Source organism: Tachyglossus aculeatus, chromosome 2 (assembly GCF_015852505.1).
Source record: "Tachyglossus aculeatus isolate mTacAcu1 chromosome 2, mTacAcu1.pri, whole genome shotgun sequence".
NCBI lineage: Eukaryota > Metazoa > Chordata > Mammalia > Monotremata > Tachyglossidae > Tachyglossus > Tachyglossus aculeatus.
Genome location: NC_052067.1, coordinates 84,372 through 226,178, shown reverse-complemented (window position 1 = coordinate 226,178; position 141,807 = coordinate 84,372). Strand labels below are relative to the sequence as shown.

Genomic DNA, 141,807 nt, shown 5'->3' with positions numbered 1-141,807 from the left:
GCCAGCTCCTCCTCTCCCTCCCACCCCCTTACTGTAGGGGTTCCTCAAGGGTCAGTTCTTGGTCCCCTTCTGTTCTCTATCTACACTCACTCCCTTGGTAAACTCATTCGCTCCCACGGCTTCAACTATCATCTCTACGCTGATGACATCCAAATCTACATCTCTGCCCCTGTTCTCTCTCCCTCCCTCCAGGCTCGTGTCTCCTCCTGCCTTCACATCTCCATCTGGATGTCTGCCCACCATCTAAAACTCAATATATCCAAGACTGAACTCTTTATCTTCCCTCCCAAACCCTGCCCTCTCCCTGACTTTCCTGTCACTGTAGACAGCACTACCATCCTTCCCATCTCACAAGCCCACAACCTTGGCGTCATCCTCGACTCCGCTATCTTGTTCACCCCACACATCCAATCCGTCACCAAAATCTGCCGGTCTCACCTCCACAACATCGCCAAGATCCACCCTTTCCTCTCCATCCGAACCGCTACCTTGCTGGTTCAATCTCTCATCCTATCCCGATGATTACTGCATCAGCCTCCTGTCCTGTCCTCCTGTCTCTCCCCACTTCAGTCTATACTTCACTCTGCTGTCCGGATCATCTTTGTGCAGAAACACTCTGGGCATGTTACTCCCCTTCTCAGAAATCTCCAGTGGCTGCCTGTCAACCTACAAATCAAGCAGAAACTCCTCACTCTCGGCTTCAAGGCTGTCCATCACCTCACACCTTCCTACCTCACCTCCCTTCTCTCCTTCTACAGCCCAGCCTGCACCCTACACTCCTCTGCCGCTACTAACCTCCTCACTGTACCTCATTCTTGCCCGTCTCACCGTCGACCCCCAGCCCACGTCCTTCCCCTGGCCTGTAATGCCCTCCCTCCACGCATCCGCCAAGCTAGCTCTCTTCCTCCCTTCAAAGCCCTACTGAGAGCTCACCTCCTCCAGGAGGCCTTCCCAGATTGAGCCCCCCTTTTTCTCTTCTCCCCATCCCACCCGCCCTACCTCCTTCCCCTCCCCACAGCACTTGTATATTTGTACAGATTGATTACTCTATTTTACTTTTACATATTTACTATTCTATTTATTTTGTTAATGATGTGCATATAGCTTTAATTCTATTTGTTCTGACGACTTTGCCACCTGTCTACATGTTTTGTTTTGTTGTCTGTCTCCCCCTTCTAGACTATGAGCCCGTTGTTGGGTGGGGACCGTCTCTATATGTTGCCGACTTGTACTTCCCAAGCGTTTTTGTACAGTGCTCTGCACACAGTAAGCGCTCAATAAATACGAATGAATGAATGAATGAACTGGCGGAGCCGAGATTAGAACCCATGACCTCTGACTCCAAAGCCCGTGCTCTTTCCACTGAGTTACGCTGCTTCCCTGCACTGGGGGCCTTGGCTGACACCGGCCAAAGCCCACTGGGACCGGGACTTCTGGCTCGGCTGGAGGCGGAAAAGGAAACCGTGCGGTCCAGGTGCCGGACAAAACCCCCGGAGTCCCGACAAGCCCCCAGCGTCCAAGGCCCTGCTGAGGGTGGAGCCATCATGGCTTAGAAACTACAGCCCAGGCCTGGGAGTCAGAAGGTCATGGGTTCTAATCCCACTATGCCATTTGTCTGCTCTGTGTGACCTTGGACAAGTCAATTCGCTTCTCTGTCTCTCAGTTCCCTCAAATGGGGATTAAGACTGTGAGCCCTATGTGGGACAGGGACTTTGTCTAACCCGATTCTCTTGTATTATCATCATCATCAATCGTATTTATTGAGCGCTTACTGTGTGCAGAGCACTGTACTAAGCGCTTGGGAAGTACAAGTTGGCAACATATAGAGACAGTCCCTACCCAACAGTGGGCTCATCTATCCCGGTGCTTAGAACAGTGCCTGGCACAGAGTAAGCGCTTAACAAATACCATTCCTTCTCCAGCCCAGCCCACACCCTCTGCTCCTCTGCCGCTAACCTCCTCACTGTGCCTCGTTCTTGCCTGTCCCGCTGTCGACCCCTGGCCCACGTCCTCCCCCTGGCCTGGAATGCCCTCCCTCCCCACATGCGCCAAGCTAGCTCTCTTCCTCCCTTCAAAGTCCTACTGAGAGCTCACCTCCTCCAGGAGGCCTTCCCACACTGAGCCCCCTCCTTCCTCTCCCCCTCCCCACCCCCCGCCCTACCTTCTTCCCCTCCCCACAGCACCTGTACGTATGTTTGTACAGATTTATTACTCTATTTATTTTACTTGTACATATTTACTATTCTATTTATTTTATTTTGTTAATATATTTTGTTTTGTTGTCTGTCTCCCCCTTCTAGACTGTGAGCCCATTGTTGGGTAGGGACCGTCTCTATATGTTGCCAACTTGTACTTCCCAAGCGCTTAGTACAGTGCTCTGCACACAGTAAGCGCTCAATAAATACGATTGAATGAATAAATATTGATGATGATGGTATTTGTTAAGCACTTACTCTGTGCCAAGCATTGTATTACCATTCTCCCCTGCCCCCCTCCCCTCCTTTTTTCACACACACACACACACACACACACACACACACACACACACACACACACACACTCTCTGTCTCTCTCTCTGGGACGACAGTATAGGAAGTGGTCCACAAATAGGACTGAATGAATAAATAATAATAATGATGTCATTTATTAAGCGCTTACTATTTGCAAAGCACTATTCTAAGCGCTGGGGACATTACAAGTTAATCAGGTTGTCCCACGGGGGGCTCACAGTCTTAATCCCCATTTTACAGATGAGGTAACTGAAGCCCACCCAGGGAAGTGAAGTGACTTGCCCAAAGTCACACAGCTGACAATTGGCAGAGCCGGGATTTGAACCCATGACCTCTGACTCCAAAGCCCGGGCTCTTTCCATCGGGCCACGCTGCTTCTAAAGGGCACCCAGGGCGGAGCGCCGAAGCTGGGGGGGCAGCGCTGCCCCCGGGATCCGGGTCGAGGCCATCGAGACTCGTTTCCGGGGGGATGGGATGGGATGGGATGGGATGGGATGGGATGGGATGGGTTGGGATGGGTTGGGTTGGGATGGGATGGGTTGGGATGGGATGGGATGGGTTGGGATGGGATGGGATGGGTTGGGATGGGATGGGTTGGGATGGACCCAGGGCAGCCCCCAACCCCCGGGGGGAGAGAGCAGCAGCGCCCCAGCTCTGCGGCCGGTATAGCCGCCCCTCGCCCTCCACGGCCCTGGGAATCAATCAATCAATCGTATTTATTGAGCGCTTACTGTGTGCAGAGCACTGGACTAAGCGCTTGGGAAATACAAGTTGGCAACATATAGAGACGGTCCCTACTCAACAGTGGGCTCACAGTCTAGAAGGGGGAGACAGAGAACAAAACCAAACGTACTAACAAAATAAAATAAACTAGCTATGTACAAGTAAAATAAATAGAGTAATAAATCCGTACAAACATATATACATCATCATCATCATCAATCGTATTTATTGAGCGCTTACTGTGTGCAGAGCACTGTACTAAGCGCTTGGGAAGTAGAAATTGGCAACATATAGAGACAGTCCCTACCCAACAGTGGGCTCACAGTCTAAAAGGGGGAGACAGAGAACAAAACCAAACATACTAACAAAATAAAATAAATAGAATAGATGTGTACAAATAAAATAAATAAATAAATTATATATATATATATATATATACACATACAGGTGCTATGGGGAAGGGAAGGAGGTAATGGGGGGGGGATGGAGAGGAGGAGGAGAGGGAGGAGGGTGCTCCGTCTGGGAAGGCCTCCTGGAGGAGGTGAGCTCTCAGTATGGCCTTGAATTCTACAGCAAGAAAAAAAATCCCTGTGCCTTAAGCACCTAGAGAAGCCCTCTTTTTCCTTTACTGCAGCTCTCCCAAGTCTTCAGAGAATGTTCATTCCATTTCACGCTCATGTAATGCGTAAGCTAGTTTCCAGGGTCAGCCACCAAATCCTGTTGGAACTACCTACACTGGATCTCTACAATCTGCCTCCCCGGGAGGCATCTTCCCGCACGAAGGCCCCGGAGCCGCGGGACCAAGAGCGCCCCGGCCAGCCCGGCCCGGCCCAGCCCACCCACCCGCACCAATCAATCAATCAATCAATCAGTCGTATTTATTGAGCGCTTACTGTGTGCCGCGGGGTTCGCCGAGCCGGAGCCGCCGCTGCCGCCGCCCAAGGTTGTAGGGATGGCGGCTACAACTCCCAGCGGCCGCCGCCGCCTCCTCCTCCTCCTGCACCGCCCTAGGCGCCGGGCCAAGAACTACAACTCCCAGAAGCCTCCTCTTCCTCCTCCTGTGCCGCCCACCCGAAAACTACAACTCCCAGAAGCCTCCTCTTCCTCCTCCTGTGCCGCCCCCTCCCCCGCGCCGGACCGAAAACTACAACTCCCAGAAGCCTCCTCTTCCTCCTTCTGTGCCGCCCACCCGAAAACTACAACTCCCAGAAGCCTCCTCTTCCTCCTTCTGTGCCGCCCACCCGAAAACTACAACTCCCAGAAGCCTCCCCTTCCCCCTCCTGTGCCGCCCCCTCCCCCGCGCAGGACCGAAAACTACAACTCCCAGAAGCCTCCTCTTCCGCCACCGCCCCCCCCCAACTCCAGCGGCAATCAATCAATCAATCAATCGTATTTATTGAGCGCTTACTGGGTGCGGAGCACTGTACTAAGCGCTTGGGAAGTACAAGTCGGCAACATATAGAGACGGTCCCTACCCAGCAGTGGGCTCACAGTCAAGGAGGGGGAGGCAGACAACAAAACCAAACATATTAACAAAATAAAATAAATAGAATTGATATGTACAAGTAAAATAAATAAATAGAGTAAGAAATATGTACAAACATTTATACATCTATACAGGTGCTGTGGGGAAGGGAAGGAGGTAAGGCGGGGGGGATGGAGAGGGGAGGGAGGGGGAGAGGAAGAGGGGAGGGGAGTACACTCATTCATTCATTCAATCGCATTTATTGAGCGATTACTGCGTGCAGAGCACTGTGCTAAGCGCTTGGGAAGTACAAGTTGGCAACATATAGAGACGGTCCCTACCCAACAGCGGGCTTACAGCTGCAAAGACCCTTCCCGGCCCCCTTCCCTACCAGAAGGGAAAAAGGAGGGGACGAGGGAGGGTCGGACTTCAAAAGCATTGTGTTTTGTTTTGTTGCCTGTCTCCCCCTTCTAGACTGTGAGCCCGTTGTTGGTTAGGGACCGTCTCTATACGTTGCCGACTTGGACTTCCTAAGCACCTAGTACAGTGCTCTGCACACAGTAAGCGCTCAATAAAGACGATTGAATGAATCCGCCCAAAACTGCACTTAATAATAATTGACCAAGCCCCATTTTTCCTCATGTCCCACTCCCTTCTGCGTCGCCCTGACTTACCCTTTGCTCTCCCCCCCGTCCCACACCGCTTATGTATAGATCTGTCATTTTATTTATTTGTATTGATGTCTAATAATGTTAATAATGCTGGTGTTTGTTAAGCGCTTACTATGTGCCAAGCACTCTTCTAAGCGCTGGGATAGATACAACGTTACTAGGTTGTCCCACTTGGGGTTCACAGGCTTGATCCCCATTTTACAGATGAGCTGAGGCACAGAGAAGTTAAGTGACTTGCCCAAAGTCACTCAGCTGACAAGTGGCAGACCGTGAGCTCCTTGTGAGCAGGGATTGTCACCCTTTATATTGTATTGTACTTTCCCAAGTGCTTAGTATATATATATATATATACATATATATATATGTTTGTACATATTTATTACTCTATTTTACTTGTACATATCTATTCTATTTATTTTATTTTGTTAATATGTTTGGTTTTGTTCTCTGTCTCCCCCTTCTAGACTGTGAGCCCACTGTTGGGTAGGGACTGTCTCTAGATGTTGCCAACTTGTACCTTCCAAGTGCTTAGTACAGTGCTCTGCACACAGTAAGCGCTCAGTAAATACGATTGATTGATTATTAGTACAGAGCTCTGCACAGTAAACACTTAATAAATACGATTGAATGAATGAATTATGGTGTTTTGTTAAGTGCTTATTATGTGCCAGGCAATGGGGTAGATACAAGAGAGTCGGTTTGGACACAGTCCCTGTCGCTTACAGGGCTCTGTCGTCCTCCCCATTTGACAGATGAGGGAACTGAGGCCCAGAGACCTGAAATGATTTGCCAGCAGACGTGATGAAGGTGGAATTAGAACCCATGACCTTCTGCCTCCCAAGCCTGTGCTGTATCCATTAGGTCATGCTGCTTCCATGGTTCTTTAATTTCTTCCTTGTGGGCCACGTGCCTTTTTCTCTTTCCATGATTTTAAGAAATAATTAGTGTCTCCATTTTTTGAAGTTATTATTAAGCCAATAAATCATATGTACATTAATATTAAGAGGGAAATGGTGAAGGGGGGGAGAGAGAAGAAAGGTGAATGGTGGAGGTGAGGATGAGAAAAGAGGAGGAGAGTAGCAGCTCCAAGAGCAGGAGTTTCTGAGGAAATGGTGATTAGGGTATCACCGTTGAGCCTGGCACTGCCCAGCTGCGGCCAGGGACACCGGAGAACAGACCAGCGGGGTGCAACAGGGATGGGGTGTTGGTAGGTGGGCCACGGTGCCCAGTGTTCAGAAAGGATAGTATGCCTTGGGGCAGGGGGGTGGGCAAATCCAGCAGGCGGTGGATTTGAAGAAGTGAGAGTTGGAGAAGCCCTGCGGGCTGCACCGGGCTGGCTTTTCCCCTCCCCAGCGGGTCTCGGCAGTCCAGGGGATTGATTTATCACCTTTTCTTTCTAATGCTCCCATCCCACCCAGCTTTCTGAGCCCCTCTATGCTCCCAGATACGTCACGGTGCCCCACATCCCCGAGGACTTCCAGGCAGACCGTGCCCAGCCAGGTGGGCCCAAGTTTTAGGCCTCCCTCTTCAGCAGGGCATCATCAACATCAATTGTATTTATTGAGCGCTTACCATGTGCAGAGCACTGTACTAAGCGCTTAGCACTGTACTAAGGGCAGGCCAAACATAGGCAGCGGCTGTCCACTGGAGGTGCTTGGCCCACATCAAGAGGCGGCACGCCTCATTCCCTGCTGGGTCAATCCCTGGCCCCAGGGTGTGTGCCCAGATCAGGGATTATTCATTTTGTACACATGCTTATATTCCTTAATGTCAGTTTCCCTCAGACTGTCAGCTCCTTGAGGGCTGGTATCGTGTCTAACAAATCTATTGTACTCTCTGAAGCACTTCAGTACAGAACTCTGCACACAGGCCTGAGAGTCAGAAGGATTTGGGTTCTAATCCCAGCTCTTCCCCTTGTCTGCTGTGTGATCTTGGGCAAGTCACTTCACTTCTCCGTGCCTCAGTTTCCTCATCTGTAAAATGGGGATTAAGACTGTGAGCTCCATGTAGCTTGTATCTGCCACAGCACTTAGTGCTTGACACATAGGAAATGCTTAACAAATACCATCATCATTATTATTATCATCATTCAAAAAGTGCCATGGGTTGATATGCCAAAGGCTTAATGTTTGCTTGTTGGCATAGTACCAATTCCTGGCCTTCAAACACCCCACTGAGTTCGGATGCTAGGCATCACCAGATAACAGGTTAGAGGCGGACACTGCTGGAGTCAGTCCTATGGCTTCCTCCATAAACAGGAGGAAGAGGCACTCAGCATCCAGTAAATGCTAATTAAATACTTCCACACCCCTACAGGGCAAGCACCTTTAGAACTGGGAGACTGAAGATTCAGTGAGACTTGCCCAGACCCAGAGATGGTGGGGTTGGGGGTGGGGTGGGGTAAGGAGGAAGGTTGGAGATTGTCCACTTTATATTAATGTCTGTCCCTTGTTCTAGAGAGGAGACACGTTCTGGGGAGGAGGTATGTTCTCCTGTGGGCAGGGAGCAGGTCTGTCACATCATACTCTCCCAAGTGCTTAATACAGGGCTCTTCACACAGTAAGTGCTCAATAAATGATTGACCAATTACCATATTCCGCTTTGACTATTGCATCAACCTTCTTACTGAACTCCCGACCTCTTGTCCATTCTCTACTGTCTGGATCAATTTTCTAAAAGAAGCTCAGTCCACATCTCCCCTCTCTTGGAGAACCTCCAGTGGCTGCGCATCCATTTCCACATGAAACAGAAACTCCTTATCAACAGCTTTAAAGCACACAATCAGCATGGCCCCTCCTACCTTACCTTGCTGATTTCCTACCACAACCCAGCCCACATAATTTGCTCCTCCAAAGCCAACTTACTCTTTGTACCACAATCTCATCCAACTGCCATCAGCCCTTTTCCCATGTCCTCCCTATTGGAACTCCTTCCCCCTCCATACAAGACCACCACTCTCCCCACCTTCAAAGCCTTTTAAAATCACATCTCCTCCAAGAGGCCTTCCCCAACTAAGCCCTCGGATTTCCCCTACTCACTCTCCCTTTTGCATCGCCCCCAGACCCCTGCCCTACCCCCTTCCCTTCCCCACAGCATTTGTATATATTTGTATTTATTACTCTATTTTATTTGTACATATTTACTATATTTATTTTATTATGTGTATATAGCTATAATTCTATTTATTCTGATGGTATTGACACCTTTCTACCTGTTTTGGTTTTTTTGTCTGTCTCCCCACTTCTAGACTGTGAGCCCATTGTTGGGTAGGGACCGTCTCTATATGTTGTCGATTTGTACTTCCCAAGTGCTTAGTAGTGCTCTGCACACAGTAAGTGCTCAATAAATATGAATGAATGAATGCACTTGGATCTGAACCTTAGGCACAATATTCACCCCACCCTTAGCCCCACAACACTTACGCGCATATCCATAATTTATTTTATGGATATACGATTTATATTAAAAATATATTTATATTATATTGATTTATATTCAATAAATACGATTGAATGAATTAATTTTAATGTCTGTCTCCCCTTCTAGACTGTAAGCTCCTTGTTGGCAAGAAATGTGTCTACCAACATAGTATTGTACTCTCCCAAGTTCTTTGTATAGTGCAGTGCACACACAGTAAGTGTTCAGTGAACACCATTGACTGCCTGAAAATTCGCCAGGGTAGTTTGGGAAAACCCTGTCCTGCCAGTAATGTAATTAATTTCTGGTGGCCCCAGGACAGACCCGTGTTTGGGATTTTCAGTATAAACTCCGTGCTGGCTGAGAGACCATTCACCACACTCGGTCACAATGGACTTAGTTGAATGCTGACTTTTTGTCCTTGTCCTAATTCTTCCCAGTCAATTCGGGCCGCTGTAGCGGCTCCAGACCTGTCAGAGGCCTTTCCGCCCTGGCTCAGAGGCAGCTGGCAGGCATTGGGTGGCCAGGAAGGTTTCAGCATCTTTACATCCACCACATGTTTTGTTTTTTTTCCTGGGGGATTTTCCTGCTTCCTAGCTGAACAGAAGCCTGATGTTTCCCTCAGGAACCTTGTGCCTAAGTCCAATTTTGTTCCTATCTTGCATTCAGCACTTTTCTTGCCCTAGTGGCTGGCCCTAAGCTCCCATCCATGACTTGGCTATTGCTGGGCCTGGCGCTCATAAGTCTTGGCCTGACCACAGGAGGCTGGGATTCCAAGGGTCTGGCCACCCTCGCTGTCCTTCACCAACACTGGGAAGGAAGAGATGCTGCCAAGGAAACACTTGCCACCCAGATGCTGAGCCCAAACCACATCAACAAAAGCAAAAATACAACCTGCAGCTTTAAAAATGTAGACCAGCAGGTAATCTGAACTTTAAAAAATTCACCCCCTTCCTCTGAATGATATATTTTTTGAAATCCTTCAAGCTCACAGAGAGCCCTTCGGAGTTGGCCAATCACACCACACTGCAGGAAGCAGCGGACGTGTGGGAGCTGGAACAACACTGCAAACTGGAGTCACCTAAGGGCAGCTAAAAGGAAACAAGCTCTCAGAGAACAACAGGGTAAAAAGTGTAAGTCTTAGACCCAGAAGGACCTGGGTTCTAATCCCAGCTCTGCCACTTATCTGTTGTGTGACCTTGGGCAAACCTCTTAACTTCTCTGTGCCTCAGTTACCTCATCTGTAAAATGGGGATTAAGACTATGATCGCAATATGGGACATGACCTGTGTCCAAATCGATTAGCTTGTATCTATTTCAGTGCTTAGTACAGTGCCAGGAACATAGTAACCGCTTAACAAATACCATTAAAAAAGTGCAGGCTGAAGAACAAATTGTTCTCAACAACGCTGTTGGTTCCTTGGGCCCCCATTTTTCATCCTCCCCATATGCAGGGAACACCTCCACCTGACAGGAAGCTGCTACACACTTGAAACTCACAGCCTCACACCCAGCCGTGGCCTCCTTGCAGCCAATTCAACCCAAAGTCAGGGAACGGCGCAACTCTCCTGAGCGCGAACAGGTGATGGAGGAGTTGGTGTTCCCTGCAGCTTTACTGGCTCCCAACGGATTGATTGTCAGTCAGCTCGGATGGAGATTTGATGCTGCTCTGGATTCTAGGATCCAGTCCACTCTATGTGTACAAATCCTGCAGGCCCGGCCTTGTCAACCAATATTCCCAGCTCTTCAGAATTCCTGCTACCCTTCGAGCAGCGGGGCCAACTCGCAAAGAATCTGCCTTGGCAGTATTCACACTCCCCACACCAACTGCCAAGAAGGACTGTGTGAGCATGCGATATGGGGGATTGGGGCTTGTAGGGCCAATGCCTGAGGAGCTGTTAGTTTCACATCCCGATCATTTCCAGTCAGGTTGCTCAAATCTCGACTGCACCAGTGTGCTGATCACTGGGGGCCAATCTGGGGTGTCAATCATGGCAGGGGGAGGGTGTCGATTGCTCAGGGTTGCGTTGGGGGTCACTCCCCGCCCCCTCGGGATGCTTCAGCACCTCAGCAGCAGCCTCGTGTGTGACACTGGGCAAAGCAGCAACATGGTCATTACCTGGGCTTCAGACTGAGTACCTCTTAAAAAACACCCCACGCCACGCACACATGCGAGTGACCTACTTCCTGGGAGAATTAATTAGCATTTAATCGATATTTGGAACGAAGGTTTGAGGTCCTCCAGAGGAAAGGCAGTTTGAGGGCAAAACTCCCTCCAGGTGGTGGTCCTGTTGACCTCTATTTCCCAGAACAAATCCCCCTGGCAGCAGTTTCCCTGCTGTGTACAGCACCAGGGGCCGGACCATCCAGTCGCTCACCGCCTGTCCCCACTCCCACCGACGCCCCAAAGACGACGGCTAAGGGCAGGGAACGGCAGCAGCTAGAATTGCCACATCTCCCCACTCCTCAAGAACCTCCGGTGGTTGTCCGTCCACCACCTCCGCACTAAACAGAAATTCCTATCAGCTTGAAAGCACCCAAGCAATTCGCCCCCTCCTACCTCACCTCGCTGCTCTCCTACTACAGCCCACCTCTGCACACTTGGCTCCTCTGTGCCTCAATTTCATCTTTGCACCGCTGAACCTTCCCCCTGCACCCGTCCTCCCTCTGGCCTAGAACTCTTCTCCTCCCTTCTCCTTCCACCCCCACATCATAATCTTAGACCCCCTTTAGCCGACACCACCATTACCAGCCTGTTTCCCCTGGAGATGGATTCAAGTCTTGGGAGTCCTGTATCACTGTGGCTGCTCCACAGCCCAGTCCTTGTACCGTGGTTCACTTAGAAGGACCAAAAGGCAGTATTTATAAGGATGAGAGATATTATTTATAACAGACTAGCGATCTGTATAGGACTTATATTGATCCCCTCCTGTTCCAGAGGCAACAAAGTAGTCGGGAGCGGACATGGACTCACCCGTCTTGTGAGGGGCCCACTACAGTGGGGAAAGCGGCCATCTCCTTTAGCCAACAAGCTCTTCCAATGGCTAAAATTCTCCAATCTTCTGCTACTAAGAGATGACAGCGATCATGACGCTTAGAGCAGAAGCCCAATTTCAGGCGCCTACAGGTTTCAATCAAAGCAATTAGTGGATATGATTTCTGGGGGTGGGGGATGCTAGTGAGCAGAGCTCATGGATACAAACACCATTCACCCGAGACAGTCATCATGAAAAGAGACACTGTTTCTGAAATCCAAAATGGCAGCTATTACCAGCAAACTACCACCCTTACACGATGATTCCCAAATTTTAGCTCTCCAGCCCTGACCTTTCTCCTTCTCAGAAGGCAGGACATCTCTACCTGGATGTCCACCAACACCACAAACTTAACATGTCCAAAACAGAGCTCCTCATCTTCCTGCGCAAACCCTGACCTTCCTGTCTTTTCCATCACTGTAGACCCTCCCTATCTCACAATCCCATAACCTTGGCTTTACCCTCAGTTAATCACTCATTCAACCCACATATTCAATGTCACCAGATCCTGTTTGTTCAACCTTCACATCACAAAAATCTGCCCTATTCTCTCCATCCAAACTGTTACTACATTGATCGGAGCACTTATCATATGCCGCCTTGACTCTTACTTCAACCTTCTTACTGGCATCCCTGCCTCCTGTCTCTCTTTACTCCAGTCCATACTTCACTCTGCTGCCTGGATAACTTTTTAAAAAAATTTCTCAGTCTACTTCTCCCCATTTCTCAAGAACCATCCAGTGGTTGCCCATCTACCTCCACACCAAAGAAACACCTTACCATCGGCTTGAAAGTACTAATCAGTTTGCTCCGTCCTGCCTTGCCTCAAGAATTTCCAACTGCAGCCCAGTCCGAGCATTTCGCTCCTCTAACGCCAGCTTGCTTACTGTGCTTCGACCTCATTTATATCGCCGGTCAACCTTTTCCCTCATCCCTCGTCTGACCAGGAACTCCTTCCTCCTCCCTATCCAACAGACCATGACCCACCCCACCTTTAAATCCTTACTAAAATCACATCTTCATGAAGAGGCCTTCTTCAATTAAGCCCTCTTTTCCCGAGGTCCCTCTCCCTTCTGCTTCGCCTATGCACTTGGATCTGTACCCACTCTCAGCCACACAGCATTTATGTACATATCTGTAATTTATTTATTTATATTAATGCCTGTCTCCCCCTCTAGACTGTAAGCTCCTCGTGGTCAGAGAATGGGTCTACCAACTCTGTTGTATTGTTATATTGTACTCTCCTACGCACTTAGTACAGTGCTGTGTACATAATAAGCACTCAGTACCACTGATTAATAGAACAGTTGCTTTGCACAAAGCAACGACTGATTATTGTACTCTCTCAAGTGCTTAGTACAGTGCTCTGTTCACAGTAAGCACTCAATAAATACCAGTGATTGACTTATTGCTTCCACCTCTAGCTCAAGGATGGGTTCCTTTAGCCCAGAGGAAGTTTTGATTAAGAACATGTGTCAAGGAGCAATGATCAGTTATCAGAGATTGCCCCACTGGCCTGCAAAAAAAAATACACCAGTGTCAACATCAACAGCGACGGTCACGATTCAGCCAGATTCACTTTACAGCCTTGCCAGTTGTCCTGGCTGGGGTGGGTCCACACGACGCGGCTCTAAATACTCATTTTGTCGCCTGTAAATTATGGAATCTGTCTGCGTGGTCATCTTCCTGGCCCTCACTGGCCTCTTCGTCAAGAGATTTCCTGATGCAGACCTTCAGCTCTTCTATCCCTTCACCCATCAGGGCCGACACTGGCACGATGTGCTTGAAGTCTGGAAGTTTTGTGGGCACCATGTCCCTCTCCATTGAGTGCAGAAATTCTGAAACACAAAGTGCACTGCTCATGACCTGTCCGTGTCCCTGGGGGAGGTACAGTAGGGGCAGCAGTGATGTAACCAACAAATTAGACATTCTAGCTTCTCATGGCTTCTTGAGAAACTGCATGGCCCAAAGGAAAGAGCACGGGTCCCAGAGTAAGACGATCTGGCTTCTAACCTTGACTCTGCCACCTACCTGTTGTGTGATCTTGAGCAAGTCACTTAACTTCCCTAGGGCTCAGTTCTCCTCATCTGTAAAATGGGGATTCAATTCCTGATCATCTTCCCCTGAGACTGTGAGCCCCAAGTGGGACATGGACTATGCCCAAATTAATGATCTCTTATCTAGCCCAGCCCTCAGTACAGTGCTTAACATAGAGTAAGCACTTAGCAAACACCATTAGTATTATTATTGTTATTGTCCCCAAATAGGACTTTGTCACTAGCAACAGAGAGAACTTATCAGACCCATTTTTGCATTGAGGCTTTTGTGTTTTTTATTGGTTTCTCTGGCTGCCAAATAGGTTCAAATAGAATATTCTTGTTCTGAGCTATTCCGTAGTCCGATCGATGACGATGGAATGCAGAGGAAGGATGATTGGGAGACAGCAACAAGAAAGAGGGGCCAGGAAGCCAATTGGCCCAGCTCGCATTGCCATCCAGACTCCTGGGGCATTGCTTTTTTTCTTTGCGCGCCTCTCTGAGTCATCTCACTGGATTTATTCAAGGCTGGATCTATGAGAAGTGCAGTGCAAGCCATCTCCATGGAGACTTCACAGCTTCTTTTCTAAAATCTCCCGCCCCCTCCCCTCCACCATTAATGATGCAGAAGGCAAGGTCTGCCGTGCTTTCAGCTCAGTAGGCGCAAGTGCATTTGGGCTGAAGCTCTTAACCAATCAATCAATCGTATTTATTGAGCGCTTACTGTGTGCAGAGCACTGTACTAAGTGCTTGGGAAGTACAAGTTGGCAACATATAGAGACAGTCCCTACCCAACAGTGGGCTCACAGTCTGTGCTTAGAGCTTCGGGCCAGTCCCTTCAACAAGACACTAAAGAAAGCCCTGCTGAGAGTGGCACAGCAAAATGCAACCCATCTGCCAGCCACCCATCTGCCACCCTCAAAGCCAGATGCGTGCTCTGAGCTGCGGCTCGGCACCGGAAAGGCCACAAGCTCTGGAATCAGTTCCTTGGCATTGGTTTCCCGGTCTTGAGGTTCCCAGGCCCGAGGCGCACCAGCTGCTGTCGGGGGAACCCCCCAGCGCTCACAAGTTTGTGCATGTCTAACATCGTCCATTAGATGATCATCAACCCCAGGGAAAAACATTCCAGGACTTCTGCCCTTTCATTCCTTAGCCTCTACCGGCAGGCCAGCTGGGCCTTCTGTGAGCTATTCCTGGAGGCGGCCAAAAGGTGCTGATTCCAGGGGAATAATAATAATAACCGTGGTATTGGTTAAACATTTACTGTGTGCCAAGCACTGTGCTGATATAAGGTAGTCCCTGTCCCACACGGGGCTTACAGTCTAAGGGGAGGGAGAACAGGCATTTTCTCATTTTTACAGGTGAGATAACAGAGGCCCAGAAGAGTGAAGTGACTTGCCCAGGGTCACAGGGCAAGCAGAGGGCAGAGCCAGGATAAGAAACCTGGTCCTCTGACTCCTGGGCCAATGCTCTTTCCACTAGGACATGATGCTTCAGCATTTGGAGCTGCCACCTCCCTAGTCGTCTTCATCAAAGGGCCAGGGAGCCAGGAAGGAAGGCCAAGAAGGGAAAATCTCTCCTTGGGCTCCTGAGTATGGAATTCACCCAAATGCAGCCAGAGCAAGGATCCCTCACCATCAGCTCTTGGCAAGAGGCAGGGACATCCTTCACACACCCACGTTTAACCAGTACTGCCAGTTTCCTGAAGCTTCCCTCTGCACAATGGGACATTCAAGCACAAAATATATTTTTAATTGTTCAGTAACAACATTTCATATGGGAGGCCTAACAGGTTCCCAGAATAGATTTCTCTGCTAATGAATGAAATCTGGGAAAGAAATTTGGGGCATCTAGTTTACCTTTGGGAGCCTTCAGCTGGTTCAGAAGCTCTTCACATTTCTCTTCAGCGTCTGGCAAATCCATTTTGTTTATCACAAGAAGTGAGGGCTTTGTCTGGAGCTCCTCCTGGTACAGCTCCAGCTCCTTAAACAAACACCCAGAATGACCCGGATACACTTTTTTTCCTCTGGGGGCCAACGCCATTACGCCCTCTGCCCATAATCCTACTTATTGTCAAGGAAGCCAACCTTGAAGTGACTTCAGAAATAACGAGTTAAATAACTACACTGGACTGGAGCCAGCCACTCCTGGGACGGGATGCCCCCCTACCTTGGTGAGCAGAGCGATCGTTTCAAAGGCAGTTCTGAACGGAGAATAGGACGAGAGCTGAAATCCAGAGACGTCAACCTACAAATAGTAGCAGAATGAGACTGAAAACCATTAGCTTTCCGGCTTAGACTGTAAACTCCCGGTAAGCAGGGAAGATGTCTACCAACTCTGGTATACTGTACTCTCCTGAGCACTTAGTAATAATAATTATGGTATTTGTTACGTGCTTACTGTGTGGTAGGCACTGTACTAAGAGCTGGGGTGGATACAAGTAAATTGGGTTGGACGTAGCCCCTGTCCCGCATAGGGCTCACAATCTTGCTCCCCATTTTACAGATGAGGTAACTGAGGCCCAGAGAAGTGAAGTGACTTGCCTAAAGCCACACAGCAGACAAGTGGCAGAGCCGGGATTAGAACCCATGACCTTCTGACTCCCAGGCCCAAACTCCACCCACTAGGCCATGCTGCTTCTCATTTTATTATTATTATTATTATTATTATTCTGGAAGTGGGGGATTCCACTGGGTCCAGTTACTAGGCTTAGGGGACCCATCTGAGTGGGGAATTAACTCACAACAAAGAGCAGCTGCTTCGTCCTCTCCACGTGCTTGAGGAACCGGTGACCCATCCCTAGGTTCATGTGCGCTCCTTCAATCAAACCCGGAAGATCGGCCACTGAGATCTAACAAAACCCAAGTTCCTTCGTCAGTGCATTTGAAAAACGCCTAGCTTCACCTATGAAGAGATCTGAAAGAAGGACTATGCCAGGAGATAAAAGTGATGGCTGGCCCACCTGGCTGACATTTTCCTCCTCAAATGATTCCCACACTTACCTGCTTGTAGTCTGGGAACATGATCTTCCCCAATTCAGGTTTTATTGTGGTAACTAAAAAATACAAGAAAGAAATAGAGTAACATTTGTGCCTACTTGTATGACAGGTGTGTCTATCAGCCGCCTTACATCCTGGGACTCCTCCAAAAGGCCTTCCCTGACTAAACCCTATTTTCCTCCTCTCCCACTCCCTTCTATGTCGCCCTGACTTGCCCCCTTTGCTTCTCCCCACTTCCAGCCCCACTGCACTTATGAACATATCTGTCATTTATTTATATTAACGCCTGTCTCCCCTTCTAGTCTGCAAGCTCAATGTGAGCAGGGAATGAGTCTGTTCATTGTTACACTGTACTCTCCCAAGTGCTTAGTACAGTGCTCTGCAAAATGGATTTGCTCTGCACACTGTAAGTGCCCAATAAATACGATTGACTGACTGACTGGGATCCCGTGGAGGCACTGTGTGCGAGCAGCAGTGGCTGAGGAGTCAGGAGGACAGAGAGCAACATGGGCCCTCGTCAGAAGGCACACTTACAATTGCACGATGGAGAGAATCTTAGGTCACTCTGTACCCACCTCCCCCAATTTCCTTGGGTTTACTTTTTTAAACTAACTGCTTCTCTTTACATTCTGCACCCTCTCCTTCTTCCCAAATTTGTAGCGCACTCCTGTGACAAAAGCAGTGATCTCACACAATTCTACACTTCCAGTAGGATTCCCACCCCTTTCCATCGTCATTTTATAGTATTAATTATATTCATACTAAATGATATTAAGAATATAATACTGTCAATAAAGAGGCCAGTTGTCCAGTTTTGCACCACAGTGACAGTCCAGTTTTCAGTCGGCCTGACTCCCATCCCTGGATACGGCACTGGACGGCTTTATGTCCAAGAGTATTTTCCACACCCAGCTTCCCTCCCTCCTCATGCCCAGCTAAAGCCACAGCTCCGGACCGAGCAGGACAATGAGTCCGTGGCCTTGGAAGGACAGATGAGGTGGACGACCACTCCCTCCCCCCTAGTCCCTGGCAGGGCAAGCTCAGAGCCCATTTCACCTCCACCCCAAGTGGAGAAAGGGCCATTACCACATCGATTCAAGCCAGGTGTTTGTACTTACACGCATAATCTGCAATGTCAGGGTGGGCATGTGACACCTTACTCAGCAAAGAAGATTTCCCAGCATTTGGGAATCTGAAAGAGAAACAGTGTGGTCTAATGGAAAGAGCGTGGCTCTGCCCATTGTCTGCTGGGTGAACTTGGGCAAGCTGCTTGACTTAAAATGGGGATTCAATAGCTGATCTTTTCTTCTTCCCACTTAGACTGTGAATCCCCTGTGGAACAGAGACTGGTTAACTTGTATCTACCCTAGTGCTTAGAATAGTGCTTGACACACCGTAGGCGTATAACATAAATATAATATAAAATTTTCCAGGGCAGCCCAATTTGCTCAGTAGTTTCCAGAGTCCAGATCTATGGATGAGACAAAATGCTTTGGTAAAGTCTATGAAAACTGGGTCAAAGTGTTGGTGCTCTTTCCCGTTTATTAAGTGCCATCCAGCGCCTAGAACAGTGCTTTGCACATAGTAAGCGCTTAACAAATGCCATCATTATTATTATTATTTCCAATTCATAGTGACTCCATGGATATACTTTCTCCAGAACGTCCTGTCCTCTGGCATAATCCACAACCTTTCTAAAGGTTCTTCCATTATTGTTGTTATGGTCTCTATCCATCTAGCTGCCTGTCTGCCTCTCCCACAGTTTCCCTGGACTTTTCCTAGCATTAGCGTCTTCTCCAGAGAATAAGTCCTCCTGATTATGTGCCCAAAATATGCTAATCTAAGTCGAGTCATTTGGCCTTCCAAAGACCACTTTGGTTTAATGTGCTACAAAATCCACGTTTGGTTTTCTGGCAGTCCATGGTATTCACAAAAGCCTTCTCCCACAGCAAATGTCATGGACACCCGTACCACGTTGTGATCTGAAGCCAAACTGCGATTCCTGGAGCACATGGGTCAACAGTATTCCTCAGCAGCCAGGAGGGCTCTTTCTAGGATCATTTTGGAAATAGAGAGGAACAAGACGCCTCGATAACTGAGGCAACTGTCTGACCTCTCTTGAATATGGTGATGGCATCAGGAGTCCCTGGGTTGAGAGACAACCTGGGGAAGGATTGAGGCAGGGCATTCCCTCCAAGTGTGTAGAGTTCAGCGGGCAGGGCATTGGTGGGGCCAGGTGCTTTATGATTTCTCATGGCTCTGAATGCTATGGTGGCTTCCCCAATCATTGGGATGTGAGTCACCTCTGCATATGTTGGAAGGTTTTGTCAGTGTTGAATAGTAGTAGATGTCTTGAGAACACTGAAAGCTTGTTTCCACTTCATTCATTCAATTGTCTTTAGGATTCCTTCTTGGTCTGTGATGAGGCTGGAACCCTGCCATCTTCATCCTTCCTAGGTGTCATGATGGCATGCGCGCGGCCAAACAACACCTTTTACTATGGGTAGAAGTTTTTGGTTTCCTAATGAGCTGCTTAGCCTCAGATAATAATAATAATAATAATAATGATGGCATTTCTTAAGCGCTTACTATGTGCAAAGCACTGTTCTAAGCACTGGGCGATACAAGGTGATCAGGTTGTCCCACATGGGGCTCACAGTCTTAATCCCCGTTTTACAGATGAGGTAACTGAGGCACAGAGAAGTTAAATCCCTGCCCAAAGTCACAGAGCTGACAAGTGGTGGAACCGGGATTAGAACCCATGATCTATGGGCTCAACCCATGATCAGATCTCTTCCACCTTGGCATCCCACCACCTGTCGTGCACGCCCCCAACTTGAAATGCATGCTGTGACATGGGTTTCTGAGCACCTCACTTGTCTGAGTCTTGGGGTGCTACCAGGTCATACTGGAGTAATCACTGTAAATAGACTTCCTCTCTCCAAGTCATTTGGGCCGAACCAATCACGGTGCCCTGGTTTGACCACGTCCATTGTCTTGGCTGATGCTTGGAATTCAGCATCTTGGAGAATTGCCCAGGGCAGTATGAATGGATTTATAAAGCTGGAACTTGGTAGAGTCTAAGAAATTTCTGTGGATTTAGTAAACATATCCCCATATTCTTCCTGCACACAAAACTACAAAGGGAGACTTAGCAATGAGGCGGGATGAAATGACCATAAAATATTTCTGAGTGCCTATTTTTTTCTAGAAAGTACATCGTTTCCTCTTGTTCATGGCTGACATTCGTTAACCCCTTCAACACCCTTTGAAGATCAAATCACAACTGTTCTTGAATCTCTGAATGGGCAACTCAACTTGCTGAACTTTTCTCAGTGACATGTCTGGTTTTGCCTGACAGTGACAAAAGTGTTTGTGCAAACAGAGCAATAAGAGCACAAACTCAAAGGAGAACAGAGAACAAACAGGGAGGGGGTCCCAGTGGTTGCCTATCAAGTCACAGAAATACAAAAACTCTCCTTTCCCAAGTTTCACTTGGTCATGCTTCTTGTCTATGGGTTCAACAGACTCTGCACTAATCAATGCATCTTGCCTTTCTGATCTCAGTGGAAGCATTACTAGGGTATTGCCTGGCGACCAGGTCTCTCTGTGAGTAGGAATGCTTTTGCTACCTAATACATTATTCGTCTGGAGCAACTGGAAGAGGACATGCTCTGAGTGCGAGTTGGCACAGCATGCAAGGCTGGCCCAACTTGCAGTCTGTTGTGGTTCTCTGGGAGGACTCATGGTAGGTAAACATTCCTGGACAGGTTCTGCTGCTTCCAGCTACCGCTGTAGGACTTACAAGCTGGAGTGCTGTCAATAAGAACACTGAGTTTTGGGGTACTAGCTGGGAGGATGAGGGGACTGAGTGGGGTGGCTCACAGTCCCAAACCCTATGCCCTGTCTTGTGGAGAATGAGTAAAATATCCTAACAAGACAACCTGTCTTCCAGTTTCTACAGATCTCACTGTCTAGCTGCCAAAAGACCACAATTGGGAACAAGAACAACAGGGTCTTCATATGTAATAATAATAATTACGGTACTTGTTAAGCACTTAGTATGTACCCAGCACTGTTGTAAGTGCTGGAGTAGGCTCAGGTAGGACATTGTCCCTGTCCCACATGGGGCTCGCACTTTTAATCTCTGTTTTACAGGTGAGGTAACTGAGGCACAGAAGTTAAGTGACTTGCTCAAGGTGACACAGCACATACTTGGCGGAACCGGGGTTATATGTGACGTTTACATAAATGGGCCAATCAATCACTGATATTTATTGAGAGCTTTACTACGTGCAGAGCACTGTACTAAGCACTTGAGCAAGTACAATACAATAGAGTTGATATAAATGTTCCCTGCCCACAATGATCTTACAGTCTAGAGCCAATGGCCCTTATTTGAGCAACTCCACACAGGAAAATCTCACACTGCTCAGAAGGAACATTTCTGGACCCCAAGCATCTTCTGAATCACTGAGTCTAAGGGAAGGAGAAGACAGTTCCCAACAGGACAGAGAGGAAATCTGAGACTAACTCCCACTTCCCAAAGGGAGAGAGAAGGTGGCTCAGGAGAGTTTCTGTAAAACAGGGGCTGGTGGGAATGTGGGCTCCTGCGGCCTGGGTACTGGGCACTTAATTAAAACTCTGGAAATGCTTCTGAAGTCCCTTTCCCATTTCTCCATTCCCTTTCTGGTCCCACTCTATTGCCGCATGTACTTGGAACTGCCTAAATTTATATCTAAATGCTCCAGGTTCAGTGCAAATATTCACTTAAAGGTGTAAACTGTACTTACCCCACTAGGCCTATATCGGCTATCAGCTTTAGATCAAGGATAATAATCCTTTTCTGGCCTTTCAGGGGTAGGAAATTTGAAAACAAGCAGCCACCAAGACCTCCCTGAGCAACTAGAACTTTGTCTTTGTCTTTGTTGAGTTCTCCTAAAAGAGAGAGAGAGATTAATGTTTTCAGAATCAAGACCATACCATGATTTGGCCACTGCCTTCTAGGTTCATCTGCAAAATGGAGATTGAGTGTCTGTTCTCCCTTCCCTTGGACTGTGAGCTCCATCTGGGACAGGGATCATATCCAACCTGATGATCTTGTATGGAGATAATAATAATGATAGTAATAATGATGATGGTATTTGTTAAGTTCTTACTATGTGCCAGGCACTGTATTAAGCACTGAGGTGGATACATATAAATTGGGTCCCTGTCCCACGTGGACCTCACAGTCTCAATCCCCATTTTACTGAAGCACTGAGAAATGAAGTGACTTGCCCAGGATCATACAGCAGTCAAGTGGCAGAGCCTGGATTAGAACCCATGACCTTTTGACTCCCAGGCTTTGCACAGTACTTTGGCACACAGTAAGTGCTTTACAAATACAATTATTGTAATTATTATTCTAAATTGTCATTTTGGGAAAAGTGATCTCATGTTAGTGTATACCACCACAGAATAAAGCCCCCCAAGAATGCAATAACCCCTATCATAAAAGATAGGGGACAGCACGGGGGGGGGGCTCCGGTTACAGTACTTACAGCGCGCACAGCACTGTACTAAATCCTTGGGAAAGAACAAGAAAAGCATCAGATAAGTTGCCTGTCCATGAGGAGCTTCCACTCTCTCACAGAAGGTAGCCATGGGCCAGTGGGTGAAGTGGGACCCATGGCCCTGCACTCCGAGGTCATAGCATGACCGAAGTTAGGAGAGCAGGTGAGCCTGGGACCGTTCCAAGTTTGCACATGGCCCTCAGATAGACCACTCACACAGAGTAATAATAATAATGGCATTTATTAAGCACTTACTATGTGCAAAGCACTGTTCTAAGCGCTGGGGAGGTTACAAGGTGATCAGGTTGTCCCTCAGAGTCCTAATCCACATTTTACAGATGAGGTAACTGAGGCACAGTGAAGTTAAGTGACTTGCCCAAAGTCACACAGCTGACAAGTGGTGGAGTCAGGATTTGAACCCATGACCTGTGATTCCAAAGCCCGTGCTCTTTCCCCTGAGCCACGCCGCTTCCCCAGCCCAGCCCCATCCATGATGGTGGGGCATCCCATTGGGAGTGACAGATTAGCCTCAGGCTGAGACCTGGTGACCGACAGGACAGCCTATGGGGACGGGGAGGTTCCAATGCTGGTGGTTTGCGCAGCGCCACCAGTGTTTTCTTGTCCCTGCCTGTCCTGTTCCTGCTGGGACCCCTAAAATGCACTCAGATCCTTGGGAAACACTGCAAGACTCTCACCAATAACTCTGCCGTTTTCATCGGTTACTGAAATGCCCACAGGGGCAGGGATGGCTCGGTCCTTTCCTTTCTGACCTTTCAATGCCCGAACCCTACAAGAAAAGAGAAAAGCATCAAAAAAACTGAGTTAAAGACCCTCTTTCAACAAAAGCAGAAAATCCCAGGAAAACATCTCCCAAAGTAGAGTGCTGGACTGCCTCTGGCTGATCGGGGTGACCAGCCCCCCCAAGACCCCTCTGCATCTGCCTCCTGGCAACACGGTCTCCCTGAGGCAAGAGGAGAGTCCTGCAGGCTGGGCTTCCCTGATGAGCTAAACTTTACCTGTGGTGGAAACTGCATTAAGAGCACAAGGAAATTTTGATGAAAACACACTCTAAAATTCTGAAGCAAATGCAGTAGCCAGTGGACTTGGGGAATATATTCAGCTCCTTCTCTCAATCACAAAGCCCAACGACCCTGACCAACACAGAGAAGTCAGAATGCAGCCAGCTGTGTTCAGCTCACTCAGGGGGCTGGCATGACATAACTTTCGGACAATACTAGTGGGAAAGCCTCCCAGGAAGCAGAATGGCATAGTAGATAGAGCCCGGGCCAGGGAATCAGGTGGTTATGGGTTCTAATCGTGATGCTGCCACTTATCTGCTGTGTGGCCTTGGGCAAGTCAATTAACTCTTCTGTGCCTCAGTTACTTTAGCTGTAAAATGGGGATTAAGATTGTGAGCCCCATGCAGGACAGGGACTGTGTCCAACGTGATTTACTTAAATCTGCCCTAGCATTTAGCACAGTGCCTGGCACATAGTAAGTGGTTAACAAATATCATAATCATCATCGTCATCATCGTTATTATTTTACCTCCCTCCAAGTGAAGCAGATGAAGAGCTCTACATTCCCTCACTCTGATTTCCTCCCACTCCCCACTTCTGCTAGCCCAAATATCCCTGGCCTTCTCCCTCCCCTGGCCCAGCAATCCCACTTCCCCGCCCCTGGCCCCATGTGTGGGCAGGTATGTCTGCTTCCATGGAGATGGGTCTAGGATGTAGCACAGCCTGAGCTTTGTGTAAGCACATGGGTCCATGCCCCCAGTCTGTGGTCTCAGTAGGTCATAAGCATGTTTGTATATTTCCAGCTACTTGTGGGTGGGAGGCAGGGAGAAACCATTTGAAGCCCCCCACCTAGGGAGGGGCAAGCCAGCAGGGCCTAGCTGCCTCCTACCTTCCTCGTGCCTCGTTCTTGCCTGTCCCGCTATCGACCCCTGGCCTACGTCATCCCCTAGGCCTGGAATGCCCTCACTCTGCCCATCCGCCAAGCTAGCTCTCTTCCTCCCTTCAAGGCCCTACTGAGAGCCAGCTCCTCCAGGAGGCCTTCCCAGACTGAGCCCCTTCCTTCCTCTCCCCCTCTTCCCCCTCTCCATCCCCCCATCTTACCTCCTTCCCTGCCCCACAGCACCTGTATATATGTATATATGTTTGTACATATTTATTACTCTATTTATTTTACTTGTACATATCTATTCTATTTATTTTATTTAGTTAGTATGTTTGGTTTTGTTCTCTGTCTCCCCCTTTTAGACTGTGAGCCCACTGTTGGGTAGGGACTGTCTCTATATGTTGCCAACTTGTACTTCCCAAGCGCTTAGTACAGTGCTCTGCACACAGTAAGCGCTCAATAAATACGATTGATTGATTGATTGATTCCAGCAGGGGGCAGCATTTGACCACCGGCAAGAGGAAGATAGCAAAGTCCTCATCATTTTCCCGGCCTGGGCTCTGGCACTGGTGTGGCCTGGGGCACCAATGCCATCTGGGGAGTGCCCCGGAGGAAAGAGGCATCAAACGTTCATTCATTCATTCAATCATATTTATTAAGCACTTACTATGTGCAGAGCACTGTACTAAGCACTTGGGAAAGTGCAATATAACAATAAACAGTGACAATCCCTGCACACAATGAGCTCACAGACTGGGGCGGCAGGGGGCACAGACATCAGTACAAATACATAAAATTAGAGATATACACATAAGTGCTGTGGGGCTGGAGGCGGGAGCAAAGAGCAAAGCAAATACCATTAACAAAAAAATTTTAAAAGCTGAATACTGGAGATTTCCCTCAAGAAAACCTTGAGCCTGGCAGTAGTCCAAGACCAAAGTACTTACTGACTGTTCGCTCCTCTTTCTGCCACGAACCGTTTTTGGGGATACAGGTCTTTTATTTTCTTCAAGGTCATTCCCTTCTGGGCCACAACCCATACATCACCCCCTTTCCCACCTTCTCCGCCTAATCGCGGGTAACCCATCCCCCCAGTTCCTCCTTGGGTGAAGAGTCTCAGGTTATCGATGAAGTTTCCATGCTGTGGGGCAAAAAAAAAAGGGAATTCATTTTACTGAATTAAAATTAAGAACACAAGTAGGCTCACAAAGGCCCCACTCGGTTCTTAGTTTTGAAAGCAAGAATAACCTGTTCTCAAGAGGGATAACGGTCTCAATGTGGATTTTTGGAATATCCTAACCCTTTAGAAGAGCCCCGAGTGCTTTTAGAATTACTTGCCCGATTTCTCAATGCTTCAAGCAGCAAAAAGCACCAATGGAGAATTTGGGCTCTTAGAATTATTAATAACAATATAACACTAATTGTAACAGGTAGAAAGCCCTTACTATCTGTTAAGCGACAGATATAAGGTTTTGAAACCAGATACAAGGTAATGTCACAGTCCCTTTCCCACAGGGGGCTCACAATCTAACTTATTCCCAGTTTGTACAATACAACAATAAACAGACACATTCCCTGCCCACAACGAGCTTACGGGGTGGGGGTGGGGGGCACCAGGCATTAATATAAATAAATTACAGATCTGTACCTAAGTGCTGTGCGGCTGGGAGCGGGGGAAGAACAAAGGGAACGGGAGAAGAGGAAAGGGGGAGTTTAGTCAGGAAAGGCCTCTTGGAGGAGATTCATTCATTCAATCATATTTATTGAGCGCTTGCTGTGTGCAGAGCACTGTACTAGGCGCCTGGGAAGTACAAATCAGCAACATATAGAGACGGTACCTACCCAACAACAGGGGAGACAGACAACAAAACAAAACAAGTAGACAGGTGTCAATACCATCAGAATAAATAGAACTATAGCTATATACACATCATTAATAAACTAGGGTAATAAATATATACAAATAAAATCGAGTAATAAATATATACAAGTGCTTTGGGGAGGGGAAGGGGGTAGGGCAGAGGAAGGGAAGGGACGGTGTGGGGGGGAGGAGGAGGAGAGGGAAAAGGGGGGGGGGGCTCAGTCTGGAAAGGCCTCCTGGAGGAGGTGAGCTCTCAGTTGGGCTTTGAAGGGAGGAAGAGAACCCTTGAAAAGGCTCTGAGGGTGGGGAGAGTCAACTGTCTGTGGGATTTGAGGAGGGAGGGAGCTCTTACTATGTGCCAAGCACGGCTCTAAACCGCTGGAGTAGACACAAGGTAATCGATTTGTCCCACGTGGGGCTCACAGTCTTAATTTCCATTTTACGGATGAGGTAACTGAGGCACAGAGAAGTTAAGTGGCTTCCCCAAGGCCACACGGCAGACAAGTGGCAGAGTCGGGATTAGAGCTTACATCCTCCGACTCCCACGCCCGGGGTTGGTGCCACTAAGCCACGAACGAAGTTTGCGGGCTGGGTTGTGGGAGGAGAGGAGCGAGGTGAAGTAGGAGGGGGCAAGGACTGCTTTAAAGCCAAGGGAGAGGAATTTTTGTTCCATACGGAGGTGGATGGGAAAACCCTGGAGTTTTCTGAGGAGTGGCGGTGACGTGACCTGAACGCTTGTGTAGAAAAATGATCGGGGTGGCAGAGTGAAGTGTGGACTGGAGTGGGAATAATAATAATAATAATAATGTTGGTATTTGTTAAGCGCTTACTATGTGCAAAGCAGTGTTCTAAGCGCTGGGGGGAACACAAAGAGATGAGGTTGTCCCATGTGGGGCTCACAGTCTTAATCCCCATTTTACAGATGAGGGAACTGAGGCACACAGAAGTGAAGTGACTTGCCCAAGGTCACATAGCAGACATGTGGGGGAGGCGGCATTCGAACCCATGACCTCTGACTCCCAAGCCCGCACTCTTTCCACTGAGCCACGATGCTTCTCTGAAGAGGCAGGAGGTTGAGAGGGCCCAGACTGATTCCCCCTTTTCCTCTCCTCCTCCTCCCTCTCCACAGCACTTGTGTATATTTGTACATATTTATTACATTAATAGCGTGTATACAGCAATAATTTTATTTATTCTGATGGCACTGACACCTGTCTACTTGTTTCGTTGTCTGTCTCCCCCTTCTAGACTGTAAGCACGTTGTTGGGTGGGGACCGTCTCTATAGGTTGCCAACTTGTACTTCCCAAACGCTTAGTACAGTGCTCTGCACACAGTAAGTGCTCAGTAAATGCGACTGAATAATAATAATAATGGCATTTGTTAAGCGCTTACTATGTGCAAAGCACTGTTCTAAGCGCTGGGGGGGATACAAGGCGATCAGGTTGTCCCATGTGGGGCTCACAATCTTAATCCCCATTTTCCAGATGAGGTAACTGAGGCACAGAGACGTTAAATGACCTGCCCAAGGTCACACAGCTGACAATTGGAGGAGCCTGGATTTGAACCCATGACCTCTGACTCCAAAGCCCGTGCTCTTTCCACTGAGCCAAGCTGCTTCTCTATGAATAATAATAATAATAATGTTGGTATTTGTTAAGCGCTTACTATGTGCCAAGCACTGTTCTAAGTGCTGGGGGAGATACAAGGTGATCAGGTTGTCCCACGTGGGGCTCCCAGTCTTCATCCCTATTTTACAGATAAGGTAACTGAGGCTTAGAGAAGTGAAGTGACTTGCCCAAAGTCACACAGCTGACAAATGGCAGAGCCAGGATTTGAACCCACGACCACTGACTGCAAAGCCCGGGCTCTTTCCACTGAGCCAAGCTGCTTCTCTATGAATGAATGAAAGGTCAGCAAGGAGTCTGATTCATTCATTCAATCATCTTTATTAAGCACTTACTGTGTGCAGAGCACTGTACTAAGCGCTAGGGAAGTAGTCACCTAGGCAGGACCCAGTGAGGGGCTGGATTAGCACTGTGGCTCAGTGGAAAGGGTACGGGCTTTGGAGTCAGAGGTCAAGGGTTCAAATCCCGCCTCTACCAATTGTCAGCTGTGTGCCTTTGGGCAAGTCATTTCACTTCTCTGGGCCTCAGTTCCCTCATCTGGAAAATGGGGATTAAGACTGTGAGCCCCCAGTGGGCCAACCTCATCACCTTGTAACCTCCCCGGCGCTTGGAACAGTGCTTTGCCCATAGTAAGCGCTTAATAAATAAATGCTATCATCATCATCATCAGAGAAGCGGCGTGGCTCAGTGGAAAGAGCCCGGGCTTTGGAGTCAGAGGTCATGGGTTCAAAGCCCGGCTCTGCCAACTGTCAGCTGTGTGACTTTGGGCAAGTCACTTCCCTTCTCTGGGCCTCAGTTCCCTCATCTGTAAAATGGGGATGAAGACTGTGAGCCCCCCGGGGGACAACCTGATCACCTTGTCACCTCCCTGGCGCTTAGAACAGTGCTTTGGAGTCAGAGGTCATGGGTTCAAATCCAGGCTCTGCCAACTGTCAGCTTGTGTGACTTTGGGCAAGTCACTTCACTTCTCTGGGCCTCAGTTCCCTCATCTGTAAAATGGGGGTTAAAACTGTGAGCCCCCCGGGGGACAACGTGATCAGTCTTGTCACCTCCCCGGCGCTTAGAACAGTGCTTTGGAGTCAGAGGTCAAGGCTTCAAATCCCGGCTCTGCCAACCGTCGGCTTGTGTGACTTTGGGCAAGTCACTTCACTTCTCTGTGCCTCAGTTCCCTCATCTGTAAAATGGGGGTTAAAACTGCGAGTCCCCCGGGGGACAACCTGATCAACCTTGTCACCTCCCCGGCGCTTAGAACAGTGCTTTGGAGTCAGAGGTCATGGGTTCAAATCCCGGCTCAGCTGTGTGACTTTGGGCAAGTCACTTCACTTCTCTGGGCCTCAGTTCCCTCATCTGTAAAACGGGGATTAAAACTGCGAGCCCCCCGGGGGTCAACCTGATCAACCTTGTCACCTCCCCAGCGCTTAGAACAGTGCTTTGCACATAGTAAGCGCTTAATAAATACCATTATTATTATTATTATTATCATCATCATGAAGGTGGTTGCAGTTTGGACGGAGAGGAAAGGACGGATGGGAGGGGTGTGGTGGAGGGGGCCGTCCGGCGCCACGTACCTTCTGCAGCCTTAGCCCGCTGCGCACCATGGCCGCGGGGGAGCCGGGGAGGAGCGCTTAGTCCAGTGCTCTGCACACAGTAAGCGCTCAATAAATACGACTGATGATGAGCCGGGGACAGGCAGGCCGCACGGACGGTAGCCGCACGTGCCGGCGCGGCCCCGAGGGCGGGGGCGGGGGCGGGGTCGGGGGCGCGCACGTTCGTGACGTCATCCGCGGGCGGGGCGGGGCCCGGCGGGGCTCGGGGGACGGAACCGCCCAATCAATGCCCCTGATCGACCGCCAGGGGGGGGGCCCTCCTTGTCCAACTAGACGCCACCGACGTTGGGGCCTGCCAGGCCGGGAAGCGGCGTGGCTCAGTGGAAAGAGGCCGGGCTGTGGAGTCAGAGGCCGTGGGTTCGAATCCCGCCTCCGCCAAATGTCAGCTCTGTGACTTGGGGCAAGTCACTTCACTTCTCTAAGCCTCAATTCCCTCATCTGTACAACGGGGATTAAGACTGGGAGCCCCACGTGGGACAACCTGATCATCATCAATCGTATTTATTGAGCTCTTACTATGTGCAGAGCACTGTACTAAGCGCTGGGGAAGTACAAATTGGAAACATATAAAGACGGTCCCTACCCAACAGTGGGCTCACAGTCACCTTGTGTGCCCCCAGTGCTTAGAACAGTGCTTTGCACATAGTAAGCGCTTAACAAATGCCATTATTATTGTTATTATTTGGGCCCGCGAGACTGGGAAGCAGCGTGGTTCAGTGGAAAGAGCCCGGGCTTTAGAGTCAGAGGCCATGGGTTCAAATCCCGCCTCCGCCAAATGTGTCAGCTGTGTGACTTTGGGCAAGTCACTTCACTTCTCTAAGCCTCAGTTACCTCATCTGTAAAACAGGAATTAAGACTGTGAGCCCCATGTGGGACAACCTGATCACCTTGTATCCCCCAGTGCTTAGAACAGTGCTTTGCACATAGTAAGCGCTTAACAAATACCATTATTATTATTATTATTTGGGCCCGCGAGACTGGGAAGCAGCGTGGCTCGGTGGAAAGAGCCCGGGCTTTGGAGTCAGAGGCCATGGGTTCAAATTCCGCCTCCGTCAAATGTCAGCTGTGTGACTTGGGGCAAGTCACTTCACTTCTCTAAGCCTCAGTTACCTTATCTGTAAAACGGGGATTAAGACTGTGAGCCCCATGTGGGACAACCTGATCACCTTGTATCCCCCAGTGCTTAGAACAGTGCTTTGCACATAGTAAGCGCTTAACAAATACCATTATTATTATTATTATTTGGGCCCGCGAGACTGGGAAGCAGCATGGCTCAGTGGAAAGAGCCCGGGCTTTGGAGTCAGAGGCCATGGGTTCGAATCCCGCCTCCGCCAAATGTCAGCTGACTTGGGGCAAGTCAGTTCACTTCTCTACGCCTCAGTTACCTTATCTGTAAAACGGGGATTAAGACTGTGAGCCCCACGTGGGACAACCTGATCACCTTGTATCCCCCCAGTGCTTAGAACAGTGCTTTGCACATAGTAAGCGCTTAACAAATGCCATCATTATTATTATTATTATTTGGGCCCGCGAGACTGGGAAGCAGCGTGGCTCAGTGGAAAGAGCCCGGGCTTTGGAGTCAGAGGCCATGGGTTCAAATCCCGCCTCCATCAAATGTCAGCTGTGTGACTTGGGGCAAGTCACTTTGCTTCTCTAAGCCTCAATTACCTTATCTGTAAAATGGGGATTAAGACTGTGAGCCCCCCGTGGGACAACCTGATCACCTTGTATCCCCCCCAGTGCTTAGAACAGTGCTTTGCACATAGTGAGTGCTTAACAAATGCCATTATTATTATTAAAATTATTAATTAATTATTATAGATTATAGATCATTATTAAGATCCCCCATCTTACCTCCTTCCCTTCCCCACCTGTATATATGTATATATGTTTGTACATATTTATTTATTTATTTTACTTGTACATATCTATTCTATTTATTTTATTTTGTTGGTATGTTTGGTTTTGTTCTCTGTCTCCCCCTTTTAGACTGTGAGCCCACTGTTGGGTAGGGACTGTCCCTATATGTTGCCAACTTGTACTTCCCAAGTGCTTAGTACAGTGCTCTGCACACAGTAAGCGCTCAATAAATACGATTGATTGATTAAAAGGCCAATCAGTCAATCAGTCATTTCATCGTATTTATTAAGCACTTACTAGGAGCAGAGCACTGTACTAAGCGCTTGGGACAGTACCACATAACAATAAACAGGCAAATTCCCTGCCCACAAAGCGTTTACAGGCTAGATAATAATAATAATGGCATTTATTAAGCTCTTACTATGTGCAAAGCACTGTTCTAAGCGCTGGGGGGGGATACAAGGTGATCAGGTTGTCCAGCATGGGGCTCATAGTTATCACCCCCATTTTACAGATGAGGTAACTGAGGCTCCGAGAAGTTAAGTGACTTGCCCAAGGTCACACAGCAGACACGTGGTGGAGCTAGGATTCGAACCCATAACCTCTGACTCCAAAGCCCGGGCTCTTTCCACTGAGCCACACTGCTTCTCTAGCTTCTGAAAAGGCTAATCAGTCAATCAGTCATTCCATCGTATGTATTAAGCACTTACTAGACGCAGAGCACTGTACTAAGCGCTTGGGAGAGTACCGCATCACAATAAACAGGCAAATTCCCTGCCCACAAAGCGTTTACAGTCTAGATTCATTCATTCAATTGTATTTATTGAGTGCTTACTGTGTGCAGAGCACTGTACTAAGCACTTGGGAGAGTACCACATAACAATAAACAGGCAAATTCCCTGCCCACAAAGCGTTTACAGTCTAGATTCATTCATTCAGTCGTATTTATTGAGCGCTTACTGTGTGCAGAGCACTGTACTAAGCGCTTGGGAAGTACAAGTTGGCAACATATAGAGACGGTCCCTACCCAACAACGGGCTCACAGTCTAGAAGGGGGAGACAAGACAACAGAACAAAACATATTAACAAAATAAAATAGAATAGTAAATATGTACAAGTAAAATAAATAGAGTAATAAATCTGTACAAACATATATACAGGTGCTGTGAGGAGGGGAAGCAGGTAGGGCAGGGGGGAGGGGGAGGGGGAGAGGAAGGAGGGAGCTCAGTCTGAGAAGGCCTTCTGGAGGAGGTGAGCTCTCAGTAGGGCTTTGAAGGGGCACACGGAAGGCAAGTGTCAGAGCCAGGATTAGAAGCCAGGTCCTTTGGGCCCCAGGCCAGCATCTTTTCCACTAGGTTGCATTGCTTCTCTGGACCTCCAACTGTAGCTTTGTGGTAAGGATGCGGTACTTTTCGACCAGGTGGTCATTGTTGTGGCATCCTGCTAGTAGCTGCCAGACTTCCCCTTGCAGGACCTCAGGAACTCTAAATGATGATGATGGTATTCGTTAAGCGCTTACTATGTGCCAAGCACACACCCCCCCACACACCCACCCCCACACACACATCCCGCCCCACCCCCACCCCCCCAATCCCCTCTGTCTAGCTGGTGAATGGGTCTGCCCCTCCAGGAGACATCTGAATGCTCTTGGGTCAAGCCAGCACAGTCAGTGGACGTTCCTGGAGGGCAGTGGACAACAACTGGGCACTTTTTACCTGAACAGCCTCCATCTAACCCAAGACCAGGGGTCTCCAGTCCCTTGTGCATTAAATTCCACTATTAATGCTCCAGTACCAGGGTTTAGCTCAGACTTCATGTGAGTGCTGGGTGTGGACTGGCTAGTCACTCAGGACTCCCGCTTCCAGTGAAGGACTTCTCTGGGCCATAAGGACCAGGCCCTTCATGTGTTTAACTGTTGTGCATGGTGTCTGGGTGCGTGGTTTGCGAGTGTGGGTGTTCCACAAGAGAACCAGAAAAGCCAAGGCTGCACAGGCCTCCGAGAGTTTAACTGAAGTCTGAGAGAGGGTCCCGGGGAGGTGCCAGTGTTGGAGGCGCAATAGGAGGTGAATAGTTGAGCTTTACATCCCGTTTGGGTAGAACCAGACTGGACTGCGGGCCCAAGGCTAACCCTGCACTCAGGCCAGAAGAAAGATACCGTGGGCAGGAGATGGTGACGGTTAGGGCAATGGGGCAGGGACTGGCAGAGCCAGTGTCAGCCTCTGGGCATAGGATGGTCGGTCAGGCAGCATGGCTAGAGACCATGTTCTGGCAGGATCTTGAGGTGGTGGGGGAGAGACCATAGCCAGAAAGAGCCTAGGATGACACCGGGCCTAGCTGGGCTCAGGGCACACACCTGGGTGCTGACGGCAGAGCCGGACAAAGGCTGAGCCAACCCGATTTGCTTGTATCCACCCCAGCCCTCAGTACAGCACTTGGCTCATAGTAAGTGCTTAACAAATATGATGATGATTATTATTATGAAGTCCCCAGGGGTGGGCGCCAAGGTCCATCCAGAACGCCAGGGCGAGGAGCAGAGACGGACTTAGGCTCGGGCTCCAGAATGTAAATCGGCGACCTCCGTGGGTCCTGTGTCTGTGGGTTCAGAGGTTCTGAGGTCCAGGTCCGAGGCGAGGCAGCTGTGGGCGGCGGCGGGGCTGATCTGACACCTTGGGCCTAGGGAGGTTGGGCTTGGCCAGAGGGAGTGATGCTGCGGAGCCCAGCCAGGGGAGAGGGAACTGTCATCCCCCGTCCCCGTTCCGTCCCTCCACCCCCAACTCCCTCCGTTCAGGGGCCGAGCTGTGTGTAGGGGAGGAGGAGGGGGAAGAAGGAGAAGCCCTAGGGAGGCTGGAAGGAGGAGGAAGAGCAGGGAGAGGGGGAGTGTCTCAGCGGAGCCATTCTGCAGGCCAGCCCCCTGTCCCTTTATCAGCCTCGGTAGGGGCCACCCAGGCAGTGGGAGCGTGTCCCCACCTGCCAGCCCAGAGTCTGGGCCCCGAGCCCACCCTCTCCCCACCAATCGTCTCTGTGTCCAGCGGCTTCACCCCTGGAGTCTTTGTAGGGTGAGTGTCTCTGCCTGGCTGCCCCAAGCTCCCTCTGTCCTGCTGGCCCCCTGACCCTCCAGCCCTGTGCCCCCCGCCCGGCCCAGCTGTGGGGTCTGGGGGCTGGAGAGCCGGGGTCCCTGGGCACTCAGAGGTGGGGGTAGGGAGATCGGGTAGACAGGCAGCCACAGGTGGGAGAGCCGGGCCAGTCGGGTATTAATCCTTATGATGATGGTGATGAAGATGGGGCACTCTGGCCCTGAGGAGTGGGGGCTGTGTGCGGACTCGGGCCCCACCCCCTCACCTCCTGGTCGTACCCCCAGCGCTTGTTAAGCACTTACTATGCTTCAGGCACTGTATTAAGTGTTAGGGTAGATACAAGCTAATCAGGTTGGACACAGTCCCTGTCCAGAATGGGGCTCGAAGTCTTAATCCCCAGTTTACAGATGAGGTAACAAAGGGATAGAGAAGTTAAGTGGCTTGCTCAAGGTCACCCAGCAGATGAGTGGTGGAGCCAGGATTAGAAACCAGTTCCTTCTGACTTCCAGGCCCGGGCTCTATCCATTACACAGTAAGCGCTCAATAAATGCGATTGAATGAATTACACCAGAGGATGGGCTGGAGAGGGGCTTCAGAGAGGCCAGGTGGGCTGGACCCTTTCTGAGGGGCGGGAGTGGGGCCTTTCCAGAGAAAGGGTGGGACCAAAGGGCTCAGTAGGAAGCGGCCTGGACCCCCGCACCGGGACAGGCCTGTGGCTCAGATGCCTTTAGCAGCGAGGCCCCAGGAGGCCCCAGGAGGCTGGACTCCAGGGTTCTCTCTGGGTTCTGTACCACGACACGGGGCAGCCATCTCTCCCTCCCTCCCGGACCCATGGCGCCCGGGGAGCAGGTAGAGAGGTGGGCAGGAGGCGTCCCCGAGAGTGCGGGGCTCATATAGTGTCTGCTTTCCTTGCAGGCTCGGGCCGAGGTGATGGGGTCTGAGCACGGATGCGGGCAAGGCCTTGGGCTGGGACACCCAGTGCTGCTGCTGCTGCTGCTGCTGCTGCTGACCACTCTGCTCCCTGTCCACCAGGCCTTCACCTACGATTCCGTGACCAAAGTCCTAGGGCAAATCGACTACTACTGTTGGGAAATAGCCACTAGGGAATTCCTGGAGAATGTATACAAGAAAGACCCCCAAAAATACCAACTGTGGGAAACAGTGCAAAAGTTAGAAATGTTGACTGATTCAAAGGATGTTGATTTCTTCAACAGAGTATCTGATGACTTTTGGAAAATATATCTAGCGTGTATCGGCAGTGAACATATAATGGAAGACTGAAGCATCGGGACGGTAGTTTGATTGATAAGATTGATAGATTGGTTGATAATTCCCATAAATTCCATTATGACAAGGGTTTAGTCTTTGGCGTTAGGAATGGCAAGTCTTGCTCTCGGTTCTTCCCATAAGCTTCTCATTTAAGTAGCCAAGTGCCCCATAGCCATGCCCATGGTTCTCAGACTTATTGGTCAGGGTCATTTGGAAGCTCGAGACTCTAGTTTCTGCTAAAACATTTGCTTCTATTCCCTTTCCTGAAAAGAGATTCTGACACCAGCAGTCTGGACCTGACTGACTAGCTGACTGACTAACTAGTCACGTCATCCACCACCCCTCACTATCCAAAGCCAACTCATGTTGCCCAGACACTGTAATAAGGCTCTGGGCATGGTAGCGGTCACCAACCGGGCCAAAGACCACCATGGCCTTCACCTCAGCTGACCCCTTGAATGACTTCTTTCTTATCCTTAATCTTGCAGAATGGCTTTATAGGATCTTGGGGAAAAATGGGACGAAGATAGAAAAGCCCCTGGAAAAGACTCCATCCAGTTGAAGGAAGCCGTCCATCTGCTTCTTGGAAGCAAAGATCGCCCAAACTCCCTCTTCTGACCTTCTCCTGAGGATTCCCATTGGCAGAACGATGGCTGAAACTCCCATTCTTTCTCCTCAAACACACAAATACTACCCCATCTGTCTGGCTGGTGAACTGGTCTGCCCCTCCAGGCGATGTCTGAGTGCTCTCGGGTCTTGGAGGGCAGCAGATAACATTTGGTCACTTTCTACCTAAAGGTACCTGATCTAAACCCGAGACCGGGGTCTCCGGACCCTCACGCATCAAACTCCACTATTAAGGCTCAGGGGCAGGAGTCCAGCTCAGATTTCACACACGCGCTGGGTGTGGGCTCAGTAGTGACGTGTGGCTCCTTGCTTCTAATTAAGGATTTCTCAGGACCATATTAAGCATTTAATACAGTGCTCTGCACACAGTAAATGCTCAATAAATATCATTGATTGATTGATTGCACATAAAGGACCAAGCGGTTTGTGGTGAGATGTAGAAGTACACGTTTTCCATAAGGAAACCAGGGGTTTGGGCCACCAAACATCTGACCAACATTTGACCAGTGTCCTGGGGGTGGTGGTGCTGGATGTTCAGCATTATATTCCGTTTGAGTGGTCCCCAGCCTTCATTTCCTTCCCTGGCAACTTGGAAGAGGAGGAAGAATCTGTAGGCGACCACTCTTCCAATGACCATGGACTGGACTGACTCCGTGACCTCTCCAACAGAACAGCATGATCCCTCCTGCTCTGGCACAAAGCCAAACACAGGAGCCGTTGGGACAAGGGCTGGAATGACCCTCTGCAGGGCCAGGTGTTTTGCATGCAGAGTGATGCCCACTGGCTGGCCTCGCTGGACGGAACTCAGTGAGCCAGACGCAGATGCTGAGCCCCAGAGTGGCCCAGCTGGACGGGTGGCAAACAGGATGGTTTGATGCTAGGGCTTTGTCCACTGGGCACGGAATGCCAGGGACGGTGAGAATAATAATAATAATAATTATAATGATGGTATTTGCTAAGTGCTTACTATGTGCCAAGCACTGTTCTAAGCGCTGGGGTAGATACAGTGTAATCAGGTTGTCCCATGGGGGAGCTCACAGTCTAATTCCCTATTTTACAGATGAGGGTAACTGAGGCACAGAGAAGTTAAGTGACTTGCCCAAAGTCACACAACTGATTGCTGGAGGAGCTGGGATTAGAACCACAACTTCTGATTCCCAAGGCCGTGCTCTTTCCACCAAGGCAAGCTGCTTCTCTAATCTCAGCAGCATGAGCGGCCCGACCCCATGGGCGCCAGGGGTCCCTGATCCAGACATGTGCAAAAAGGGGAGGTCGGGGTTGGAGAATTAGGTTTGGGAATCCTGGATGTAGAGGTTTGTAGCTCAAACCAGGGGAGCGGAAGAACTCCTGGAGCAACTGAATGGAAAATTAGATGTGTAGGGGAGCCCAAATGGAGTGGGGCCTGTTGATGGACTGAATCCTGGAATGAAGAATTTCATAATCACTCACAGTAACCCAGTTTTTCATCAAAGAGGACAGAACCGCCACTGAGAGCACGACTGCCAGAAAGAGGATATAGGGGCTGATTTATTTATCAATCAATATGATTGATTGATTAGGAGCAATTGAATAACTGCTACAACCATGGCCAGGGCTGATGTCGAAAGGTTGTGGAAGTGGCATCGTTTTCGCCGTTATGCCCCGGGCTAGAACACACTGTGATTGTCCAAGATGCTACTGCTGCCCTGCCAGAGTGATACCGTCCAACTAGGGCCTCAGGCCTCCCATCTCCGATCTCTGGCCCCCCACCTCCCGCACCTCACCACATTTGGAACCCAGCCTCCCGACCCGACCTACCGAGCCCTGGAAAGGCCAAAGCTCTTAGGGAGGAGGCAAGACCCAGTAACTGAAGTTGGGGGGCTTGGGCTGGGCCTCGTAGTAAGGTCACCTCTCACATGCCCTCACTAGCATCATTACAGCGTGATGAGCCAGGTTGGCCTCAGGGAAGTAGGGGGAAGTGGGGGCAGCGTCTAGAACCCCAGCCCGCAGGCTTTTCACCCGGGGGGGTGGGGGGGTGCAGGATGAGAGCAGGAAAAAAGAGGGCGGAGCAGATGCTCTGATGGAATTGTTTTTTGAAGCCCTGTCCTCCCCCTTCTTCTCCACACTTTGCCTTATGTCTTTTTTAAATAATAATAATAATAATAATTATTATGGTATTAAGCTCTTACTATGTGCCAGGCATTGTGCCTCAGTGCTTAGTACAGTGCCTGGCACATAGTAAGTGCTTAACAAATGCTATAATTAATATTATTATTACTAAGCACTGGAGTAGATACAAGCAAATCAGGTTGGACACGGTCTCTGTCCCACGTGGGGCTCACAGTGTCAATTCCTATTTTACATATGAGGTAACTGAATTACAGAGAAGTGAAGTAACTTGCCCAAGGTCACACAGCAGACAAGTGGCAAGCCAGAATTAGAACCCAGGTCCTCTGACTCTTGGGCCCTTGGGCAGCTGCATGGCGGAAAGAAGAAGGGGAAGAAATGGTGGAAAGAAGAAGGGGAAGAAAGTTGGGTGCCCTCTTTGCCCCGGTCATAGTGACACACCGCAGGGTACTGAGGTACCCGGATAAGTAGACACATGAACACACACACACACACACACACACACACACACACACACACACACACACACAAGTAGGCACAAATGTCATCTTCACATTTAAATATCAAACACTTTTCCCTTTTAATTCAGTATTAGTTTAGTGGCCTTGCTTATCCAAGGAATCAACCAAATTCTTCGTAGAAATGAAGAGCTGGGGGCAGGATGATTAGTACTATTTCTGTTAACATCTAACAATCCCAACAACTCACTACCCAGGGCGAAGGCGCTGAGGGCAAAAAGGGCTTCTTTCTCGTTCCCTGTAATTTACAGGCCAGCTCTCATTTAAGAGCCAGAAATTCCGGCCCAGACTACCTCACAAAAGCCATTTTGCACCTTCAGGCACTTGGTACAGTGCTCGGAACCCAGCAAGTGCTCAATGAATAGCCTTGATTGAATGGCTATCTTGGGAAGGTTGAGAGAGGGATATGATTTTGGGGGTGGGCAGAGGTCTCTGTAAAGCCTGGGCCCTGGGTTTAAATTTTTTGGGTCCCTGCATTCATCAGGCACTGCGAGCAGAGTCTCCACCAGGAGCAGGGAGAAGCCTGAAAAAATATTGTTAACTGTCAGTTCCTGCCTGTTCATTTGGACAGTTGAATTAGCATTGGCTCAAATTGTTGTTTTTTGGTTTATTCTGATTCTTCTTGGTGCCTGTCTCCCCATGCCCAGATAGAAAGTCTGGCATGGGACAAAGACAGTGTGGGAATTTTGACCCTTGTGTTTACCCCAGCGGTTACTACAGTGTTCGGCCCCAGTAGGTGCTCAATAAAGGCCTGAAACAGCAGCGGCAGTAATGATAATGACTTGTGCAGGGCAGCGCTGGGACAGGCCCACGGGATGGGCAGAGCCAGGCAACACCCGGGGCACAGCTGGACACGGGGGTCAGGGTAGGGTTGGAGCCTTGCTGCAGAGAAGACACAGATGAAATGGGCACAAAACCCATTTGGGATGGGCATGGTCCGGGGTAGGCACAGAGCACAGCCAGAGCACACAGCCTCCGTATGAAACAGATTGGCTTTAAGCAATCAATCACCTTGCCCATGCCTATTCATTCATTATTCATTCACTCAATCGTAATTATAGAGTGCTTTCTTCATTCATTCATTCAATCATATTTATTTAATCATTCAATCGTATTTATTGAGCACTTACTGTGTGCAGAACACTGTACTTATTGAGTGCTTACTGTGCTCAAAACACTTCACTAAGCACTTGGGAGAGTATAATATAACAACAACAAATAATACTGATGGTATGTATTTGTTAAGTACTTACAATGTGCCAAGCATGGTTGTAAGCGCTGGGGTAGACACAAGACTACCAGGTTGCTCCACGTGGGGCTCACAGTCTTAATCCCCATTTTACAGATGAGGTAACTGAGGCACAGGGAAGTTAAGTGACTGGCCCAAAGTCACACAGCTGACAAGTGGTGGAGTGGGGATTAGAACCCACGACCTCTGACTCCCAAGCCCATGCTCTCTCCACTAAGCCACTCTGCTTCCTGCTCAAAACGAATTCACAGTCTAGAAGGGTGTTATCGAAAAGTAGGGTGCAAACTAGGTTAATCAGTGTAAATCCGCTGCAGGGTTCGAGTACCCAAGGTGGTGACGCAGATAGGAAAAAATGACTTGGAGACGTTAGTTCAGATAGAGCAGTAAAGAAGGAAAGTGGCTACCTGCCCGTTCACCTCCCGAGAGAGGTACGAGTGACAAGCAGCCCCGATTCCATTCCCACTGTGTCTTTTATTGGGTTACAGCAAAGCGAGGGTGAGCAATTGGGAATTCCAGGAATCCAATTAGGACCGACAGGATGTTATAAATTCTCATTATTCTCTGTTTTCACTGTCTTGTGCAGGATGTTGTTATCTGCCCTATGACCTTGCATAGATAGGTGTTACTTGTTACTGGCATTGAAGACATTCCGTTGTTGAGCCTTGCATAAAATACAAAAAACGGAGTTGTTCTCTCGGCCTGCATAAAATGGAGGGTTACTGTCAGCATGCACAAAATGGAGTCAGTCATGTCAAGTCCACTAGTGGACAACAAAGGGGAGGCAGACATTAATGTAAATAAATAAATCACAGATATGTACATAAGTGCAGTAGGGCTGGGGGGGGGGAATGAATGAAAGGAGCAAGTCAGGGAGACGCAGAAGCGAGAAGGAGAAGAGGAAATGAAGAGCTTTAGTCAGGAAAGGACTCTTGGAGGAGGTGTGGTTTCAATAAGGCTTTGAAGAGAGAGAGAGTAATTGTCTGTTGGATTTGAGGAGGGAGGGCGTTGCAGGCCAGAGGTGGGACGTGGGCCAGAGATTGGCGGTGAGGTAGAGGATACGGAGGTAAAGTGAGAAGGTTGGCATTAGAGGAGCCAAGTGTGCAGGCTGGCTTGGAGTAGAAGAATACGGAGGTGAGGAAGGAGGGGACATGGGGATGGACAGCTTTAAAGCCAATGGTGAGGAGGTTTTGCTTGTTAAGGAGGTGGGTAGGCAACCACTGGAGTTTTTTGAGGAATGGGGTGACATGTCCTGAACGTTTTCGTAGAAAAATGATCCGGGCAGCAGAGTGAAGTATGGACTGGAGCCGGGAGAGGGAGGAGGCTGGGGGATCAGCCAGGAGGCTGATTCAGTAATCAAGGTGGGAGAGGCCAACTGATTCTATTAACGTGGGAGCAGTTTGGATGGCTAGGAAAGGGTGGATTTTAGCTAGCCCGGGGGAGAAGGAACTGTTGCCCCCCTGTCCCCCTTCAGCCCACGGGCCGAACTGTGCAGAGGAAGGAGCCCGAGGGGGGGGGGGGGGGGGCTGCAGGTTTAGGAGGAGGAGGGAGAGGAGGAGGAGGAGGAGGAGAAGGAGGAGAAGGAGGAGAGGAGGAGTGTCTCAGGGGAACCGTTCTGCCGACCCGCCCCCTGCCCCTTTATCGGCCTCGGTCCGGGCCACCCGAGCAGCGGGAGCGTGTTCCCACCCGCCGGGCCGGAGTCCGGGCCCCAGCCCACTGTCTCCCCGCCAGTCGTCTCTGTGTTTTGCGGCTCCACGCCCGGAGTCTTCGTGGGGTGAGTGGCCCTGTCCGGCCGCCCCGCCCCAAGCCCTAGCCGTCCTGCTGTCCCGTTGACCTTCCTGACCAGTGCCTCCCGCCCGGCCCAGCTGCGGGGTCTGGCGGGGGGGGGGGGGGGAGGCACTGTACTAAGAGCTGCGGTAGATACAAGCTAATCAGGTTGGATACAGTCCCTGTCCTACGTGGAGCTCAGTCTTAATCCCCAGTTCACAGTAACTGAGGCACAGAGAAGTTAAGTGGCTTGCCCAAGGTCACCCAGCAGACAAGTGGTGGAGCCGGGATTCGAACTCAGTTCCTTCTGAATCCCAGGCCCGGGCTCTATCCATCTCCCCTCCTCTGGACTGTCTCCCCTTTTCCAGACTGTGAGCCGGTTGTGGGGAGGGACTGTCTCTCTTTATTTGCTGTATTGTACTTTCCAAGTGCTTAGTACAGTGCTCTGCACACAGTAAGCAGTCAATAAATACGACTGAATGAATGAGTGAGTTATACTTGAGAATGGGCTGGAGAGGTGCTGCAGAGATGCCAGGCGGGCTGGGGACTTTCTGAGGGGTGGGATCTGGGGGGCGGGAGCAGAGCCCTTCTAGAGAAAGGGTGGGAGCAAAGGGCTCGCTGGGAAGCATCCTGGACCCCACCCCGAGACGGTCCTGTTGCTCAGACGCTTCATCATCATCACCATCAATCGTATTTATTGAGCGCTTACTATGTGCAGAGCACTGTACTAAGCGCTTGGGAAGTACAAATTGGCAACATTGGCTGCTTCCGGCAGCGAGGCCCCAAGAGGCCCCAGGAGGCCGGACTCCAGGGTTCTCCTCGAGCTCTGGCCCACGACACGGGGCAGCCAGTCTCTCCCTGCCGCCTAAACTCATGGCACCTAGAGGTCGGGTGGAGGCATGGGCAGGGGGCAGCCCCAGGGGCATGGCATACTACAGTGTCTGCTTTCCTTGCAGGTTGGGGCTGAGACGATGGGGTCTGAGCCCAGATGCGGGAGAGGCCTTGGGCTGGGACACCTGGTACCACTGCTGCTGCTGCTGCTGCTGACTTCTCTGGTTACTGTCCACCCAGAAACTCCAGAAGCAGCCGTCCAGGCTGACTTAGGGGAGACCGACGATCAGTGCAGAGAGATCACCTCACAGAGACTGGTGGACAAGAAGAGGCTCATTGGAATTAATACTGTCCCTGCATTCTGGTCCTTCATGTCATTTCTGAAACTATCTCAGAATCCCATACACTTTATTTACTACACAACCATCATCGACATTTTTACAGACATGTACTTCAATTGTTTTAGCTCAAACACGGAAAGTAGAAAGCAGAATTGGGACGGTAATTCCCATTCACCCCAATACCATAAATGTTCAGTTTTCTGCGTTATTTGCTGTGCATTATAGCTCTTGGTTCTTTTCCCCCGGTTTTTAGCGAGGTAGCGAAGTGCCCCGTTTTCTGTGTCCCAAGTCCATGACTGTCAGACTCTTTGGTCAGGGTCATTTAGAAGCGTGAGGCTCAAGTTTCTGCTGAAGAGTTTGCTTTCATTCCCTTTTCCGAGAATAGGTTCTGGATGGGGAGTCTCCTTCTAGTAGTGTACAGCTGCTGAGACCAGAGGGCTGGACCTAACTGACTGACTGATCAATGATAATAATTATAATAATGTTGGTATATTTTACGTGCTTACAATGTATCAAGCACTGTTTTAAGTGCTGGGGCAAATACAAGGTAATCAGATTGGGCACAATCCCTGTCCCACATGGGGCTCACAGTCTCAATCTCCCTCAATTTACAGATGAGGAAATTGAGGCTCAGAGAAGTTAAGTGACTTGCTCAAGGTCACACAGCAAACAAGTGGCCAGTCACATCACCCACCACCCCTTGCTTTCTAAAACCAACTTGTATTGTCCAGACACAGTGCTTAGGCTCTGGGCATGGCAGCAGTCACCAACTGGGCCAAAGGCCACCACGGTCTTCACCTCAACTGCCCCCCAAAATGACTTGATTCTTTCCCTTAATCTTGCAGAATGGCTTTATAGGATCTTGGGGAAAAATGGGATGAAGATAGAAAAGCCCCTGGAAAAGACTCCATCCAGTTGAAGGAAGCCGCCCGCCTGCTTCTTGGAAGCAAAGATCATCCAAGCTCCCTCTTCTGACCTTCCTCTGAGAATTCCCATTTGGAGAAGAATCACTGAAACTCCAGTTCCCTCTCCTCAACCACACAAACACACCATCCCCTCTGTCCAGCCTGTTAATGGGTCTGCCCATCCAAGCGATGTCTGAGTGCTCTTGGGTCAAGCTGACACTGTCAGAGGATATTTCTGGAAGTCAGTGGGCAATGTTTGGTCACTTTCTACTTAAAGGGACCCCATCTAAACCTGAGACCAGGGATCTCTGGCCCCTCGTGCATTAAACTCCATTACGAAAGCTCCAGTGCCAGGTTTCAACTTTTACACTTCACATCAATCAATCAGTCAATCAATCATATTTATTGAGCGCTTACTATGTGCAGAGCACTGTACTAAGCGCTTGGGAAGTACAAATTGGCAACACATAGAGACAGTCCCTACCCAACAGTGGGCTCACAGTCTAAAAGGGGGAGACAGAGAACAAAACCAAACATACCAACAAAATAAAATAAATAGGATAGAAAGGTACAAGTAAAATAAATAAATAAATAAATAAATAGCGTAATAAATATGTACAACCATATATACATATATACAGGTGCTGTGGGGAAGGGACGGAGGTAATTTGGGGGGATGGAGAGGGGGACGAGGGGGAGAGGAAGGAAGGGGCTCAGTCTGGGAAGGCCTCCTGGAGGAGGTGAGCTCTCAGCAGGGCCTTGAAGGGAGGAAGAGAGCTAGCTTGGCGGAGGGGCAGAGGGAGGGCATTCCAGGCCCGGGGGATGACGTGGGCCGGGGGTCAGTGGCGGGACAGGCGAGAACGACATGCACTCTAGGTGTGGGCTGGCTAGTCATTCGTGGCTCCTGCTACCGTTAAAGGATTTCTCTGGGCCATAGGGACCAGGCCCTTTGCGGGTTTCACTGTCGTAGGCTGTGTGCAGTTGCATGATTTGCACAAAGGAACCAAGAATTTCAGAGCCATTTGGACCTCCAAAGTCCAAATTCAACCAAAGTCCAAGCTTCCCAGGGGAGGTGGTGTTGAGTGTTAAGCATTGGGGTATCTCATTTAGGTGGTCCCCCAGCTAATACCAGGTTTGACCCAGAGGCAAACAAAAGATCTGTCGGCAACTACCCTTCCAACTGACCATCAGAGTGGACTCTGTGGCCCCTGTAGACAGAGCAACATGAGCCCTCATGCTCTGGCACAGAGCCATGGACACAGGAGCTGTTGGGACAGTGGCCAGAACAGCCCTGTGCAGGGGCATGTGTTCAAAGCAGCCCAGCTGGAAGGCTTGTGCAGAGTCATCAGGGTGGCTTGATGCCAGCACTTTGTCCACTGGGCTTGGAACGGCAGGGAAGGTGAGACTGGTTTTGGTAGTACGATTTGCCCAATGCTATACAGCCATGTGTCTCTGGTGCCAGTCAAGGTGTCATTTTGAAGCTTCAAGCCCGGGAAGGGTCCCCAGTTGAGCACTGTGGGTGTAAGATCTGAACAAGGTACCTGGCCTGGCCCCATCCAAGGTCCCACGCATGCTTTACAGCTCCGTGGAAAACCAGCAGCCCAGGCTGTAGTGTTCGACTCTCCTCCAGGCAATGGCTTGACAGAAAAGCTTACTGCCCCTCACAGGGCCCTGGGCTGCCAGTTGGGCTCTGACTCCTTCTCTGATGGAACTTTTCCCCAGATGCCCCTGGTCTCCCCACCCACTGGCTAACAGGCAGGAGGGGTTCTGTGCCTGGACCCTGCCCGGTTGTGTTGCCCACGTGCAGCCAAATTTCAGCGCTGGCTCGGAGGCTGGGCTTAAGTGTTCTTTGGCAGAAGCACACCTGCCTAATTCAGGATCACTTAGATCAGAGATGCCAAAGGGGCCTCCATGTGGTGGCATTGGTACCATATGTCAGAACAATCAAGAAACTGGGGCCACACGGACATGAGAAGAGCCCCAGACTTGCTAGGATGTGAGCATTGTTTGGAGCTGCTTGAGGCTGCCCTAAATAATAATAATAATGGTATTTATTAAGCGCTTACTATGTGCAAAGCACTGTTCTATGCCCTAAATGCCATGTCTGGGTGGAAGGAGCCCCTGATATAGATCGAAGAGGATGCTTGCTCCAAGGAATCTGCCCAGCCAGTCCAGGAGCTCATCCTGCAGCCAAATGCAATCGTTTCCTGCTGAACAGATTCCAGATTGAGTGAATGATTGAGGTTGCAGTAGGCCAGAGTCCTGAGGTAAACATTTTGCTGGAACCTCTGACCACCAACAAAGAAATTCCCTGAGTCCTTGATCTCGCGATATTGGGGCCTTGCGCCTTCCGGGACCTTTAGGCCTGTCTGATTTCCCAGCAGAAGTCAGGTGGGTCTCCATGAGGAGCCAACCCTGTGAACACTTCTGGGTCACCACAGATGAGGGGACAGAGAGGGAGGTTCTACTCCCAGCCTGCCTTGCACCCAATGGACCCTTAACACAGGCCACCATGACTACAATTATTAAACCAATTCCAAAGAAAACACACACATTTTCATGTTAACCTAAATTTATATTCTGAATTTCACATCACCACTTTTCCCCCTCAATCACTCTGTCTGCTCTCGGGCTGCCATCAGCCACTGTCCTCCTGCCTTGCATTCTCCCTGATAGTCTCTTCTGCACTGGATTCTAAGCTCCTCGAAGGTAGGAACTATGCCAACTCTACTGTGCTCTACAAAGTGCTCAGTACAGTGCTCTGCCAATAGTAAATTCTCAATAAACACCACTGATGGATGGATTGATTGGCTGATTCAGGGGAAGCCCTGGCCACACCCCAGCCTGTGGTGGACTAGGGAAAAGCAACTACAATTGCTACAGCAAGAGACATAGTGGTCACCTTTCTTTCCTCCTCTTCCTCCCACCTCAGCAGTGTCCTGCAGTGTGGCGGCTGAGTCTGAAGACTCCCTCGCTGCTGTAACTATCCTGATCAGGTCATCCTCCTGGGGCATCTGATTATACAAGTGGTCTTTTCTGCTGGACATGAAGACTCAAGACCCTTGGGACTTCCACTGGGTCTAAGGTTAGATGTAAAAAGATTTTGGAGCCCCCTGACTGGTGGGACAGGAAAGTCGAGGGCCCTCCATCCACCTCTCCCACAGGCTTGGAGAAAACAGGCAGGTTGGACTCCATTCTGTGAGCAGAGAGGGACCTCTAGGTTGGAAGACGCCCACAGGGCGTTTGGACTATGCAAGTCACTGAGATGTAGCCACATTTCCCTGTACAATCTGTGTCCACAAAATAACTTGTGGGGAATGATTCAAAACAAGACAGGGGTACCACTGGCCTGCAGTTCAGAGCCTTGCCCCAATATTTCCCATCAAAGAGTGCACATATTGCACACCTGGAATGAAGTTATCTTGAAAATAGAATAAAAACAGCAATTTCTCTATTTTGTTCATGGAGTGGTAAACACGGGGGTACCCTTAGTGACACTCCTCTGCCTATGAGGTGCTGATGGTGCCCCACTTGGCCAGACTGCCAGACCATTCATTCGTTCAATCGTATTTATTGAGTGCTCCCTGACCCTGAAAAGTATCGGCTAGCATCAAGGAATCATGTCTGGCCTACATTCAGGGCAGTCCGAGCCAGGGGTTTGGAGGGAGAAATCCTCTTCACAAGCATCTTGGCTCAGTCCCCTCTCCCAAAAGAAGGCTGCAGGGCCTGGCCACTGTCACCGTAGACCCTGCCTGGGGTTGGGGGTGGTGGGGGGAGGTGACTAAGTGGGGAAAGGCCACTTGATGTCCCTGACCATCCTGTCCTGGGATGACCTGACCACCCTGGGTTGTCTCCGAGCTGCGGTGGGCCTCAAATCTCTCTCCTCTCTGCCCCGCTGTCCAGCACAGCTCATTAACGGGATGGGTCATCTGGGGTTTCACTTCCACCATCAGTCCTAAACCTGGGTTTTGTTCTTGAGCCCTGATAGCGATCATCACGGCTCAGGACTGAATTCAGTGTGGGACGGATAAAGTTCTGCCTCTTGCCTCCCTCTACCATCAACCATTTCCCGCCTCCACAAAGCAAGTGGATCTCTGCCTTTGTGACCGCTCCTGTCACTCACATCTGTGATGCAAATGAAATCCCAAATGTGTTCAGTGTCACAACTTTTATTCTTGACTCGAACCAAAGGACCGTAGCCCAGTAACCCGGATCCTGGGTCCACAGCCCACCCCACGGCTTGATGTTGCCATAATCCATTTTCCATGGCCCGAGGCCATTTGACTCTACAGACACGGGTCCTTCTTTGGCGGATCCGCCAGCTGGGCTCCTCGGACCTTTTGCAGAGCCCCTCCTCGAATGGGCAATGTTTTCAGTGCGATGTCTGTGCCGGCAAGGGTGCCCCCCGTGAGCCGGGCAGGCGTACTCTCCACTGTCACTAGCCGGCCCGGGGCCACCTGGAAGACCAGAGGGAAAACTCAGTTGGTGAGTCGTTTCCCTTCCCGTACCAGTGAGGAGAGTTCTGGTCTGGGGACTCCTGGGAAAACATGATGCCCATCCTTAGGCATGGGCTCAGGTGTCATAGAGGGGAGTGCTGCGGCCCGGGTTGGACTGCTAGGAGATGAGGCAGGGAGATGGAGGAGGTGATGACCTGTGACCTTGATTCCGGCTGGGTGATTAATGCATTCAATCGTATTTACTGAGTGCTTAGTGTGTGCAAAGCACTGTACTAAGCGCTTGCAACAAGGATGATGCCACACACACCTGAGCTGTGCCCGAGCCGCTTTGGGTGCCAATTCCAGGAGGGGTGGGCTGGACTGGAGGGGCTCTGAAGGGTGAGCCAGTCTGGAACCTGGGCTGGGACCCTGGGCTTGCTCTGAGTGGGAGGGGAATTTAGCACTAGGATTCATGAGCAACCAGGAGTGCGCAGTTCCAACTCTCTTCCTGTGCTCAACCCACCCCATATTACTGCTGGAAGCCTAACCTGGGCACATGCCCCACAGCGGGCAGGCAGCACAGGCCCGGGAGTCAGGGGACCTGGGTTTTCATCCTGGCACTGCCATGTGCTTGTTGTATAACCTTGTATGAGTAACCTCACTGCTCTGGGCCTCAGTTTCCTCATCTGAAATATGGGGATTCAGTACCTGCTCTCTCTTCCATTTAGACTCCGAGTCCCCTGTGTGACAGGGACTGTGTCCAATCTGATGATCTTAAATCTGTCCCAGTGCTTAGTACAGTGCTTGGCACAGAATGAGTGCTTAACAAATACCTCAATTGTTCTTATTTTTCCATGGCTCTCTTGGTCCCTGGGAGGTAGCAGTACCTTTAAGCAGCTCCCATGGTGACCAAAAGGTCCATAGGATAATACTAAGGCCCGACTGGAAAAGAAGGAGTTCTGTGTATAGGGCATCATGGGCATACACACCATGGGCCTGCTCTGAAGCTCCTGCACCTGAAACCGAGCGCCTAGCTGCCCTGTCCCTGAAGCCCTGCGTCCTGGACTCCAGCACCCCACTGCCCTGCTGCCTTGTCCCCAAAGCTCCCACATCCTGGACCTCAGCACCCCAGTACCCTGCTGCCTGTCCCTGAAGCACCCGTGTCCTGGACCCCAGCGGCCCAGTCCCCAGCTGACCTGTCCTTGAAGCTCCTGTGTCCTGGAACCCAACACCCCAGCTCCAAGCTGCCCTGTCCCCAAAGCTTCCACATCCCGGACCTCGGTGCCCCAGTGGCCAGCTTCCCTGTCCCTGAAGCCCCCACATCCTGGACCCCAGTGCCCCAGTGCCCGGCTGCCCTGTCCCCAAAGCTCCTGCATCCTGGACCCCAGCACCCCCACACCAAGTTGCCCTCTTCCCGAAGCTCCCATATCCTGGACCTCAGTCCCTGTCCCCAAAGCATTGTGGCTTAGTAGAAAGCGCATGGGCTTGGAAGTCAGTGGACATAGGTTCTAATCCTGCCTCCACCACTTGTCTGCTGTGTGACCTTGGGCAAGTCACTTAACTTCTCTGTGCCTAAGTTACCTCATCTGTAAAATGGGGATTAAGACTGTGAGCCCCACGTGGGATACCCCGATTACTTTGTATCCACCCCAGTGCTTGGAACAGTGCTTGGCATTTAGTAAGCGCTTAACAAATACCATTATTATTATTATTACTATTACTATTATTATAAAGTCCCTGTGTTCTGGACCCCAGCACCCAGCTGCCCTGTCCCCGAACCCCGCTGGAGCCTCAGGCTGGGAGCCAGGGCTGGGAGACAGAAAGCACAAATCTGATGAAAGCCCGATGCTGGGATGAGTGATGCTGGCCAGGACAATATGCTCTGCTTACGGTAGTATTGAGCCCTTCGATGTTCGTCGGATGGACTATGGCACTTGGGGGCTGGCCCTGCGGCCTGGTAGCCGCAGCAGCCTTCTCCTGGAGTTTCTTTGCTCTCTGTGGAAAGAGAAACGAGGAGAAGAAAACATTGTCATTTTTCCTCCTCTTCCTCCTCCTTTTCCTTCACCACCACCACCACCACCACCCTGGCCCTGGCTGTGAGTGGCAATAGATCGCGGCAGTGCACTGGCTGGGCCTCATTAACCAAAGCCCAGGCTCGGGGCTCAGCTACCTCAGTGGGGCATTTTAGGTGGCTTGTGATTCAGATGTCATATGTAGCTCTGGGTGACGACATCATTATGGTGCCACTGGGGATGTGGTATGTGTGGAGGGATTGTCGGGGGAGCGGGAGCCATCCCACCATGGCATTTCCTGGTGAGAATCCTCTACCCCCTCCCTCTCCACATCTCACTCAGCCATTTGCTCCCCAGATGGCAAAGGCCGTTTGGGGGTGGGGAGTTGCGGGGGAGGAAGGGTGGCAAGGGAGCCCTACTATTCCCCCCACTCACAGCAACACTCCACAGTGCAGTGGGGCAGCCCGCCAATCAATCCACCCAGCCCCCAATCAATCAACCCCCACACAGTCACCTCAGCTCCCTCAGAGATTTCTGTTTTTCCATTTCATTTAATCCCCAAATAGTCTCTTTAACACCATTTACTACTTAATGACCTTCAGAACCCTCAGAAGGAGGAGGAGGTGGTTGAGGGGGTGGGATTTTGAATGAACAAGCCCAGGCCCTCCACCCTCCTGGGGTAAACTCTGGGGTTTTTGTGGAGGGGGACACATGCAGGATCACTTCCCTTACCCTGTCCACTCCCTGAAACTTAAAGGACAGTGTTCTCTTTAAGAACCAGCTGTGTCTGCTGAAGCTGCCTTGCAGTGGTCATTTTGAAAAGGCCATCATCTTCATGCCTCAAGCAGGGTCATGTTGGTAAGGTCAAAAAGGGTGTAGTTTGGGGGGTTGGCTGAGGCCTTAGAATGAAGCCCTGTTAGGCCTGTGTTAGCCTCCTCTATCTCAACTATGAACATGGCTGTGTACCCCTTAAACACCCACCGCAGCTCCACAATGCCTATGTAAACATTCTTAAATGCTACTATTTCCTCTATCCTTACTCTATTTTAATGTCTTTCTCCCCCTGGAGACTAAAAGACCTTATGGGCAGCACACAGAGGAATTGGGAGGGTGAGCACCTCACCTCCCCTGACCATGTCACAGGGAATCAGAGAGGGACACACACACACACACACACACACACACACACACACACACACACACAGGAGGCCAATGGCTGGGAGCGGAGGTGGGAATGGTCAGAGTGCAGCCCTCTGGGACCACCCACCCACCCCGATCCAGTCCCAACTGCAGACCGGAGCAAAACGTGGAAGAAGCTTGAGGGCAAGGAGCCGCTCCTGGTGCCGGAGCTGCACTGCCTCATGGCTTGGGTAAGTCTCAGTGTGGAAGGCTCCTTGCCTGGTGGGGTCTGGGGCCATGAGAAGCAGTGTGACTCAGTGGAAAGAGCATGGGCTTGGGAGTCAGAGGTCATGGATTCTAATCCTGGCTCTGCCACTCATCTGCTGTGTGACTTTGGGAAAGTCACTTAACTTCTCTGTACTTCAGTTACCTCCTCTGTAAAATGGCAATTAAGACTGTAAGCCCAACGTGGGACAACCGGATTACCTTGTAGCCCCTCAGTGTTTAGAACAGTGCTTGGCATATAAGTGCTTAACAAATACTATCATTATTATTATTATTATTATTATTATTATCTCCCACCTTTCCTGCCCCACAACAGCCTCTCCAACGAAGGTCCTTCCCACCCACCCTGCCCTGCAGGCAGCCATCAGCCTCCTACCTTTAGAGCTTTATAGTTGGACGTACGAGACACAAAATCCTCCCAAGACTTGCTGGCCAGCTCTCTCTGCTTGTGAGTGGCCTGAATCTATAATGAAAAGTACATGTGCGAGTCATCGAAAATGCACAGTCATTTCTACTAAAACACGAGTCCAGTGTGTGGGGATATTCTGAGTGACTCAGTCCAGGGTCAGCCTAATGGGGGTGGGTTCTGGGACCCCAGGCCCAGTGTCAGACTGTGGACAGGTGGGTGTTCCTGGGTCTCCAAGGTGTCTGGTTTTAGGTCACCATCTGTCCCTGGGCACAACTCAGTGCAGTTCATGATCCAGTTAAACACCTTGGGCCCCACTGGACAATACAAGATAGAATCCAGCTCATGAGGAATAATTCCCTCCCCCACTCACTCCCTTCCTCTCACAGCCGGTATTCAGAGCTCCTTCATAGGGTCATTTTAGGACCAGATATGATGTAGGATGAGAGCCCCCAACTCCAGTGGTGAATTGGACCCAGTCTGAGCACCCCCTTATCCTCTCCTCCTCCTCCCCTCCCCATCGCCCCACTCCCTCCCTCTGCTCTACCCTCTCCCCCTCCCCACAGCACTTGTGCATATTTGTGGATATTTATTACTCCATTTATTTTATTAATGATGTGTTTATATCTTTAATTCTATTTATTTTGATGGTATTGACACCTGTCTACTTGTTCTGTTTTGCTGTCTGTCTCCCCCTTCTAGATTGTGAGCCCGTTGCTGGGTAGGGACTACCTCTATATGTTGCCGAATTGTACTTTCCAAGCGCTTAGTACAGTGCTCTGCACACAGTAAGTGCTCAATAAATACAACTGAGTGAATAAATGAATTCTGTCCAGTTCAGGTATTCTGCATGTTTATATCCCTCAGACCCTAACTGCCTTCACGATGCAGGCACATGGCAGCTCCATGGCATGTTGGGAAGCGGGCATAGGGGTGAGGGGTTGGGAGGGATTGATGGACACTGGTCAAGGAATCTGGGTGAGAGGCCTGCCCAGCCTGCCTACACCGCTTTGGGCTGGGAGTCACTGAAAGCCCAGGAGGCCAAGCCTGGCCTAGGGCCATGACCCCCAGAGAGGGAGAGGAGAATGCAGGAGCCCTGTCCCACCAGCTGGATTCAAGCCTGTAGCCACCCCTGGGAAAATCCCTTGGGAAAGTCCCACCCTCACCTTCCTGTAGGTGAGACCCCAGCCCCCCAGCAAGTAGTCCCCGAGCCTGGCGTTGGCCTCAGGTGTGCCCAGCTGACCTTGGTGTACACTTTCCGTTCTTCCTGCATATCCTGGTGTCGCTGGCTTTCAACCATCTCCGTTTGCAGAGCGGCCACCATTTTCCCAACATTTTCTGACGCCTCCGTGATAGCCTCCAGAGTTTCCTTGTCAGCCGTGATTGGTCTGAACTCCTCCACTGTTAGCTCTTTGCTTATTTCGTCCCAAATCTCCCCGATCTTTAACAGAGAGAGCTAAGCTGGCCGGGCAGCTTCCCACCTTCTCTCTGTATGGGGCCTGGAACACCTCCAGACGGCCCCTGCGGTTCTGGCTGAGCCCAGGATCCCTTCCCCCTCTCAGTAGCCAGGCCACTGGGGTGCCAGTTCTGCAGGAGGGACCCTCTAATGGACCACGGGGGCCACACTGCCCCTGAAGGGTTGCTGGAGGTTGGGTGGGAGAGATTGGCTCTGTTGGCAGCACTGCCTCTAAGCTGCCCCTCATTTGCCACGACAGCAGTCCATTCAAGGAACAGCTCAGGGGTCGAGGCCTGGGCCCATGCACTGGGAAGGGTGTTTTCATGTATATACACGCCCATGCATGCATGTGACCATGCATGTACATGCAGGGCCATCCATATACCTACACGATTACTACGCATCTATTTCTGGCCAGACCCTCACTCCCCAGGAGCTGCCGTTGACAGGATGGCTGGCACCTTGAGCCCGGCAGTACTGTCCAGGCTGGGGGTGGGGCTGGCCAGGACCCAGATGGGTCTGGGACCCTGCAGCCTGCATCCAGAGGATAGGGCCTTCTGGGAAGCCCTGACTGCAGAGTGACGGAAGAACTGCCGAACAGAGAGGGAAAGCGGATGGAAAACAGAGAACTCTGGGACATAGGATCTGAACGAAAGCAGCATAAACCCGACCGGGCCCAGCCCAGCTCTGGACCAGCCACACCCAATCACTGGGGGAAGTGCAAACTGGCCCCTGACTCTGAGCTTGGGTGGAAGCTCCCACGTTTGCTCCACATAACGGTCCAATGAGGGAGGCCGCCACTCTCCATTGCCGTTTCATTCAGCCACAATGACTTTCCCCATAGCTCTGGGCTTTGGCGAGGGTGGAACAGGCTGGAGAAGCTCCCTGCAGTTGCTTGGCTACCTCCTTCATCCTGTTCCTGGACTCCCTTCAGGGACTGCGGTCTCGGGGGCGAGGTGGGAAGGGTGGAGGAGCAGGCAGGGAAGGGGGAAGTGGATGGGGGAGTCAGACCTGCAGAGATTCATTCAATCGCATTTATTGAGCGCTTACTGTGTGCAGAGCACTGTACTAAGCACTTATTAGTGAGACTGCAAGAAGACCAGTGGGAGCTTGGGGCGGTACCCAGCCGTGTGGATGGAGCCCGATGCAGCCTCTGCTGGCTTTGTTTCCATCCCGCCGAGCCAAGGAAAGACCATGCTGAGGAGACCCTCGAGGAGAGATCCGGTTGAGGAGACCCTTGTTTCTCCCTTAACCTTCTGCTGCTCCTGAGAGCTGCCCTGGGGCAGTGCACCCTGGCAACGCTGATGCCGGCATGGGCATGAACAAGAGCCTTCCGGCAGCCTGGGAGATGACCATAATGGAGACTCTTACCTTCAAATCCAGATATCTGTGGATGACACAGAGTGTGACAAAGTCTTCTGCAGACAGGCCAGGCAAGTTTTCAAAATCTAAACAGGCTCAGAGAAACAAATTTTGTTGTGAACCTGGCACTCCCATTCTAGGCGACTTTCCATCTGACTCAGAGGACCTGGGTCTGTTGTGGGCAGGGAACGTGTCTGTTTAGAGAAGCAGCATGGCTTAGTGGAAAGGGCCCGGGCTTGGGAGTCAGAGGTTGTGGGTTCTAATCCTGGCTCCACCGCTTGTCAGCTGTGTGACTTTGGGCAAGTCACTTAACTTCTCTGTGCCTCAGTTACCTCATATGTAAAATGGGGGTGAAGACTGATTACTTGTATCTACCCCAGTGCTTAGAACAGTGCTTGGCACATAGTAAGCACTTAACAAATACCAACATTATTATTATTATTATTGTTGTATTGTTCTCTTCCAAGGGCTTTGTCCAGTGCTCTGCACACAGTAAGTGCTCAATAAATACAGTTGAATGAATGAATGGGCCCGGGATACAGAGAACGAGTGCTAGGGAAGCAGGAAGGGGAGTCAGGGGGTTGGAACTTTTCCCAGGACCCCAGTGACTGGAGAGTGGGGAGACAGCTCTGCAGGGAGCAGAATCCAGACTCTTCCAAACTCTCATTTCCCAGTCGATCAATCCATCAGCCAATCCTACTTGAGTGTTTACTCTGTGCAGAGTACTGTTGCAGAGAATTTGGGAGAGTACAATAAAGCAGAGTTGGTAGACCAGTTCCCTGCCCACAAGGAACTTACAATCTAGAGGGGAAGAAAGATAATAGTTGCAGAAAATAGTAATTGTAGTATTTGTTAAGCATTTACTACATGTCAAGCACTGGGCTAAGCGCTGGGGTAGATACAAGACAATCAGGTTGCAGGGGCTCATAGTCTAAGTAGGAAGGAGAATAGGTATTGAATCTACATTTTGCTGATGAGATAACTGAGGTACAAAAAAGTTAAGTGACTTTCCCAAAGTCACACGGCAGGTTCGTGGCAGAGCCAAGATCAGTACCCAAACCTCTGACTTCCTTTCATTCATTCATTCATTTATTCACTCATTCATTCGTATTTATTGAGCACTTACTGTGTGCAGAGCACTGTACTAAGGACTTGGGAAAGTACAATACAAGAATAAACAGACACGTTTCCTGCCTACAGCGAGCTCACAGTCTAGAGGTGGGGAGGCAGTCATCAATACAAATAAATAAAATTACAGAAATGTACATAAGTGCTACGGGGCTGGGAGGCGGGGGAAGAGGAAAAGGAGCAAGTCAGGGCGATGAAGAAGGGAGTGGGAGATGAGAAAAAATGGGGCTTAGTCTGGGAAGGCCTCTTGGAGGAGATGAGGCTTTGAATGGGGGGAGAGTAATCGTCTGGTGGATTTGAGGAGGGAGGGCATTCCAGTCCAGAGGTAGGATGTGGGCCAGGGGTCGGCGGCAAGACAGGCAAGATCCAGGCACAGTGAGAAGATTAGCAATAGAGGGGTGAAGTGTGTGGACTGGGTTGTAGAAGGAGAGAAGCAAGGTGAGGTAGGAGGGAGCAAGATGTCAGAGTGCTTTATAGCCAATGGAGAGGAGTTTTCGTTTGATACGGAGGTGGATGGACAACCACTGGTGTGTTTTGAGGAGGGGGGTAACATGTTCTGAACTTTTTTGTCGAAAAATGATCTGGGCAGTAGAGTGAAGTATGGACTAGAGTGGGGAGAAACAGGAGCCTGGAAGGTCAGCAAGGAGGCTGTTGCAGTAATCCAGGCAGGGTAGAATGAGTGATTGCATTAACGAGGTAGCAGTTTGGATGGAGAGGAAAGGGAGGATTTTACCAATGTTGTGAAGGAAGGACTGACAGGATTTGGTGACAGACCAGTGCTCTTTCCACTAGACCATGCTGTTTCTCAAATAATGATAATAATAATAATAATAAATAAATAATAATATTTGTTAAGTGCTTACTATATAGGAAGCACTGTTCTAAGCACTGGGGTACATACAAGATATTTAGGTGAACACACTCTGTCCCACACGAGGCTCATAGCCTAAACAAAGGGAGCAGGATCTAAATCCCCATTTTTACTGATGAGGAAACTGAAGCTCAGAGAAATTAAGTGACTCGCCCAAGGTCTCACAGCATACAAGTGGCAGGGTCAGGATTAGAACCCAGGTTCTGTGCCTCCTAGGCCTGTGCTATCTCCACTAGGCCATGCTGCTTTCCCTATGCACTTGGGTGCATAAGTGTATATGTACCTATGTGCTGTAGGGCTGAGGGTGGGGTGATTAAAGGATTCAAGGAGAGGGAATAGGAGAAATGAGGGCTTAGTCAGGGAAGACCCAAGACGGGTCATTTTGGAACAAGCATTCAATTAATAGTGTTCACTGAGCATCTTCAGAGGGTAGGATGTGGTCCTGGGCACCTACTATAGTGCAGAAGGTGTAGTCCTAGGCACCTATTATGATGTGCAAGGTGCCATCCTAAGTTTAGGCAGGTAAAGGAGTAAGTAATGGAGCGATTCCAATAGATTTTTTTTTCTCAAGTCCTGGCTCCTTCCAGCTTGAAGAGAGGAACCCTCTATCCCCAGCCTTCTCAGTCAGAAAAGCACCATTAAACTGGGCAGCCTGGGCTGTCAGGCTGCTACGCTGGGGCCTTGGTAATGCCAGTCTCCTGGATCCCCACCCTACTCCCTGCCCTCCTGCTGTGTCAACCTAAGGTCAGCCAGGGTAGATCCGGCTGGTGCCCCAGTCGCCCCTGCCCTCCACCAGCCCTCAGCCTCCCAGGTACAGGCTGGGGCGCCAACTCTCCCACAGGCTTTGGGAGCAGAGAGGATCTCCGGGTCACAGCAGCTTGTGGGAGCAGGCCAAGCCACTGCATCTCAGCCCCCCGGGGGGCAGGCCGGGGCCCATGGGGCTGCTTACCCAGTTTTCCCAGCACAACATAAATCTTGGCCCTGATGTTCTCAGAGACATCCATGATGGCGGCTGTGGGGCAGTTGGCTGGCACTGGAATGACTGCTTGTTCTTCCTGGAAACTGGTCACTAGTGGTTTCTTGGCATCTAACCATGGGTTGACATGGACAGAGCAAGAGGAAAAGGTGAGCTGGGAGATGTTCTTCGACCCAGGATTCCTTCATTCGATTGTACTGATTGAGTTTATTGTGTGCAAAGCACGGTACTAAGAGCTTGGGAGAGGATGATACAACAATAAATAGATACATTGCCTGCCCACAACAAGCTCACGGGCTAGAGGGGGAGACGGACATTAATGGAAATAAATAAATTACTGATATGGACATAAGTGCTATGAGGCAGGGAGGAGGTGGTGACCAAGTCAGGGTGACAAGGAACCTTGAATCCCCAAAGTTCTGCATGCAGAGAGAAACTTATTCCTTGGTTCCCCTTGGCAGAGCAATCCAGGAAGCCGTATTGGCTTCACCTCACAGGGCCGCCGCGTGGCCGACCGACCGACGCTCCTTCGGCACAGGATCCCACCAGGGGACAATTCATGCGCTATCCCCTGCATGTGACCAGTGCCACGTACCGGAGCTTCCCCAGACTACAGCCATTCTACCCAGACAGATGTGGGTGCTGCATGGTGTTGGGAGAACTTCCCTTAATCCTCCCAAAGGCCCCCAGTAGTAATAATAGTATTTACTAAGCACTTACTTTGTGCAGAAAACTGTACTAAATGCTGGGAAACAGTTTACAAACGGGACTTGGGCACAGATCCTGTCACTCAAGCATTGTGGGGAGTGGCCTGCGATGCTCAGGAGAGCCCACCCTTGGTCAGGAAAGAACAGATTCTCAAAACACCCAGTACATAAAATCGTCCTCCCTTCAGGGGGCCGACTCCTTCGCGGAGCCTGCCTGAGCAATGAACTGCTAATCCTGCTTAATTTTTGGCAACCTAGGCCACCAAGCACCACAATTTGGTTCTCCAGATCAAAAATGAACAAACAGTAAAGACAAGATGACGGAAAAACCCTGTCCATTTCAGACATGTTTCAGAAACTGGAAGGTGTGAAAAAGAAAATTTTTCCATTTTAAAGCTCGACTGCTCACTGTCACACTAAAGTTGAAGTGAAACCACGAGGACACTTCCCAATCATCACTTTATTCTTAGAGAATTAGTCAGAGACAAGGGAAAAAAACCTTGCATTAGGAATGTGGAGCAAGGCCTTGCCCTCGGCCAAGGCCCCAAACTGAACCAGCCCAAAACATCCTGGGCAGAGCCCTGAGGCCTAGGACAAGGTCACCGAGTCCCCCGCAACCCCCACCTTTTCCCCCTTCCCCTCCCCGACAGGGTCAATAGTGTCCTTTTCATTCACCCAGCCTTGCAGAGATGGTCAGGGGCCCAGTGATTTCCTCAGCCTCTCCTGTATCAGCAGAGGAAGCTTTCCTGCCGGAGCCACAAAAGAAGGGACAGCATCTTGGATATCCCTTACTAGCAACCCCTAATCTAGCATCCGGGTGGTTTAGAACATTTCTAAATCGAGTCTTTGGTCTAGTCTAGAGCTTCCTCGCTCCTGTGAGAGTGCGAATTTCCACGCGGTTTCACACCATGTTCAGGCTGGGTGCTGTCGGGACCTGAGGAATGTTCAACTAACAAGCTGGGTGATCGCATGATGCAGTGGTGCTGGAAGAAACAGCTTGTGCCCTTGTGTGGGGTGGAAGGGTGGAACTGGGGAAGATTACAATCAATCAGTCAATCAATCATATTTATTGAGCGCTTACTGTGTGCAGAGCACTGTACTACAACCAAGCTTGCCTTACCTTAACTTAACCCTTCCCTATCCCTGACTTTCCCATTACTGTTGACGGCACTACCATTCTTCCCGTCTCACAAGCCCGCAACCTTGGTGTCATTCTCGACTTCGCTCTCTTGTTCACCCCTCACATCCAATCCGTCACCAAAACCTGCCGGTCTCACTTCCGCAACATTGCCAAGATCCGCCCTTTCCTCTCCATCCAAACCGCTATCCTGCTTGTTCAATCTCTCATCCTATCCCAACTGGATTACTGCATCAGCCTCCTCTCTGATCTCCCATCCTCCTGTCTCTCCCCATTTCAATCTATACTTCCTGCTGCTGCCTCCAGATAGTCTTTGTGCAGAAACACTCTGGGCATGTTACTCCCCTCCTCAAAAATCTCCAGTGGCTATTAATCAACCTACGCATCAGGCAAAAATTCCTCACTCTCGGCTTCAAGGCTCTCCGTCACCTCGCCCCTTCCTACCTCACCTCCCTTCTTTCCTTCTACAAGCCCAGCCCGCACCCTCTGCTCCTCTGTCGCTAACCTCCTCACTGTGCCTCGTTCTCGCCTGTCCCGCCGTCGACCCCCGGCCCACGTCCTCCCCCTGCCTGGAATGCCCTCCCTCCACACATCTGCCAAGTTAACTCTCTTCCTCCTTTCAAAGCCCTACTGAGAGCTCACCTCCTCCAGGAGGCCTTCCCAGACTGAGCCCCCTCCTTCCTCTCCCCACATCCCCCCGGCCTTACCTCCTTCCCCTCCCCACAGCACCTGTATATATTTATATATGTATATACGCTTGTATATATTTATTACTCTATTTATTTATTTTACTTGTACATATTTATTCTATTTATTTTATTTTGTTGCCTGGAATGCCCTCACTCCACATATCCACCAAACTAACTCTCTTCCTCCCTTCAGAGCCCTACTGAGCTCACCTCCTCCAGGAGGCCTTTCCAGACTGAGCCCCCCTTTTTCCTCTCCTCCTCCTCCTCCCCTCTCCAATGCCCCTCCACCCCGTTCCCTTCCCCAAAGAACTTGTATATATTTGTACATATTTATTACTCTATTTTATTTGTACATATTTACTACTTTATTTTATTAACGGTGTGTACATAGCTGTAATTCTCTTTATTCTGACGGTACTGACACCTGTCTACTTGTTTTGTTTTGTTGTCTGTCTCCCCCTTCTTGACTGTGAGCCCGTTGTTGGGTATATTTTGCCAACTTGTACTTCCCAAGTGCTTAGTACAGTGCTCTGCACACAGTAAGTGCTCAATAAATACAATCGAATGAATGAATGAATGGAGTTTAAAGGGAGGGATGAAGGAGAAGAAGGGAGAAGCTCCTGGGCTACTGGAGTCTGAAGCAGGGAGGAGGCCCTTGGTAGATGCTGACCTTCCCATGAGCATGTTTGCTGATCCCCTGGTCCAACTGGTTTGGAAACTGCGAACAGACTCACCGATGATTTTCCCATCTCGATCCCGTTTCACTCCCAGATCAGTCTCTTCCTGCCTCCACAGCTTGATTAGAAGGCTAGCAGCCGTTTGGTCATTTACTCCTCGCCACGCGTTGACGTGAGCAGTAGTTTTGGGATTGTCACAGAATTCCACCATTATCCCAAGGATGAAATTACACAGGTTTTTGCAGTTCAACTTCATTGGGAAAACAGAGAGAAAAAATTGCAAACACAGGGTCATTGAAAAGTTGCTTGCTGACCACAAATCATTTTCTCATGTAGCAGTAATACATCTTTTCTGAGTTTCTTATAAATGGAAGAAACCCCAAATTAAACACCTCTGGGACAATTACCCATTCAAATGAAGAGAAATCACACCACATAGTGTAGTGTGATAGACTCTGGCACCTAAAAATGTAAAACAATAAAAGACAAAACTATCTGATGATTACAATGTAGTCTTGGGATCAGATAAGCTAACAGTCACAGGAGAAACATTCAGGGTGGTGTAAATTCAGTCTATGCAGCACTGCTAGTGAACACCTAGAAAAAGGAGCTGCGTAGGCAGGGGACTGGTACTAGGAACGTCCAGCAGAAACAATCACTTGATCAATCAATGATATTTTTTGAGTGCTTACTCTGGGTGCAAGAGCACTGTACTAAGAGCTTGGCAGAGTACAATCCAACAGAGTTGGTAGACTCTTCCCTGCCCACAATGAACTTATGGTCTACAGGGGGAGACAGATGTTAATATAATTAAATAATTTATAAGATATGATTTACAGACATGTACATTAGTGCTATGGGGTTGAGGGTGAGGTAAATATCAAATACCCAGAGGTCACAGATTCAAATGCATAGATGACACAGAAGGGGGAATAATAAGAACTGGGATATTTTTACCTTCAGGTTAGATACTTCTCTTTATTTTTTCCCATTAACCACTGCCTTCATCTCCCCTCCCCTATGTACAGTGGGTCTGGCCCCTGGCCCCACCTACTAACCATTACCTTTATCTCCCCTCACCATGCACACTCTGGGTCTGGGCCCCGGCCCTACCCACTGTCCAGGACCAGAGTCTGCCTGGCTCTGTTTTATCTCCACAGTGGGCAGTAGATGGGCTTAATTACAGAGTACAGTTTATTGCTGGAAAATTTCCCCATCAAACCTGAACTGCACTTCAAAAAGCCAAAGCTCTTCTCCTGCTTCTCACCTGGGCACATACACAACTCTCAAACTACGGTTCTCCCACCTTCTCCATGGGCACACACATATCTCCAGAACTGTGCTCTTCCCATCCTTTGCCTGGGTACATATACAACTCTGGAACCAAGTTGCCCACGTTTTTCAGGCCTGGGAGGCTCCAGCCTAGAACAGCCCTCAAGGGAGGTCCTGTTTCTGGTGAAGAGCTGAGCTACCTCTAAATATTCAAGAAACCCTCGTGGGAAAGGGTGGGTTTTTTTTTTTGTGTGTGTGTGTTTGTGTGTGTGTGTGTGCTTGTGTGTGCTTGCGTGTACTAGGACAATACTTGCTGCTCTCGTACCACTAACCCACAGCCTTGGATCACTGCCACTGTCCACCTCCTTCACTCTTATGCTCGAGCTGCTGAACGCTGCTGGTGAAAGTCTAAACACTAAGTCAACCTTGTTCATTTTACCTTTATCCTTTCCTGACTTAACTTTGCCCTCTCTTCTGCCAGGCAAAACTATTTCTCCTCCCTTATTGACACCCATGCCCATCATCCCCATCAGCTGTTATGGACATTTAACTCCCTTCTCAGGTCCCCTGTTCCCCTCCTCCATCCTTCACCCCCAACGATCTGGCCTCCTACTTCATTAGTCCCCTGTTCCCCTCCTCCGTCCTTCACCCCCAACGATCTGGCCTCCTACTTCATTAGTAAAATTAACTCCATCAGGTCTGAGCTCCCCAAAGTCACCCCTCCCCTTTCTCCATCCCCCTTGCTCTCAACCCTCTCTGCTACTCTCCCATCCTTCCCAGCGGTATCTTCAGATGAGATCTCCTCCCTCCTCTCAAGTGCTACTCCATCCACCTATGCTTCAGACCCTATTCCCTCTCATCTTATCAAATCTCTCACCCCTTCCCTCCTCCCCTCCTTAACTTCCATCTTCAACCACTCACTCTCCACTGGTTCCTTCCCCTCTGCCTTCAAACATGCCCTCGTCTCCCCAATCCTAAAAAAACCCTCTCTTGACTCCACCTCCCCTTCTAGTTATCGCCCCATCTCCCTCCTACCCTTCCTTTCCAAACTCCTAGAATGAGTCGTCTACATGCGCTGCCTCGAATTCCTCAACGCCAACTCTCTTCTTGACCCCCTCCAATCTGGCTTCCATCCCTTACACTCCACCAAAACTGCCCTCTCAAAGGTCACCAATGACCTCCTTCTTGCCAAATCCAATGGCTCCTACTCTATCCTAATCCACTTCGACCTCTCAGCTGCCTTCGACACTGTGGACCACCTCCTTCTCCTCAACACGCTATCTAACCTCGGCTTCACAGACTCCGTCCTCTCCCAGTTCTCCTCTTATCTCTCCGGCCGTTCATTCTCAGTCTCCTTTGAGGGCTCCTCCTTCCCCTCCCACCCTCTTACCGTAGGGGTTCCTCAAGGGTCAGTTCTTGGTCCCTTATTGTTCTCTATCTACACTCACCCCTTGGTGAACTCATTCACTCCCGTGGCTTCAACTATCATCTCTACGCTGATGACACCCAAATCTACATCTCTGCCCCTGCTCTCTCTCCTTCCCTCCAGGTTCCTATCTCCTCCTGCCTTCAGGTCATCTCCATCTGGATGTCTGCTCCCCATCTAAAACTCAATTATGTCCAAGACTGAACTCCTTATCTTCCCTCCCAAACCCAGCCCTCTCCCTGACTTTCCCATCACTGTAGACAGCACTACCATCCTTCCCGTCTCACAAGCTCGCAACCTTGGTGTCATCCTCTTTTTTTTTACTATTTACTATTTAATACTTACTATTCTGTTGTACATATTTACTATTCTATTTATTTTGTTAATGATGTGCATCTAGCTTTACTTCTATTTATTCTGATGACTTGACACCTGTCCACATGTTTTGTTTTGTTGTCTGTCTCCCCCTTCTAGGCTGTGAGCCCATTGTTGGGTAGGGACTGTCTGCATATGTTACCAACTTGTACTTCCCAAGTGCTTAGTACAGTGCTCTGCACACTGTAAGCACTCAATAAATGTGACTGAATGAATGAATCCTCGACTCTGCTCTCTCGTTCACTCCACACATCCAATCCGTCACCAAAACCTGCAGGTCTCACCTCCACAACATCGCCAAGATCTGTCCTTTCCTCTCCATCCAAACCGTTACCTTGCTGGTTCAATCTCTCATCCTATCCCGACTGGATTACTGCATCAGCCTCCTCTCTGATCTCTCATACTCCTGTCTCTCCCCACTTTAGTCTATACTTTACCTTGCTACCCGGATTATCTTTGTACAGAAACGCTCTGGGCATGTTACTCCCCTCCTCAAAAATCTCCAGTGGCTGCCTGTCAACTTACGAATCAAGCAAAAACTCCTCACTCTCAGCTTCAAATCTCTCCTTCACCTCGCCACCCCCACCTCACCTCCCTTCCCTCCTTCTACAGCCCAGCCCACACCCTCTGCTCCTCTGCTGCTAACCTCCTCACTGTGACTCGTTCTCACCTGTCCCGCCATCGACCTCCGACCCACGTCCTTCCCCATCCAATTCCCCTGGCCTTCCCCTGCCCTCCTTCCACACATCTGCCAAACTAGCTCTCTTCCTCCCTTCAAAGCCCTACTGAGAGCTCACCTTCTCCAGGAGGCCTTCCCAGACTGAGCCCCCTTCTTCCTCTCCTCCTCTCCATCCCCCTGCCTTACCTCCTTCCCCTCCCCACAGCACTTGTATACATTTGTACAGATTTATTACTGTATTTATTTTACTTGTATATATTTACTATTCTATTTATTTTGGTAATGATGTGCACATAGCTTTAATTCTATTTGTTCTGATGATTTTGACACCTGTCTACATATTTTGTTTTGTTGTCTGTCTCCCCCTTCTAGATTGTGAGCCTGTTGTTGGGTAGGGACCGTCTCTATATGTTGCCGACTTGTACTTCCCAAGCGCTTAGTACAGTGCTCTGCACACAGTAAGCGCTCAATAAATACGATTGAATGAATGAATGAATACTCACTGCCAGCAAATCCAGAAGGAGAAAAATGCCCTCCTTTTCAAGAAAGTAGTCTTCCATGGAGTAGCATCCCAGAAGACAACACCTGAAGTAGAATGAACTCAGTTTTAGGGTTTTTCTAGGAGCTGGCCAGACAGTCAAACAATCAATTAGTAGGAGGTATTGAGCGTATGGAGAGCAATGAACTAAGTGTTTGGAGAGTATGATGGTAGCCCTCAAGGGGCCATCACTCTAAGGGGGAAGCCAGACCCGATAAATCGATAAATGATCGGAGGAAGAAGCAAGTGGAATGATGCACGGGGAATAAATAAGCACTTAAATAATTGGGTACCAGAGTGCTACAGGTGCCCATGATTGCTGTCACTTGGCAGAAGAAAAATTAATTGGAGAAAGCCTTCTGGAGGTGTGAAATTTCAGGCTTACAACTATTTGGATGTTATTTTAATGTTATTGCAATAACAGCTCTACAAATCTTTTAAAAATCCCCCAGAAATGTTTGATATATCCTGCTCTTTCACAGGGGAGCCCAGCCAGCCCTTCTACAGGTAGACTACTATGTTTGCGCAGACCAATCTTGTGTGAACTCTCTGGGCTCATTCCACTTGGGGTCATCCTGGCAAGAAGTGTGGCCTAATGGAAAGAGCATAAGCCTGGGAGTTAGAGGACTTGGCCTCTGCCGTTTGCTTGCTGTGTGACCTCTGGGCCTCAGTTTCCTCATTTATAAAATGGGGATTAAATATTTGCTTTCCTTTCTTCTTAGACTGTGAGCTCCATCTGGGAAGGGGACAGTGTCTGAACGGATTATCCCATTTCTGCACCAGTGCTTAATACGGTGCTTGTCACATAATAAGTGTTTAACAAATACTGCACTTATTATTGTTATTACTACTGGAGGGGAGTAGCTGGGGCTCACTGGGGGCCTCCAATTGTTGTTGGTAAAATTCCTCACTCACCACAGTCCATCCAGTGTACTAAGAAGAAGTCGATTATGCTCTAATCCACTCTGGAACTTCTTAGGGTCCATTTTCATTAGCTGGAGAAGGATGTCTATTCCGTCCTTACCGAAGATTTCCTGTTCCCGGGAGAGTTATTAGAGTCATACTCTGGAAATGAATACATGGTCTCCTTTTCTCCTCCCCACTGTTCTAAACTTCTAAATAAGTTGTACAGATTTATTTCTCTATTTATTTTATTTGTACATATTTACTACTCTATTTATTTTGTTAATGATGTGCATATAGCTATAATTACATTTATTCTGATGGTTTTGACCCCTGTCTACATGTTTTGTTTTGTTGTCTATCTCCCACTTCTAGACTGTGAGCCCGTTGTTGTGTAGGGACCATCTCTATAAGTTGCCGACTTGTACTTCCCAAGCTCTTAGTACAGTGTTCTTTTAAACAGTTTGCTTTTAAAGTTGTAGTCATCCGATCTCAACTTTTTGTAACTTAAATGATTTGAAAACACTGTCACCACGTTGGACCTGCTGAAAGGGCAACATTCCTAGGAAACTGCCCACTTTCCTCAGGTAGCCACATTCTCCTCTTCCTCGGCCTTTGGTGGGTGAGTACAGGCTCCCATGCCTCCCAGTACCAAGACAAGTAGGTGCCCATGGAACCTCACCGGTGATGGGGTGCAAATTAACAAGAGGAAATAGTTCCCCCAGCAAGGGGTGGAATTCCTTCCTGCAGGAAACTCTACAGGGAGGTTTGGATAAATTTGTGGACAGGAGAGCCATGCTGGATCACTACAGGGGAAGTTAGAGATGTTAGATGGTCCAGAGCTAGGTTGCTGGCAGAAAGAAGAGCTGGGATGAAGAGGGGAGTTAGGAGTGTTGGATGGTCCATTCCTAATCACGAGGGTGGGGGATGGAGGGCAACTATGACAGAAGCCCCCCAAGTGTTCTTATCCTGCTATTGAGGATGGGACACTAGATTGGACGGGATGGTCTTTTGGACTGATCCAGTAATGGCCTTGCTTAGATTCTTCCTTTCTTATATGCTCAGGACAGCAAAAATGCCTCCAGTTTGAAATGGTTCCTACATTAATAGGACACTGGAAAGTGAGAGTAGTGGTCCAGTAGCCCAGACTGTCGGTCCCCCACCTTCCTCGGAAGGTGGTGTTCACACAGCCCGGACAAGATGAGCAGGGCATCGGCTTGGATCTCTAAAACAATCGTGTCATCTTTTTCTTTGGCTTTCTCTTTGCTGGTGGTCCTTTTCAAGATTCCTGGGGGGACGAGAGTGAAAGAAGTTGAAATGAAGCAAGGTTTGTAAACAAGCACCTTGAGTCTGCTTTATCCCACATGTTCACTTTCAGAACCTCATTAGAAAAAAATCACCAAGTCCAGGGGCCAGGCCAGTGGATGTGGGCTTAGAGAAGCAGCGTGGCTCAGTGGAAAGGACACGGGCCTGGGAGTCAGAGGTCGTGGGCTCTAATCCCAGCTCCGCCACTTGTCAGCTGTGTGACTTTGGGCAAGTCACTTCACTTCTCTGTGCCTCAGTTACCCCATCTGTAAAATGGGAATTAAGACTGTGAGCCTCACATGGGGCAACCTGATTACCTTGCATCTCCCCCAGCGTATAGAACAGTACTGGGCACATAGTAAGCACTTAACAAATGCCATTATTATCATTATTATTGTTATTGTTATTACTATTATTTCGAGAGCACTTTCAGCTCCAAGTGCTCAGCATCTCCGGTCCATAGTTCTGGTTCGTTCCAGGATGGTGCCCAGCTCCTGCCAGTTCAGCCCACCAGACGACACCCTAAACCCACACACGTCCAACTGGCCTGCATTCCCAACAGACACTATGGCCCCCAGAGGCTGCTCAGAAGGGGGTGATGTCTAAGAGAGGTTCTTGTATTAGTCCAGATTGGCAAAACTGGTTGGGGGAGGGGCAAGAGCAAAGGCTTACGGGGTGGAAGTGCGTTAGGGATGTGGACAGATTAAGACTCAAGCCTGAACATGTTGGCGACAGCTACAGCTAAGCTCTGCATGCCTGGCATCACTTAAGACGCTGGTCAAGTCTCAAGGAAAATCAGTTGCAGCAACAGTTGAGAGCGTGCTGTTTGCGTGTGACCACTCTCACTGTTCCTATCTGGCAACGGGTTCACATCCTGATGTTCTGTCCATAGTGGTCCCTTGTGTTGTTCCCCCCAACAAATTTGGCAAGGGACCGGCATCAACCTGTTCCATACTTTTCTGCTTCCCAGTTGGGCCTCTGTGAGGTTAGATTGTTTCTTTGGATGGGGCAGGGTCTGTGCCTTCCCCATTCAAGGAGGCTCTGGATCACTTGCCCTGCCAGCTTCCAACTGTGCTGTAATGGATTTTCCTCATGACTTGACCAGCGCATGACTTGCCCTGTGTAAAATCAACTCCAGGTGTGCAGAGCTTAACGGTGATGGTCACAGACGGGTTCAGACTCGAGCCAACTCGGCCAAAGGCACCGCATTCCAAAAGAACTTCATCCCATGAGGCTTTGCTCTTGCCTATCCCTTTTTGCCAATTGTGGGTCCTTCTCCAGCCTGGCCCCTGTGGACGGGGAGACAAACCTGCAACTCTAGACTGCAAGCTTGTTGTGGGCAAGGAATGTATCTACCAACTCTGTTGTCTTGTACTCTCCCTAGTACAGTGCTCTGCACACATGGACAATGCACAATAGCTCACTAAATGCCATTGATCGATTGACTGATATCTTAGAGAAGAGCTCTGGGGAAAACTGGAGGTCTGCATTTAAATCAACTGATCAAGAAACCGGTAGTGTTGGTTGAGCGCTTACTATGCGTGGAGCACTGTAATTAGCTCTTGGGAGAGTACAATGGAGTTAGAAGGCAAGATCCTTGCAGAGGAGAAAGACCAAAAAGATATTTTAGATAGGAGGAAGGAGAGAGTTCGAAGAAGGGTCCATGGTTGAGAAAGTATTTAAAACGTAGAACAGGTAAATCGACACGTACAGAAATGCTATGTGGGGGGGGGGGGGGGGGGGGGGGGCGGGGGGGTTGTGAGTGCGTAAATTGTAAACTTGAAAAGTTCAATGCAACTTGTCTTACCTATCAACTGTTTAATTGCTCCCTGATCACAGAGATCCTGGCTCACGGTTTCCTCACCAAGGGACACCATCGCTCTCAAGAGTCTGAGGCTGTAGCGCATCTGGGCCCGTTTGTTGCCGCGGCCTCCTGTGCCATGGAAACAGTTCCCCTGGCCAAAGAAGGGATCTGTGAAGACACCAAAGTGATGGCTATATGCTGGAATCCACACGGCAAACCCTCTCAAACAGGTGAGGTCAGATCTGCGGCTGGAAGAGCCCATTTCCTGCGGATCGCACCTCAGTTTCTTCGGCAGCCCCAGAACGGGTCCTCTTGAAGCCCAGGTCACTTAGAAAATGTTTTCCCTGAAGAATTTAAGGATTTGCTCACACAGCAGGTCAGACCAATAGTTTCTAGAGCTCAAATGAACTGGCCCCTGGCTGGGAGAAAGACCTTGGAGATGTTCCCTCTGGATCTCAATCAATCAATCAATCAGTGGTATTTATTGAGTGCTTACTATGTGCAGAGCACTCTACTAGCTGCTTGGGAGAGCACAACACAACAGAATTAGCAGACACAGTCCCAGCTCATAATTAGTTTACAGTCCAGTGGCAACAACCAGAAACCAAGTTTCCAGGACAAAAATGCTGCCTCCTGCCTGTCCCTCTCCCCGTGTGAAGTCCCCAGCACTGGGTGACATGGTGGCCTTGATCGAGGTGGGAGACGTGGACAAGCTCCCCAGGAATCGGGCTGCCATGGGTGCAAATTCCATCAAAGTCCAGGGCGAAACAAGCCCCAGTCCAACTTCCCACCTTCTTGCTTCAATCAGGGTCCCTGCCTTCACCAGGAGTTTTGCTCCCTGGCCTATCAGTAGTCGGGTAAACACCTAAGTTTAAAGAGTTAGCAGAGCAGCATTTCTGCAGGCTCTTTCTGTTACAATTCAGGCCAGGAGGGGTGGAGCCTGAGTGACACCCACTGGAGGCCAGACACTGTACTGTACTGGTTCTGTGCTTGGGACAGAACCACTGAAGCCCAAGACATATGCCCTGCTCTAAGGGAGTTTCTGCTCTAGTAGGGGGAGACAGACATGAAATAGTTACACAAAGAGTAACCAGAATAAATTAGCTATGGCACTATTAACTGCATACAGATAAACACTGATACATGAATGCAGAGGAAGAGCAAAGTGAATCTGTTGGTACTAGAGTGTAAGCTCCATGAGTGGAGGGATCATGTCTACCCTCTCTATTGGAGTGTTCTTTCCCAAGTGCTCTGGACAGGGCTCTGTACATGGTAAATGCTCAATAAATGGCATTGATCGATCAGAGTGGGCTGATACCACTTGGGGTGTGGGGAAGACCAATTGGAGGAGGAGGTGGGATTTCGGAAGGGTTCGAACACGGGAAGAGCAGTACTTGGTTGGATTTGGGTGGCAGGGGAGGAGTTCCAGGCCAGAGGTTCTGGCTCCAGGATGTGGACAGAATGAGTCTGGAAATGATACTCGTGTCTGCCCAAGCAACCTCTCCAAATGAATAGCTGGAGCCTAACAGGAGCCTAGCCCCAGGGAGTTTTTGATCAAATATCTTTGTTTTCACTCTTGTTCCCATTGTGTGCTTGCTATTTGTGTCTGTCTGTCTCTCTCATTAGATTGTAAACTTCTTGAGGGCAGGAATTGTGCCTACCAACCCTATTGTCCTCTCCAAAGTGTTTACTACAGAGCTATACGCACAGTAGGAGGCCAAATCACTGCTCTTCCATGATGAGGATGAGGATATAGAATGTGAACAGGATTGGGAGTTAGAGGACCTAGATTTTAATCCCAGCTTGGCCACTGATTTTTTTTATGGTATTTGTTAAGCACTTACTATGTGCCAAGGCACTGACCTAAGCGCTAGAGTAGATATAAATTAATCAGGAAGGACACAATATGAGTCCCACATGAGGGTCTCAGTCTTAATCTCCATTTTACAGCCAGGATTGGAACCCAGATCCTTTGATACCCAGCTCTGTGCTCTTCCCAGTAAGCCACATTACTTCCCTGCTATGTGACCTTAGGCAAATCACTTAACTTCTCTGTGTCTCAGTTTCCTCATCTGTAAAAGGGGGATTCAATACCTGTTCTCCCTCCCAATCAGACTATGAGCTGCATGTGGGCCAGGGACTGTGTCTGACCTGATTTCCTCCTTCAGTGCCGGGTACATAGAAGCACTTAGCAGATACCACGATTACTACCACAAGAATGAGGATGAGGAACACACTGCGGAGTGACTCCAGCCTGGCGCCATCACTGCCAGTCTGGAAGAAGATGGTGAACGGTCACTAGGCCTTCTAATTCCGTGGGTCTGGCCCAGTCTCTCACCGAGCTGATGGAACGAGAACAGTGAAATGTGGTGTTTCGGTACCCCATGGGGCCTTCTCACCTTCACTCGTGCACCAGTCCAGAAAGAGAAGGATACGGGTATTGCCCTGGCATGCCATGTAGTCGTCAATCAGCAGAGGTGCCACCGATGCCAGGGCAGCCAGTGCGTGGAGCTGCAGTTCCTCATGTTGGGCGTCTGACCACTCGTTCACCTTGTGCTTTTCCACCTTCTTGACGTAGCTGAACAAGGCCAGTACCATCTGGCCCTCGGTCAGGAGCTGTGGGCCACACAGATAATAATAATAATGATGGTATCTGTTAAGTGTTTACTATGTGCCAAGCACTGTTCTAAGTGCTGAGGTAGATACAAGGTAATCAGGTTGTCCCACATGGGACTCACAGTCTTAACCCCCATTTTACAGATGAGGGAACTGAGGCACAGAGAAGTTAAGTGACTTGCCCAAGGTCACACAGCAGACAAGTGGTGGAGCTGGGATTAAAATCCATGACCTCTGACTCCCAAGCCCATGCTCTTTCTACTGAGCCATGCTGCTTCTGGGGGAGCAGGGTCAGGCCTAGTAGCGGCCGTCAGTCAGTAAGTCAATCATATTTACTGGGGCTCGGAGGGGGGATGCATAAAAGGAGCAAGACAAGGCAATGAAGAAGTGAGTGGGAGGAGGGGAAAGGAGGGCTTAGTCAGGGAAGGCATTTTGGAGGAGATGTGCCTTCAGTAAGGCTTTGAAGAGGGGAAGAGTCATCATCTGTCGGATATGAGGAGGTAGGGTGTTTCAGGGCAGAAGCAGGAAGTGAGTGAGAGGCCTGCAGCAAGACAAGATTGAGGTATAATGAGAAGGTTAGCATGAGAGGAGCGAAGTGTGCAGGCTGGGCTGGAGTAGCAGAGTAATGGGGTAGGAGCAGTGGCAGGATCGCCACTGCCAGCTGGGTGGCCCAAGCAGCAGTGCTCAGCAGGAAAGTTTCAGCAAGATTGGCTCAGCAAGGTAGTCTCAGCATTGTGCTCTCGCCAGGGTTCCCCCCCGCCCCACGACAAGCATAGCCACCACAACAAGGCTGTAGCTGGATATTTTGTCTGGATTCAGGCTACACTGACCCTGACCGCTGCCCAGGACTGCCGCCTCCCGGATGGCCTCGGTTAGTTCCGGACTTACCTGGACAGTGGGCAAGTCTTTGGATAAGACCACAATGACGTTAAGCAGCAGTTTCTTCAACTCAAAATCTTCATTGCTATTGGAGAGTCTTACGCTTTTTACCAAAGGATTATGGGTTTTTACTGTGAACAAAATGATGAGAAAGTTCCATGTGAGTCAGTCTCAGGGTCAGACATTGGGGGAAAATTGGCCTCCCCATCTGGTCCAACTGACTTCCAAACATTATGCTGTATGTGCACGCACCTTAGAGTGATGGTATAACAATGCCCCGCCCCACCGCAACCCCAAACCTAGAGCACTTCTCTTGGGGGGCCCTGGCCCCACCCTGGCTTCAGAACCATGGTGCTTCCCTCCCAGGTCCCTGTTCTTACAGGCAACGCATCCTGCTGCGGGGTTGGGGGGGGTTTAGGTGCTGGCTAATCTTCAAACTCCACTGGCCCCCAGCCACTCCTTGATGGCTTACTGCTGACCCTCTGTGGCTTCTCCTGTCACTGACCCTTGGCAGCCGCCCTGCTGCTGACCCTCAGCGGCTACCCCACTCACTGACCCTCAGCAGTCTCTCCATTTGTTGACTCTCAGTAACCACCCCACTCATTGACTCTTGGCCACCCCACTGCTGACCCTCGATGATCACCCTACTCATTGACCCCTGTTGGCCACCCCGCTGTTGACCCTCTGTGACCATCCCACTCATTGACCCTTGGACATCACCCTGCTCATTGACCCTTGGCAGCTGCCCCGTTTGCTGACCCTTGGTGGTCTCTCCACTCATTGACCCTTGGAGGCCACCCAGATAATCCCTGGATTCGTCAGCACTGAATCCAACAGCTCATTTCAAGAAGGCAGAATCAGGCTTCCTGGGGCCCCAATGCCAGCCACCTTGGTTTGCCCTCTCCCCAGGGATTTGCTTGTATTTGCTGCAGTTCTGCTCCAGGTGGCCAAGAAGCACCAAACTGAGACTATAAGGACAGGGGCTTTTCCCACAAGACTACATCCTTGGGTGTGTGGGATTGACGGCATTTGCCCTGGGGGATGAGGCTTTTGATGAGGCTTTTCTTAACTGCTAAGGATTTGTATGAATTTGCAATTTCGATTTGATATTTGTGGGAGCTGGTGACCAAAGGAGAGCACTTGAGACAGGGGAAAAAGTCTTAATAATAATAATAATAATGGTGGCATATGTTAAGCGCTTACTATGTGCAAAGCTCTGTTCTAAGCGCTGGGGAGGATACAAGGTGATCAGGTTGTCCCACGTGGGGGCTCAGTCTTAATCCCCACTTTAAAGATGAGGTAACTGAGGCCCAGAGGAGTTAAGTAACTTGCCCAAAGTCACACAGCTGATAAGTGGCGGAGCTGGGATTTGAACCCTTGACCTCTGACTCCCAAACCCGGGCTCTTTTCCACTGAGCCACGACAATCGCCCCATTTCCCTCCTACCATTCCTCGCCAAACTTCATGAGCAAGTTGTCTACACCCACGGTCTCAAATTCCTCTCCTCCAATTCTCTCTCTGACCTCCTCCAATCTGGCTTCCGTCCCCTTCACTCCACAGAAACCGCCCTCTCAAAGGTCGCTAATGATCTCCTTCTTGCCAAATCCAATGGCCTCTACTCCATCCTAATCCTCCTTGACCTCTTAGCTTTTGATACTGTTTACCATCCCCTCCTCCTGGAAATGTTATCCAACCTTGGCTTCACCGACACTGTCCTCTCCTGGTTCTCTTCTTATCTCTCTGGCCATTAATTCTCAGTCTCCTTTGTGGGCTTCTCCTCTGCCTCCCACCCCCTAACTGTAGGGGTCCCTCAAGCTTCAGTTCTGGGCCCCCTTCTATTCTCCATCTACACCCACTCCCTAGGAGAACTCATTGGCTCCCATGGTTTCAACTACCACCTGTATGCAGATGATACACAAATCTACATCTCCAGCCCTGATCTCTCTCCCTCTCTGCCGTCTCATATTTCCACTTGCCTTCAAGACATCTCTACTTGGATGTCCTCCCATCACCTCAAACTTAACATGTCCAAAACTGAACTCCTTATCTTCCCATCCAAACCCTGTCCTTCCCAACTTTCCCATCACTGTAGATGGCACCACCATCCTTCCTGTCTCACAAGCCCACAAGCTTGGTGTTATCCTTGACTCCTCACTCTCATTCAACACACATATTCAATCCATCACCAAATCCTGTTGGTCCCACCTTCACAACATCTCTACAATCCGCCCTTTCCTCTCCATCCAAATGGATACCATGTTAATACAAACACTCATCCCATCCCGCCTAGATTACTGAATCAGCCTCCTTGCTGACCTTCCAGCCTCCTGTCTCTCCCAACTCCAGTCCACACTTCACTCTTCTGCCCAGATCATTTTTCTACAAAAACGTTCAGGACATGTCACCCCGCACCCCCCAAATCTCCAGTGATTGCCCATCCATCTACGCATCAAACAAAAACTCCTCACCATTAGCTTTAAAGTACTCCACCACCTTGCTCCCTCCTACCTCACCTCACTACTCTCCTACAACCCAGTCAGCACACTTCACTCCTCTAGTGCTAACCTTCTCACTGTGCCTCGATCTCTCCTGCCTTGCTGCTGACCCCTGGTCCATGTCCTGCCTCTGGCCTGGAATGCCCTCTCTCCTCAAATCCTACAATTACTCTCCCCCTCTTCAAAGCCTTATTGAAGGCACATCTTCTCCAACAGGTCTTTCCAGACTAGGCCCCTCCTTTCTTCTTCTCCCACTCCCTTCTGCATCTTACTGACTTGTTCCCTTTGTTCTTTTCCCTCCCAGCCCCTTAACACTTCTGTTCATCTCTGTAATTTATTCATTTGTATTGATGTCCGTCTCCCCCCATCTATACTGTAAGCTCATTGTGGGCAGGAAATGTGTCTATTTATTGCTGTATTGGACTCTCCCAAGCGCTCAGTACAGTATTCTCCACACAGTAAGCACTCAATAAATACGGTTGAATGAATGTGGGGCAGGGATTATGTCCATTCTGATTACTCTGTAATACATATCATCATTATTATTATTGCTATTATGATTAGATCACCCATGGTCTGCTCATGCCTGTTTCCCTGGGTTGGATAAAGAGAGCAATTCTAGCAAGTAACCCTGCCTCCAACCATTCCTACTGACTCCCCAAAATTAGGTGGTCATGAGCCCCTCTGCCCTCTGCCCCTATGTTGGCCAGGCTGCTTGGGCACTGGGGACGCCCCAAGTGCCCACCGGGAATAGGGTGGGGGAGACAGTGTAAATGGGCGCGCTGATGCCAAGGATCACAGGTAGGTTTGGGCAAAGGCTGGAGGTTCCGGTGGCAGGAAGAGGCTCTTGGTGGCACAAAGCAAGGGCAATGGTGCTGGCTCAGAAGAGAAAGTTGCCTGGCCCTATGCAGATTCGACAGAAAGAGGGACTTCCCATTTGAAAGGGGCTGCAGAAAATGCCCCATGCCCAGTGCAAGAGGCCAATTGATGGTATTTATTGAGTGCTTACTTGTGCAGAGCACTGAACTAATCCCTTTCATTCATTCATTCATTCATTCATCCATCCATTCAATTGCATTTATTGAGCACTTACTGTGTGCAGAGCACTGTGCTAAGTGCTTGGAAAGTATAATTCAGCAATAGAGACAATCCCAGCCCACACTGGGCATACAGGCTAGAAGACTTGGGAATGGACAAAACAATAAAATTGGTAGATACAATCCCTGCCCACAAGGAGCTGAGAGTCTAAAGGGGGAGGCAGACATTAAAATAAGTTACAGATAGGGGAAATGCCAGAATGTAAGCATACATCCATACGTGCTGTGGGGCTTATTGAAAAGCAGTGTGACAGCGTAAAAAGCCCAGGCCTGGGAGTCAAAGGACCTGAGTTCTAAACCCAACTCTGCCACTTGTCTGCTGTGTGACCTTGGGCAAGACACTTCACTTCTCAGTGCCTCAGTTACCTCATCTGTAAAACGGGGATTAAGACTGTGAGCCCCACGAGAGATAGGAACTGTGTCCAACGTGATTAGTATAGTGCCTTGGCATCATAGTAAGCACTTAAATGTCATTTTTAAAAAAGTGCTTAAGACCCCTTATAGAAATGAATTCACAGGTGACCCAGAGAGGATGGCAGATAGGGGAAAGGAGAGCTCAGTGCTATAATTTTAATGGTATTTGTAAGTGTTTATTATGTACCAGGCACTGTACGAAGCACTGGGGTAGATACAAACTAATCAGATTGGACAAAGTCCATGTCCCACAAGGGACTCATGAAAATTCCATTTTACAGATGAGGTAAGTGAGACACAGAGATGTTAAGTGACTTGCCCAAGGGCATACCACTGACAAGTGGCAGAGTCATGATTAAAACTCAGGTCCTCTGATTCCCAGGCCTGTGTTCTTTCCACTAGGTTGCGCTGCTTCCCAAGTAAAAGTACTTTTCCACATAATACACTACTCTGCACACAGTAAACACTCAAGAAATACAATTGATGAATTGGTCAGGGGAGGCCTCTTGGAGGAGTTGTGATTTGAAGGTGAGGCAGGTGGTAGCTGGTCACCTATTACGGGGGAAGAATTTCCAGGACAGAGAGAGGTTGTGGGCAAGGGGTCAGGGCAAGATAGACGAGACTGAGGTACAAAGCGTAGGTTAGTATTAGAGGAGGTAAGTGCAGGTTGGATTGCAGTAGGAGATCAGCAAGGTAAAATAGGATGGGGAGAGATGGTTGAGTGCCTTAAAGTCAATTACAGGGGGTCTCTAATGTTCAGGCAGATAAGCAATCATTGGAGCTTTTTCACAAATGGGGAGATATGGACTGAATTTATTTTAGAAAAAGGATAGGGGCAGCAGAGTGGAGTGTGAACTGGAGATGGGAGAGACAGAGGGCACAGAGGTCAGTGAGGAGATTGATGCAGTAGTCAAGGTGGGATTTAAGTGCCTGGATCAGGTGGTAGCCATTTGGATGGAGAGGAAAGGGCAGGTTCTGGAGATGTTGTGAAGGTAGAACCAACAGGATTTCATGGCATTGAATGAGAGAGATGGGTCAGTTTCCCCAAAGAATCTCCAGTGGCTGCTCAACTATCCCGACTCCGCCACTTATCAGCTGTGTGACTTTGGATAAGTCACTTAACTTCTCTGTGCCTCGTTACCTCATCTGTAAAATGGGGATTAAGATTTTGAGCCTCACGTGGGACAACCTGATTACCTTGTATCTACCCCAGTGCTTAGAACAGTGCTTGGCACATAGTAAGTGCTTAACACGTATCATTATTATTATTATTATTACCTCCGCATCAAACAGAAATTCCTTCATCGGCTTTTAAAGCACTCAAACACCTTGCCCCCTCCCACCTCACCTAACGACTCTCCTGCTACAACGCAGCCAGCACATTTCACTCCTCTAATGCCAACCTACTGACTACAATTGGATCTCATCTATCACACGGCCGACCTCTCACATCTTGCTTCTGGCCTGGAACATCCTCCCTTTTCATATCTGACAGACAATCACTCGCCCCACTTTGAAAGCCTTATTTAAGACACATCTCCTCCAAGAGGCTTTCCCTGATTAAGCCCTAATTTCCTCTTCTCCCATTCCCTTTTGTATGACCCTTGCACTTGGATTTGCTCCTTTTACTCACCCCTCTCTCAGACCCACACCATTTATGTACATGTATGTAATTTATTAATTGAAATTAATGTCAGTCTTCCCCTCTAGACTGTAAGCACACTGTGGGCAGGGAACATGTCTACCAACTCTGTTTAATCAATCAATCAATTGTATTTATTGAGCACTACAACTCTATTGTACTCTTACAAGTGCTTAGTACAATGCTCTACACATAAGAAGTGCTCAATAAATACAATTGATTGATTGGATATTGCCAAGGTTATGGGCTTGTGAGACAGGAAGATGGTGGTACTGTCTACAGTGATCAGAAAACCACGGGGAGGACTGGGTTTGGGTGGGAAGATGAGGAGTTCTGTTTTGGACATGTTAAGTTCAGGGTGTTAGCCGGGATAACTATAATCATAATCATAATTGTGGTACTTCTTCAGCACTTACTATGTGCCAGGCATTGTACTAATCACTGGGGTGGATACAAGCAAATCAGGTTGAACACAATCCCTATCCCATGTGGGGTTCACAGCCTCAATCCCCATTTTACAGATGAGGTAACTGAGGCCCAGAGAAGCGAAGTGACTTGTGACAAGGTCACACAGCAGACAAGTGGTGGAGTAGGATTAGAATCCACAACCTTCTGACTCCCAAGCCTGTGCTCTATCCACTATGCCATGCTGCGTCTCACTATGACAGGTTGGTACACTGTGTTCTACAAAATGTTATTCAGGTGAAATCCTTCAAGGTGATAAGATAAATGGGTGGCTTTTAATGGCTACCAATTGGCTCATTTAAGCCACTTGAACAAATGACTAGGTTTCCTGATCTTCTGAGCGGGGGTGGCACTGGGAGGGCAGGACTTTTCAGAAGCTCTGCAGAAGGAAGGGACTCACATGGTGAGAAGCATGTGAACCTGCAGCTGCCTGTCGCGGAGGGGAAGCGGAGTGGGGAGGGTGAGGGGCACATGCCCAGTCTGGGCCGTCGCAGCCCCGGCTCTCCCAGCTCCTCAGGAGGGCTGGTCCTCCTGTTAGACTGTGAGCCCACTGTTGGGTAGGGACTGTCTCTATATGTTGCCAACTTGTACTTCCCAAGTGCTTAGTACAGTGCTCTGCACACAGTAAGCGCTCAATAAATACGATTGATTGATTGATTCATTGATTGGTCAGTCCAGACTCCACAGCAGCGGCTGGAGTGGGGAAAGCAGGAAGGCCCCTGCGGCTTCTAGCCAGACCCTGGATCACAGAGGAGATGAAACGAGAAGCCTCGTGTTTGGTTTTCTTTTCATTTTTAAAAAATAAATCCCACGGGTCAGCAGTGGCCCGAGGCAAGCATGACCCCTATACAGGAGAGTGCCGTGGCCACTGTCCGGCCCAGCGGGGCCGCGTGTGGAGCCTGGTACCAGGCTGGCATCAGATTGTACCATACGACTGGCAGGGAGAGGCAGCACCACACTGTGTCGTAGTTCAACCCCCTTGGCTAAAGATTCGATCAGATGCTCAGACAAGTCAGTCAACCAACCAAATGACTCTTAGGCAAATTGCAAACCCTGACCCCCGACCCTCCAAGAACCTGTCGGCAGGGCATCCGAGTAGAGCTGTCCTGAAGATAGGAGCAAATGGGAGACTGCAGGGAGGGAGAGAAGCCACTAACGAATCACATGATTCTGAACCAGACTATGGGAGGTGGAGTCCAAAAAGAATTGATTTAAATCCAGATGGGCCTTACCTTCACCAAAGGTTGCAAAACGTATCAACTCTCTGGAAAACCCACTCTCCTAACACAAAAGCACAAAACATGCATGGTGTTAAGTCCAACTAGAGCTCACAAATCCACCGCACTCACTTTACTACCAGATTCTACTACTTAACCCGTTCTAATTGGTTCATTTTGCATTTAACCAGAGCAGACCAATTGCATGATTTGTTTCATAGGCCACTCTCACCAACACCTACACCTACTACTACGTGGCACTGTGCCCGCAGCAGGTGGTCAGTATGGCCCTCTGCTCAGAGGAGGCAACTGATACAGTGCTCTGTTCACTGCAGACAGTCAGTATGGGCCTCAGATACGGTGCTCTGTCCACTGTAGATGCTCAGAGGAGGCATTACAGCACTCTGTCTACAGCAGGGGCTCAGCACTGCCCGCTGCTCAGTCTGCCCATACAGCTGCTCAATAAACACTACTGTATGTGTGAAGTAACTACCATTTTCCCTTTCATGACTGTGCTGAAGAGCAGCTGCCCAAATTCCACATGGCCCAGAGCGGAGGGGCTGGCTCACTGTTTTTCTGCCTCTGATTTTTGGTGAATGGGGGAGTAGGCTGGGGGACATCCTGTGAATGTGCAGTCCAACCTCAGGTGTTCTCTGAGCAGCTTAAACAAAAGTACCTGTTTCAACACCTTCCCCCAAATCCTTTTCCCAGTTGAGCCCTCTGGTCCCCCCAGCGATGATGATGGAAGCTCCGGATGAGATCGAGGATGGGTCACGTTCCCGAGCTTGTGGAGTGGAGAACCCACACACAAGCCCTGATTCTAGTGGTGGCGGGCTGCCCGGCACCAGGGGCACCATCTCACTCTTGCTCCTGCCAAGGCATGGGGTGCAGTAAGCTAGTAGGTGAGTAGGGGGGTGGCGAGGGGCTTGCCATCAGCTGACTCCCCAAGGTATCTGTTCAAGGTGCTCCCCTGCAGACCACTGGAAGGGTCCCATCTCAGCTGAGACATGGCAAAAGGGATGAGGTGACTGGTGCCCCGCCCAACCCCCCAGTTGCCACCCTCCCGCTGTGCTCCCTCATCCTCTCCAACTGCCCAGCAGGCCAAAGTCGGTGGCCTGTTTGTACTCACAATCATGGGAGCTCCCGGGTTTTGAGCCAGGAGGGTAGTGATCACTAAGAGATCATTCCGCAGTTGACGGTCATAATGACGAAATCCATTTGTAAACAGGTTGACAAAAACTTCTTTCAGAGCACTAGGAAAGAACCAAAGATGCTATTTCGGGGACTATCTCCCCAGCTTCCTTTCCAAGGTGGCATTTCCAGAATTTTAAATCTTAGACTGAAATCCATCCCAGCTCAATGATTTAGCTTGATAAATTCGATGGATTGATTGAATTTTTAAAAAATAGTTATTTGTTAAGCACTTACTGTGTGCCAGGCACTGTACTAAATGCTGGAATAGATACAAGCTAAACAGGTTGGGCACAGTCCATGTCCTATGTGGGGCTCACAGTGCTTGCAGTCTTAATTGCCATTTTACAGATGAGGGATTTGAGGCTCCGAGAAGTGTGGTGACTTCCCCAAGCTCACCCAGCAGGCAAGTGGTGGAGCCAGGACTAGAACACGGGTCCTTCTGACACCCAGGCCTATGGTCTACCCACCAGGCCAGTCTGCTTATCTCTTTTTTATTGTTTACAACAAAAAAGTGTTTGCAACTTCTCTGAAAGCCGGAGGCCAGACGTTCACTGCCACACGAGTTCTCTCCGTTTCCAGGGTGGGGGCTGGTGAGAAGCCCTCCCCACCCCAAGCTCTGAGCCCAGCAATCAACAATACAGAAAAACACCTTCCTGCTACTGGAACATCAGTCCCTCCTGCTTCCAGCTGCCTGGACCTGCTGGGGGCTGCCCCTGAGTGGCATTAGAGCTGCCTCTTGGACAAAGAGTACCCCCCTGCCCCCCACCCCACGGGCCCATACAGTGCACTCGGACAAGTCTGAGGTCACCGAACCAATGACAAATAATAATGAATAACTGTGGTACTTGTTATGCGCTCACTATGTGCCAGGCACTGTTCTATGTGCTGGGGTAGTTACAAGATAATAGGGTTGGACACAGTCCCTATCCCACAGAGGGCTCAAATTCTTAATCCCCATTTTATAGATGAGGGCACCAAGGCACAGAGAAATTAATCAATCAATCGTATTTATTGAGTGCTTACTGTGTGAAGAGCACTGTACTAAGCGCTTGGGAAGTACAAGTTGGCAACATGTAGAGGCAGTCCCTACCCAACAGTGGGCTCACAGTCTAAAAGTTAAGTGACTTGCCCAAGGTCACACAGCAGACAAGTGGCAGAGTCGGGATTAGAACCCAGGTCCTTCTGACTCCCTGGCCCGTGCTCTATCCACTAGGCCACAATGCTTACCCCAAGGGCACAGACCTACAGAATAATAATAATAATAATGCTATTTGTTAAGCGCTTACTATGTGCAAAGCACTGTTCTAAGCGCTGGGGAGGTTACAAGGTGATCAGGTTGTCCCATGGGGGGCTCACATTTTTAACCCCCATTTTACAGATGAGGTAACTGAGACACAGAGAAGTTAAGTGATTTGCCCAAAGTCACACAGCTGACAGTTGGCGGAGTCAGGATTTGAACCCATGACCTCTGACTCCAAAGCCCGTGCTCTTTCCACTGAGCCACGCTGCTTCTATGAGGAGGGTTGGCCATTGCAGAATGGGGTGATGGTGAAAGGCTTTGGGTCTGTGTAGGGGTACTGGGGCTGCAGAAAATGGGAAACAGTAATGCGGGGAGAACACACAGGAGGAGAAAGAAATTGTTGGGGCAGATTGAGGGGCACCACCGGCAAGACATCGAAACGGCCAAGGCCCATGGCTCCACAACAGATTTTTGGTGTCAACTTCTTCCTCCGTTTGTCCCTTTCCATCCCCTGCCCCCTCCCTCCCACATCTCCCCCACTCTCAAAGAGGCAATTCCAGATTTTCTCTCACCTCAAATCCCTGCAAGCACTTCTTGCCTAGGAGCTGGATTAGAAGCCAGATTTGACACTGGGCCAGCATCTGGATTAGAAACTAGATATGGTTTGGGGATAGGATCCAGAGTACAAGCCGGATTTGGCACTGGGCCAGGATCTAGATTAGAAGCTGGATTTGGTCCTGGGAAAGGATTCTGAATAGAAACTGGATTAGGTGCTGGATTAAATGTCAGATTCGGTGCCAGACTAGGAGTCGGATGTGGCACCAGGCCCGGAGCTGGATTAGAAACCAGATTACATGCTGCACTAAAAATCGGGCCAGGAGCTGGGCTAGAAGCCAGATTAGGTGCCAGACTCGATAAAAATAAATAAATAATAATGGCATTTTATTAAGCGCTTACTATGTGCAAAGCACTGTTCTAAGGGCTGTGGGGGGGATACAAAGTGATCAGGTTGTCCCACATGGGGCTCACAGTCTTCATCCCCATTTTCCAGATGAGGCAACTGAGGCACAGAGAAGTTGAGTGACTTGCCCCAAGTGACACAGCTGACAAGTGGCGGAGCTGGGATTTGAACCAACGACCTCTGACTCCAAAGCCCGGGCTCTTTCCAGTGAGTCACGCTGCTTCTCCTTAAGGGCAGGGACCCTGTTTTCTCCCTCTATCATATTCCCGCAAGTGCTTAGAACAGTGCTGTGTATTCAGGAGGTGCTCGGTAAAAACCACTGACTGAATGATTGATAGATTGACTGAAAAGAGCGCTCAAAGGGCCAGGAAGCAATGTATCAGGTTTACAACACCTTGCACTTGGATTTGCGCCCTTTATTCACCCCACCCTCAACCTCACAGCACTTATGTGAGGTGCTTATCCTCACAGCACTTATCTCACAGCACTTATCCATCTCCATCTGGATGTCCGCCCGCCACCTAAAGCTCAACATGTCGAAGACTGAGCTCCTTGTCTTCCCTCCCAAACCTTGTCCTCTCCCTGACTTTCCCATCTCTGTTGACGGCACTACCATCCTTCCCGTCTCACAAGCCCGCAACCTTGGTGTCATCCTTGACTCCGCTCTCTCATTCACCCCTCACATCCAAGCCGTCACCAAAACCTGCCGGTCTCAGCTCCGCAACATTGCCAAGATCCGCCCTTTCCTCTCCATCCCAACCGCTACCCTGCTCATTCAAGCTCTCATCCTATCCCGTCTGGACTACTGCACTAGCCTTCTCTCTGATCTCCCATCCTCGTGTCTCTCTCCACTTCAATCCATACTTCATGCTGCTGCCCGGATTATCTTTGTCCAGAAACGCTCTGGACATATTACTCCCCTCCTCAAAAACCTCCAATGGCTACCGATCAATCTGCGCATCAAGCAGAAACTCCTCACCCTGGGCTTCAAGGCTCTCCATCACCTCGCCCCCTCCTACCTCACCTCCCTTCTCTCATTCTACTGCCCAGCCCGCACCCTCCGCTCCTCCACCACTAATCTCCTCACTGTACCTCGCTCTCGCCTGTCCCGCCATCGACCCCCGGCCCACGTCATCCCCCGGGCCTGGAATGCCCTCCCTCTGCCCATCCGCCAAGCTAGCTCTCTTCCTCCCTTCAAGGCCCTGCTGAGAGCTCACCTCCTCCAGGAGGCCTTCCCAGACTGAGCCCCTTCTTTCCTCTCCCCCTCGTCCCCCTCTCCATCCCCCCGTCTTACCTCCTTCCCTTCCCCACAGCACCTGTATATATGTATATATGGTTGTACATATTTATTAGTCTATTTATTTATTTATTTATTTATTTTACTTGTACATTTCTATCCTACTTATTTTATTTTGTTGGTATGTTTGGTTCTGTTCTCTGTCTCCCCCTTTTAGACTGTGAGCCCACTGTTGGGTAGGGACTGTCTCTATGTGATGCCAATTTGTACTTCCCAAGCGCTTAGTACAGTGCTCTGCACATAGTAAGCGCTCAATAAATACGATTGATTGATTGATTATGTACATACCCGTAATTAATTTTTTTTACGTCTGTCTCTCCCTCTAGTCTGCAAGCTCCTTGCGGGCAAGAAATGTCTACTGACTCTGTTATGAAGTACCCTCCCATGTGCTTAGTACAGTGTTCAGCACACAGTAAGCACTCAATAAATACAATTGATTGACAGAATGGATCAGGATACCTGGATTTGGTTTCCTCGGCTTTAACTAGCCATCCTGAATCACTCTACCTGAAAATGTAATTAGAATTCTGGATCCCAGTCAGTCTCCCCTGCCTTGTCTCTGCAAACATCCTGGCCCCTGAGGCTTCTCTCCTCCCCATCTCCTGCTCCCTTCCCTGACTCACAGGGCATCTCAGGCTCTCTGAGAAGTGGGGAGCTGTGAGGGAAGGGAAAACACCCTCTCCCACACCCCGACTTTCTCGTGTCCACCTGGCCTGGTACCAGCAGAGGGAAACAGGATGGCTGTCCCTCAGAGAGATTTGGGCCCTATGGGTCAGCCACCAGGCAGACCGGAGGCATAGGGGGACATGGCCAGCAGCCCAGTCCCAGGCGGAAAAACCAGCACATTCTCCGGGCTCAGCTTAGGCCTGGCCACTGTCCCGGGGAAACTGGAAAACAGCCCGGCCTAGTAGAAAGAGGCCAGGCCTGGGAGTCTGAGGACCTAGGTTCTAATCCTGACTTCGCCACTTGCCTACTATGGGGCCTTGGGTAAATCATGTAACTTCTCTGTGTCTCTGTTTTCTCCTCTGCAAAATGGGGACGGAATGTCTGTTTCCGCTCCTACCTATATTACGAGCCCCACCCGGGGCAGGGATGGTATCTGACCTGATTATCTTATCTCTATCCCAGTGTTTACTTAGTACAGTGGTTGGCACATAGTAAACCCTTACTAAATACCACAAGTAGAAGTAGTAGTATCATTCTTACAGTGTGAGGACGAGACAAACTCGGGCAGGGGAGCCTGGGAGGTTGGGGTGCAGTGCTGAAGCCCCATGAGCCCCCCTACCCTGATGGGACAGCCCCATCACGGCACCCCATTAATTGGGCAGCCCATGCAGCCAACCTGACTGGACTTACCACACGCACTCCAAGGTGCTGAGCTGATTGATGATTTCCTCTTTGGATGTGTTCTCCAACAGGTTCCACAGAATCTCTGACGAACGGAACAGGAGCTGTCCGGAGGGATCGGGGTCATTGAGGTGAGAGCAGACCCTGCTGGCAGCCTGGGCTTTCATCATTAGGTTGCAATTTATTACTGGAAATAGAAGACTGCTGTCAACAACTGCCTTCCGGGAGTCTCTCCATCATCTTGGGTGGAATCGCTAGTCAGGATGGAGGAGGGGTCATGTCTGGGTTCCCCATCCTCTACCCACCCGAGGTGGAGAGATGCTGCAGAGCCTTCAGCACCCACAACTTCTCTGTCAGTTGATCCTCGAGGGAAGCCATCGACAGGACGAGGGCCCCTGCCAGTCCCCCTGACTCGGCCATCCGAACCTTGTAGGAGGGGCTCACCGGCTGATAGCCTGAAGAAACAGCAGTGAGTGGATGGGGTTATTATCCATCTCGAATGCATGCCAACATGGTTTCAGATGGGTTCAGAAATGAGCCTTTGCTGTTCAAGAAGCAGCCTGGCCTTGCGGAAGGAGCCCAGTCCTGGGAAATAAATCCCAGGTTCTAATCATGGCTCTGCCACTTGCCTGCTGAGTGGCCCTGGGCAAGGCCCTTACCTTCTTTATATTCGTAAATTATTTATTTAAATTAATGGCTGTCTCCCCCGCTACACCGTAGGCTTATTTTGTGGCAGGGAACTTTTTTTAAATGATATTTGTTAAGCGTTTACTTTGTGTCAAGCACTGTTCTAAGTGGTGGTATTTGGTAAGTGCTTATTATGTGCCCGGCACTCTACTAAGCTCTGGGGTGCATAAAGTAAATCGGGTTGGACAAAGTCCCTGTCCACATGGGGTTCACGGTTTTAGTCCCCATTTTACAGATGAGATAACTGAGGCAAAGAGAAAGTGAAGTGACTTTTCCAAGGTCACACAGCAGAAAAGTGGTGGAGCCGGAATTAGGACCCGGGTCCTTCTGACTTCAAGGCCCGTGCTCTATTCTCTAGGCCACACTGCTTCAAGTACTGGGGTAAATACAATGTAATCAGGTTGGACACAATCTCTGTCCCACACAGGGCTCACAGTCTATGTAGGAGGGAGAACAGGTATTGAGTCTTCATTTTTCACTTGAGGAAACTGAGGCACAGAGAAGTTAAGTGATTTGCCCAAGGGCACGGCAGGCAAGTGGCGGAGCTGGAATTAGAACCAGGTTCTTTGGCTCTCAGGGATGTGCTTTATCCACTAAGCCACATCGCTTTTCAACATGTCTACCAACTCTGTCATACTGTACTCTCCCAAGCAGTTAGCACAGTGCACTGCACCAAGTAAGTCCTCAATAAATACAATTGATTGATTCTTTGTGTCTCAGTTTCCTCATCTGTTTTTCCTTCTGCTCAGCCTTTGTGACAGGTCTGGGTCCACCCTGATTATCTCGTGTCTACCTCAGTGCTTAATACAGTGCTTTGCACATGGTAAGCACATTGATGGAAGTATTATTATGATGACGACTATGTTTGAAACACTGAGCTACCCTGAGCCGCTGCCTCCAAACCAGGCCAGGGCTCACAGAGAGTCTACAGCAATGAGCTATGAAGCTATTACCTTTGGGCCAGACTCAGATCAAATAGTTCACCTGCGATCGGCTTCTTCGGCGGCTCCGCATGATAGAAGTCAACAATGCATTTACAGATTCGGATCCTCACCTCAGAACTCGGGACGCTCATGAAGTGACCTGCCCAAATGGAAACAAACAAGCTTAATTTCAGATTGGTTACAGCCCTGACACAAACTTGCAAGGTTAAGCCTCCCAAACCGAGGAATGAGCAAGGGCCCAGAATGGATGTGTCTCTTGCAGTTCTTTCTCTCGGTGCAATCAGTCCTTCACATGTCAGAGGGGGTCAAACGACAGCTTGCGAGCCACTGGTTCCCGGGCTGGGGAGGAGTGAGGTGCCCAGATCCTGCCCCACCTGCTCACTGCCACTCCTGCCCTCTGGTGTCCCCGACCCCAACCCAGAGCACCTGTTCACCATTCCGATCCAAGGAATATTTTTGCACCTGTGGCTCCCAGCCGTATTATGTTTCTGTTTCGCGGTTTTTCCATTCATGAGACTTGGCTGTCCCCGAAACACTGGAAAGCTTTGGAACTTTACTGGGAAAAACGCTTTGGCAGACCTGGCTTTCTCTGGCAAGGTTCTTGTGCCCTGGGCAAAGGCCAGCTAGTATACTTTGGTACGGTCTATATCTGTAATTTATGTACATACCTGCAATTTATGTACCTGATTGTCTCCCCTCTAGATTGTAAGCTCATTGTGGGCAGGGAATGTGTCTGCTTATTGTTATATTATACTCTCCCAAGCATTTAGTACAGTGCACTGCACACAGTAAGCACTCAATAGGATACCACTGACTGACTGACCAGTCACCCAGCTCAGACCAAGGACTCTCCCGAGACCATACCGAAGCCTGGTGAGCTGGTCGACAGGTAGACCTTCTGGGACCTCTGTCGGGCCCATTTTCCTTGGGAGGAGGCAGAATGGAACCTGGCAGGGTGGCAGACTCTGGGGCCTCGGATCCACCCCTCCGTGCATCTGACTGCAGAGCCCCTGGAGGTAGGGGGGTTCCAGAGCCCGGCTCTGGTCGGGAGCTTCAGGTATGGCCTCACCTAAACCTATGATAGCCCTCCAAACTATGGGTCCAGCTTGACCCCGGCAACACTTGAACCTTGGGGGGCTCTGGCGGTCAACCTGGACCCCCCTGAAGGCACTGGGGAGCCCCCAGGCCCTACCTGGCCTGCATGGGCAGCAAACCCATCCTGGAGAGTGAGCAGATTCGGGATGGTCTTGGACTGAGAGAAAACATGAAGTGGCTCAATTTTCTTCTTCCTCTAAAGAGGAAACCTTGATCCCAGAGCCAAATTCTGGGACCAATCACCTCCCAGACCATCTAATAATAATAATAATAATAATAATAATGGTATTTGTTAAGCACTTACTATGTGCAAAGCACTGTTCTAAGCGCTGGGGAGGATACAAGGTGACCAGGTTGTCCCATATGGGACTCACAATCTTAATCCCCATTTTACAGATGAGGGAACTGAGGCCCAGAGAAGTTAAGTGACTCGCCCAAAGTCACACAGCTGACAAGCGGCAGAGCCGGGATTTGAGCCCATGATCTCTGATTTCCGAGCCCGTGCTCTTTCCACTGAGCCACGCTGCTTCTCTAACAGTGGGAGATTCAGCTTTCCTCTTACGCAAATGAACAGTCATCTGAGCAACCACAGACAGACAGGCTGGCCCTCCCAGAGGGGCAGAAATAGAAGCTTACCCAACTGTGCCACTGAATCGGAGACAACTTTGGCATAGTTTTCTTCATCCGAGAGTTTCTTTTTCAAAAATGGTAATCTGCAGGGAGAAATGAGGAACTGGGTAGCAAACTATTACAAACCTGCTCAACCTGTACCTCCACTACAGTATCTTTATTCACAGATTGTTTCCTTTGTTTTGAGCACAGAGAATCTTTGGCACAGTTTGCCAGAATGAAATTATTCTCTATTAAAAACTGTAGGAACGTGAGCAAGCAGGAGCGGTGGGAGGCTTATAGGGAAAACCAATCGAAAACAGCAGCAGGCAGGGTTGGAAAGGTTTTGCAGGAACCCATATTGGTTGGGAAATGCTCAAGGAGAGCTCAGCTCTACAATCAATCAATCAATCATATTTATTGAGCGCTTACTGTGTGCAGAGCTGCTGTAGAGATTCACTCCCACTTAGACTGTGAACTCCACTGGACTGTGTCCAACCTGAACATCTTGCATCTACCCCAGTGCTTAGTACAGTGCTTGGCACATAGCAAGCGCTTACCAAGTAGCATCATTATCACTGTCAGAGATTGGGATGGTGATGGTGGTCCCAAAGGATGGGATCGGGGCTGCCGATCCCGGGGGGCTGGGAGGAAATGGTGTTGCTGGCCCCAGGGGGAGGCCTGAGGAACTGGATAGTCACTTTGGGTCCAGCATCATTTGGCACTTGAAAGCTGCTCCAGAACCTTCTCAAACCCCGGCCAATAGGCTGGGATTTTTGATGTCTCCCTGCCCAGGACCCAGCCCTCGGAGGACCACCAGGGCTCCCTTTCATCCCTCCCAAATCCTGCTTTGATCCCTTAGCGGGGCAGGGGGTCGGGCTTGGGCTGGGGGAGGGGAGGTGCACCTTGGCCAGCACAGTCTATTAGTCCAGGTCAGCTGACTCTCCACCTGGGATCCCTCCACTATAAGATGCAACTGGAGGGCCCAGGAGGAAGAACGTCCCGAGTAAAAGAAACCACGTTTGCCAGGGTAAGCTTGTTTTCCACGATGGCTCTGTATTAAAGCTAAGCCTCTGCTCAGACAGGAACAAGACTCCAGCACAGCCACCTTTGCTGGAAAGAGGGTGGTGGGGGCGGAGGCATGCTGAGGCTGATCAAAGGGCACAATGAGCAGTTCGTGTGGTAATCCAAGATTTGGGCAATCTGCCCGGGAAAGAAAAGACCAATTGGAATGCAAAATAAATTCTTTACACTGGTCCCCAGCCTCTCCAGGTCCACTGGTTGGGCCTCAGGGGAATGAGAAGGTTACATTTTCTCCCTGGTCTGGCTTTATCCTCTTGTCCATAAGAGACTTGCTGTTGGGGTCTGCAGAGCTGAGTAGGATCAGCAAATGATTCTAGAGAAGTAGCATGGCCGAGTGGCAAGAGCACAGGCTTGGGAGTCAGAGGATTTGGGTTCTAATCCTGGATTCGCCACATGTCTGCTTTGTGACCTTGGTCAAGTTACTTCACTTCTCAGTGCCTCAGTTCCCTCATCTGTAAAATGGGGACTAAGACTGTGAGCCCCACGTGGGACAACCTGATTACCATGTATCTACCCCAGGGCTTAGAACAGTGCTTGGCACATTGTAAGCGCTTAGCAAATACCATCATCATCATTATCATTAATATTATTAAGTGGGTACGGTGGAACAGAAAGAACATGAGCAAAAACTGGAGGAGAGGGGGAAGGACAGGGGAACAGGAAATGAGAGGGAAGGAGGAGAAAGAGCAGGGCTGGGAAACAGGGAACAAGAGGCGGGAGGAGCAGCCGGGCAGCCGGTGTGTACACTCTGCAGAGGACCAGTTGCTGGAAGTAAAATCCAGCTGTTGTGGCTTCCCCTGAAGCCAAAGTCTTTCTGAACCTGAGAATCAAATTACCAATCAATGGCATTTATTGAACGGTCACTGGGTGCAGAGCACTGTACTCAACAGTTGGAAGAGTACAAGATAACAGAACCACACTCTGTTATACTGGGAGAGTTCCAGAGCTTCTGAATGGGAGGAGGAAGAGAGAGATGGCCCCACCGATCTCCACGAGCAAATGCAGGGGCAAAGAACGAGACTCATTCATTCCAAGGTGTTTCTTTTCTGATCCTGGACTGGCAGTGGGGCTGTGGCCCATGCGGAGTCCTGACCTAGCTCTTCCGGCCAACACAGGGCAGCAGACACCCAAGAATCTCCTGGCCCATCCCCACGATCAGGAAATTCACATCCAGCTAGCAGGCGGGACAATAAGCTGGTTGAAAAGATAAACTATGCATGGTTAGTTTTAAGTCTCAACTAGAATTTGCATTTCTTCCCCAAAGTATGCCAACTGAAGGCAAATGGCATTTTATTCTCTATTCAAATTTGCAAAATTAAAGGAAATTTAAAGCCCAAAGGCCCATATTCAGTCTGTTGCCAAATGCTGTTAGGTTTTTCCCTGCAAACTTCCAGGTTCAGCTCCTTCCTCTTTCCTCAAACGGCTATCATGCTAGTCCAGGTGGGCAGCATATATCCTGGCTCGATGACTACATCGGCCTCAGCCTTCTCAGAGAGTTCCCCGCCTCCCGAGTCCACACTTCATGATGCTGCACAAATCATTTTTCTAAAACACTGTTACCCACGCCTCTCCACAATCCTAAACACTGACCTTGAGGCTCTCACCTGCCACTCCCCTTCTAGCTGTACCTCGCTCTCAATGGTCCCACCTCTGTCCCCTCATTCACACTCTTCTCTTAGCTTGCAATTCCCTCCCCAAACCCCAAATTCTCCTGAAAACCCAGCCCCTCCGGCATATCTTCTCCAATTAATTCCCTGCATCCCAAGTCATATAAACACTACCCCTCAGCTTACACTCTTTGCTGCTCTCAAGCTAACCTAGTCACTGTGCCTTGTTCTTATCCCCCTCATGACCAACTTCTTGCTCACACCCTTCTCCCTGCCTGAAACTCCCTCCAAAGTCACACCCAACATATGTCTTCAAAATCTTTCTGAAATTCCATCCCATCCAGGAGGTCCTGCCTGATTAATTTCTCCCCTCCCCAGTTTAGATACTTGCAACTGCCATTTTGGTGCAAACTCACATCTGAGCACTTAAGTTCTCACAACCTGCATTAGCAATTATGAATATATCTATTAACTAAATACTAACTCATGTACATATCCTCTTCTCTTTCTTCCTATCTGTAATTTTATTGTCTCGTCTCTCCCACTAGACAGTAAGGTCCTTGAAGGGAGGGATCATGTGTATTAATTCTATTGTGCTCTCCCAAGGACTCAGTTCAGTGCTTTGTACACAGGAGGTGCTCAATAAATACCACTGGTGGTTGACTAGGGGCTTCTACAAACCTATCAGAGCAAAATTTCCTTCAGCTAAAAGATTTTAAAAGGCTTGGTGCCCCCTCCCGAGGGCAATTTCTGCATGAAAGATTGCGAACAAATTTTTCTGGGTCAGTTGCCCCTTGGGGGTTCCTCAAGGTGCCACAGTGAGCTCGATTGCCCCTGGAGCTCCCACCTCCCCCGAAAGCCCTGACTGTGAGCCCCGTGAGTGACAGGGACTATGCCTGACCTGCTAACATCACATCTACCCCAGCGATTAGCACAGTGTTTGGCCTATAGTATGCATCTAACACAACTATCACTATTCTTATTGTTGCGACATGAGGATGTGTAGCATGAGTAGCATGGCCTAATGGATAGAGCCTGGGCCTGGGACTGGGAGTCAGAAGGACCTGGGGTCTAATCTAGGCTCCGCCACTTGTCTGCTGTGTGACCTTGGGCCAGTCACTTCACTCCTCTGTGCCTCAGTTACCTCATCCGTAAAATGGGGAGTAAGACTTTGAGCCCTCTGTGGGACAGGGACAGGGACTATGTCCAACCTGATTAGCTCATATCTACCCCAGGGCTTAGAATGGAGTCTGGCACATAGTGAGCGCTTAACGAATACCATTAAAAAAAAAAAAGAAGAAAACACAGTGAACAAGCAAATCCGCTTTCCAGGCCCATTTCCCAGTCCCCCGGGGCTGGTAGCCTCAGCGCAGCAGGGCCGGACTCCCTGCAAGGCCGCAAACTGTGGCTGCCATCCAGGACTCCCCAGAGCGAGTGTTGAGGAGGAGCCAGGATCAGCGGCTGGGGAGCTCCCATCGCTCCAGCAGCTCCCGCACTAGCTGAGACGTGCCCTGGGGCAGAAGCGAGGCAGAATGCCAGCCTGCGGGTTTCCTGAGCATGTTGCTGGGCAGAGTCTGCCTTACCCACACAGTCGGAGGATTTCACACATGGGTTTGATGAAGCTGGGACGCTCCTGAATTTGTTCTGCACACAGGCTCAAGATTTTAAATATTTGTTCAAAGTCCCTGAGAGGCTTTTAATGTTTTAGTTAAGAAAATAAGCGACAAGTGAGCCCTCTTGGGGCTTGACAACTCGGTGATAATCTATGCTAACCTAGGGCCCATCTCGGCTCTTGTTATGGACACCCTGCCCTCTTCTGGGATGGGCCCAAGGCCAGAGCAACCAGAGCCCTGGGTCGAGGCAGAGTGACAAATGCCGGCTCGGGTCCGGAGCTGGGAAATGGGTGTGGTCAGGGGGTCGGGGGTCTGAGGTGAACCAGCACCAGGCAGCGTCCAGCCAACAGACCCCAGGCTCTTGCCGGGGGCTCAACCGACCACATGGCACTACCTGGAGAATCACCCTCTCAGGAAAGGCAGCAGAGATCACTAGAGCAATCATTCAATGAATGGTGTTTATTAAGCACTTTAAACCATTCAATCGCCTGTTTCACCTCCGCCTGCACACTTGACACTTCCAATGCTAACCTTCTCACTGTACCTCGATCTCACCTATTTCGCTACCGACCACTCATCCACGTCCCGTGTCTGGCCTCAAACGCCCTCCTTCCTCGTATCTGAAAAACCACTACTCTTCCCACCTTCAAAGCCTTACTGAAGGCCCATCTCCTCCAAGAGGCCTTTCCTAAGTCCTTCTTTCCTCTTCTCCCACTCCCTTCTACATAATAATAATAATAATGGCATTTATTAAGCGCTTACTATGTGCAAAGCACTGTTCTAAGTGCTGGGGAGGTTACAAGGTGATGAGGTTGTCCCACGTGGGGCTCACAGTCTTCATCCCCATTTTACAGATGAGGGAACTGGGGCCCAGAGAAGTGAAGTGACTTGCCCAAAGTCACACAGCTGACAAGTGGCGGAGCCGGGATTTGAACCCTTGACCTCCGACTCCCAAGCCCCGGGCTCTTTCCACTGAGCCACGCTGCTTCTCTACATCACCCTGACTTGCTCCCTTTATTCATCCCCTCACCCAATCCCACAGCACTTATGTACTTATTTGTAATTTTTTTATTTATATTAATGTCTACCTCCCCCCTAGACTGTAAGCTTGCTGTAGGCAGAGAATGTGTCTGCTACATTGTTGTATTATACTCTCCCAAGAGTTTAGTGAAGTCCTCTACACACAGTAAGCATTCAATAAATATAACTTCCTGACAAGTACTTACTATGCGCAGAGCACTGTACTATGCTCTTGGGAGAGTACAATGTAAAAGAGTTGGCAGACACGTTCCCTACCCACAAGGAGCTCACGATCATACGTAAGAGCTGTGGGGATGAGGGTGGGTTGAATGAGAGTTCTGGCAATCTGCTTCCTTGCTAAGGGGAATTCTTCTCAATTAGAAAATGGAAGAAAACTCCGCACACTTAAAAAAAAAAGGATACAATCCCATTCTGATAACATTCCACCAACTTCTTGAGAGATTGCAGCTGTATTTCTTCTAAATCAGCCTAAAACAGATAATCATTTTAAATCAAAGAGCATCTTATTTCTCAAAGCACACTTGGTTCCTCTAGCACCAACCTACTGACTGCACCTTGGGTTTGTCTGCCTCACTGCTTACCCTTTACTCATGTTCTCCCTCTTGTCTCACTCCTACCACCTTCAGTGTCCTACTAAGAAAACACCTCCTTCAAGAGAATTTCCCTTTTGTGGGTTCTAATCCCAGCTCCGTCACTTGTCTGCTGTGTGACCTTGGACCTGTGAGGATTCAGACAGATGAGGATTGAGACAGTGAGCCCCATTTGGGACAGGGGCTGTGACCAACCTGATTTGCTTGTATCAACTCAGCTCTTAGTACAGTGCCTCGCACATTGTAAGAGATTAACAAATATGAGAATTATTATTAGGTCTTCATTTCTCCTACCTGCCCTTCCTTCTGCATCTCTTAAGCGCTTAGTACAGTGCTCTGCACACAGTAAGCACTCAATAAATACAATTGAATGAATCTCTTATGCACTTGGATCTGTACCCTTTAAACACTTGATCTTTACTCCAGCCCCACAGCACTTATGTAAATATTCTTATACTCTCCAATTCCCTTCTCTGTAATTTATTTTAATTTTATCTGAATCCCACTCTAGATTATAAACTCTTTTTGGACAGGGATTGTTTCTATCGATTCTACTGTATTATTCTCTCCCAAGTGCATAGCACAATGCTCAGCATACAGCACACTCTCAATAGATACCATTGATTGATTGATTGATTCGTAAATCATATCACTATCCTCTTCCTTTCCTTGGAATGGTGCTTTTAAAAAAATAAGTTCCTAATAAAAGCTGATAATACAAACCACGATTAGAACTCAGGCCCTTTTGATTTCCAAGCCCATGCTCTAGCCACTAGATTACTCTGCTTCTCACTTGCAAGTTGAGGCTTTTGATCCTAAGACAAGGCCATGCGTTCCCCACGGGGAGGTAGAGGACAGCTGGAGAGCAAGAAAGGGGGCAGGAGTTCGAGCCATACTTAGGAGTGGTGGCCAGGTGGTGGCCAAACAGAAGTGACACTGGTAGAGTAGCATCCTCTGCATCAGCCTCCTCTCTGATCTCCCATCCTCCTGTCTCTCCCCACTTCAGTCTATACTTCACACTGCTGCCCGAATCATCTTTGTGCAGAAACGCTCTGGGCACGTTACTACCCTCCTCAAAAGTCTCCAGTGGCTACCAGTCAACCTATGCATCAGGCAAAAACTCCTCACTCTCGGCTTCAAGGCTGTCCATCACCTCACCCCCTCCTACCTCACCTCCCTTCTTTCCTTCTACAGCCCAGCTCACACCGTCCACTCCTCTGCCGCTAACCTCCTCACTGTGCCTCATTCTCGCCCATCCCACCGTCGACCCCTGGCCCACATCCTCCCCCGGGCCTGGAATGCCCTCCCTCCGCACATCTGCCAAGCTAGCTCTCTTCCTCCCTTCAAATCCCTATTGAGAGCTCACCTCCTCCAGGAGGCCTTCCCAGACTGAGCCCCCTCTTTCCTCTCCCCCCCATCCCCCCCCGCCCTACCTCCTTCCCCTCCCCACAGCACCTGTATATATGTTTGTACAGATTTACTACTCTATGTATTTTACTTGTACATATATACTATTCTATTTATTTTGTTAATGATGTGCATCTAGCTTTACTTCTATTTATTCTGATGACTTGACCCCTGTCCACATGTTTTGTTTTGTTGTCTACCTCCCCCCTCTAGACTGTGAGCCCATTGTTGGGTAAGGCCCATCTCTATATGTTGCCAACTTGTACTTCCCAAGTGCTTAGTACAGTGCTCTGCACACAGTAAGTGCTCAATAAATACGATTGAATGAATGAATGAAGCCTCTCTAGACTGTAAGATCCTTGTGGGCTCAGAGTGTGTCTATCAATTCTGTTACATCGTCCTCTCTCAAGTTCGTAGTACCATGGTCTGCACGCACTGAACGCTCAATAAATACCATTGACCGACTGATCATTATTTACTGAGTACCCACTGGGGGCAATCACTGTATTGAATTGAAGATGAGCACAGTCTTTGGCCAGGCACCGACATCCCTGGCCCAGGCGGAAGTTTGGTGCCCACCAGGTTGGATAGCTAAGTACCCAAGCGCTTAGTACAGTGCTCTGCACACAGTAAGTGCTCAATAAATACGACTGAATGAATGAATGAATCCTCTCTAGACTGAAAGCTCCTTGTGGGCACAGAGTGTGTCTATCAATTCCGTTACATCGTCTTCTCTCAAGTTCGTAGTACCATGCTCTGTGCGCACTGAATGCTCAATAAATACCATTGACCGACTGATTATTATTTACTGAGTACCCACTGGGGGCAATCACTGTATTGAATTGCAGATGAGCACAGTCTCCGGCCAGGCACCGACATCCCTGGCTCAGGCGGAAGTTTGGTGCCCACCACGTTGGATAGCTGAGTACCCACACGCTTAGTACAGTGTTCTACACACAGTAAGTGCTCAATAAATACGACTGAATGAATGAAATGAATGAAGTACCCTCTGGCATCAGTTTTGGGCAGCCAATGTCCATACTAGGTATTGACAACCTTTTTAAGAAATGGTGTGGCTACACTGCGCGTGTCTGTATGTGTGTGTGTGTGCTCGTGTGCAGACTTCAGTACATATGTCTCCAGCAGGGTCAGGGCAGCCCTGCACCACTGCTCCTGCAAGAACTGGCCAAGATGTGCTTTGACTTCCTAGTTGAGCTTCCAGTCCTGCTTTTCCTGGAGTAATGATCCTGTGTCCTCCCTAACTTGTCCCCACCCTCTAGAGTTAGGCACTGGGCTTGGTACGGGAGCTGGCAATCAATCAATCAATCAATCAATCGTATTGAAAGAGCGCTTACTGTGTGCAGATCCATGTACTAAGCGCTTGGGAAGTACAAGTTGGCAACATATAGGGACAGTCCCTACCCAACAGTGGGCTCACAGTCTAAAAGGCACGTAGTGTGTTTAAATTTGAGGGAGCCGTGTGACCTGAAGAACCACGACTTTCCCGCCTAAGGGCTCACAACTTTACTCTGATTCCGAGGCCGAAGTCACTGGTGTCGGGAGCGACTGACTCACCTGTTTGGGCTCCTTGAGCAGTCTGACCACAAGGTCCAGGTCCACCGCGGCCAACTTAACCCCCTGTAACACACAGGCACCACACAGGCAGAGGGCGGGTTCAACAAAGGAGCCAGAAGAACTACGGGGGAAGGGGGGCAACCGCAAACCAGAAAGGAAGGGAAGGTGGAGAAAGGAGGGAGGGAGAAACGAGGAGGGAGAAAGGAGGAGAAGGGCGGTGGGAAGAAGGAGCCGCCCCCGAGGGCAGCCCTGCCCCGTCCCCGGCCCGGCCCGGCCCGGCCCCACCTGCGGGACCGTCCGGTCGCTGTCGGTCCCCAGGCCGGGTGGGATGTCGGGGCGGCGGCGGGGGTCGCGGGTCGCCGGGCCCTGGGGGTCAGCGGCGGGCTCCGGCGCGGCCATGGCTGCTTGCTTGCAGGGTCACTGGTCCCCAGGGGTCGTTGCCTGCCTGCGGGCGGCGGACACAACTGGGGGCGGGAGGGGAGGGGAGGGGAGGGGGCTCACTACCTGCGGGGGAGGCAGAATCACTGGTGGGTGTGTGTGTGTGTGTGTGTGTGTGTGTGTCCGTGTGTGTGTGTCCGTGTGGTGACTGTTCCCGGGGAGCAGGGGCCAGTCGCTGTCCGCGGGGGGACGAGGTACGGCCGCGCCAGCACTGGCTCCGGCTGATCGGTCTTGGGCGCCCGCGGCAGGGATGCTACCCGTTGCCACGGATACCGATCCGTCACTAAGGGCAGGACCGGCTGAACCTGCTCTACGGAAGCCGGAAAGGCCCAAACCTCCTCCACCTCCCTCCCTCCCCCCCCCCCCCCCAACCAAGAGCGAGGGAATCCTGGGCTTCCGGTTCCGGGGCCGCAAGGTGATACCCTTCAAGGCCCTACTGACAGCTCACCTCCTCCAGGAGGCCTTTCCAGACTGAGCCCCTTCCTTCCTCTCCCCCTCGTCCCCCTCTCCATTCCCCCCAATCTTACTTCATCATCATCATCATCATCATCATCAATCGTATTTATTGAGCGCTTACTGTGTGCAGAGCACTGTACTAAGCGCTTGGGAAGTACAGGTTGGCAACATATAGAGACAGTCCCTACCCAACAGTGGGCTCACAGTCTAAAAGGGGTAGACAGAGAACAAAACCAAAGATACTAACAAAATAAAATAAATAGAATAGATATGTACAAGTAAAATAAATAAATAAATAAATAGAGTAATAAATATGTACAAACATATATACATATATACAGGTGCTGTGGGGAAGGGAAGGAGGTAAGATGGAGGGGTGGAGAGGGGGACGAGGGGGAGAGGAACGAAGGGGCTTCCTTCCCTTCCCCACAGCACCTGTATATATGTATATATGTTTGTACATATTTATTACTCTATTTATCTTACTTGTTCATATCTATTCTATTTATTTTATTTTGTTGGTATGTTTGGTTTTGTTCTCTGTCTCCCCCTTCTAGACTGTGAGCCCGCTGTTGGGTAGGGACTGTCTCTATGTGTTGCTGACTTGTACTTCCTAAGCGCTTAGCACAGTGCGCTGCACACAGTAAGCGCTCAATAAATACGATTGATTGATTGATTGATTGATTGACACCCACCTGGGAACTTCCCGCCAAGTCATCCCCGCGTGCCCGCGAGCCACGTGCCCTGGCTCAGCCCAGCCCTCCCACTCAGGAGTTTGGACCTTGACAGGCTCTTTCAGACTGTAAGCTTGTTATGGGCAGGGAACATGTCCACTCATTTCGTTGTGTTCTACTCCACCAAGCCCTTAGTGCAGTGGGGATTTAATCTCCATTTTGCAGGTGAGTAAACCGTGGTCCAGAGAAGTTAAGTGACTTGTGCAAGATCACACGGCAGGCAAATGGCAAAACCGAGATTACAACCCAGATCCCCTGATGCCCAGGCCCGTGCTTTTTCCCTTACACCCTGCTGCTTCCCTGCCAAGGTTGTTGGTCTGGGAGAATGGGAGGATGGTGGTGAAGTCAATGATGGTGGGGAGGAGAGGGTTTGGGTGGGTAGATGAGTTCGGTTTTGGACATGTTAAGTTTGACGCATCCATGCTGAGGAACATCCATGAAGAGGTGTCCTGAAGGCCGGAGGAAATAGGAAACTACAGATCAATCCATCAATCATACTTATTGAGCGCCTACTGTGAACAGAGCACCATACTAAATAGTAATAATAATAATAATAATGGCATTTACTAAGCGCTTACTACATGCAAAGCACTGTTCTAAGCGCTGGGGAGGTTACAAGGTGATCAGGTTGTCTTGGGGGGCTCACAGTCTTAATCCCCATTTTACAGATGAGGGAACTGAGGCCCAGAGAAGTTATGTGACTTGCCCAAAGTCACACAGCTGACAATTGACAGAGCGGGGATTTGAACCCATGACCTCTGACTCCAAAGCCCGTGCTCTTTCCAGTGAGCCATACTGCTTCTCTTCGCTTGTACTTCCCAAGCACTTAGTACAGTGCTCTGCACACAGTAAGCACTCAATAAATATGACTGAATTTTTAGGGGGCTTGAAGGACCTCCAAAATCCTTCAGGTCCACCCCCCTTGGCAGTGAGTCACAATCTCAACAGGTTTGGACCATTCTTTTCTTCCCCTCAGAGGGCCCATCAAAATTGGAACTAAAATTGTAGGCTTTACTTCTAAAAGTGAAGCCAGAAGACCATGGAACTCCATTTCTTCGCCCCTGAGCAGAAAGTGCAATGCAGTCTCAGCCAGCTACAAAGATGGGAGAGTACATTACTATGGAGTTGGTAGACATGTTCCCTGCTCACAACAAGCGTACAGTCTAGAGGATAAGATGATAATAATAATGATGATATTTGGTGAGTGCTTACTATGTGCCAAGCACTGTTCTAAACCCTGGAGTAGATACAAGGTACTCGGGTTGTTCCACGTGGGGCTCACAGTCTTAAAATCCCAATTTACAGATGAGGTAACTGAGGCATAGAGAAGTTAAGCGGCTTGCCCAAGGTCACAGGGCAGACGAGTGGTGGAGCCAGATTAGAACCCATGTCTTCTGACTCCCAAACCCGTGCTCGTTCCACTGGCTGGAAAGGTAGATTTGGGAACTGTCCGCATAGAGATGGTAGTTGAAACTGTGGGAGCTGGTGATTTACCCAAGGGGGTGGGTTTAGATTGAGACGAGAAAGGGATCCAGTACTGTGCCTCGATGGATCCCTCTCAGCTACGGAGCGGGAGGCAGAAGTTGAGAAAGAGTGGCCAGACAGGTAGGAGGAGGACCAGGAGTCTGTGAAACCAAGTTTAATGTTCCCAGGGGGAGGGGTTGGTCCACCATGTCAAAGACTGCTGAGAGATCAAGGAGGATTAGGAGAAGGAGCATGGTGTAGTGGATAGAGCACAGGCCTGAGAGTCAGAAGGTCTTGGGTTCTAATCCCTGCTCCGCCACTTGTCTGCTGTGTGACCTTGTGTCCCTTCACTTCTCTGGGCCGCAGGTGCCTCATCTGTAAAGTGAGAGAAGCAGCATGGCTCAGTGGAAAGAGCACGGGCTTGGGAGCCAGAGGTCATGGGTTCTAATCCCTGCTCTGCCACTTGTCTGCTGTGTGACCTTGGGCAAGTTACTTAACTTCTCTGTGCCTCAGTTACCTCATCTGTAAAAATGGGGATTAAGACTGTGAGCCCTTCATGGGACAACCTAATCACCTTGTATCCCCCCAGTGCTTAGAACAGTGCTTCGCACATAGTAAGTGCTTAACAAATACCATTATTATTATTATTATTATTATTATTATTATTATTATTATTATTAAAATGGGGACTGAGATTGTAAGCCCCACATGGGACATTCATTCGTACAATTGAATGAATGACAGGGACTGTGTCCAACCCGATTTACTTGTATCCAGCCTAGCGTTTAGTACAGTGCATGGCACATAGTAAGCACTTAATGAATACCATTATTGTTATTATTAGGATGAAGTAGAGTTGGATTTGACAAGGAGGAGTCATTGGTGACCTTGGAGAGAGCAGTTGCAGAGGAGTGGATTAAATGGAAGTAAGTGGAATAAGTAGGGGACTGAAGAACAAGTTGAAAAAAAATGTGGAGGTGGCTGATAGAAGGAACTTGTTCAAGGGGCTTAGAGAGGTAGGAAGGAGATGGGATGATAACTGGAAGGTGTTGTGGTGGGATTAAGGCAGGGTTTTTTTAGGGCTTTTTATGGTATTTGTTAAGCACTTACTGTATACCAGGCACTGTACTGAGTGCTGGGGTAGATACAAGATAATGAGGTCAGGTTGGACACTTCACAACTCTATGCCTCAATTACCTAATCTGTACAATGGACATTAAGACTTTGAGCCCCATGTGGGACATGGACTGTGTCCAACCTGATGACCTTGTATCTATCAGTGCTTAGAACAGTGCTTGGTACATAGGAAGCACTTAACAAATACCATTATCAATATTATTATTATCATTACCCCAGCTCTTAGAACAGTGCCTGGCACATAATAAGCACTTAACAAATACTATTAAAAAAAATGGTGGAGCTGGGATTAGAATACAGGGCCTTCTGACTCCCAGGCCTGTGTTCTATCCACTAGGTTAAGCTGCCTAGGTGTGGACATGTTTGTGAGGCGAGGGGAAGGAGCCTTTGCAGACTGAACAGTTGAAGGTGACAGGTGGAGAAGACCGGAGGGGACCCTTGACCCTCCCTCAAGTGACACAGCACAGACCATCCAACACCCCGATTCTCCTTTCCAATGACCCAGCATGGACTATCCAACACCCCTGATTCGGTCATCTCCATCCCTGACACTCCCCACAACTGGCTAAAAATGGACCACCCAATCAATCAATCAATCAATCAATCGTATTTATTGAGCGCTTACTGTGTGCAGAGCACTGTACTAAACGCTTGGGAAGTACAAGTTGGCAACATATAGAGACAGTCCCTACCCAACAGTGGGCTCACAGTCTAAAAGTCTACGAGTCTACCCAACACCCTTGGCACCCAACAGTGGGCTCACAGTCTAAAAGTCTACGAGTCTACCCAACACCCTTGGCTCTCCCCTCTCCATCCGTGATTCTCCCCAAGTGACCCATCATGTGTGAAGTCACTGTGGACAGGGAATATGTCTGATTGTTGTTGTTTTGTACTCTCCCAAGCACTTGGAACAATGCTTAGCATGCAATAAGTGCTCAATAAATACGATTGAATGAATGAATGAATGGACTCGTCAACACTCATGGCTCCCCTCTCCATTCCTTACTCTCCTTCCAGTGACCCAGCATGCCCCACCCAACATCCCTGAATCTCCCTTCTCTGTCCCTGACTCTCCCACGTTGACCCAGTACGGGCCATCCAACTCCTCTGACTCTCTTTCCAGTGACCCAGCATCGACACTCGTCCTTGGATCTACCCATACTCCTCTGGACCTGCTGGTGTTTCTCACTGCCTGCTTCCTGTGGAAACAGATTCCCTGTGCTAAACTTCAGGGGGGAAGGTGGGTTTCCTGCTATTTGTTTTGATCTGGCCATCCTCCAGCTCCAATGGGTTCCTCTTGCCCTGGTGGGAAACAGTCAGTAGTATTGAGCACCTGCTGTGAGCCAAGCACTCGACTAAGTGCTTGGGAGGTTACAACAGAAAACATGCATTCCCTGTCCTTCCTTCACCTCCCTTTTTCCCTCGCTCCTTCTATCCTCCCTCCATCCCTCTCCCTTCCTGCCTTCTCCAGTTCCTCCTCAGCAACTGTACCAGCAGAGGGAAACAGGATTAAATCATCCCAAGGTGGGCTTTCGAGCAGAAGGAGCCACTGGCCAGAATGAGGTGCCTCAGTGGGGGAGGGCTGTAATCATTTGGCCCTTTGGCTGTGCGAATCAGAGGTGGGGCTGTGGCAGCACACCTCACTTCCCTTCCTCTCTGGCCTGATCCTTCTTCTAGTGTTGGAACTTTGGCCTTGCCATGCTCACCAGTAGCTCGGGGTTTCCATAGTCTCCCCACTACCCCTCCCACACCCAGGGCAGCCTGGGTGTCCTGGCTAACGTTTCCTTTAGGGGAGAGTCTAAACCCTGAGGTGGTATAATGGTTCCTCTCATTGGGCTTGCCTCAGGAGATGGATGTTGGGTTACGGGGGCACAGGGCACACAGGGGCATGAAGGTACAAAGGCAGGGCAGGGCCAGAACAGGGGCCGGTAGTTGGGGCCACGAGCCAGGGTTCAGCTCTCCAGTGAGATGGGGTATAGGAGGGTCTCTGTCGCTCTTGGGGGACCCACATTGGCTGCACAGCTCCTCCCTTGACTTTCCTCTTTTCCAGCAGGCTTGGGTAGGGAAGGTTGGGAAGGAAGGGAAGGCTAACAGGGCAGGAGGGGCCAAAGTTTGGTCTGGGTCCCCTCTACTACACACCAATCCACTGTCCTGAACCACCGAACCTGAAACTGCCCTAAAGGAGATAAAGGGCACCCTTGCCTGTGCAGGCCGTGGTGTGACTTGAGACACGGGGAAAGATGAACAAATGTGGACATCATCCTCTGTGGAATTTGTTTAGTCCCTAATGAGTGCACAGCTCTGTACTAAGCACTTGGGAGAGCACATCAGAAGCAAGAGATGACCATTGCCTACCCGAAGTGGACAATCCTGTGGGAATTTATAAGTAGTGGGAGCAGGAGGCAGGACATGGATGGGACAGGAACTAGACATATGCATCAGGATGAGGACATGGGATCAGTAACTGTCCGCACAAATAACAGGAGACAGCTGCGGGTGGGCCAAGGCAGAACCAGGTCTGTAGCCCTTGAGTGGCCGGCTCCACCCAGGCCACAGACCAGAGCCTGGCTCGGCCCCTGCATCAGTAAAACAGTAACACTTATCCTCAATGGCCCTGTGGATTCTGCAAAACTCTGCCAAGTTCTGGAAGCCTTGTTTTCCTTGGAAAAACAACAGGAGGGCAGATTCAGAGAAGAGTCATTAACGGTTAACTCAGTTCCCAGCCCATAGAGGATCACCCTCCCTGTCGTCCAGACTCCAGACAGTGCCTGAATGAGCCGACCGGCAGAAATAGAAATGGCTGGTGAGAGACGATGTTGGCTTGCCACTTTCCCCCTCTGCCAGGCGAGCTGTTGCCCTCCCCATCCTCCCCCATCCACTGTCCCCACAGACCCAGAACCCCTCGTGTGGATCCATCATCACTCTGGGGGTTGCTCATCTCTGACCCGCAGCAGTGGATGTGAGTCAGTGGGTACAGAACAGTCTGGGCTGCTCAGCCAAGACACTGCGACCCGGTTTGCTTGGGGAACAGGTCCAGCGGAATGCATTCCTGAAGCAGGATCTTCTCCACTCTAACATAACAGTTCACTAAAAATCCTCCAAAGGGCAAATTGATTCAAAAACAAAGCCCATAAAAGAGAAAAAAAAAAGGTGGTCAAACGACCAAAATCATTAGACGGTAAGTGCTGGGTTACAAGCCACTGATTGATTGACGAAACAATGAAAAGTTCCTCTGGGAACCTAAGGAAGGAAGACAGTTGGCTTCGGAGGCAGACCTGGGGTCAGGGTTCCTGAGGTTCAGCGGTAATGACTTTTAAAACCTCGGGAATGTGGCGGGGGGGATCTTCCTGTAACAACTGTGAAGATGTTGGGAATGGTTGGAGGTCGGGGGGTGGGGGCGGGGTCAAAGCTGGGGAGATGGCAGAAGCCAGGAGAACAAACTGAGGAAGGAGGAGGAGGCCGAGGATGAAGAGGAGGGGACGTCAGAGAGAACAGGAGGGGAAGAACAAGCAAGCCCCAGGGAGTGACGATGATGCCAGCAGTGGTTCACGAGCGTCAGTCTGGCCTCTAATGCAGACATCCCCAGTTCCCGGACTGGGTGGTGCAGGAATCCAAGATTCTCATCCAAAAGAAAGCAGAGAAAACATTCAGGGAACAACATACCGCCCCCCTCTCAATTGGGAAACAGCTTCTCCTGTGAGAGAAAAACCTAGTATTTCTACACAGATACAGGGACAAAGACCTTAGATTAATTGACAGTCATCCCAGTAGTTGTAGTTGATTGAACCCTTTATTGGATCTGTGCCAAGCAGAATGGGGGACCCACGTGTAGCTTTACAACTACTGAACTCGGACAGTCCCGGTCAACCAAGTAACAGCCACATGACCGGCTCCAAGCATTAGGACCGTTCAAGGAGACAAACGCCACAGGAGGGGCACAGTCTCGTATCGGCCGGACGTGACCAATTGAGGACCCCTCCCAAGTGGCTGGGGGTGGCAGCGCTGTGCTGGGGCCTAGGTTCCGATCCCCTGTGGGCCAGGAGCAGGCTGCTCTGTCGATGATCCCATCCCGATGGTCCTGTTTCTCGGCGTCTCCAGGCTCACTGGGCCCTTCGGCTTGAATCGTTGCCCACACGTTCATGTGTTTGTTCATGTTTCTCCCTGTTTGGGGCTGTTTAAGCACCTCAGTAGTCTCTGAACTTCCCTTGGGCCGTCTTCTGCCCAGCTAACAGCGGGCCCCTCCTGCTGTCCAACCTCACTGGGGCCCGGCCATTCTCCTCCTGATGGCTGAGAGCCCCCTAAACACACACCAAATTTCCCAGAAAGGAATCACCAACCCGCATCAACACGGCCACCCCTTTTCCGGCCGACGCACCACAAACTCAGTCTGGATCACGCACAGAGCAGCTGAAACTAACACAGTCACAAACTGAGATGCTAATAAAGAAAACTCTGGAGTGTTAGGATGTTTTATGCTCGGTAGAATGTACATTTTCCAGACGAGAATGGGACACCAGGACTGATTCGGTAGCCATGGTTAATTAACCCTTAGAGGAAAGGGAAAGGATGAGGGGTACAGCATTTGCTCTGATACTGGAAAGGAAATCACAGCTCACAGGCCCCAGACACCATGTCTAGCTGTTCAACATGGGGCAGTGTTTTCTGAACCATCATCTGTAGCACCCACTGCAGCACTGCAACATCGCAGCACTGCAATGCAGGCAACAACACAGCATGGCACTGTGGCACTCATTCAGTAAAAAGAGGCTGCTACTCTTGCCCCTCAAAGGGGGCACAGCTCAGACAAACGCTACCATGATGCTCCGGTCACACTGTACCACCTTCCAGGAAAGTACCAGCTCCCATTCCTGCAGCCTTCGGGCTTCCCACTCCCTACTCATTTGATGCCGGAAAGCCCGGTTTCCTGATGGACCTTGGCACTGCCCATCTTCCCAATAGCTGTCTGTTTTCTACCGGGATAACATCTCCCAAGTAACGAGACCACGCCCACTGGTGATAAAGCGGTTGCTCGGTTTGGCAAGAGAATTTGATCGATAGGGACTCCCATGTGTAGCACAAACAGCAGATAATGACTCGGCTAAATATAACAAATGGAATCCGTTTATCCTTCCAAGAGGACTTGCTCTGTACACATCCTTAGAAAAGTGGACCCAGCCTCAATGGTGTGCCCCACCCCTAGAGTCCAGAGGCACAGCAATCCACCCACTTCATCCAACCCCGTCCCCGCCGCATACACCAACCCCAATCCCTTTCTGAGCAGCCACTATTGTCTCGGCTTATTTCCTGTGAGGATGAATCGCTCTGGTTCCTGCAAAAGCCTGAAGCCCAAGGAATTTCAAAATTTCCAGAAAATTGTCTGTTTCTCCTGGGATGTGCCAGGAGAAATGGGTCTCGGAAACATTCAGCAATTCTCACCACATGATTTTCCAGCAGTCTTCCTCTATAATCACATCCAGCCAGAAAGGCAACATTGGAATGTACAACCATCTTTGGGAAGGGCGTAATTTTTCTGAAAATGATTTAACCTCAAAAAAACCTACAAAAATGAAGCAACCTTCCCCACTGAGCAACCCCGGAGATCTCAAATTACATGTGTCACTGGACCTCGTGAGTCACCCCAAACACAACTTTGGTTCCAATTTGACTAGAGAGTCAGAAGCCAATGGGCTATTTTACACTTCCTATTTTTTTCTGAGACCGAATGGGTCCTTACCTATGGACAGCCACAGGGATGACTGAGTTCATGAGTAAATATGAGAGAAAAATTTGATGAGGGCCTGAGAACCAACCCCTGGTCTCCAACAAACCCAGCTGGGCCTGCAGTTCCCACTGGAGAGTGGAGAGCAGCCGGGCCTTGGGAGGCCGACTCGCGAAGCCGGAGCTCAGGGAAACCGTCAAAGGAACCAGCTCCACTGACCCTTGGCAGCAGCTCACATCTCTGCTGCCCTCGGTCGTCACTGGCTGAGAGAGCCCGTGAGCTTCAGTGAGAAATTTTGGTCAGCGAGGAGCCCCTCCTGAGGCGCACCAGCCCTCAGTGTTTCAGCAGGCATGGGCCAGGGGGAGCTGAACATCAGACTGGTACCGTGCCCAGAACACGGCCACGCTGCAAGAGCAAAGGCCTGGGTGGGGAGGATGGAGAGAAGGGGGAGGGTTCAGGGGCTCATGAGTTGTGGAGATGGCCTGCGGATATTTTTCAGTTCTGATTCTGCCCAGGAGACAGGAAATACATCTGTTTCAGGGATGCCCAGAAGGCTTGTGGCTGGCATGTGGTGCCCAAGGCCCACAGCTGTGGTGAGATTGGGGGCTTTTCTCTTAGACCCTGGCTGTGCTGGAGAGAAAGCGGCAGTGCCTCTCTCAGTGGCAATGATCCGGGGCTCGGGGTCTTGGAGCCGGGTGCCGAAGAGCCACTGCTAGGGATGGGGCTGCTGTTGAGGGGTATTGTTGATGGGGCTGCTCTTGAGAACCCAATTCCTTGCCTGACTCCAGAAGGCTGGGGCCTTGGGTCCTGCCCTGGGAAAGGGGGTTTTTGTGCTGGGGAAGGGAGGATCCTGTGCTGGGGGAGGGGGCCCCATGTTTGGGAGGGGGGCCATAGACCCTTCCTGGGAAGAATAAGAGCCAGAGGAGCCCAAGCTCTTGGCCAGCCTCTGCCTTCCCAGAGAGGCACCGTCCATCACCATGATCGGGCTTTGCCCCGATCAGACTAGACCAGACCAGACCACCGTCTGGGTGTTGTCAGCCCCTCTGTTGACTGGCCAGCCAGGCCAAATGATCTAGCTTTGTGGGAGATTGGGAAGGCTGTGATGGCATCTCTGAGCAATGTGCCCCTGGGCTGCCGGCAAGCAGACATACAACATGCCCCTCTCCCAGCTTCCTGGACACCGGCAGGTCAGGCCAGAGGGTATCCAGGAGGGTGGAATGGGCCAGCGTACAGAATGCCCCCGGTTCCTATTCCGTACTAATGACCTGGCTTTCTGCTGGGCAGCTGGAATGGTCTCAGGCAAGGAATTCCAGTTCCTGGTGGGATGGCCTATGGGTAGAAATACCTCCATGTCTGGAACACAGCAACATCTTTAAAGGTGACTAGACGGGCTGGTTTTTCACCTCCCTTCTCAGGCAAGGGCATCCTTGGCAGCAGCACGAGCTCTGACCTCGCTGCGACCATCGCTTGGGCAACAGCACCAGAGATGACGATGATGAGGAGCTCGGTAATGACAGGGACGGCGACGACGATGAAAGCAATGACGACGAAGGCGAAGATGACCAAGGTGACGACGGAACGACGCTGAAATTCCAACCCTATTCCTGGTTCTTCGCTTACTCCCAAACAGCTGACAGCCCAGTGAAATCCAAGACTCAGGAAGAAGAATGAAACAAATGGTAACTGGGTGGAGCAGCCCCCGGCAGGACCTGGCAGCCAACTTTCCCCAACTCCAGAGGCAGAGGGATGAGTCAGAGGTGAGGGAAGATGGACCACTTGGGTAGCAGGACTTTGCTTCATCACATCACCGTGACCCTCTGGGGAGAGAACTGCTGAGCAGTCCCCGTGGTGTCTTCCTCAAACTGGCTCCTCTCCCAGCCCCTTTTAATACTCCGCAGCTTCCTGCTCACACACGGGCACAGGAGGACACTCTTCCCCAGGATGACAATACAGGGCAGGACCAAAGCGAGGACAAAGTTTGGAGGCGTGTAAAACCGGTAATAGTCCTCTTCAAATGCTCTTTTCCACCCATAAATGAGGACGTGGAAAGTGCTGATGAGCAGAGCCACATATCCGAGCGTAGACTTGGTGTGGGGCGGGTGGCAGGGGAGAGAAAGAGAAAAGATAAATAATTATTGGCTCCCTAATTGCTCCGATCTCCTGACCGGTCTCAGGCCTTTAGGCCATCCACCCTGCCCAGTTGAATCCACCTGCTCTCCGCTCTGCGCCACATTCTGCTGGGTTGGCATATAAATGGTCTTCCCATGCAGGGCACTGAGGTCTGCCATCCTGCCCATTTAGACTGAACTCCTGGCCTGTTGTTTTTTTTTCCTCGCGGTCATCCTTTCACCATCTTGGAGCTCCCTCTAACTTGTCTGCCTTCTGAGCTTCCAGACGGCACTGGGGAAGCTTGTTCCCTTTGAGGCCATGGCATTGATTGGGTTAAGACCCTCACCCTTTTCCATTCCCCCAGGGAGAATGGCCCCAGTATCCTCTTTGACTGGACTGGGGGTTCAGTGCAAGGTGGTCCCCGATTCAACAGGGGCCACCGTGCCAGGAAAGCACTTCCCGGAATAGCCTCCAGACCCTTCTGATGGGATGCAAGGACTCTAGGAAAAATTGGAAAAAGAGCCCCCCTCCTCCCTTTCCCCATACTCTCTTGCTCTTCCCATTTTCCCTTCCTCCCTCCCTTCTCCTCCCCTACCTCCTTCTTCACTTCCTGCCTCCCTCGTTCTTCCAGTTTTGATTTGGGTAGGTGGGTTTGTGTGTGGTGAAAAGCCTGCCAGCAGAGGCCCCGGGAGTTCCAACATCAGTCACCCCTTCTCAAAATACTGTGTTGGGAAACGTGAAATCATACTGTGGCAAAGTCATACTTTTGCCATCCAGCTGCTGAGTTAGATGGTCCCAGCTCATGAAATCTCGCAGACTTTGCGCCCCAGTCCAGTGTGGGCAAATTCAAACCGCAGGGGGATTTCCGTGAGCCTCTAACTCATTCATTCATTCAATCGTATTCATTCATTCATTCAATTGTATTTATTGAGCGCTTACTGTGTGCAGAGCACTGTACTAAGCGCTTGGGAAGTACAGGTCGGCAACATATAGAGACGGTCCTTACCCAACAATGGGCTCACAGTCTAGAAGGGGGAGACAGACAACAAAACAAAGCATGTAGACAGGTAAACTGTAAATTCCTCCCCCAACCCCAGGAACTCCACTTATCACCCTGGCCCCATGCTTCGCCTCCCAGTGACAGGGGTCTGAGGGCCTGTCTGAACCCAGGATATCATCTCTGGCCCAACCTAGGCCGGCCAGTGCAGGTTTTGGCCCGCAGCCTCCTGGCGCTGGGTGGTTGGGTGCCGAGCTGGCTGCCAGCTTGGCTGGGGCAGTTACGAGGGTCCTGCATGGACAGCAGCCCCAGCCCCGGCCACATCCCCCAGCCTCTAACGCACCTGGATGAAGCTGAATTCCCGCCAGTTCAAAGCGCTGCTCACAGAAGGGATGGACGTCACAGCAAGCAAGGACAGCAAGCCCAGGCTCATGATCCCAAACGAGATGTACATTTCGATCCTCCACACTTCCTCCTCGTTCCAGGAGTTCTCAATGTTTGCGTGAACCTGACGGAAAGCAACAAGGATCCCCTCTGGTTGGAGAACATGGTCTAGATCAGCCCAGTGTCTGCTCCGAAGCTCGCTCAGCCCATCGGACGCCAATTCCGGGCAGAAGATAGCCAGTCTGGGACTAACGAGACTCCCGGGCAGAAGCAGGCTTGGCCTGAAACCAGTCCATCTAAACATTCGCTTTGACCTGGTTGTTCTGTTTCTTTGGGCAAGATACCCAGACCAAAGCTTCCCCTCTTCACCCCAGCTCTCTATTCTGGGATTTCAGCGTCTCATTTCCACCCAGTCCCGTGCTCCTCGGCCCGTCACACACCATCCCTCCCTGGGCCACGGGGCAGCAGCCAGCTCCGGAGAGGTTGGCAGCTAGCTCCTGGCTCCCCTCAGCCACCTCAGGGTTTGCCATGATACCAGCTTCCTTGCCCACCGCCCTTTTCCCAACCAATCTCAGGGTAAACTCCTCAAGGGCAGGGATCAAATCTGTTACTCTTACTGCATGCTCCCTAGTGCCCAGTATGGCCCTCTGCCCCAGCAGATGCCCAGTACAGCGCTCTGCCCGGAGCAGGTAGCCAGATCAGTGCTCTGCCCGCAATGTGTGTCCAGGACAGTGCTCTAATCCCTCTCCCTTCAGGGCATTTGGTCCCTTCCCGGTTCTGTAGATTGTCCATGTGATTGAGGAGCGAGCATCCTGACCCTGTGGCTGTGCCCTAATGGCTCAAGCTGGGTGGGGTCTTACCTGCTGATACGCCATGTTGAGAAAGAGGTAGCGCTCGGACCTGCGCATGGGCAAGCATAGGCTGTAGGCGACGTGGACGGCAGCAAAGAAGAAACTCAGCAGCCCGAGCTGCTTGCGGCACTGCAGCCATGTCTCCAGCCACTCCGGGAAGCGCCGGTACTTGGTCCCATAGTAAAGCTGGTGGGCGGCGGCCAGCAGACCGGCCAGGTAGACCAAAGACAGCAGCGTCATGGCCACGACGGGCAGCGTCTGGTTCACAATTTCAATGGGAATCTTGTAGAAGTCGCTCTGCTGGTTCCTCGCGAACGGGTGGATGACGTCGCGGACGAAGGAGTAGAGGAAGAAAAATGTGGCCAGACTCACGGCCACCACCACTGGCCCCCTCCACAGGGCGAACAGCCTCAACGGTAAGTTCTCGATCTCTCGGGCCGACGACAGCGCCCCGAGGTCGACAGGAATGAAGTCTAGCTGGCGAGCAAGTTCGATGACCTGGCGGCGAGCTTGGATGTGGTTGCTGCAGATGTAGACCTGTCGGAAACCCAGCCCTCAGTCAGCGTCCAAAGCGAGGCTGACTGGGACGATGCCCTCTGGTGCTCCACACCTAACTGTGGCTCGTGCACAATCCTCCCTGCCCCCAGGGTCAGGCCCCCCTCCCCACTCACCTCCACCTCCAGATCACCCTCAGGATTTCCCTTGGCAGAAGAAAGTGGTTCAGCCTTAAGGATCTGAAGGTCAAGTGGAAAGATCCTGGCTGTGACCCAGCTAGAATAATCCCTGCTGTAAGGGCCAGCCCCAGGCCCCAGAAAATAAAATTCTAGGTGTGAAAGATGAGGGAAGCAAGAAGAGGAGATCTAGCGGCACCCACTTGAGAGAGAGCCCAGGGGGAAGTGGGACAATGGAAGTTGAAAAATGTCTTTCTCCTCAGCTGTCCTGCTGGGTCTGGCAGAAGATTTTTTTATTTTGGCCTCTCTGACCTGGTGAACGGTGATTCCACAGCCATGGCCACACCTACAACCGCATTTGCAGCCAGAGCCACAGTCACATCCTCAGCCTCAACCATAACCACACTCACAATTGCAGCCTTATCCTCAACCACAGCCACAACCACAGTCACAGTCACAGTCGCAGCCTCCTCCTCACCACTACCACAGCCACAAGCACAGCCTCAGCCTTGGCCTCAGCCTCAACCACAGCCAATCATGATTACTGGATGTGCTGAGCCGCCATGTGACCTACCTGCCTGCTGGCATCCTTGGGGCCCCCTTGGAGGGTCCACGCAGACACCACGTTGAAGCCCTTGACGACAAGGGAGTCGGGGAACAGGGACGCCAGATACTCGGCGTTGGACTCCGGGAATTGGTTGATGCGCGTATTGTTGCTCACGTCAATCAGGATTTTCCCGGCCAGGAGGGGCCTCAGGCCCCTGAGGGAGGCATAGTGCTCCCGGTGCACCGCCACAAAGACCACGCTGGCCTTGGTGAGCGCGTCTTCATGATGGGTGACATCAACCACATGGGGGAAAAATTCTGAGGCAAACTTGGGGTTCCTGCTCCCGATGACCACGTGGTACCCACAGCGCACAAGCCGGATGGTCAGGGACTTGGCGAAGTCACCGCTTCCAATCACGCCAATGGGGACTCGACCTGTGGCTTTGACCCCATTCATGCCGTTGGGCAGGAAGGTCTCGTGGCGGGCCTTGGGGCTGCCCAGCATGGACAGTGCTTCCATGATTGTCCAACCACTGAGTCCTGGCCTAGGAGTCCTGGGAGAGACAACAGAGGGAGATCAGGCAAATTCCAAGAACCAGAACCATTAAAAAAATCCAGTTCTTCATTTAGCAAAACCCCGGTGTCATTGATGCCACGTTGGTGAGGTGGTCGCCATGGCCAAACTGGCATGAGCCAGATGAGCCATGTCACCCATGGGCGGAAGATTTGGCACTAGGTAGCTGCAGATACTCTCCTGGGGTGCACGGTGGGCCTTTGGGCCTGAGCGAGGTTCTGTGGCTTGTGAAAGGCCTGGCCCCTGGCTGGGGTCAAGCTCAGGATGGGATAGTGCCAATCTGATGCCACTTGAGATAGGTTTGGTAATTGTGCCCCAGGGCATTCCCGAGCATGAGCGGGATCCCCTGCTGTGGGGGTTACTGTGGGGGTTCCCCAAGGTTCAGTGCTTGGTCCCCTTCTGTTCTCAATCTACACTCACTCCCTTGGTGACCTCATTCGCTCCCACGGCTTCAACTATCATCTCTACGCTGATGACACCCAGATCTCCATCTCTGCCCCTGCTCTCTCCCCCTCCCTCCAGGCTCGCATCTCCTCCTGCCTTCAGGACATCTCCATCTGGATGTCCGCCCGCCACCTAAAGCTCAACATGTCGAAGACTGAGCTCCTTGTCTTCCCTCCCAAACCTTGTCCTCTCCCTGACTTTCCCATCTCTGTTGACGGCACTACCATCCTTCCCGTCTCACAAGCCCGCAATCTTGGTGTCATCCTCGACTCCGCTCTCTCATTCACCCCTCACATCCAAGCCGTCACCAAAACCTGCCGGTCTCAGCTCCGCAACATTGCCAAGATCCGCCTTTTCCTCTCCATCCAAACTGCTACCCTGCTCATTCAAGCTCTCATCCTATCCCGTCTGGACTACTGCACTAGCCTTCTCTCTGATCTCCCATCCTCGTGTCTCTCTCCACTTCAATCCATACTTCATGCTGCTGCCCGGATTATCTTTGTCCAGAAACGCTCTGGACATATTACTCCCCTCCTCAAAAACCTCCAATGGCTACCGATCAATCTGCGCATCAGGCAGAAACTGCTCACCCTGGGCTTCAAGGCTCTCCATCACCTCGCCCCCTCCTACCTCACCTCCCTTCTCTCCTTCTACTGCCCAGCCCGCACCCTCCGCTCCTCCACCACTAATCTCCTCACTGTACCTCGCTCTCGCCTGTCCCGCCGTCGACCCCCGGCCCACGTCATCCCCCGGGCCTGGAATGCCCTCCCTCTGCCCATCCGCCAAGCTAGCTCTCTTCCTCCCTTCAAGGCCCTGCTGAGAGCTCACCTCCTCCAGGAGGCCTTCCCAGACTGAGCCCCTTCTTTCCTCTCCCCCTCGTCCCCCTCTCCATCCCCCCGTCTTACCTCCTTCCCTTCCCCACAGCACCTGTATATATGTATATATGGTTGTACATATTTATTACTCTATTTATTTATTTATTTATTTATTTATTTTACCTGTACATTTCTATCCTACTTATTTTATTTTGTTGGTATGTTTGGTTCTGTTCTCTGTCTCCCCCTTTTAGACTGTGAGCCCACTGTTGGGTAGGGACTGTCTCTATGTGATGCCAATTTGTACTTCCCAAGCGCTTAGCACAGTGCTCTGCACATAGTAAGCGCTCAATAAATACAATTGATTGATTGATTGATTGATTGCTGTGTCCTGGGGAGCGGCAACTGGCTGTGTTCCTCGGCAGGAAACCCCACCCCTCCGCTGCCCCAGATGTGACTGCTCCACAGTCCAGAGGCTTTCCGGGAAAACACACTTCCCTGCCCCTCCCCACCCCCACCTCCCTGTAAGGCATACTGAGTACAGAGGGGTGGGGCTCTGGGGCCAGGTTGACAGCCAGGTCCACCCAGCAAAATTCTGGAATATTGTTACCAGCCATGGGGTTGTCTCCACTGGGTCACAGGGGCCAGTGTGGGGCAGAGCTGAGGAGGTGTGGGAGCTCTAGAAGGCAACGAGTATGGGTTGGTGGGGCATCCTGCTCAACCCAGGGTCCTTCCAGTCCAGCTTACAGTCGATGAGGTTGGGTCAGAGACTTGGAGTGAGCGACGCTGGAAGTCTGGAACCGATAGCTTGTGGGGGAAAATGGCATCGTCCCCACGGCTGGAATCTGAGGGCACTGGCCTCATCAGCCCTATTGAGTTGTCAGCATCCCCCTGAGGCTTGGAGAACCATTTCTAGGCTCCTCCAAGCTCCCGCTGCTTGGAACAGCGTGCTCCCCCAACTCCAATGCTTTGAGACAGGGTCCTTGCTGAAAAGGAGATGGAAACCCAACTGACAAGGGACTGGCAACCATGCATCTCAGCTGCAGTCCTACCATGGGGGAGTGTCGCCACTGCCAGAAGTCCTCTGCCCCCACTCCAGTCTCCCCGCTGGCCACATCCCTCACCTCTGGCAAGGAGAGAGGATCTGGCTGGCCCTGCCAAGCTGAGTAAATGAGCAGGGGCCGAGTCCCTGCCCAACTGCAGCCCCAGCCGTAGCCTGGAACTCTCAATTGTGTGGTGTTTGGGCTTCTCTTGGGGAAGGTCGGTTATGTTTCCTCCCCAAGCCACTGCCTGGATCGTATCCTGTTTTCGTAGGTTTTTTGAGAAAGTGTGAGTCAGGATGGCTGCTCTGCTGAAAGGGAGTCCTTTTCTTGGGGCTTGCCTGGGAGAGGAGCGTGGAGGCAGAGATTGGTTCCAGTGGGTAGGGCAGCGGGGGCTGGTCCAAGCGGGTGAGGAAGGGTGGTGACAGAGGCTGGTGCCAGCAGATGGGGCAGGGTGGCAGAGGCTGGTCCCAGTAGATGGCAAATTAGTATCAGGCAAAAACTCCTCACCCTCGGCTTCAAGGCTGTCCATCACCTCGCCCCTCCTACCTCACCTCCCTTCTCTCCTTCTACAGCCTAGCCCGCACCCTCCGCTCCTCTGCCGCTAATCTCCTCACTGGGTCTCGTTCTCACCTGTCCCACCGTCGACCCCGGCCCAGGTCATCCCCCTGGCCTGGAATGCCCTCCCTCTGCACATCCGCCAAGCTAGCTCTCTTCCTCCCTTCAAAGCCCTACTGAGCGCTCACCTCCTCCAGGAGGCCTTCCCAGACTGAGCCCCCTCCTTCCTCTCCCCCTCCTTCCCTCCCCCTCCCCCCGCCTTACCTCCTTCCCCTCCCCACAGAACCTGTATATATGTATATATGTTTGTATGTATTCATTACTCTATTTTATTTGTACATATTTATTCTATTTATTTTACTTTGTTAATATCAATCAATCAATCGTATTTATTGAGCGCTTACTGTGTGCAGAGAACTGTACTAAGCGCTTGGGAAGTACAAGTTGGCAACATATAGAGACAGTCCCTACCCAATAGTGGGCTCACAGTCTAGAAGGGGGAGACAGAACAAAACCAAACATATTAACAAAATAAAATAAATAGAATAGATATGTACAAGTAAAATAAATAAATAGAGTAATAAATATGTACAAACATATATACATATATACAGGTGCTGTGGGGAAGGGAAGGAGGTAAGACGGGGGGGATGGAGAGGGGGATTAGGGGAATATGTTTTGTTTTGTTGTCTGTCTCCCCCTTCTAGACTGTGAGCCCGCCGTTGGGTAGGGACCGTCTCTATATGTTGCCAACTTGTACTTCCCAAGCGCTTAGTACAGTGCTCTGCACACAGTAAGTGCTCAATAAATACAATTGGATGAATGAATGAATGAATAGATGGGGCAGGGTGGGGCGGGAGCGGGTCCCAGAGGGTGGGGAAGGAAGGTGGGGCCTTGCCTGCCATAGATCATCCCTGCCTCTTCTGTTGCTCCCACCCCTAGCTATGGCAGGGAACCAGGTCAATAAAAGACCTTGCCCCTCAGGGGTCCAAACTAGTTGCTGTATTTGTCCTGGGCCACCAGTCTCGTTACCACTCCTCCCACCTCTGCCCAGGGGACAGAGCCTCCAGCCTCCAGCCCCACCCAGAGCTAGAAAGGAGAAATGCTGACATCCAGGGGCCCTCATGGGTTTCCTAGATGACTCATTAGGGCCCAATCAATCCCCCTTCTCTTCCTTCTTCTGCTCCTCCTCCTCCTCCTCCCCATCTTCTGTTCAACTCTATGGGCCAGGGAAGCAGGAGGCAAGGGAGCATTTTCAGATAAGGGGGGAAAGGAGTCACCAGTTCCTCAATCAAAGACTTGCCGCCTCCCCACTTTTTTATGCCCAACACACGCACAAACACAGTAAGCACTTAACAAATTAACAAATATTTAAGTGCTTACAGTATTTGTGTGTGTCAAGTACTGTTCTAAGCACTGTGTTGTGTGTGTCAAGCACTGTTCTAAGCACTGGGGTAGATACAAGACAATCATGTCAGACACGGTCCCTGTCCCAATTAAGGCTCACAGTCTAAGTCAGAGAGATGAGGATTTTATCCCCATTTTACAGATGAGGTAACTGAGGCACAAAGGCCACTCTTCTCTTTTTGCAGAGGGCTGTGCCAGGGCAGACCAGCTTAGAGAGTGTCTAGCCAACGGGAGCTGTGTTGATGAGGACCGTGACAGGGAGGGCTGGCCTGAAGAGTGCCCAGCCGGTGGGGAATGTGCTGGTGAGGGCTGTGCTGTTGCTGTACTGTGCCTAAACACAGGCAGCAGACATGAGGCAGAGCTGTGATTAGAACCCAGGTCCTCTTACTCCCAGGCCCATGCTCTTTTCTAAACCACTCTTCTTCTTTAGGCATGGATCATGAATATCATCATATCAGTGTACCCTCTCATCTTATCTCCACAATGTCTCCAGGATCTGGGCCTTTCTCTCCATCCAAATGGCCACCACACTGATCCAAGCACTCGTCACATCCCACCTTGACTACTGCACCAGCCTCCTTGCTGACTACCCTGCCTTCGGCTTTTCCCCTCTCCTTCTCTACTTTACTCTGATGACCAAATCGTCTCTCTAAAACACTCAATCAGCTCTCCTTTCTACCTAACTTCGCTGATCTCTTACCACAGCCCGACCCTCACACTCCACTCCTGTAACACCAGCCTACTCTCTGTACCTGGATCGCATCCAATCCCACAGCCGACCTCTTGCCCATGTACCCCCCTCCACCCTCATATCCAACAGTCCACCACTCCCCCGACCTTCGAAACCCTCCTAAAATCACATCTCTTCCAAGAGGCCTTCCCAGACTAATCCCTTTATTTCCCCTATCTACTCTCCCTTCTGCATTGATTATGCATTTGACTGTATACCCCTTAAGCACTCACCCCAGCCCCACAGTACTTATGTAAATATTCTTATACTCTACTATTTCCCCTATCCCTAATCTATCTTAATGTGTGTCTCCTCTGGTAGACTGTAAGCTCCTATGGGCAGAGACAGGGTCTATCGATTCTGTCGCATTCTACTTTCCCAAGTGCTTAGTGCCCTGCACACAGTAAGCACACAGTAAATACCATCAATTGCTTGACGGTTCTGCTCACATCTCCCCACTCCTTGAAAACCTTCAATGGTTGCCCATTACTCTCTGCATCAAACCAAAAGCCCTGACCCCTGGCTTTAAAGTATTCAGTACTCAGTCAGCACTTTCTCTTCCCCGGACTGGTCCACTACCCTCCTTTCTACATCCCAGCTCACTCCCTACATTCCTGTCAAGCCAACCTACTCACTGTGCCTCATTCCCATCTTTCCCAACACTGAAGTCTTCCTCACACCTTCCTCCCCTCTGCCCGGAACTTTTCCCACTTCACATCTGGAAAACTACGTCTCTCCCCACCTTCAAGCCCTTTTCAAATCACATCTCCTCCAGGAGGCCTTCCAATCAATCAATTGTATTACTGAGAGCTTACTGTGCAGAGCACTGTACTTAGTGCTCCTCTCTCCACCCTATCCCCCCCACCCTCGTGCCACTTCAGCAATTCCACATCACTTACATGCTTGGGTACTCACACCCCACCCCATTCCACTTATGTCCATATGGGTGAGGGCTCTCCCAGTGACGGTTGGGTCTTGGAAGGACACTGCCACTGGGGAGGGCCGTTCCAGGGAGGGCCAGACTGGGGAAGGCCAGGAGGGAAGGGATGTGCCAGGGACAGCTGTGCCAGACAGGGCCAGCTGATGGGAGCTGTATTGGTGCGGGCTGTGCCGGGGCGAGCCAGGCTGGCAAGGGCTGTGTTGATAAGGGCTGTGTCAGGGAGGACCGACCTGGAGAGGGCCCGGCTGGTGGGGTCTGTGCTGGGGAGGGTTCTGCCAGGGCCAGCCAGGTTGGGAAGGACTGTGCTGATGAGGGCCGTAACAGGGAGGGCTGTGCCAGGGAGAGCCGGCCTGAAGAGGGCCTGGCTGGTGGGGGCTGTGCTGGGGAGAGCTATGCCAGGGAGGGCTGGTCTGAAGAGGGCCCGCCTGGTGGGGCTGTGCTGCAGAAGGCTGTGCCTGGGAGGGCTCTAGTCCTGTCTCACTATTAAACAGCCCCAGCAGACGAGTCTTCACACATTTCTCAGAGCAAGTCCTAACCCCTCCAGTAAACCAGGAACCAACAGGCAGGTCCAGCGCTTGTTGGGGCAAATTACCTTTCACCTGCATCCTTGTTCCCCACCACTCAAGCAGGGTTAATGAGCCCCCTTGTTCCAACTTGCTGGTACCCCTTCCATACCAACTTTGCTCAGTGAGGCCCGAGCAAACCCTGACAGTGTGGCTGGGGCATGGGAGAAGCCACACTAATGAGTTCCGGTTTTTTCTGGAGCTTCATTGAGGAAGCCAGAAGACCTAGTGGCCTCCTTGTTAATGAGTCAAATTTCATTTCATCTGAGAGGTAGAGCTGTTCCTTGGATACAGCAGGCAGTGGTCAGGGGACAAATACAGGAGAAGAGGCCCCTCCAATGGCTTGTGGTCAATTACTCTGGGGCCCCTCCCTGGCCTGGGGAACCCTCCTCCAGAGCCTCCCAAATCAGCAAGGCTAGGGATAAACCAAGCTGCTTCTGTGAATTCTCGGCCAAGTACAGCACACCGCACCAAGTGGTGCTCACCAAATCCTACAGCTACTACTGATGCAACACCACCAGACTAGAACCCAGGTGTGCTCGGACCCAACATGCGTGAGATGACTCCCGATTCTGAGCCTAGGCCTGGTCCTGGGCCGGTTCTGTGGCTGGTCACTCAGGCCCTGGGGTGGGCTGGTGAGACCGACTCGGCAGCCCAGAGCTTTCCAGGAGGAGGGAGCAAATGGAGGCCAGCTCAGCAGATCACTATCCTTCCCAGGGAACCGGGCAGCCTCAAGCCATCCAGGGAGTCCAAACCCAGCTAGAGGCAGGTTCCCAGTTCCTTCTTTGCTGTCCCCTGAGCACACTGAGGAGTTGGCACTCTGTCAAAACCTTCCAATCATCGCCAGGCCTGTTCAACGGAGGGCTTTGTCTAATGGGAAAGTGGGCTCAGGGCACAGCCTACCCTCTGGTCGGCTCAAGTCAGGGCCTCTACTCTGGTTGTCTTGGGCCAGGGGTCTCCTCTCCAGTCTGGTTGGGGCTTGGAGATTTTCCAAATGACAGCAGGCTGGGATGCTGCTGCAGCAAAACTCACTGATTTGGGCTCTAGGGGGGCAGCATTCTAGGCCACCTCCATTCCCAGGTCCCTGGGAGCAGCTTCCACCTGAGAGGGACCTGCGCTCTAGCAGACACAGTTCAGCAAAGGCCTAAGTGAATGACAAGACAGTCGCTATGTCACTGGCACAGATGGGGACAGACCTGGAGTGCTGCGATCACCGGCACTACCATAGACACCAGATCTACATTGCAAAAGAAATGTCAAAGATGCTCCTGGTTCATGGTCCATGGTGGGTCACTGGAGGAGAGTCAGGGTTGGAGTGGGGAAAGTGAGTGGAGTTGGATGGTCTATGCTGGGTCACTCGGGGAGGGTCAGAGAGTTGGATAGTTTGTGCTGGGTCGGTCACTGGGGGAGAGTCAGGGATGGGGAGGGAAGAGCCATGGATGGTCCCTACTGTGTCACTGGGGGAGAGTCAGGGATGGACAGGGGAAAGTCAGAGGTGTTGGATGGTCCACTCTGGGTCACTACGAGAGTGTCAGGGATGGAGAGAGGAAAGTCAGGGGGTTGGATGGGTTCGTGCTGGGTCCCTGGGAGAAAGTCAGGTTGGAGAGGGGAGGGTCAGGGGTGTTGGATGGTTCATGCTGGGTCATTGGAGGAGAGTCAAGGATGGAGCAGCATTCCCTAGTGGATAGAGCACAAGCCTGGGAGTCAGAAGGACCTGGGTTCTAATGCCAGCCCCACCACATACCTTGGGCAAGTCACTTAATTTCTCTATGCATAGGTTACCTCATCGCTAAAATGGGGATTGACTGTGAGCCCCATGTGGGACTGTGTCAAACATGACTGTCTTGTATGTACTCTGGCACTTAGTACAGTGCCTGGCCTATAATAAGCACTTAACAAATACCATAGTATAATGGAGAGGGGGAATCAGGGGTGTTGGATGGTCTGTGCTGGGTTACTGGGTAGAATCAGCAATGGAGAGGGGAGAGTTGGGGTATGAGATGGCCCATTCCTATCCATGGGAGTGGGTGTCCAAGAGGGCAACCAGGACCTGGTCCTAGCACACGTCCTGTGTCACTGGCAGAAGTGCACAGTCCTGGGCTGCTTTGGGATGTGGGGAATAATGGGTGGGGCGCTAACAGAGCTACTATGGCTCAGAGGCTCAGGTTCTCAGATTTTGAGATAAGGGAGGGGAAACCCTGGCATAAAAAGTCAACAGTAGAATAGGAGGTCAGAGGACAACGTGAAAGAGCAAGAGGGAAGATGAGGACTCACTCCCTGAGTGTGGAAGACCGTGGCCCTCAGCCTCTCATGGTCAGCCCCTCACCCACCTCGGCCTCTCGCCATCAGCCCCTCACCCTCCTCAGCCCCTCACGCGCAGCTCGTCACAGCTCAGCAGGGAAATCGGGCTAGGCAGTGCTATCTATGGCCTGGCCGCTGCAGCTGCGGCCGGCAGAAATCCACACAGACCACGATCGCTCTCCTCGAAAAACCAGACAGACTGTGGCCTTCGGACAAAGGGCTTATGCAGGTTGCTCCCGCCACCCCCTGCACCATGGGCCGTCCATTCTCCAGGCACTGTCCCCTGAATGACAGGGAAGCAGGGTTGGTGCCCACGATGACATCAGAGAATGCCCAAGGCCGCTCCAGGGGCTGGGGTATCTCCACTCTGTGCAGTTGCTCAGGTGGCCCAGCTTGCCACTGGCATTACGGGAGCAGGCTAATAATAATGATAATTATTATTACTATTATGGTATTTTATTCAGCGCTTACTACGTGCCAGGCAGTGTACTAAGCGCTGGGGTGGATACAAGCAAATTGAGTTGGAAACAGTCCCTGTCCCACACGGAGTTCCCAGTCTCAATCCCCATTTTATAGATGAGGTAACTAAGGCCCAGGGAAGTAAAATGACTTGCCCAAGATCACATAGCATACAAGTACTCCTCACCCTTGGCTTCAAGGCTGTCCATCACCTTGCCCCCTCCTACCTCCCCTCCCTTCTCTCCTTCTCCAGCCCAGACCGCACCCTCAGCTCCTCTGCCGCTAATCTCCTCCCCGTGCCTCATTCTCGCCTGTCCTGCCGTTGACTCCCAGCCCACATCATCCCCCTGGCCTGGAATGCCCTCCCTCCGCACATCAGCCAAGCTCGCTCTCTTCCTCCCTTCAAAGCCCTAATGAGAGCTCACCTCCTCCAGGAGGCCTTCCCACACTGAGCCCCCTCCTTCCTCTCCCCCTCTCCCCATCCCCCCCTCCTTACCTCCTTCCCCTCCCCACAGCACCTGTATATATGTATATATGTTTGTAAGTATTTATTACTCTATTTACTAATCTCCTCACCGTGCCTCGTTCTCGCCCGTCCCGCCATCGACCCCCAGCCCATGTCATCCCCCGGGCCCGGAATGCCCTCCCTCTGCCCATCCGCCAAGCTAGCTCTCTTCCTCCCTTCAAGGCCCTGCTGAGAGCTCACCTCCTCCAGGAGGCCTTCCCAGACTGAGCCCCTTCCTTCCTCTCCCCCTCGTCCCCCTCTCCATCCCCCCATCTTACCTCCTTCCCTTCCCCACAGCACCTGTATATATGTATATATGTTTGTACATATTTATTACTCTATTTATTTATTTATTTATTTTACTTGTACATATCTATTCTATTTATTTTGTTAGTATGTTTGGTTTTGTTCTCTGTCTCCCCCTTTTTAGACTGTGAGCCCACTGTTGGGTTGGGACTGTCTCTATATGTTGCCAACTTGTACTTCCCAAGCGCTTAGTACAGTGCTCTACACACAGTAAGCGCTCAATAAATACGATTGATTGATTGATTATTTATTTTATTTCTACATATTCTATTTTATTTTGTTAATATGTTTTGTTTTGTTGTCTGTTTCCCCCTTCTAGACTGTGAGCCCGCTGTTGGGTAGGGACCGTCTCTATATGTTGCCAACTTGTACTTCCCAAGCGCTTAGTACAGTGCTCTGCACACAGTAAGCACTGAGTAAATACGATTGAATGAATGAATGAATGAAGTAGCGGGGCTGGGATTAGAACCCATAATCTTGTGACTCCCAGCAGGCCCGTGCTCTATCCACTGCTCCATGCTATTTCTCGGCTACCCCAGAGGGGCATCTACACCACGGTTCTCAGCCACGGAGTCTGAGTCAAGCGATTAGTACAGTGTTCTGCACAAAGTAAGCGCTCAATAAATACGACTGAATGAATGAATGAATGAATGAATGAGATGAGATGAGATGAGAGTGACATTTACTCGGGGCAGACTGGGACGTCCCCACTCACACTTGTCTGCCGTATGACCTCGGGTAAGCCACTTTACTTTCCTGGGCCTCAGTTACCTCCTCTGTAAAATGGGGATTAAGACTGTGAGCCCCAAGTGGTGAGAAGCAGCGTGGCTCAGTGGAAAGAGCCCGCGCTTTGGAGTCAGAGGTCATGGGTTTGAATCCCGTCTCTGCCAATTGTCGGCTGTGTCACTTTGGGCAAGTCACTTTACTTCTCTGTGCCTCAGCTACCTCATCTGTCAAATGGGGATTAAAACTGTGAGCCCCCTGTGGGACAACCTGATCACCTTGTAACCTCCCCAGCGCTTAGAACAGTGCTTTGCACATAGTAAGCGCTTAATAAATGCCATCATTATTATTATTATTACAATCTGCTTACCTTGTACCCACCCCACCGCTTGGCACATAGTGAGCGCTTAACAAATACCATACTAGTAATTATTATTATATTATTATCCGGGTGGGATCGGGCTGGTTGGGGGGGTGGGGGGGCTGGGCTCTGTTGCTCTCGCTCCGGACGCCCCCTGTTCCCGGCCCAGTGCAGCCCCCACCCCTCTGGCCCCCTTGTCTCCCCTCCTGGCCCCCCGAGGGAGGGGGCGGATCAGGGCAGTGGGGTTGGGGTTCGGGCCCTGCGATCTCCGACCGGGGTCCCGGGAGGTCCCCAGCTCTCCAGAGGGCTGGGGAGGGGGCCGAGGGGGTCCGGGGAGCCCGGCCGGCAGAGGGGCCCGGGGGCCGGGGGCCCGGGGCCCGGGGGCCAAGCATCCCCTCCCCCGCGCTCGGGGCTGGACGCTGCCACTGCGGGGGCCGAGGCTCCGCGCCGGCCCCGGCCTTACCGCTCACGCTTCTTCTTCCTCCTCCTCCACCACCTCCACGGCCTCCTTCTTCTCCTTCTTCACCTCCACCTCCTCTTTCTTCTCCTCCTCCTCCTCCTCCTCCTCCTCCTCCTCCTCCCCCTCCTCCCCCTCCTCCTCCTCCTCCCCCTCTTTTTTCTCCACCTCCTTCTCCTCTTCCACCTCCTCCTCCTCCTGTCTCTTCTCTTCCTCCTCCTCCTGCTTTTCCTCTCTCTCCTCCTCCTCTCGGCCACCGGGGCGTGCGGGGTCAGGGGGCGGAGCCCCTCTCTTCTGCCCTTCTGCAGCCCCTAGAGAAGCCGCGAATGACCCCTGCTCTCGGGGGGCCTCCCCATCCCCCCCACCAAGGCTCCCCGACATGGCCCTGCATCTCTGCTCTGTCACTCCACCTCCAACCTGGCTCTCTGTGTCTGATCAGATATTGTCTGTTAATCAATCCAAGCTCTGCACCCAGTAAGTGCTCAATAAATACTATTGAATGAAGGAATGAATGAGTGGCACAGAGTAAGCGCTTGACAAATATCATAATAATTATAATTACTATCCGGGTGGGATGGGGATGGGGATGACATCTGTGTCTCCCTGTGTCTGATCAGATATTGTCTGTTAATAATAATAATAATAATGATGGCCCTGACTTTCCCATCATTGTTGACGGCACTACCATCCTTCCCGTCTCACAAGCCCGCAACCTTGGTGTCATCCTTGACTCCGATCTCTCGTTCACCCCTCACATCCAAGCCGTCACCAAAACCCGCCAGTCTCAGCTCCGCAACATTGCCAAGATCCGCCCTTTCCTCTCCGTCCAAACCGCTACCCTGCTCATTCAAGCTCTCATCCTATCCCGTCTGGACTACTGTATCAGCCTCCTCTCCAATCTCCCATCCTCTTGTCTCTCCCCACTTCAATCCATACTTCACACCACCGCCCAGATTGTCTTTGTCCAGAAACGCTCTGGGCATGTTACTCCCCTCCTCAAAAATCTCCAGTGGCTACCAATCAACCTACACATCAGGCAGAAACTCCTCATCCTTGGCTTCAAGGCTGTCCATCACCTCGCCCCCTTCTACCTCTCCTCCCTTCTCTCCTTCTCCAGCCCAGCCCGCACCCTCCGCTCCTCTGCCGCTACTCTCGTCACCGTGCTTCGTTCTCGCCTGTCCCGCCGTCAACTCCAGGCCCATGTCATCCCCCTGGCCTGGAATGCCCTCCCTCCCCACATCCGCCAAGCTAGCTCTCTTCCTCCCTTCAAGGCCCTACTGAGAGCTCACCTCCTCCAGGAGGCCTTCCCAGACTGAGCCCCCTCCTTCCTCTCCCCCTCCTCCTCCTCTCCATCCCCCCCGCCTTACCTCCTTCCCTTCCCCACAGCACCTGTATATATGTATATATGTTTGCACGTATTTATTACTCTATTTATTTTACTTGTACATATTTATTCTATTTATTTTATTTTGTTAATATGTTTTGTTTTGTTCTCTGTCTCCCCCTTCTAGACTGTGAGCCCACTGTTGGGTAGGGACTGTCTCTATATGTTGCCAACTTATACTTCCCAAGCGCTTAGTACAGTGCTCTGCACACAGTAAGCGCTCAATAAATATGAGTGATTGATTGATTGATTAAGCGCTTACTATGTGCAAATGTACAGTGCTCTGCACACAGTAAGTGCTCAATAAATACGATTGAATGAATGAATGAATGAATGAAAGTGCAAAGCACTGTTCTAATCGCTGGGGAGGTTACAAGGTGATCAGGTTGTCCCACATGGGGCTCACAGTCTTAATCCCCGTTTTACAGATGAGGTAACTGAGGCACAGAGAAGTGAAGTAACTTGCCCAAAGTCACACAGCTGACAATTGGTGGAGTCAGGATTTGAACCTATGACCTCTGACTTCAAAGCCCGGGCTCTTTCCACTGAGCCACACTGCTTTGATTGATTGTTAATCATCAAAGCTCTGCATCTAGTAAGCGCTCAATAAATACAATTGAATGAATGAATGAAATGGATGAATCACATTTACAATTACCAGTGCTTGGCACATAGTAAGCGTTTAACAAATACCATCATCATTAATAATAATAATAATAATGAAGGCATGTTAAGCACTTACTATGTGCGAAGCATTGTTCTAAGCGCTGGGGGGGATACAAGGTGATTAGATTGTCCCACGTGGGGCTCGCAGTCTTCGTCCCCATTTTACAGATGAGGTAACTGAGGCTTAGAGAAGTTAAGTTACTTGCCCAAAGTCACACAGCAGACAAGTGGCAGAGTCGGGATTAGAACCCATGACCTCTGACTCCCAAGCCCGGGCTCTTTCCACTGAGCCATGCTGCTTCGTTATTATTATTCCTGTGTGCAGAGCCCTATACTAAGCTCTTGGGAGAGTACAATACAATAGAGTTGGTAGACCCGCTCCCTGCCCTCAACGAGCTTACAGTTAGAGGGGGAGACAGGCATTAATATAAATAAATACATTATGGTTATGGACCTAACTGCTGTGCGGCTGAGAGAGGGGTGAATACAGGTACAAATCCAAAGAAGCAGTACGGCCTAGTGGATAGAATATGGGCCTGGGGCGGGGGGGTCAGATGGACCTGGGTTCTAATCCCAGCTCCACCACACCAAACCTGCTGTTTGACCTTGGGCAAGTCACTTAACTTCTCTGTGCCTCAGTTACCTCATCTGTAAAATGGGGATTAAGATTGTGGGTGCAAGGTGGGACGTGGTCTGTGTTCAACCTGATTAACTTCTATCTACCCAGTGCTTAGTAAAGTGCTCGGTACATTGTAAGCGCTTAAGAAATACAATAATAATAATGTGGGGAGAGTGATTGTCGGCTATGAAGAGGGCTCGTCTATCCATTACCTATTTCTCTATCTCTAATCTGTCTCTCTAACATTGGCCCATCTCTTACCTGTCTCTCTACCTGTCCTTTCTCTCTCTCTCTCTCTCTCTCTCTCTGTCCCTGTCTTTATTGCTGGGTCTCTTTCTGCCTCTCCTTCCCTGACCTTACCTCTCTATGTCTCTTTCTGTCTTTCTCTGTCTCCTCTGTGAGAGTCTCTGTGTCCCAAAGCCTGCCCAGCCTTGCTCCAGGGGCGGGGGGGCGGGGGGGGTGTGTGTACCACTGGCCGCTTGAAAGGGCCCTGGGGAGGACCGTGTGTCCTCCAAGGGAGGGTGCTGCCTCCGCTTTCTGGGAAAGCTTGGTGGTAGGCACACAGACTTCTGCAGTAAGAAGGGCCATTGTGTAGTATCTGGGCCCAGGGAGTGGGTGGTTTGGGGGGACATTCTCAATTATGAATTTTTCTGCCAACTCTCAAAAGCAACCAGACCACAAAAGAAAAATCAATGAGGTATTGCTTGACAAACCATCAGAGAGAATAACGGGGGAGAGAAAACCCCAGGATCTGGAGGCCCTGATCCTGGTGGAGGTCAATAGGTGGCATTTAGTAGGGAGGCAGGGTGGTACAAGGAAAAGGCCAGGAAAGACTCTGGGTTAAAGAAAGCAAAACCAGAGGTTTTGGCTTCTTGTTGTCTCGCCGGTGTCCAGCGACCCTCATGCCCCCAGATCAGCATTCATGTTGGTGCTGAGGGAAAGCAGGCCAGGAGTGACGGCTAACAGAAGGACAAGATGGAGCTCTGGGGGTCGGTGGAGATGGGCTGAGGAGGAATCATTTGGTCCTTTATAGGCATCGGTAATCAATCAATCAGTCATATTTATTGAGCACCTACTGCATGAAGAACCCTGTACTAAGTGCTTGGGGGAGTAAGCTTACTGTAAGCAGGAAATGTATCTACTGACTCTGTGTATTGTCCTCTCCCAAGCACTTAGTACAGTGCTCTGCACACAGTAAGTGCTCAATAAAGACCACTGATTGATTTGACTGATTGGAGAGTACAGTATAACAGAATTGGAAGACACATTCTCTGCCCGCAAGGAGCTTACAATCTAGAGAGGAAGACAGACATTAAAATTAATTACACCTATGTCTACAAATGCCGTGGGACTTTTTGCATTTCCCATTTCAGAACTGAAAATAAGTAAATATGTGTCAGGTGTCAGACCTGGGGAGTCCAGCTTTGTCCAGTTATTTCTTTTTGGAGGACTGAGTGTTCTTCCTATGGCCAGGTCTTTGGCCTTTAAAATTCTGGTAGTCACAATTCCTGCCCGGTCCTTTCCAACACCCTCGAGTACTGGGAGGATATGAGTGAGTGTGATACAGGGCAGGACCAGCATATGCCCTGTAAGAATGGAAGATCTCTGAGGGCAGGGATGGAACTTGAACTTCTCAGTCCAGGGCCCTGCACCGGGTGGCCATTGCTCAGTCAATACCTTTGCTGCTACTAGTACTACTTTGTGAAATGGGTCCACCTGTCCTGTATATATGTATATATGTTTGTACATATTTATTACTCTATTTATTTACTTTATTTGTACATATTTATTCTATTTATTTTATTTTGTTAATATGTTTTGTTTTGTTGTCTGTCTCTCCCTTCTAGACTGTGAGCCCGCTGTTGGGTAGGGACCATCTCTATATGCTGCCAACTTATACTTTCCCAAGCACTTAGTACAGTGCTCTGCACACAGTAAGCCCTTAATAAATACAATTGAATGAATGAATGAATGAACTGTTATTTTGTTGAATTTACAATTTTTCCTTTCATCTGGGGCTACTCTCCCTTTTTCCTCACCTTCGAAATTGCCAGCCCTCTGGGGGACACAGCCTTGTCTGGACTACTGCACTAGCCTTCTCTCTGATCTCCCATCCTCGTGTCTCTCTCCACTTCAATCCATACTTCATGCTGCTGCCCGGATTATCTTTGTCCAGAAACGCTCTGGACATATCACTCCCCTCCTCAAAAACCTCCAATGGCTACCGATCAATCTGCGCATCAGGCAGAAACTCCTCACCCTGGGCTTCAAGGCTCTCCATCACCTCGCCCCCTCCTACCTCACCTCCCTTCTCTCCTTCTACTGCCCAGCCCGCACCCTCCGCTCCTCCACCACTAATCTCCTCACTGTACCTCGCTCTCGCCTGTCCCGCCATCGACCCCCGGCCCACGTCATCCCCCGGGCCTGGAATGCCCTCCCTCTGCCCATCCGCCAAGCTAGCTCTCTTCCTCCCTTCAAGGCCCTCCTGAGAGCTCACCTCCTCCAGGAGGCCTTCCCAGATTGAGCCCCTTCTTTCCTCTCCCCCTCGTCCCCCTCTCCATCCCCCCGCCTTACCGCCTTCCCCTCCCCACAGCACCTGTATATATGTATATATGGTTGTACATATTTATTACTCTGTTTATTTATTTATTTATTTATTTTACTTGTACATTTCTATCCTACTTATTTTATTTTGTTGGTATGTTTGGTTCTGTTCTCTGTCTCCCCCTTTTAGACTGTGAGCCCACTATCGGGTAGGGACTGTCTCTATGTGATGCCAATTTGTACTTCCCAAGCGCTTAGTACAGTGCTCTGCACATAGTAAGCGCTCAATAAATACGATTGATTGATTGATTGATTGATTGTCTCGTGCATGACTTCGTGGACTCTCCAGCCCTTTGTGCAGTTCTTCCTGTAGTTATGCTGGTGGTGGTAGTGACGTGTATTCTCTTTTCCAACAGAGGTAAAAATCTATGGAATGTCATCATTGCTACACATGAGAATCTCTGTATCCAGCTTATCAGTCTGTTTATAGAATGCGCAATTCTGTGTTGGTAAGTCTGGGGAACTCCACCTTAAAGTCCGACCCACCCCTACCTGGTTGGGGGGTGAAACAGCCAGGAGGGAGCATGGGGCTGGATGTCACTGGGGAAGGTTTCTGCTCGAAGAACTACTGAGGTGCCTCACAAGGACAACAAGCCCAGCAGGAATCCTGAAAAATAGTTGGCCAACGTGGGTGGGGAAGACCGCAGTTGCTTCAGCGCTTAGAACAGTGTTTTGCACATAGTAAGCACTTAATAAATGCCATTATTATTATTATTATTACTATGGAGGCCACCGCCTGCCAGGTCATGGAGCTCTGGCCTAGTTTTTGGCACCGTGCTGTGGCCACTTCAGCTGTAAGTAAGTTCTGGGTGTTAGAGACCTCCATGTGCACTGCTCCATGAGCCACACCCCTGCCCACCTCCCACCTTGTCACACTCCATGCCCCTGCGGGAACACACCAGGCAGGGATGAGACAGCTCACACCCCCAGGCGCCACAACTAATCCCTCTGAATGGGTTCTCACTGCTCTCTCCCTGGACCGAGGCTCATCTGTGTTCTCACTGGAGACATCCTCTTTGTGGCAGAAATCTCGGCATAGCTGATGTGAGCTGGCCTGGAGGGAAGGGGCTAGAGAAGAGCCAATATGCTCAAAGGTGGCCCCTCTAGATGGGGGAATTTTGCTCATCGACATATTGAACCAAAACACCTGACAGGGCCTGAATGAGGGATTTCTTCAAGTGTGGGATGTGAGTTCAAACAAGACTCCCTGCTATGTTCTACTCCATCCCGGGAGCCCCTGAGCGGTGGCCCCTGCCCCACCAGCCCAGGCCAGGTCCCCAGCCCAGGATTCTGTCTTTGAGAGGCATGCTGGGAGGACCCAGGGGACTCATTACTCTCCTGGACACCCACCCTCATGGCTAGGGATGGACGAGCCAACACCCCTGACTCGCCGCTCTCCATCCCTGACTTTCCCTCAGTAACCTAGTATGAGGTTACTAGTAACCTAGTAACCATCCAACACCCTTAACTTTTAACTCTTAACTCTCCCCTGCCCATCCCTGTCTCTCCCTGTAGTGACCCAACATAGACTATTCAAAACCAGCTTTCCCCTCTCCCAAAACACATCAATCAACTGTATTTGTTTAGTACTGTATGCAGACCACAGTACTAAATGCTTGGGAGAGTACAACGTAACAGAGTTGGTAGACACATTCCCTGCCCACGAGCTATTCAACAGCTTCACATCATTGCCTGTGGATCTAGCCAAACCTGCTCTGAGCCTTTTATAATAATAATAATAATGATAGCATTTATTAAGCTATCATTACTGTGTGCAAAGCACTGTTCTAAGCACTGGGGAAGTTACAAGGTGATCAGGTTGTCCCACGGGGGGCTCACAGTCTTAATCCCCATTTTACAGATGAGGTAACTGAGGCACAGAGAAGTCAAGTGACTGGCCCAAAGTCAGACAGCTGGCAATTGGCAGAGCCGGGATTTGAACCCATGACCTCTGACTCCAAAGCCTGGGCTCTTTCCACTGAGCCACGCTGCTTCTCAAACATCTCTAACTTTTTCCTGTGCTAATATATTTTGACCTTTAATCCATCAATTCATCTAAATTATCTGGGAAGTTGGGAGGGATATGGTTTGAGGGAGTAGGGGGTGGATTTTCGAGGCCAGGGTGAGGTCAGAGAGACAGATAGGCTTGTGGCAGAAGAGGACCGAGCAAGGTAGCTAGGTGTTAGTTGTGCCGAGAGGAGGAGGAGGAGGAGCATGGTGCCTGGGGTAGAAGGGTTAGATGCTGGAGGGTAGCTGCTTGTATGGAATGTCTGTTTTCTTCGGGGAACTGCAGTGGAGGAGAGAAGTGACACCTTAGGACAATAGCCATGACTGTACTGGCTCTTTGGAAATTCTCCGTCAGTGAATTAATGTGGCAGTCAGAGAGCATTCTAAAGATGATACTAATGATTACTGTGGTATTTGTTTAGTGCTTTCTGTGATCCAAGGATCTTGCTCAATACTGGGATAGATGCGATAAAATCAGATTGAATGCAGTCTCTGTTTTATGTAGGGTTCACGGTCCAAGGGGGAAGGAGAACAGGTAGTTCATCCCCGTCTTGCAGATGAGGAAATGGAGTCGCTCAATCAATGATATTATTGAGTGCTTACTAGGTGCAGAGCACTGTACTAAGTGCATGGGAAAGTACAATAAAATAGAATTGGCAGACATGTTCCCTGCCCACAGTGAACTTACAGTCTACAGGGGGAGACAGACATTGATATAATTAACTGAGGTAGAGAGAAATTGAGTGACATGCCAAAGATCACACAGCAAACAGGCAGGTGGCAGGGCTGGGATTAGAATCCAGGTCTGTAAACTGTAAATTTACAGATTGCAATTTCCTTAAGGGCCGGGAATGTGCTTACTAACTCTATTGTGTTTTACTCTCCCGTGCACTTAGTACAGTGCTCGGCCCTCAGTAAGTGCTCAATAAATCCCAGTGATTGCTTGACTGATGAATTGATTAGGACTCCTGACCCCCAGTTGGGGGTCTCTGCTCTAGACCGCACTGCTTCTTTCCATCATGAAGGGGTATGAGAAAGTTCACACTGCTCACTGCCGCGGGCTGCTTCCCATGAATCTCATCACCGTGTGTGGGTTGAACTGCTTTGCAAACAAGGAAGCAGGAAAATGCTACACCAGGTCAGGGAGTCCTGTTTCTTTCTTGGGATCAACGTCCAAATTGCTTTTTCTCTCAGCCTCTGCAGGAAGCGGCTTTCCCTCTTCGATGAGCTGGACAGGCTGGCCTCCAGCTAGCTGCATGCTCAGTCAGGCCCCCTATGGTCTGGTGGCCGCGGTCCAGACCTGCTGTCTGGCCGTGGGGACGTTGGTCTTGGACCGTGGTTTGGGGAGCAGCCTCCTCAGAGACTGGGGAGGGGGGAGCGTACAACACGGCTCTCACTGCCAGGGGGCCAGCCAGGGGGTCCGTCCGGCCATACGTTCTCGTCCTGTGGGACCCCCAGGATACCAGACCTCCTCTGGTCTGACAGAGCTGAGAGAGGTGGAGAAACGGCTGTCATTTCCCCCAGGCAAAGCAGGCGGGAGACACATCACCATCACCAGGATCTTTGCTCTTGGAAGCCCCCCTCCCCTCTTCCAATGCTCCTTCTCCTCCCCTCCCTCCAACCAGTCTCCCCTTGGTCCTCCCGTCCAGTACCCCAACAGTGATCATTGCTAACATTCCATGATATGTTCTCTCTGTCCACCTTCTGCCTGCTAGATCTTGTTTGGGCCCCTAATCCTCGGTCGATTATGAGTGCCCACGGTGTGCAGGGCACTATACTGGGCTTCCGCTGTGTGCAAGGCGCTGTACTGGGTGCTGCACTATGAGCTTGGGGACAAACAACAGAAGTAGAAGACTGAAGTAAAAGAAGATCACAGAGTAATAGGGAAGACCGATGGGCATAAGGGGCCAAATAAACTAGAGGCAAAAGAATACGATGGAAATACTTAAAGGAAAAACAATGCTTTAATGGATAAATGAATAAGCCACCTGAGGGTCCCTGTCAGTACTGCTGCCTCTCAGGGAGCTCCAGTTCCAACCCTCCCCCTGACATTACGTCCCACACTAAACCTAACCTAACCCTGTCCCAATTCTAAATCCAACCCCAATTCCACCCAATCTGGTCCTAAACCAAACCCCTGCTGTACATCCCAACCGTAAACCCAACTTCAACTTCTGACCCTCAACCCAACCCCAGATCCAACCCTGAACCCTGCCCCAAATCCCTCCCCAACCTTAACCCTAATCCTAACCCCATCCTAAACCCAACCCTGAAGCTTAAATCCAACTCCAACTTCCAAAACTAAGCCCAGCTCCCAACCCCAACCCTCCTGCTGCCACTGGTGGTAGGGGCAGGGTAGAAGAGCGAGAGCTCCTGGGCCCTGCCTGCCTGGACTGAAGACTCAGAGAGGAGCAGGGCAGGGAGAGCACGGACAGGAAACCAAGTGGAGCCTGTGGTCGGCCGTACAAACACTGAACTGTGTTTGCAGCGCCACATGCGTGTTTGCACTCCAACTTCTTCCGTCTCTTTCCTGGGGCCCAGTCTGGTTCTCTGCACACAGGACATGCCCAGAACACACTGGTGAGATTGTTGATGTTGATAATGATGATGATGATGATACAGGCAAATGGGAAGATGGAGGTGAAAGTGGATTGATTTCTGGGACCCAAAGGGTCATCCTTTCTGAGGAATGACAAAAAGCCAAACTGTCTTTTTAGGGCCACTTTCCACCCAGTTTTAATCTTCTCTACCCCCTCTCCAGTCCATACTTCACTCTGCTGCCTGAATTATTTTTCTAATACGTGTTTACCACGTCTCCCTCCACTCCTCAGAAACCTCCAATGGTTGCCCATCTGCCTCTGCATCAAAGAAAAGGTCCTTACTATCTGTCTTAGGGCACTCAAGCAGCTCTCTCGTTTCTGTCCTTGCTGTACAACCCAACGGGTGCACTTCACTCCTATAACACTAGCCTATCTATTGTGCTTCAGTCTCATCCCCCTCGCCATATACTTCTTGCTCAGCTCACCCCCACTTCCCCCTGGCTCCTGCTTGGAGCTTCCTCCTTCTTCATATCTGGTAGATATCATATCTCTTCCTATATTTGAAGCCCTGCTGAAATCGTATCTCTTCAAGGAAGCATTCCTTGACTAATCTCTCATTTCCCCACTCTATTCTCCCTCCCTTGCACATCATCTATGCATCTGAGTCCATACCTCCAAGCACTTAGGTTACTCATTCCCCTTCCCCCCAGCACGTATGTCCATAGCATCATACTCTATTGCTTCCCTGACTTGTAATTTATTTTAATCAATCAATCAGTTGTATTTATTAAGCAATTACTATATGCTATAGTGTGCTATATGCTAGTATATAGCATATATATGCTATATATACTATAGTATATAGTATGCTATATGTACTAAGTGCTTGGGAGAATACAATATAATTGTAGTTGGTGGGCATGTTCCCAGCCCTCAGGGAGCTTGCAGACTAAAGGGGGAGACATTAATTAATTAATTAATTAATTTCATTCATTCAATTGAATTTATTGAGTGCTTACTGTTTGCAGAACACTGTTCTGAGCATTTGGGAGAGAACAATACAACAATAAACAGTGATGTTCCCTGTCCGCATATTTACATAAGTGGAAGTAAATAATAATAATAATGATGATGGCATTTGCTAAGTGCTTACTATGTGCGAAGCACTAGGTACATAAGTGCTGTAGAGCTGAGGGAGGGGTGAATAAAGGGTGCATATCCAAGTGCAAGGGTAATGTGAAAGGGAGTGAGGAAAGAGGAAAGCAGTGCTTAGTCAGGCAAGCAACGTGGCTAAATGGCAAGAGCACAGGCTTGGGAGTCGGAAGACATGGGTTCTAATCCCAGCTCCGTCACGTATGTGTTGTGTGACCTTGGGCAAGTCACTTCATTTCTCTGGGCCTCAGTTACCTCATCTGGAAAATGGGGATTAAGACTGTGAGCCCATGGGACAACCTGATCACTTTGTATCTACCTGAGCACTTAGAACAGAGCTTGGCACATAGTAAGAGCTAAACAAATACCATTGACATCATCATCAAGGCCTCTTCTAGGAGATCTGCATTTAATGTCTGTCTCCCCTACCAGGCTGTAGCTCCTTGAAGTCAGGGTCATGTTTACTATCTCTATTGTATTATACTCGCCCAAGCACTTAGTTTAGTGCTCTGCATGAAGTAAGGGCTCGATAAATACTATAATAATAATAATAATACTGATGATGGCATTTATTAAACACTTACTATGTGCAAAACACAGTTCTAAGTGCTGGGGAGGTTACAAGGTGATCAGGTTATCCTACAGAGGTCTCACAGTCTTAATCCCCATTTTACAGATGAGGTAACTGACGCATAGAGAAGTTAAGCGACTTGCCCAAAGTCACACAGCTGGCCATTGGCAGAGCTAGGATTTGAACCCATAACCTCTGACTCCAAAGCCCGTGCTCTTTCCACTGAGCCACGCTGTTGATTGGTTGATTTATTGAGACCTTCTGTGACTACTCTCTCATCTCCCCACCCAATCAATCAATCAATCAATGGTATTTATTGATTGCTTTTTGTATGGGAGGGAGAGCAGGGATTTCATCCCCATTTTACAGATGAGGAAGCTGAGGCCCAATTAGGGTCAGTGACTTGGCCAAGGTCACGCAACAGGGTAGGGGCAGAGCTGGGACTCAACTCCAGGTCTCCTGATTTCCCTTCCCATGCTCAGTCCCCCAGGCCACGCCACCTCCCTGGATTGTGCTCGCAGTCCTCGGCTACCCAAACGGGACCAATAGGGAGGCAGGCTGGCACACCGAGCCGCAAGTGAAGCCTTCACCCTACCTTGTTTCATTCTGAGCCCCACTCACCAACGCGGAGGGTGGTGAGGGTCAGAGAACAGTGGGCAGTGGCTGGGATGATGGTGTGGCTAGATGGGCAGCAGATGGCTCAGGGCTAGTGGGAAGCTTCAGAGTTCAGGCGGTCCCTGAGGTCAGCAATGCAGCGGGCGGCAACTTCAGGCCGCAGTCATCCTTGCCCCCTCCTACAACAACCCAGCCTACACACTTTGTTCCTCTAATACTAACCCTCTCACTGTACCTCCATCTCGTCTATCTTGCTGTTGACCTCTGACCCACATCCTGCCTCTGGCCTGGAACACCCTCCTTCTGTCTGTCAGATAATTGCTCTCCTCCATTTCAAAGCCTTATTGAAAGCACATCTACTCCAAGAAGCCTTCCCTGATAAAACCCTCCTCTCCTCTTTTCCCACTTCCTTCTGCGTCGCCCTGACTTGCTCAGGAAGATTCATCCTCCCTCCCAGCCCCACAGGACATATGTATATATCTGTAATTTATGTATGTATGTATGTATTTATTTATTTATAGTATTGTCTGTCTCCCTGTCTAGACTATGAGCTCACTGTGGGCAGGAAATCTGTCTGCTTGTTTTTATATTGTACTCTCCCAAGTGCTTAGCACAGTGCTTTGCACACAGTAAATGCTCAATAAATACGATCAAATGAATGAATAGATGAATGAGAGTATCTTGGCCTTGTCCCTCATCTGATCTGTCCTAGGCCTCTTCAGGAGTGGGGGGACCCTGGTGACCAACTGAATCTGCATCGCTCCTGACCCTGGCCACTCCAACCCCCTCCAGAGCCCCCAGGAATTCCCCCGAGGCTCCCCGGCCCAGTCGTGGGCTGGCTTTGAGCCACGCAGTTGTTGCTGACTGCTGGGCAGTTCCCCATCTCTTTCCCCACTGCCTGTGACTCAGGCCTTGTGGGTGGGGGCTGCTGAGAGACCTGACTCCCAGCCTGGACTTTCTCCTTCCCTCCTCCTCCTCTTTTTCCTCCTCCTCCTCCTCCTCCTCCTCCTCCTCTTCTACAGTGTAGCCAGAACACTCCTCCTCCTGTGCTGGGGCCACTGTGGATTCCTGTGCCCAGCTCTGGGTAGCAGTGAGCGTGGCAGGGAGAGGGTTCTCAGCTGGTTCCCGTGGCCTAGTGGCTACAGCTGGGGCCTGGGAGTCAGAAGGACCTGGGTTCTAATCCTGGCTCCATCACATGTCTGCTGTGTGACCTTGCACAAGTCACTTAACTTCTCTGTGCCTCAATTCCCTCATCTGTAAAATGGGGATTAAGACTGTGAGCCCCATATGGGACAGGTAGTGTTCAACCTGATTGACTTAAATCTACCCTGTTGCTTAGAACAGTGCTTGACACATAGTAAGCACTTAACAAGACCATAATGATTGTTATTACTATTATTGTTATTTTTCCTCCCTTATCATCTTCCGGCCTGTGGCTCCTCCAGGGCCCAGCCAGAATCTCGACTGCCTCAGGGGCGGCCAGGGATCACGGATGGGGCATACCTATCCCGGACTGCATCCTGGGTCTGGGGATCCGGATCCAGATGCACAGCACTTATGTACGTATGATTAAATTATATATTGTGAGTTACTTATTTATATTAATGCTTGTCTCCCCCTCTAGACTGTAAGTTTGTTGTGGGCAGGGATCTATCTGCCAACTCTGTTGTATTGTCCTCTCCCACACGCTTAGTAGTACAGTGCTCTGCACATAGTAAGCCCGTTGTTGGGTAGGGACCATCTCTATATGTTGCCAACTTGTACTTCCCAAGCACTTAGTACAGTGCTCTGCACACAGTAAGCACTTAATAAATACAATTGAATGAATGAATGAATAGTAAGCACTCAATTAGTGCCATTGTTGATGATGATGATGATGATGACTCTATGAGACCAAGGGATCTGGGTCGGGATCTGGACCTGCCCTGCAGAGGTTTCCTGGTCAAGGAACAGGGAGGAGGGAAGACCAGATCGACTTGCCAGTTTGCTCAAAATGTGGAAACTTTCGGGGTTCAGACGGGACCAGGTAGCATGGGTGAAAACCAAACTGTCCAAGGCCTCGTGTCCCCATCTGCATCACTGCCAAAGAATCGGGCAGGGAGTCGGAGAGCGTGGCAGAGCCTTTGACACAACTGTCCAGACAATTGTCCGGGTAACTGCCTTTGCCTGGGTAAACAGATGTTTAGTGGTTTCTGAAACAGGTATTTTATCAACAGATTGCAGATGCCCTGCAGACTAGAAAATGTCAATGCCAGCCCCCATGAGACACATTCGTTCTTTACCATCCCATTAGATCGGGAGCTCCCTGGGGGCAGGGATCACGCTTGTTCCTCCTTTTGGACGAACCCAAGTACTCAGGACAGCACTCTGCCCAAAGCAGGTGCCTAGGACAGTGCTCTGCTCACAATATGCAACAAATACAGCATTCTGTCCACAGTGGGCACCCAGTTCAGCGCTCTGTCTACAATGGGCACCCTATAAAGCGCTCTGTTCACAGTAAGTTCCCATTAAATGCTCTCAATGATGGTGGTGACGATGATGAGCCAAATTAAAAAGGAAGCATCTGTGTTTCAGTTATGTCTCCCCAGATCCAAACAAATGGGAAAAAAACCAGAGGGTTGAAAAGGACCGTATCTTCTGAAATGAACTGACCGACGCCCATCGCTACTAAGTTAATCCAGGAAAATCACCAGTCCACCTGCTTGCCCTCCGACCTCTCTACAGTCTGGATCCCACGTCTTCTGGCAATTTGTGGGCAGGGTCTTCCCAACCACGCCGGATCCTCTGGACCCTCCACCTGATACCCGGGAGGGCCAGTATAGCTTTGCCCACCAGGACTGCCAACGGGAGGAGCACAATGAGTAGGAAGGTGGGCGGAGTGTACCACACAAACTGGCTTGGGTGCACCCACTTGTTCCAGGTGAAGACAAACACGTGGGTCGTGCCCACAAGGAGGGATGCTGTCCCCAAGTTGCTCTGTGGAGGAAAAGGGCAGAAGAAGAGCTCATGAGAGGGCAGAAGCCATGATGAAAGGGCCAGGCGAGGGCCTCCCTGGCTGCCCCTGATCCCCAGCTCATTTTTCCAAGTTCCTGGGCTTTCGGAGCTCAGGACAGGGACCAGAGGGTTCCCCTCCGACTGGCTTCCCTAACCGTACCAACAGTGAAGCCATCCAGGACAGGGACCAGAGGGCTCCCCTCCCACTGGCTTCCCTAAGCATACCAACAGTGAAGCCATCCATGTGCACTTGGATTCGGCCTGGGCTTTGCTAGGGCTAGGGATGGGGGCTGGGGTGGCCCGGGGCAACAGTGCTGACACAGGAGTTATAAGGGT

General features: G+C 50.4%; 5 protein-coding genes and 1 long non-coding RNA gene across 9 annotated transcripts in view; 2 read left to right on the top strand and 4 right to left on the bottom strand.

The window, feature by feature from the left end:
- Positions 1–13,152: 13,152 nt before the first annotated feature.
- Positions 13,153–29,506, bottom strand: GTPBP10 (GTP binding protein 10). 3 transcript variants are annotated; one of them, XM_038742407.1, is made up of 11 exons: positions 29,369–29,506; positions 25,261–25,454; positions 23,107–23,198; positions 21,650–21,794; positions 17,975–18,048; positions 16,860–16,912; positions 16,601–16,708; positions 16,027–16,104; positions 15,717–15,840; positions 15,493–15,572; positions 14,305–14,391 (listed from the first exon to the last, which is right to left on the bottom strand). In XM_038742407.1, the coding sequence occupies exons 1-11, from the start codon at positions 29,396–29,398 to the stop codon at positions 14,380–14,382; spliced, it is 990 nt and encodes a 329-aa protein (XP_038598335.1). In that variant the 5' UTR covers positions 29,399–29,506; the 3' UTR covers positions 14,305–14,379. The 3 variants fall into 3 exon arrangements, with proteins under 3 accessions (XP_038598330.1, XP_038598327.1, XP_038598335.1); XM_038742402.1 differs by lacking the exons at positions 14,305–14,391; positions 15,493–15,572 and adding an exon at positions 13,153–13,659; XM_038742399.1 differs by lacking the exon at positions 15,493–15,572 and having other exon boundaries at positions 14,145–14,391.
- Positions 29,507–34,210: 4,704 nt separating this feature from the next.
- On the top strand, positions 34,211–36,643 carry LOC119950077. The gene is made up of 3 exons (XR_005457334.1): positions 34,211–34,323; positions 35,257–35,634; positions 36,099–36,643. It is a non-coding gene; the product is annotated as an uncharacterized LOC119950077 (long non-coding RNA).
- A 5,038-nt stretch (positions 36,644–41,681) lies between these two features.
- Positions 41,682–44,292, top strand: FAM237B (family with sequence similarity 237 member B). The gene is made up of 3 exons (XM_038770467.1): positions 41,682–41,881; positions 42,831–43,206; positions 43,892–44,292. The coding sequence occupies exons 2-3, from the start codon at positions 42,846–42,848 to the stop codon at positions 43,963–43,965; spliced, it is 435 nt and encodes a 144-aa protein (XP_038626395.1). The 5' UTR covers positions 41,682–41,881; positions 42,831–42,845; the 3' UTR covers positions 43,966–44,292.
- A 3,873-nt stretch (positions 44,293–48,165) lies between these two features.
- CFAP69 (cilia and flagella associated protein 69) lies at positions 48,166–100,242 on the bottom strand. Its single transcript, XM_038742268.1, is given in 27 exon segments — positions 48,166–48,408; positions 50,278–50,382; positions 52,180–52,266; positions 53,453–53,650; positions 55,037–55,113; positions 57,976–58,113; positions 61,271–61,463; positions 65,469–65,550; positions 66,419–66,537; positions 67,570–67,694; positions 69,519–69,683; positions 71,915–72,131; positions 73,020–73,141; positions 80,356–80,404; positions 81,470–81,593; positions 86,389–86,566; positions 86,685–86,834; positions 88,051–88,149; positions 89,742–89,818; positions 93,988–94,097; positions 95,461–95,526; positions 98,631–98,693; positions 99,135–99,164; positions 99,167–99,253; positions 99,256–99,315; positions 99,318–99,351; positions 100,220–100,242. Coding segments are annotated over 27 exon segments (2,949 nt in total). The 3' UTR covers positions 48,166–48,237.
- A 6,388-nt stretch (positions 100,243–106,630) lies between these two features.
- STEAP2 (STEAP2 metalloreductase) lies at positions 106,631–126,353 on the bottom strand. Of its 2 annotated transcripts, XM_038769370.1 has the most exons (5): positions 126,326–126,353; positions 114,165–114,690; positions 112,929–113,456; positions 112,028–112,192; positions 110,378–110,662 (listed from the first exon to the last, which is right to left on the bottom strand). In XM_038769370.1, exons 2-5 carry the CDS (start codon positions 114,654–114,656, stop codon positions 110,378–110,380), a joined length of 1,470 nt encoding a protein of 489 aa, XP_038625298.1. In that variant the 5' UTR covers positions 114,657–114,690; positions 126,326–126,353. The 2 variants fall into 2 exon arrangements, with proteins under 2 accessions (XP_038625299.1, XP_038625298.1); XM_038769371.1 differs by lacking the exon at positions 126,326–126,353 and having other exon boundaries at positions 106,631–110,662; positions 114,165–114,656.
- A 14,310-nt stretch (positions 126,354–140,663) lies between these two features.
- STEAP1 (STEAP family member 1) overlaps positions 140,664–141,807 on the bottom strand; it is a 6,009-nt gene continuing 4,865 nt past the window's right edge. Inside the window, exon 4 of the mRNA XM_038770705.1 lies at positions 140,664–141,453. Within this exon, the coding sequence (XP_038626633.1) occupies positions 141,196–141,453 (258 nt within the window). The 3' untranslated portion in view covers positions 140,664–141,195. The remainder of the gene's footprint in view (positions 141,454–141,807) is intronic.

What these genes read in the sequence shown, in the direction of transcription:
- GTPBP10 (XM_038742399.1), bottom strand. Translation starts at nt 29,398, where the DNA reads ATGGTGCGCAGCGGGCTAAGGCTGCAGAAG. An exon ending in TGACATTGCAGATTATGCGT is followed by an intron (nt 16,913 to 17,974) that starts GTAAGTACAAAC and finishes TGTATTTTTTAG; the next exon opens with TTACCACAATAAAACCTGAA. An exon ending in CCAGCTGAAGGCTCCCAAAG is followed by an intron (nt 14,392 to 15,716) that starts GTAAACTAGATG and finishes CACTTCTCATAG; the next exon opens with ATCCAGCCTTGAATAAATCC.
- FAM237B (XM_038770467.1), top strand. Translation starts at nt 42,846, where the DNA reads ATGGGGTCTGAGCCCAGATGCGGGAGAGGCCTTGGGCTGGGACACCTG. An exon ending in TAGAAAGCAGAATTGGGACG is followed by an intron (nt 43,207 to 43,891) that starts GTAATTCCCATT and finishes TTAATCTTGCAG; the next exon opens with AATGGCTTTATAGGATCTTG.
- STEAP2 (XM_038769370.1), bottom strand. Translation starts at nt 114,656, where the DNA reads ATGGAAGCACTGTCCATGCTGGGCAGCCCCAAGGCCCGCCACGAGACC. An exon ending in CCAAGGATGCCAGCAGGCAG is followed by an intron (nt 113,457 to 114,164) that starts GTAGGTCACATG and finishes GGTTTCCGACAG; the next exon opens with GTCTACATCTGCAGCAACCA. An exon ending in GGGAATTCAGCTTCATCCAG is followed by an intron (nt 110,663 to 112,027) that starts GTGCGTTAGAGG and finishes CCCCACACCAAG; the next exon opens with TCTACGCTCGGATATGTGGC.